At 36.8% G+C, this 122156-nt stretch overlaps 4 protein-coding genes across 8 annotated transcripts; 3 read left to right on the top strand and 1 right to left on the bottom strand.

The window, feature by feature from the left end:
• Positions 1-1377: 1377 nt before the first annotated feature.
• Positions 1378-3821, bottom strand: cldng (claudin g). The gene is made up of 2 exons (XM_056458200.1): positions 3708-3821; positions 1378-2129 (listed from the first exon to the last, which is right to left on the bottom strand). The coding sequence occupies exon 2, from the start codon at positions 2125-2127 to the stop codon at positions 1498-1500; it is 630 nt and encodes a 209-aa protein (XP_056314175.1). The 5' UTR covers positions 2128-2129; positions 3708-3821; the 3' UTR covers positions 1378-1497.
• Positions 3822-4378: 557 nt separating this feature from the next.
• On the top strand, positions 4379-20472 carry znf654 (zinc finger protein 654). Its single transcript, XM_056458188.1, has 9 exons — positions 4379-4517; positions 5352-5497; positions 9767-9848; positions 10019-10154; positions 10259-10461; positions 11870-12006; positions 12095-12236; positions 12373-16234; positions 19344-20472. The coding sequence occupies exons 1-9, from the start codon at positions 4392-4394 to the stop codon at positions 19352-19354; spliced, it is 4845 nt and encodes a 1614-aa protein (XP_056314163.1). The 5' UTR covers positions 4379-4391; the 3' UTR covers positions 19355-20472.
• A 4436-nt stretch (positions 20473-24908) lies between these two features.
• arl13b (ADP-ribosylation factor-like 13b) lies at positions 24909-48527 on the top strand. 3 transcript variants are annotated; one of them, XM_056458176.1, is made up of 10 exons: positions 24909-25498; positions 32032-32102; positions 32218-32467; positions 35472-35577; positions 35748-35950; positions 39177-39291; positions 39925-40078; positions 40250-40369; positions 43432-43500; positions 47152-48527. In XM_056458176.1, the coding sequence occupies exons 1-10, from the start codon at positions 25440-25442 to the stop codon at positions 47163-47165; spliced, it is 1161 nt and encodes a 386-aa protein (XP_056314151.1). In that variant the 5' UTR covers positions 24909-25439; the 3' UTR covers positions 47166-48527. The 3 variants fall into 3 exon arrangements, with proteins under 3 accessions (XP_056314151.1, XP_056314135.1, XP_056314144.1); XM_056458160.1 differs by having other exon boundaries at positions 46984-48527; XM_056458169.1 differs by lacking the exon at positions 47152-48527 and adding an exon at positions 43660-46976.
• Positions 48528-50513: 1986 nt separating this feature from the next.
• Positions 50514-74088, top strand: nsun3 (NOP2/Sun RNA methyltransferase 3). Of its 3 annotated transcripts, none has more exons than XM_056458139.1 (6): positions 50514-50680; positions 50933-51042; positions 51399-51757; positions 53788-53942; positions 71342-71463; positions 73779-74088. In XM_056458139.1, exons 1-6 carry the CDS (start codon positions 50576-50578, stop codon positions 74044-74046), a joined length of 1119 nt encoding a protein of 372 aa, XP_056314114.1. In that variant the 5' UTR covers positions 50514-50575; the 3' UTR covers positions 74047-74088. The 3 variants fall into 3 exon arrangements, with proteins under 3 accessions (XP_056314114.1, XP_056314105.1, XP_056314122.1); XM_056458130.1 differs by having other exon boundaries at positions 50930-51042; XM_056458147.1 differs by lacking the exon at positions 50514-50680 and having other exon boundaries at positions 50953-51046.
• Positions 74089-122156: the final 48068 nt, after the last annotated feature.

Genomic DNA, 122156 nt, shown 5'->3' with positions numbered 1-122156 from the left:
GAAAAAAACGCACCAGAAATAGGAAGTTTAAGTTGGTTTTCACATTAATTGATAAAAATTATATTCTATAAATAAGTATTTTACAATTGTCCCTATGTTTCTGTTAGTCCTGTCACATATATATTAAATAAGACTATGACCAGTGGTGTAAAGTAACAAATATTTAAATTACTATGAGTATTTTTTCTCAGAAATTGTAATTTACTAAATAGTTTTAAAAATGTGTTCATTTACTTGAGTACATTTTTATTGCAGTATTGGTACTTTTACTCCACTACTTTTCTTCAACCTCCAGTCACTGCTTTATTTTCTTGTCTATGGGGATTAGAAAAAAAAAATCTCATGATTAAGGCCCAATCAAACCGCACACAGAAGATAAATTGCATCATGATGAACTACCTCAATACACAAGTGGTTTATAATAAAAAGCAAACAGTTTGGATGCATTAAAAGTGTGCAAAATGATGTCCAAAATCTTTACACATTGACCCAGAGACAGTTCAGTTACACGTTACTGATGAGATGGCCGTTTACTGTATGTTGACAAAAATGGCCTTAAATGCCCACCAGGCACAGGACATCAGATTGACATTGTACCCCAACGCCATGGGGAAGTTGCATTTTGTTTGGAAATGAAAAATCGGGTTGACATCAAAACTTCAGTGACCAATGTCCAACCTAAAAAAATCAGCATTATCTAATAAAAGGTTACAGCATGACTTCGTGTGGACATATTCCCTATTAGGTCTATCAAATGTTGGATTTTGGTTGCCGTACCTGACATAAATATTAGTATTTGAGTTCAGTATGACATTGGCTTAAGATGTTGACTTGACGCTGGATTTTGGTCACTTTCCAACACAACATCATCTGACGTCATTATTGGATATGAATTTTTCACCAGACACCACGACCTAAATCTAAACTAACATTTTATAACATTGTGAACCTGCTGGGCAATAACTTAATGCACTACGAAATGTTACGTTTACACATCCACAAATTGTATGTAAATGCCTCAGTTCTCTCACAGCGCAATACTCACTACTCAAGTACTTTTGAAAGATCTACTTTTTGCTCTAATTGTACTACATTTTCAGGAAAGTAATGGTACTTTTAAAGTATTATTTTTCAGTACTCTTTCAATCACGATGACATTTGACAATGACCAAACGCATTCGATCCTTTAATTTTGTATTATTTGAAGACAAGCTTAAACGTTCAGGCAGTGTCACATTTTTGAAAGTGTACATTTCTGGTAGAATATCCCAGAATTATTTTATTAGCTCAACATACTTCAGCAGCAGATTTCCCTCCTTGGTTTGCGAAGGGTACATATACAAACGGGTGTAAAAATTAAGTCATGAAGCACTGCCCTCTGTTGGTTAAAACATTTTATTAGCTCAATTGATCACTTCATCCCTGCTTTAGGGGATCAGACAGACATTTAAATAGATAAAAACTTAAATCCAGTTTCTTCAAACAGACATCCTGCAGTCACACATACTCGGAGCGCTCTCTTCCATTTTGAGAAGCTGGTGTATACCGACCCCTGCTGGATGTTCTTCCTTTTGGGCAAGAGCTGCAGAGGAGACCTCCACCAATCACCAGGAGCACTGCTGCCCCCCAGCAGATGAAGATGGCAGCTCCAAACTCCCTCTTCTGTGCTTCAGCTACTAGAGGATTGTAAAAGTCTCTGACGATCGTATTGGCAGTCCAGCTAGGTGGCACCAAAGCCAAGACCCCTGCAATTATGAAGGCAACGCCTCCCGTTGTAGCAACTCGAGCTTTCGCCAAGTTATCCGCCAAGCAGTTAGTACATTTACCACCTGCAAAACTTGCAAACATGGCAATTAAACCAATAAGAGCAGCAATGACAAGGATAGCACGAGATGCCTGTAGATCTTGGGCAAGAGCCAGCATGGAGTCATACACTTTACACTGCATTTGGCCTGTACTCTGCACCACACAGCTCATCCACAGCCCTTCCCACATCGTCTGGGCAGTCACGATGTTGTTTCCAATGAAGGCCGTCACACGCCATAGAGGAATTGCACATGATATAATTATGCCCAGCCAGCCAAGAATGCCTAGTGTTGTTCCAAGGAGCTGCAAGCCAGTAGACATGTCTGCAAAGAGTGAAAAGCCAATGAACAGAAGGAAAGAAACTGGAGAGGGTAAAGGGGAAGAGAAAAAAATTAAAAAAAAAAAAAAAAAAAAGGGCAACAAACTTCATGACAATGGAGTTCTCAACTTAAGGGACAAGTGCAGTAATTGGGTTGAAAGTGGAGTCAACTCCAAACAAACATTTGTTGCCTTAATTTTAAAAAGTAGTCAATTTTTGTTCCCCAGTTTGTTTCTCCCCAGTGATCTAGCTTGATTAAGAATGTAAACACTTGATTAGGTGGCTTTGGGTTGAAGCTAAATTCTGCAGGGCTGTGGCCAAGGAGTTCCCTCACACAGAGTTTAGAAACTTAGCGAAGTCAGCAAGCACATTTTCGGCAAAGTCCACTGATTTGAAATAATTTGGGAGCACATGTTCTCATTTTCTTGCCTGTTAAGTGGCTAACAGTTAGCGTTCCTAAATTGCCTTCTAAAAGAGCAGACTGCAAGAGATCAGCTTTGGCACACTCCACTTATTTTGCAAACAATGTTATGAAACGCAGTCTGAAATAACCAAATTTCAGTGTCTATTTATACTACTACTCAAAAGATATTATTAAAAAAAAAAAAAAAAAAAAAAAAAAAAAAAAAAAAAAAAAAAAAAAAAAAAAAGCATACTAAATGCAAGGGGATTTGGTTTGATTTTTTTTTGTGAGCATTTAGATTTACTACACTATAGACTGGGTGTCCAAAATTCTTCTTGGATGGCTAAGTTTTGCAACACTTCCTTGGTTTCAAAAGGAGCCTGAAGGATTTTATTTGAAGCCAAACAGGACCGTACTCAATTCTGGACAACCCTGATGTAGATATTAAGACAGAGTGGGCAGCAAAGCTACAGAATTTCACACATTTAAACGAGGCTGTGGGGAACAGACTAGGGCTTTTACAATGCATGCACTGGTGGTTGACTACATGCAGTTTTTGGAGAGAGAGGGAGAAAAAAAAAAAAAAAAAAAAAAAAAAAGGCTTTAAAACACAGTTATGAGAGTCTGAACTGAAGTCTTTTGGAAGGGAGTTTGAGAAAGTGCATAAAGCTTTGGATATTGAAATTCAGTCCTAGAGACTATAAATCTAGAGATTAAAGGCTAAATAATAATAATCCCTAATATTGAAAAAAAAAAAAAAAAAAAAAAAAACCTAAACAGCATAAACCAGCCTATGATGGTTGGCTGGTTTTAGCTGGTCAACCAGGCTGGTTTCCAGCCTGGTCAGAGGTGGTTAGGCTAGGAGATCACCAGCTAAAACCAGCTATGTCCAGCTTAAACCAAGCTGGTATTAGCTTGCCATTTTCAGTCTGGAAATGAGCAAAACCCCTCTAAAAATCAGGCTGGTCTACCAGCTAAAACCAGCTTAGACTTAAGTTGGGTTTTTTCAGCAGGGAAATATTTATTTTTTAGTCTAAAACCCATTAACATATCTGAATCTTCTTAGCTTTCTGTTTGTGTTGAGGGGGACAATCATATAGTGCTTTTTTTTATATAGGCTAACGTTAAAATAACTTTAACCATCGTTTGTCAACCTTAGAATTGTCCATTAAGACTTACCTGTGTACTACAGATGAGCTTGCAATTAATTTCCCTCAAAGTAAACAAAGCACTAAAACCAAAGACACATTAAAACAAAATTATATGCAAAATAAAAAAATAAATTCCTTAAGGAACTAGTCACACTGACAAACACTTTCGTGCGAGCCTTTAAATACTTTTTGCTTCACTAGCGTGTAGCTTCTCTCCTCCTTTAAAATGAATCTATATCGGTGATTGGCTGGTCATAAATTGCATTAATCGCTGGTTTGTTCTCATTGGTTGCTGATTATTACCAGGTTACATGTTATATTCAACAACACCCAGTTTGAATAGTTTATGCTTTTACAGAATATTTAAAAGAGCTAGTGGTATCAAGACTAAAAGATGGAAATACGAATGTTTGGAAAACTTTGTTAATTTAGCGGACCATTAAAGTGAATTGACGACTTGTTTGTTGTGGGCGTGTTCATTACGAGACAGAAAATATTGCCGTTGCTGTCTAACCAATCAACTGTTCAGGGTGAGGCTACGTTTGGACGAAAATTTGACTGGTGGAGTCCTCGTCCAATCACAAAAGAAACCCTTCACGCTCAGTTCACAACTGACGGGGTATTCCACCAATCAGGGTGTTCTAATGGGCGGCCCTTACCCTTACGGTAACATTCGTGGTCTCTGTTGTACGCGCTGGTTTAGACAAGCAGTATGGCGGAAGAAGAGAGTGAATTGGAGTTAGACAGGTTTAAGAAAGAACTGGAGACTTTGTTGAAGAGTAGTGCAAGCGACGAACGTGGGCTCCAGAGTAAGACGTACTGTGAACGGTTTTGTGAGGTAAGATGACAGGCTGGACGAAGGCGTTTGCACGCTCTTTATGAAAAGCAAACAGATATGTGCTAACCAGTGTTAGCAGCATGTCAGCAGATTCCCCTCCCCCAGTATACAGACACCGTTAAGCCCAAATATTGTCGTATTTTTACCTTCATTTCTACATGTGTCTTCAGAAAAATGTAGAAGTTCATCTCAGTAGGGTGATGGTTCATCTCTGATCACTATTTCTGAAGCGGGGGTTGTCAGTTTGTTAAAATTAGCATTATTAGCCTGCTAAATGGCTAACGGTTAGCATTCCTAAGTTGCATTCCAAAACAAGCAGGCTGCGAAAGATCAGCTCCTGCACACTTAATCAAGAATTTATTTACCAGCGAGCTTATGAATTAGAAAAAACACAAACTCAGTCTGGGAAATCAGTATTTAGGATGGTGGAGTGTTAATTCATACAATTACTCGATGCTGTCACTGTTAGCAGTTGTTAAAATCACATTAGCTAGTGTCTGCAGAGGCTGGTTTTAAATCGCCTGATTTGTATTTAAAAGTTGCTAAGCAGCTTTTCACTTCCGTTGGAATGGTTGGCAGTTAAGTCAATCTATCTCCTATTCTCGAAATATAAACTTTCCATGCCTGTTAACCGAAGTTTAATGGATGTTTTCTAACTTCTATCACCAAGTCGTGTCGTTAAATGCTAATGATTTACGTGATCATAAACAAACGCCATAACATCCCTTGACAGTAATGCGTTGTGTTTTTAAGAGCACATAGTGACAGGAATATCTTCATTAACTGTTCTTTTTCTTTATTATTTCCCTTCTCGTTCTCTTTTTCCCCATTTAGTTGGTGGTGGAGCATACTGGACGATGGCAAGTGCCTCTTCCCCAGCTCCAGGTGTTGCGGAGTGCCCTGTGCTCTTTTGTCCAGGGTGTAGCATCATTCCCTCCTGAGTGTGAGCATGTTCGATATACGCTGAGTAGTCTGGCCCTGTGAGTATGCGCTTCTGCTTTTGCTTCTCAATCTTATTTGAAGTTGCTGAAAGCTTGACTCAGTTGGTACATTTGTCATCATTTTCCTACATGTGTGTTGTTCTAAACCTTGAAATGAGAATTAAAAGTAGGTATTTTGAAGAATGGTGATAACCGAATAGGCGTGCATTTCCCAAACAATAATGCAACTTGATACAGAACTGCCGAAGTTTAATGCATTGTGGGAAAAACTAACTATCTAGTTATGTCTGTGTGAACCACATTGTTTGAGATATCACCCAGGTGGTGGATCGATAAATTTTGCTAATTAAAAGTTTGGGATCAAAATATTGCCTGGTTATTGCTGTAAATGAAAGGCCCGCTTTGCGTTTTTTATTGTTTGTAATTTAGATTTATTTGTGTGGGTTGCTTTGTCACACTGTGGTTGTGCCACACATGCAAACTCTTGAAAACAGCACTATAAGATTCACTTATTAGTCTATATCTCACAGGATGAAATGTTTTTTTTCTGACCACAAGGCAAGAACTGTAGTTAAAACAACACAATTTTGTGACACTGTGTTTACATGGACATTAGTAATCTAATTATTTGCCTTAATCAGAATAAGACAATAATATGATTAGTGTAAACATGAGTTGTTTTTTGAATGTTCCTTTTATGTTCTTGTTTTGCATGTTATAGTAGAGTTCGATTAATGTCATTACGTTACCATTTGACGCTAGTTTTCTCTGTGTTTTATGCAGCAAAAGTTTGTGTTCATCATGGTTTTGTTTATAATTTTTCGACAAGTTCAACTGCAGTTAATTTTTCACACTATATGTGGAAACAGATGATGACGAAACAAATTCTTAATCAATAGGTCACCTCTTCCATTTCACCAACTTTTCATTCATGCCCCTGCGACAAAGTCAAGGCACTTCATAATGTTCATTTCTTTCAGAATTCTCTGCATAGTAATCACATCCCGCTCGCACCAAAAATGTTCTCTCTTGCTTGTAGCCATTCTCCTTTGTTTGTCGTCAAACACCTGACAACTGCCATGTGTGCATCCTGTCACAAAATGCAGTGAAAAGTACTACAAAACGGTTAAAGTTTGATGATTTGTTGATGATGGTTTTGATTTTTGTACTGCGCCTCAATAATGCGACTAAAATAGGAATACTCAACGTCTAATTTGATTTCTGTTTAGTTTCTGTTTGATTTCCTTTAGTCGGATTTATCAAACATTGCTGTTTACATGGTGGGCTCTTAATCAGGGTATTGTCTTAAGCTTATTAAAATCAGAGTATTGGTGTTCATGTAAACATACTTGCTGTGAATGTTCATTGGAATAATGGATATGGGATAATGGGTTCTTATTTGATTATTTTGTATTTTATATTTAACCTTATAAATATAGTAAACATAATAAGACTTTAAATGAACAACCAATTTCACTGCATGTCACATTTCATGATTTTATGTGTACAGATTATTATAATAATTTCTCAAGTAACATATTTTTACAGACATAAAATACATCTTACTTGATATACAAGTAAAAGTAAAATAAGTATTAAATATGAAAATAAACAGATAAAACTAAAACATATAAACAATTACAATTCTTGAATAAATATCGAAAAGTGATCACTTTCTGTTGAAAATGGAGCATCTTTTGCAGCCTAACACGTGATGCACGAGTTGGACACGTCCACTTATTTACATTTTGTGACAGGCATGGAATAAAAGCATTTTACGGTACACACTTCATTCCGCTGTAACTATATATGCCTTCATACCACACAGCCTTAATTGCATTAATGCATTGCAATTAATGCATTAATTGTAGGCGATCTGTGTTGTCTTTTATATCAAAGCAGTGCTCGCAAAATTTTTAAATCCCTGGCACGCTGCAGATTTTGGTAGCCAAATAGAAAAGACATTATTAACTAAATAAAACAATAATAAAGCAAAATAAGTTTACTATATAAAACAAAAAAGTTTAATAAATTAACTTTTGACTAAAATGCCATTTGGTTTTATTCATATTTTAGTCTTCATTGCAGATTTAGTCTAGTTTTAGTCAACTAAAAGTCCCATTCATTTTTTTCACATTGTATTTTTCTTATTTAAGAGTTATCTGCATATTTCATGTGTTTTGTAGCACTGGAGCGATGGTCAGAGTACTGTATGACAGACCAATAAACCTCAACTGTTAAACTTTGTATATTCTTTTTTGCATATGTTGACATTTCTCCAACTTTTAAGCATGCTCATGTTGCATTTTGAAACTACATAAGAACATCAGTGAACTATGAGATGCCCATATGCTTTTTCTAATCTCAAACACATGTTTATGTAGTATTTTTAAATTGCATAATAACATCAGTGCATTGTACAAAAGGCTTTTTCTATGAACATATTGAAATGTGTAGTACTTTTAAATTGCAAAACAATAACATCAGGCACTTAAGTGCACACAACAAGTTTTATGTTTGAATTGTTTTGCTAACAGAATTAACACCCACTGTAAAAAATGCTGGGTTCCAATTGATTTGTGTTGGGACAACATGAAAGAATTAGGCAAACTTTTTCTTTTTTTTTAACAAATATAAGTTGATTGAACCTAAAACAATTAAGTTGTCCCAACTAAATCTCAAGAATTGTGTTTCAGCTGATTTTAAATAAGTAGTTTGAACAATTTGAGTGCTGGTAGACTCAAGAAACAGCAATATGTAATGATCCACAGATAGAAGACAGCCCACTCCTCTGACAGGTAAATAAATGGCATTCTAATTAATTGCAAGAAGGAAAATTTCGAACTCTCCTTGCATGGTGAAACTGAATAAATGTTTAAACATTTATGTGTTTTATGCATGCATGTATGTAATTTTTAGTGTAGCTGGACTTTCATATGAAGCATATACCATATAATTTTGTCATTAATTTGCAATGGTTGGTAACTAAAAAAATCTAGTAGCCAAATGACTGCTGAAGGAAAAAAAATCCTGGTTATGGTGCTCCACAATGCAAAGAATAAATAAATCTAACCTGATGCAACATGCACAAGTCTAAATGTAATGCCCCAAATGTACACTTTTATTCATCAGATATTTTGTTGTAATTACAATAGCTTTAATAGATTTTTATAATAGATTATTTTTATTATTACAGTTTTATTTATTACAACTTGTATTTATAGGGCATTTTTGCTGTTCTTGATGTCAGGCCCCCATTCATTTTTAGCCCTGGTATAGACTTAAACAATGACATTTCTTAAGATATCCTTTGGGTTCCACACAACATGTACATTCTTACGGGTTTGTTATGGTTTGAGGGTGGGCAAATAATTATAAAGTTTTTGGGTGAACTTAACGTTAGGCTTTACATGTAACAAAGGTCTTCACATGTAATTGTCGGCAAATAATTAAGTGTAAAGTGTATTTAATGATATATAAATATGTGGTCAATGTTAAACATTAAGGCAGGATGTGACAATCTCATATATGTCATCTCGTATCGTGATATCATTATCAGGACATGAGATGAGTTTATTGTGATATGAGATTGTCATATCATCCAGTACTTTTTAATAGTACTTATAGTAGAATACTAGTGTAGTATTTTTTTTCTGTAAATTCAGGCAATTAATAGTTTATTTACAATGACCACATTGAAAGGACTATTTATTATTTAAAGTATATAGTTGCAAATATACTCATTTATATTATTTAGGGGAAATATTTGTTTAAGAATGTAAAAAATAGAAAATAAATATTGATGAAATGTAAAGCACTTTTCAACACTGAATGTTGACCAGCCTCACACAAAAATATTGCTGGATAAAAATGCAGAATGTAAAAATTATACTTTCAAGATTCCAACTTTCTCATAATGCTGTTGTCTGCATCTCATTAATGGTGTGTAAAATTGCACTTATAAATTATGACCATGTATTTTGCGACACCACTAAAATATATATATATATATATATATATATATATGTATGTATATATATATATACACACATACATACAGTTGTCATGAGCCCGTAATCCTGTCTGCACTCCTGGAACACTGTCAGGTCATTTTATCTTTTATTCCAATTTACTGCCATTTTACAGAATGTAAAAAAATACACTTTATCAGCCAGAAGAAAAAAACAGAAATAACTAATGAAAATCTCTCCATCCTAATCTAAAACATACTGTTGAGGTCTAAATAAACTTTGTTTATTTTGTTTATTCAACAATCTCTTTTTCTGTTGTGTGTTTGTTTGTTTGCAGGAGTATATTTGAACTGCTGTTGTTCTTTGGAAAAGATGAATTCATCGAGCATCCTTTAAAAGACATTCTAGACTCATTCCAGGTAACTACATCCATTATTGTTACGGGGAAAAAATAGAGATCTGTTTACTGGACTGTCAGTGTTTAAAGTTTTCACTCGATATACAGTATATGATTTAATTAAATAAATAAAATAAACAACATAAATGATGACAATATTCCTTCTAACCTTCCTTTTTATTTTTTATTTAGGTCTGCTATGCGAGCCTGGTAAGCCACCAAAATGTTTACCTTCTGCAGGTTAGACATATCATTAAAGATGGAGGACCTTGGGCAAGTCCTGTACTTGAGGCCATTCTCAAGGATTCAGAGTTACCCCAAGAAGCTGGTCAGTCATGCTTTTGTTAAACTGTGATCAAGTAAGCTTTGCATTGAATTTCCTACACTGTTAATGTGCTTGATTACAACCATCTCATTTTCTCATGTTTACAGTGGACAAATATCTAAGCTCTGAAGTATCCATTTTCTTTGAGCTGCGGTTGCGTTACCTAGTGGCATGTGAAAGGCTTCCTGAGGCGTTGGCACTGACAAGGAGATGCATCCAGCATTCTGTTGTTGGAAGGGACCTGTATTTCAAGCAAGCCTACCTCATCTGTCTTTGGAAAGCGGCTCTTCATCAGTGCTTGAACAAGGAGGTAAGTGAGAAATTATTTAGCTGATAAGTTACAAATCACTTGATCTTAAACAGATTTAATGTCTATTTTGTCTGTAATTGATGCTTGCATTCATGCAGAGCACCAAAACATTCCCCATTCCTTATGCTTTATATGAGTTTTTGTTAAATATTATATTTTCCATTTTTTTTTTTACTTGCTCCCTCTGGATGACGTTATCTTCCCGCAGTATACCCTATATATAATACAAGATAACTTAATTCATAACTAGCAAGGCATAGATATGGTTTAAATAACAGACTTATGCCCAATACCATTTCTATTTTTGTAATAGATAAATAATGTGGCAATAAGCTCGTAACTGTACTGTGCATTTAGATCCTGGCCATATTCATCTAAACAAACAAAAATGGCATTAACATTATACCAGATACTGTAAAAAGGTCATTCCCAGCCACTAGACTTTTCTGACTGGGTATTCGAGTGTCATCGAGTGACAGAATGTTGCGGGACTGCTATACAGGAGTTCATATTATAGATTATCGGTATTGAAATTTAGTGGTTTGTATTTTATTGTTTTTTGTTTTTTTTAAGCATGATGGTAAATGACTTCCGTGTGCAGCCATGATGCTGTTGTAGATGGTGTATTATGGGAAATTTTGTTACCCCTTGGTTTCGAGTGTAGTCCTGAAAAATCTTCATTTGGAGGGGTATTTAGCCTTTCTTCTTAGCCCTACGCCTTCAAGCTAAAGAGAATTGGGACACTCCTACCCCTTCATGTGAGCGTGCAAAATGAGGGTTTGAGGTAAGGAAAAGGGCTGAGAGGTAGAATTGGGATTGGGCCTTATTGGTTTCAATGATTTGTAATGGCAGCAATCTTGGGAGTCATTGCACATGGACAGTCAGTCTAGTTGTATGTGACTTACTTCTTTCAGTCAAATTCAGTTATCTTGACCTATGCCAGCTCTACAATTGCAGTCCACTGACTGCACTCGCCAGAGGTTGCACAAAAATGTTTATAAAATTTTTATGTGTGTGTATATATTTCTTATAAAAGGGAATGGATGCACTAAGGGCAATCTTTATTCAACCCCACAAGCCATGTGAGCCACTTGTTATTATGGATGATTATGGATGGACTTATTAGACTTCTTTTGGACAGCTGGTGGAAAAGAAATCTGATTACAGTCAGCATTTTCAATTGACAAAACATGGTATTAATAAATACCCCAGTGCAACTAAACCAGATGCTGATGGTGCCACCATCTGTGGAATAAAATGTCAGTGGTACCACTACTTCGCAGGTGTTCATCTCGAGGCCATTTTTAGTAGACTATGTGTAGGAATATAGTGCTGGTTGATGTTTTAAATCATCATAGATGTATATGAAACATGTTGGAATATGTCTGATTTTTTTTCATCTGTAAAGATGGCAGACATTGATGGGAAGGATGCTGTTGAGATACTCTGCATGATGGAGAATGAGGAGAAAGATGAGACTGTTTTGATGCTGAGTAAAAGCTTCCTATCTCAAAAGCTCCAGATAGGAGACATGTACTACCTTTGGTGAGTCTCACAAGGTCTTTGAACATTTACTAAGGAAGTTGCATTCAGTACATGTACTCTCTTTATATTGATTTTTTTTTTCCTTTAGGGATTTGGTCTTCATATGGAGCAGACTCTACATGAGGCTGAACATCTCTAAGCAGGGCTTTCTAGAGGAATGCAAAGTAATGATTCTTTCAGCCACCAACATAAAAGCAATTTTCCCATTCATGAAGGTGGTTTTGGCAGAGGTACGATTTTTATTACAAGCAAGCCATGTGTATAGTATGACAACATTTATGGTATGACCGTGTTTATGCAATTGTCATTTTATAATTTATATTGAACTATTTAAAATAATTTTTCTCCCTTTCATTTTTTTTACAGTTTGGAAAAGATGGCCGGGAGTTTTGTGTGGAGCTGTGTGCTCGAGCCTTGCAGACTGGCCTTCAAAATGATCCAGTCACTAAGATGCTCCTCTACAAAACTATTGCATACTTGCTCCCTAATGATCTTGAGGTCTGTAGGGCTTGTGCACTGCTCATTTTCTTTCTAGAGAGAACTGTTGAATCGTACAAGAATGTGTTCCTCTTGTATACCCACCCTGATCAACAGTACCATGTAGACACTGGTCTTGTGAGTAACAGTGTGCGTTTTGAGGTTCTCCAGATCCTTAAAAAAGACCTGTATTTTGACCCTGAGTTCTGGAGTATTCTCAACATTGAGACAAACTGTTTGAAGCTTATGAGTGATAAGGTTGGCAAAGCAGCCTTATGTGAAATCATGCAAAAGGACAAGTGGATGCCGAGCTACTGTGTAAAAGGATGTTGTCAGTGTCATTCAAACGACACAGACAGGACTGTCAGTAGAGCAGAAAATCTTACCAGTCATATTGACCAAGAAACAACATCAATGAAAATGTGGGTTAAATTATCTACAGAAGATGCATCCTCCAAAACTCCAAGCAAAAAGCGAGGAAGAAAGCCAGGGACACGGCTTGTAAAAAATTCAGATGCCTGTCCAGTTCGACGTTCATTTAGGCAATTGGATTTGGAAAAGGATCATGGGAGGAAACTTAATAGCAGGCATCAGAGACGTTCTCGGCAGGCAGAGATGAACACACTGAAACGAAAAGGAAGAAAGCCACAATGGCTTTTAGACCAGTTAGCTGGCCATTCAGAGAACAGTGAACCACGTCTAGTCAAGAAGCCCGGAAGGAAACCAAAGGAGTCACATATTTTGAAGGAGATTTTAGTTGAGCCACCAGTCAGTGAAATCACAGTGGTATTTTCCTACCCTGATAATGAAGTTGACATCGCTCCTAATGTTCAGGCCACACAGGTTTCTGCAGAGTCTCCTCACATGACAGAAAATAGTACTGACAAAACCTCATCTCTAGAGAATTTAAGATGGCCTCACAGTGCTCTGTCTCTTCTCGAGTTACTGTCTGCAGAATCTCCTCCATGTAGCAAAAAAGACTTAAGGGTGAAGGATGAGTTTGTGTTCCGAGAGCAGGGCCCTTCTATGGTTCGAAAATTCCACACATATTCAAGACCTGTTGAATTAGAAAAAATATCATTCAACAGTTTACCCAGAGAGCAAGATGCTAAGCTGAACCATAATGAATCCAAAGAAGAAAGCGTGGCTACTGAGCAACTGTGTGAACCTGCAGAGAGCCCTGAAGTTGTCGAACATGTTAAACAGTCTGTCGAAATTAAGTCTACACCAATCCCAGCTGTAACTGCGGAACCAACGACTTCTGTTGAAGCCTTTCAAGAGCCAGTTAAAGAATCTATAGAAGATCCAAAAGTTAGTGGGTTCTCAAGCCCTCAAGATACAGACATGCAATTTCCATTATATGGTCCTTACAGTCCTATTAGTCCTCCAGAAAGCACTAATGTTGACATTGAACCTGAAGTGTCAATTCTCACCACATCTGACACTATTTCTGCAGAAGGGACAAGTCTCACTACAACTGCCACAATATCTCTGTCTGATGGTACACCAGAAAACATGACCAGTCATCCGGAGGATGCTCCTCCAGTTCTCACTGAAGTGGCAATGCTCACTGGTGATACAGTGGCTAACACTTATGCTTCATCTGAAATTGTGCCTGAGAGTACAGACATGTCAGTGGTATCACCAAGAACCAAGGAGACAACGGAAATGAATGCTGCTGTTGATGATCCTGTTGCCAACCGTATCCCCCAAAGTGACACAAGTTGCCAGCTTTTAGTCAACTGCAGCTTTTGCAATAAAGAAATTAAATTCCTACACATTCTACGGCATGCACTGTGGCATCATCGGATCGAAAAAAAATGCATGTTTTGTCACAAACGCTACGCTCATGGGCGCAGCCCATCAGTCCATTTTAAAGTCCACATTCAGCAGCTGAAACAGTCAAATGGACTTTTAAATAAAAACATTCCTAAGAAAGCAGCTGAGACCAGCTCGCAGCGTGTTCAAAAGAAACGGGTTAAACGTATCAGTCCTGCCATTCGGAATAAGTTTAGAAACATTAAAATGAGGTTAAACTGTACTTTGAACATCGCAGATATGCACAAGGATGGGCAAAGTTCAGATCAAGTAAGACTGCGGACAAGGTTAGTTAAAAATTCAGATCCTGGAAAGACAATGAAAGAACCAAAGGAGAAGGTTTGTAAGATGAAGAAAAGGCATTTAAAGAGGGTTTTAGTTAAGAGACCTCAATCTAGAGATGAGAACAAAAAGCTTTTCAGAATGAGACTAGAATGGAAAAGAGCGAAGACTATACAAGCACCAACTCCAAAGGACAACCACTTGGAGAGCAAGGGGAACTCCGCTCCTAGGGTAAATGGAGTGATCAGAAAGAAAAGGAAAGTTAAGAGTGTGCCTGAGACAAATCTCTCAGATGAAAAAGCTCAGACATCAGTACCCTGTGAAAGCATAGAAAAATCTGAGAATGTAGAATGCGCAGAAAGTCGAGGAGGCACAGAAATTCAAAGACACAAAGAAAGTCAGAAGGACATTGTTAAATCTCAATCTGAAAATGCGGGTGTCACAAAAGACAAGATCAAATCAAAATCAAAAAGAACAATTGAAATGCTGAAAACTGTGCTGGAAAAGAAGATTGCTCCTGAAGAGCAAAAAGAAGATGGAGAAGCTGTAAAAAGAAGGAAAGTAAGCAGTTCAGAAGGCAGTTCTGAAAATCAGCAACCCAAAGACAGTAATACAGTACAGAAGGAAGTAAATGCAGTAGAGAATAAAAATGGCACTCAGAAAAAGTCAAAACCGCCTTCCACACCATTCCAGGGAAAAAGAACTGGAGCATCCACACAAGTCAAATGCCCTGTGGAGATTTGCACATTTAGTGCAAAGTCAATACTTGTCCTTTCACATGTGCTCTCTCACCATCTTAGTGACAAAAAGGCGCTTGTGTTCTTTTATGACTTTGGAAAGGAAAAATGTCTTTACTGTTGCAGGAAGATATGTAACCCTCAGCATTTTTTTGATCATGTGATAAGCCACAGAGGCGAATTGAAGTTTCCGTGCTACCATTATGGCTGCAAGCAGAGGTTCCGAACACGCATGGAGCTTGGTGAACACATGTTAGTCCATCTTCCATTGAAAGCAATGTGCTGCTTTCCGGGCTGCTCTATGCAGCTTCAGAGTATGATGCTCCTGTATAAGCATGAAAAAATGCATTATGAAGAAAATACAAATTTGGAAACAAAGTCAATCCCGTGTAAAGAATCTGAACCATTAGTTCATGCAAGACTAGTAGATGGTATGGAGGCAGCAGCAAAGTCTTCAGTCAGTCAGCTCACTACAACCAATTTGAAAGGCTCTTCATCTGGAAAACAAGATGATGATGAAAAACCTTTAGTCCTCAATAAAGGTTCTGTAAACTACAGTAGCAAGAACCACAGCCTTGTTAATGGGCATGATGAGACTGATAAAGTTGTTCCTCTGAAACCTTCAGATCCAGTCAGTAAAGTGCAGGAAGCACCGGCTTCAGGAAAACACGCAAATAAACAATTCATTCGACCTCTTCCCTCGTCTTATCTTGATGAGTCTTACACTAGCATGCCAAAACGCTGGAAGGAACCCCAGGTGGGCTTAAAGTTGCCAGGCACTGTGTCAATTCCAGAGAAACCGCCTACCAGGCAGCGTTGCTCTCGATGTTTTCAGTCATTTGACAGTGAGGAAGAGCTGCAAACACACAAGGACAAATGCACATCGCTCTTTGGTTTCGATTCAGATGATGAAAGTAAGTATCATTTTATTCTTGATATATTTAAAAGGGTTGGTTCACCCCAAAAAAGGAAATTCTGTTAATTATTTATTCAATCATCTCCATCGTCCTCCATAGACCGCAGCAGTCCTGATATGTTCAAAGTCCAGAAAAAGAGCCCAAAATATTGTCAACTTTCAAATGAAGCTTCAAGAAAACTGTTAAAATTACTTTGCGTTCTTCCTCGTCAGGTCGTCAGTGTGCACGCTTATTACAGGCACTGCAGTGCATTATATTGCCTGTAGTAAACACAGTCTCTGATCTGATATGTAAGACATTAGTGAACAATTGTTTTTTAACGCACAAAAGCATTTACATATTTTCATGCGAATATAGTGGAACCACTAAAGTCGCATGAAATATTTTGACTGATTTTGGTTCCTTTTCTGGACTTCAAACTAGGGCTGCATGATTAACCGAAAAAAGATTGCGATCTTGATTCGACCCGACACACAATCTTAGTTCAGCCTTTCTATGAATCAGCCAGTCATATTTTCAAGGTCAGGAGCATAAAGGCAATCGCACAAGTCCTCACATTGTTTTAAATACGTTGCTCAGGTGTTAAAAGTGCCACATACTGTATTTTAAAAGGTATAATAATTGACCCAAAAATGTCATTTCTGTCTTAATGATGTATTCGCAGCTGCAAAATCACACGTGAGCTGACGCAGTGTTTGTTTACTATTCAATTCAATTAATGTTTATTTCTATAGCACTTTTACAATGTTGATCAAAGCAGCTTAACATAGAAGTTTAGTAAATTTGAACTGTGTCAGTCCAGTTTTCAAAGTTTAAGTTCAGTTTAGTTTAGTTCAGTTCAGTGTGGTTTATTTTTCACTGCTGAAAGTCCAAACACTGAAAAACAAATCCATCGATTCGCAGCTCCACAAGTCCCGAACCATGCAAGCCAGTGGCGAGAGGATGTGCGCATGCCTGCCAATGATATCTACCTTAGTGAACAAAACCTGCATAAACTGTGAATAACAGCTAATAATGTTGTAAATAATGTTCAGTTTGTTGCTCAGAGTGATTGTTTGAGAGCAGCGCGGGAAGTTTGATTTGCATGTATGTTTTTTTTTTCCTCAGAGTGACGGTGATCATGATGTAAGCACACTCAGCAGTAAAAGTGAAATCGAAAGCACACACCTCATTTAAATGATCATATCACAATTTAGAGTTATGATTATGACAAACATTTGATATGTTTTTTTTAATAGCGAACCCAGAGTGTTGTGTATCAGAATAAATGATTACTGAGTCAGTATAAATACTCAAACCTATATAATGTTAAATATAATACAAAATGGAATCTGATAATGACAAATGTTTTATTTTACCAGTGAAAAAATGTGTCTAATAATGTTGTCAATGACAGATTGCAAGCATATGTCTCAAACATAATAATTAAACTTTAGAATTATGAATTATGTCATCACTTTACTGTGAATTAGCAACCGGGACAAATTAAAAGTCTGTTCATTTAAAGTCCACCATTCTATACAAAATTTAGCATTGTAACCAACATTAGACCTACGCATAGGCCTAATATTATTATTGTTTTACCATATGTTTGAGAAAGAACAAAAATAATAGACCAATTACCATGTTTGTAAACATTCAGGATGCGCGCGCAGGGAGGTGGCAGAAAGAAACCGGGAGCGCTAGCATTTACAGCGAGGGAGTGACATCCGATGCCGTACAGAGTTTGTTGTTGTCTTAGAAATAAGATATATTGATTACACATTATATATATTATTTACATAATGCTTTCAGCATATTATAACAGCTCGTCACCCAGTCATTAAGCACAGTGATTCGGCAAAATTAACGTTAAAATGAGCGGCGTTCATCTGACAGGTCCATTTTCAATAGCACCCTCCCACCCTCCTCAAATATACAATCTCATTGAAGCTCCAAGTGATTTTACAAGAGAGAAGTTAAAGGTCTACAAGTCTTTGGATGCCAACAATGTTGTTCTGTGTGGTCATGTGCAAGAAATAATGTTCCATGATTACCAGATTCAACAGTATGTAGTGTAACGTTATACAAGGCCTAGGTAATTAATCACCAACAAGAAAAACGACTGCATTCTGACAGCGATCTACACCTGTACGGCAGGGTATGTGAACTTGCACATAACGGTAACGTTGGTTTTATATTTGCACATTCAGACTTTCTCCTTAATAATATAATTTCATAAAAATATTATTTGCCAACTCTAAATAGCGAAATCATATTAGTAGCCAATGACTATCAAAGTACAACATTGTTTACAGTCAAATAAACAGTGTTAATGTTGTTTTCAAGTCACACTTGCAGGTTATTTCAGACCAAATATTCAAAGTGCCGTGGTAAACAATATAGGGAGTGTGTCACAAGTTGTCACTGAATGAATGTGTGAATATAAAACCAAGTTTACCTTAATAACTTAAACTTTCACGTTTCATTTTGAGCATTCAGGGTCCGCAGTTTAATTAACCATATGGAACTGTTTTTGCTGAAATCATTTCTGCAATCAAAAACGAGTAATGTGTATGATTCAGCATAGCGTGAGCTTACCTGATATAACATGAGAACTGCCGATTCCAGCATTTATGATAAGGTCGTCACTTCATTCAGCTCCCTTTTAGCCAAAGTCGTCTGCAGTTAGCACTAAAGCAGTGTGGTGTACGGTAAAAGTTAAGTTTTGTATTTCGAATTTGGCATCCTACCTCACAACACGACATCTTTACTATTGCAGCCTGTGTTTTTTTTTGCAACCGGGGACCCGGGTGACGTCATGTGTGACGTAGGTTGGTAATTGGTCTATAGCCTACTCATAATAACCTTTATTTTACATCTACAGAATCGTGAGGAAATCATGACCTTAATTTTAAGCAAATAAGAAAATAAATAAAAAATAAAAAAATCATGATTCTCATTTTAGCTAGCTCTATTTCAAACTTTAAATTTTGTTCTGAAGATGAATGAAGGTCTCGGGGCATTTGAGTTATTAATGAGAGAATGTTCTATTTTGGGGTGAATTAAACCACTTAAGATTATTTTAATGTCGTGTTTGTTAAATATTTTGCGATTGTCTTCATAGGTGCCTCCTGAATTTGGAGAAGCAGCCTTTTCTACTGAGAAAACTGCTCAACGCTGCTGTAGGCAATCACCGTTCTTACATGTGTGCTTAACATCTTTATCAGCATCTTGAAATAGAACTATATGGGAAATGACTCGTCCCTGTGTGTAGTCTTGTGTGACCTATCTGCTGCTTTTTTTACAGCAGGTCTATTGGTAAATCTCATGTTTTTGTTTTTTTAAACAAATCATTAGTCTTTTTGAGACTTAGGATTACAATATTTTTGTTACGTAATTGTCTGCTTTTTCAGAAAAAAAAAGAATATGTTTGTCTTTCTGTAAAAGGCACAACAGATGCTTTTTGGCTCTGTTGATGCTTCCTGTCATTGTTTTGTCATTTCTGCTTGTCTTTTCAATTACTGGGTATGAGAGGCTACCAAATGAACCTAACACTACAAATAATGAGTAAAAACCTGCTCTACAAGGAAAAGCGCAAATGTTGTGATGGTTAGTAAAGGTTTAAATTATTGACAGTGGGTCAGGTGTCTACCAGTATTACATGCTGCTTTTTGAGCATGGATGGAAACTTGCAGGACACTCAAAGTATTGCAAGCACACTATGTATGTTATTTTATTTTATTTTTTTAATCCAAACTTGGTATGTGAACCTTTGTAAATGTTACTGATTGCATCTTTTACAAATGTTATAAACTTCAAGACACTTGGGAAAAGTTAAAGACGCCAAGTCTTTAAATGAAGGACTGTGACTTCTTTTCAGAAAATTTAAAGAACTGTTGGCCCGTAACAGCAGGCTGGTGCTGCTTGGAAGGTCAAGTCTTTAAGACTGAAGTTTCTCCTGTAACGGAGGAGTGTATATGTGCCACACAGCCTCATTGAACACTGTCATGACATATTTGAAATGTCTTCTCTGGAACTCAAGATACTCGAGAGGAGGACTAATGTCTCAGACAGAGGCATGTATAAAGCTGTTCCACAGATGAGCAGCAGCAGTCTTATTTATTCAGTTTTTGTTTTATATCTTCTGTAAATGTTTGAAGAGATTGAATAGTATATGATTGGATTGGGTGACTGGGTTTATATATCGAGAGCTTTTTTGGTCCTAATTAATAAACACATTTGAAAGGTGTCGAGTTTGCTTGTTTATTGTAGTGTCATTTAATTTTACATTGTAAAAAAATCTTTATTGCCAAATCACTTGAAAATCAATTATTATTCAATTAGCCAGGGTTATTTGGGTTTGGTTTTCCCATAAGCATGTATGTATATAGTGTTGTTTTATAAACAAATTTCAGAAGGAGCATGCGTGTTTCAGCAATTCTAATACATCATTGATAATCATTCTATTATCCTATCAGCATTAGACCAAACCCCTATAAATACCAAAAGTTGGCCTACCTGTATTTTCTCATGACTTGAGCATCGCTCCACACTGACACCTCACATTTTAAACATTATCTCCCAAGGGGGGGGGGGGGGGGGGGGGGGGGGGGGGGGGGGGGACACTTCTCGAACCCCAACGTCTCTTTCTTTCCTGATAAGCGGAATAACACGAGTTGGGGTGTCTTTCCCGAGCTCAGAGCCCTCTCCCTAGACAGGACGCCAAATACGCTTTATTCTTTAAACATCTGTAAGTGTGAACTCAGAAATTATGGTCAGATGTTCACAGAGTTTGCATTTGTTTATAACTTTGAAAAGTGACACACATTTTTATACCTACTGCACATGGCATGCTTGAAAATACATTTTCAGAGACGTTAAGATGGATTAACAGTTATTAACTTAATTTTTAAGAAAGTTGAAAATATAAACCAAAATAAATTTGACTGTAGACCTTGATGCACATCACGATGCTTAATACCATTTAGGAGAGGGTTTTAGAGACATAATTATGTGAGCACAATGTTCTTCTTAAGGAAATCAACCCATGTGCTCCTTAATTTACCCACTACTGACCTTTTATGAGGATGCATTGTCTCAGTTGCAATGGCGCATGACTGCCAACACATCAAGTGTTTGCCTTATTATTTTATCAAGAATAGTTAAAGACCTAAGGAATACTTTATGCAGGAGCATTGTGTAGGCTATTCTACAAATATAATTTCACATATATCTTTGATGTCAATAGCCAATCACAGCACAAGAATTGGATAAATGTGCTTTTGGACAGACATACCCTGTCTGGCTCTCAGTTCACTATACGGAAAGATACAATAACAGATCAACAAAGTAGCTGAGTTTCCACTGCATCTAGTGAAACATTAACAGGATAAAAGACTGGATCTCAGTCCAGTACAGAGACACAGACAGTTCAATCATTCTCAATAGCCTGCAAGGGAGATAAAATGAAACTCATTCATTCATTTTTCTTCGGATTAGTCCCTTTATTCATCAGGGGTCGCCACAGTGGAATCAACTGCTAACTTATCCAGCATATGTTTTACACAGCAGATGCCCTTCCAGCTGCAACCCAGTACTGGGAAACACACATACACATTCATTCACACACATACACTACGGCCAATTAAGTTTATTCAATTCACCTTTAGCGCATGTTTTTGGAATGTGGAAGAAACCAGAGCACCCCATGGAAACCCACGTGGAGAACATGCAAACTCCACACAGAAATGCCAACTGACCCAGCTGGGACCTGAACCAGCAATGTTCTTCTTGCTGTGAAGCGACAGTGCTAACCACTGAGCCACCATGTCATCTCTGTAATGATGATAACTACCAATGAAACTATGTATCACAAGTTTTCGTCAAGAAAGATGAAAAATGAAACAGCCCATCTGAGTCTCAGAGAACTAGTGGCCAGACTAACTTTTAAGTCTGGCCAAGAATTTTTAATGCATGTAGTTGGTGAACATATTTCAGCTGCTGGCTGTAAGATGAGCAGGTTAACGGCTACTGTACTCCAGGTTAGTTGTAACAACAAAACTCTTAGTTAGTAACATAAATAAAATGTTACCACCAACACCAAGCAAACTGAAAATGATATTTATATTTATATGATTTAATTTCGTTATTTCTATAGCTCTTGAAATAGACGAACCTCAAAGCCAAAGTAGATTGTGTTCAGTGTTCTCCTGTTTGGAACTAAACTGCATTTTCTGTTTGTGCTGCAAAGAAAACATTAATGCCATTTAACATGCTGGCTTAAAAGATCTCAAAGATATAGAGAGACAAGGGTGTAGAATTAGCATGGCCGGGGGGACATGTCCCCACCAATATCCACAGATTATGAAAATGTGACAGAAAAGTGTCAGTCACTTGAAGTCAAGTTCGCTACAAGTCCACCGTAATAGTAACCATGGATGTGCAATTAATAAAAATTTGTTTTGAATTTGGCCTCCATGACGATTACAAAAAAAAACAACAATCGAGATAAAATGGTTATTGTGTCATATAACTCCTCTTTTCCAGAAGTCTGCATTCATTCCTTCTCTAAGTAAAATTATGTAAATTTACATTTGCACCATAAAGACATGCTTGATTTAATGCTGTTTTGATTACTAATTGTATTTAATTTATTTATTTATTAATTTTTTTTTTTTGTGCAAAATAGAACATGTGTTCTGTTTGCACGCTCAGAGAAGGAAAAGAACATGGACATGGACATGCAAAGTCATCTTTCAGCTTAAAGTGCATAAATGGCAATATTATACTTGCAAAAATGTGTTCAGATGCGGTGGTAAGTGATTATGCACAAAGCCCTCAGTAAACGGAGGTCTTTATTAAACAATTTTTTTGTTAGACATTCCTTTAACTTTACATTTTAAATGTGAAGTTACATTAAAAATGTACAATAGGGGGGAGGGGGGTTGGGTGGTGTCAAATTAGGTCCCCACCAATATCTAAGGCAAATCTACACCCTTGTAAAGAGAAATGTAAAAAATGTTACGACTATTCTCAGTCTCATATGACATCAAAATCGTTACATCATGAAATCGTCTCATCTAGCAGAAAAAGCGAAATCATTAAAGTGACTTAACTAAAGCTAAGGTGACAAACAACGAGGAAAAACAAACAAACACAATCAAGTGTACATTGAAAAAGGGTAAAAGATATATGAAAATGCATGAATGAATGACACCAAAATGAAGCAGAGGAATGAATGAACAAGCACAAATCTGAAAAACCATCACACCTATTTCAAAGGGGCTTATAAACTTAATATAAACCTCTATTTAGGTAAAGTGTATACTTGCATATTTCTCATTCTGTGAGCATTCAATACAGTCTTGGATGGAAGTCTTGATGATTCATTAAATGGTGATGAAGTTCTTCTTGGCTGAGTAAGGAATGACTTCACCTAAGCTCTTCTTGACTTGATGGAAGAAGGTCTGGCTGGAGCACATGGCATCCTCATGGTCACGGGCCAGTACACAACTCTCCTTCCTGTGTTGTTCTTGTCTATCTCTTCAGAGTCTCTAGTCTCAACTGTTTGAAACAGAATAGTAGCATTTAACTTTTACAGAGGCCACACCTACTAGAGGTTGATCTGGCCAATGACAAAGACATTAACAGCATAAAATACCAAGGGCATTGTACCAAAACAATAGTGACACAAATACTGTTCTGCAAATGTGCTGGTTAATTCATACACGTCAGTCTATAATTAATAGAATTTTATTTTATAGGAAGTCTGTGTGTGTGTCTCTGTCTTTCTTTGGTCTGTTTCTAAAAGATTGGAGGCTAATTCAAATTATGTTAAGGCCATAAACCCTCATCTTGATCTTGCCACAGTTACCTGCAGCTTGACTTGAGGTGTTGAAGATAGCAAGTAGCCTATAACACTTTTTGGTTGAGGGTTGCTGTGTATTGCTTTGGTAAAGTAATTACTTGTCTGATATGTCTCAGATGCTACATATTCATTGAACATTTATTTGATGCATAATGAGGGTTCTCTTCATTAACAAACGTTTATCTTTCCATAACATTAAAATCTCCAAAAACCCAGACATGGCAACACTGAACTTTCATTTAGCGTAACCAAAGATCAATGAACAGAATTAAAATTTGAGACTAATTCAGTGTGGATTATTATTAGAATTAGGCAAATTTGCACTGGGGCTTTATATTGATATACAGATATAGTATTACATATAGGCCTTCGGTACACACATACAATTAGCTTGCCTGCAGTTGAATGAAACTGTAAAGCGTTTTTACACTTGCATATATTTAGCAGACATATATTTAACGAATTTTAGGATTGTAATTTCTAAATTGTAGAACAGCTACAAATGTATGTGGTCAAAATAACTAGAATAAAGTTTGTTACCTCCCCGTCCACAAGAGGCGCTGTTCAAGTTTGATCAAAGGCAAGTCCACAGTTGCCAAATCTTTCTGTATGTATTCGTTCTGTGACACTTTGATTGAGACGGTGTCATGAAGTGTATATGTATGAATATTGTACAATAGAAAATTACATTTTGAAAGAATTAAATTAAACTCTATATGATCCTTAGCAGAATTCTATATTCTATCATACAATTTGTAAACACCTGGCAACCCCGACCCTCAACGTAATAGCGGCTGCAGCCATAGCAGCCAGATTCAGCTTGGTAAACAAAGCGGATTGCTAGCGAGCTAACAGTTAACGTTACCCCAGTAGTATCTGTGCTAACAGTGAATTTAAATTAAGAGTGCGAATAGGGGATGTTTTAAAAACCGTGCGCACAGTCAGGGTTTAATTAGATGAGAATTTCTGCATTATGTGCAATTTTATAGTTTCAATGCATCGTAAGAAATGGCTAACTGGTTAGCCCTCAGTGAGACTACTTTGATTCGGGGGAGCAAAATGAAACTAAACTGTAATGGTCCGCGTTGTAAGTGATCGTTTAATAATTAAGCTATGTAACATTATCTTAGCTCACCAGTTTTGTTTAATTTTGACGTTATTATCATATAATAGCCAAAATGTTTGTACACAGATCTTTACGAGTCACTCAGATAACTTAGTCAAATAAAAGCGTGTTAGCAGATAACGGGTTGCTTAACCATACAAAGGAGAGGCGTTAATTGGTAACGTTAATAATAAGATAAAACGACTGTGATGAAATAATAAACCCCAGTGAAAGCATTTAGGGGTGAAATGTTCAATCTGATGGCGAACTGTTGCAACTGGTTGAAACGATGGAGAGAACCTGCAAGGTGAGTTTCATACAACTTCATTCTTTTTTTTTTTTTGTCAGAAAGATAGTAACGTTAAGATATTAACTTTTTTTCTAAGCAGACTAGTTAATGAAACAAACTGTAATGTCATAACGTAAATGTCATATTTGTTCAGCTGGTCGAGTAACGCTACATATGCTATTTCGACACTTAAAGGGATAGCTTACCCAAAAATGACATTTCTGTCATAATTTTTTTTACCATTTTACTCGTTCTTTCTTCTGTTAATCACAAAATAGTATATATTGGTGAAAGCTGAAAACCAGTCATTAATCATTGACTTCCATGGTATTTGTTTTTTTCCTACTATTGAATTTAAGTCAATAGTTAGAGGTGTTCAGCATTCTTCAGAATTTCTTTATTAGTGTTCAACAGAAGAAAGACTCCCAAACAAGGTTTGGAACCACTTGAGGGTGAGTAAATTATATATTTTTTCGTACTTAAAACCTATTCAAACCTCTATAATGATTGTTATTGTTAAGATGTTAACATTATTATAAATTCGTCACCCTTTGTGATTTAATTTTTTAATATGAAAGCTATTTTAATAATATAACATTGTCTCATCATATAGGCTATTGTTAAACTGAAGAGATAATTGGTACACTGACAGTCATGGTTACCTTTCACTTTTGGTGAAAAAAAGGCAATCATGAGAAATTAGTTTATTTGTAAATATATTTTAAATTATTATGTCAGATGTTTTCAGATGTTATTTTAGTTTTTGTGTTTAGTTAAATTGATAAATATTTTGTTGGCAAAATATGCATCATTTTATAGATAGATAGATAGATAGATAGATAGATAGGAGCAATTCCATTAAAATGTCAACCTTGCTATGAAAAAACATGATTTTACCAAAATAGCAAAATCCTATCTAAGTTTTTGTGTGTGTGTGTGTGTGTGTGTGTGTGTGTGTGTGTGTGTGTGTGTGTGTGTGTGGGCTTGTTTCACAGTACTGTAAAAATACTCTAAAATGCCTGCCAATGCTTTCAAAATTATATTTGATTTACCAAAGTCACACAAGTGCCAATTTCACATCTGTCACATCCAGAACGGAGAGATGTCACGTTCATAACCAAGCTTTTTCCTCATAAATGCAAAAATGTAAAATAAAATAAAATCAATCATGTTTGTTCTATAGAGAGCCAACTCTTATCCTTTAGATTAGCATTGTTTATGTTGGGTTGTGCTGTTTAATTCACAAAATTTCTACAAATATGTTGTATACTGTTGAAACTATATCCATAATGCAGGTTTATTTATATTATTTAAAATATAATAAATGTTTACAGATTGATATTTTTCTGGTCCCATAACTCTATGGTCAGTTGTTTTGGAAAATATAAACAGATGTTTCAATATAATGTTAACATATACTTTCTCTGTAAATTTATGTTTTGAGATTTTACGTCAAATGTCACATTCATAACGCTGAAATTGCTCGTAACGTTAAATATACATGTCATATTTGTTCAGTGGGTCGAGTAACTTTACATATGCTGCTTGGACACTTAAAGGGATGACTCACCCTAAAATGACGTTTTTGTTTGTCATCATTTTTTTCAACGTTTATGTTTTTTCTACTATGAAACTATGAAAGTCAATATTACAGGTGTTCAGTTTAAAAACCTATACTGTTGCAATCAGAATTTAATAAACCCCCTTTGAAATTTATTTTCTTATTTCCCAAATTATGTTTAACAGAGCCAGGAAATTTTCCCAGTATGTCTGATAATATTTTTTCCTCTGGAGAAAGTCTTATTTGTTTTATTTCGGCTAAAATTAAAGCAGTTTTTAATTTTTTAAAAAATATTTTATATATTATATATATTATATATAGCTATATTTTTCTCGACTGTCTACAGAACAAACCATCGGTATACAATAACTTGCCTAATTACCCTAACCTGCCTAGTTAACCTAATTAACCTAGTTAAGCCTTTAAATGTCACTTTAAGCTGTATAGAAGTGGCTTGAAAAATACCTAGTAAAATATTATTTACTGTCATCATGGCAAAGATAAATAAAATCAGTTATTAGAAATGAGTTATTAAAACTATTATGTTTACAAATGTGTTTAAAAAAAAATAAACACAGGGGCTAATAATTCAGGGGGTTTAATAGTTCTGACTTCAACTGTACCATCATAAAAAACAATGCACTTATGCTTTCTCGGTAGAGCAACCTACTCCCATGCGGAAGGTCGCTGGTTTGATCAGTCTGAGCCTTGCGTCATAATTTTTTTAAATTATCCATGGTAATACCGTGTTGAGGAATTACCAACCTACGTCACACATGACATCACATGGGTTCCTGGTTGCAAAAAAAGACCGGTTGCAATAGCAAACATGACGTGTTGTGCGGTAGGATGCCAAATTTGACGTCTTTGACTAAAAGGGAGCTAAATGGAGTGAGGACCTAATTAAAAATGCTTGACTCTGCAGTTTTTATTTCATATCAGGTAAGTTTATGCTAGGCTGAATCATACACATCACTGTTTTTTGATTGCAGCAGTGATTTCAGCAAAAACAGTTAAATATGGATAATTAAACTGCAGACACTGAATGCTTAGAATGAAATGTAAAAATGTCGCTCGCATTCCCTGCCATACAGATGCAGTTCGCTGTCAGAATGCAGCAGTTTTGCTTGTTGATGATTACCCATGCCTTGTATAGCTTCATCTTATTTCCTTGTCTTTGGCTATGCAGAACCTCTGTTCTGAATCTGATAATCATGGAACATTATTTCTTGCACATGACCACACTGAACAAAATTGTTGGCATCCAAAGACTTGTAGGCCTATAACTTCTCTCTTGTAAAAACACTTGGAGTTTCAATGAGATAGTTGTATATTTCGGGCTGGATGCTTGCCCATTTTGTCTCATCCAATATTCATTGGGAGGGTGCTATCGCACATAGACCTGTCAGATGAGCACCGCTCACTTTAATGTTAATTTTGCCAAATAACTGCTTATCACTGGGTGACAAGCTCTTATAATACGCTGAAAACATTATGTAAATAATATATATAATATGTAATCAATATAATCCTGAATGTTTACAAACCAGTAATTCATCTACACCGAGGTAAAATAGGCAGGAGGTTTGACGGTATCAAATTTGGATACCAGCCAAGCCTAATAGCTAGATAGATAGGTAAAAATAAATAAATAGTTTTTCATATATATAGATGTGTGTATTCTTATGTGTCATCATAAATCAAATTATTTCTAAAATATTGTAAATGCTTACTCATGTAAGTGAAGAGTCTCGGTAAACTGTGTCTTTGTGTATGAAGGAGATGCTAATTTAATAATAATGTAATATATAATTTATATTTGATATTTCTATTTTTACACATTTAGATCTTTTGTCTTCTTAGTACTTCAGTTAAAACATGTTTTTTTGTTATTGTTGAAGTTTTAGATTTTTTAAACAAGTTTTTATATTTTAAATATTTTTAAATATCAAAGAATAGATTTTTATTTTCTCAAGCAGCTCTTTAGACTTTTACAAATTAATTTGTGAAAGTTTTCTAAAGTTCTTAAGTTCTATCGAGATGCTCTCTATTGATCGTCCCTTTGCTAAACCACTCACTGTACATGTTTGAACATGACTCACAATCGTGCATAGGCTTAACCCCGAGTGATAAATATCTGATTACTCACATTGCCTGCTGTTGCTGAAACACAATGCTTCATAAGCCTAAATCTGGGTCATTCAGTTCATCATACCTAACAATCGATCAGTGACAAGAAGAGTGACAGTTATAACATGAAGACACTCCAATGACAGTTCTTGAGGCCAAAGGTGACGGCCAACTGTCAAAGTTATTGTCTTAATTTCATTGGCTGAACGTGTCACGTCCTTTAACACCCTGTCACTGATCTTTTTAGGTTAAGTAGAAATCCCCGGCTAATCTCTTAGATACAGAGCCGACTATAGGCCAGCAGAGACGAGAGAGAAAGAGTGTGTGTGTGTGTGTGTGTTTGTTTATCGACAACAACTGAAGTTAGGGGAAGCTAGCTGTCATCTTGATCTATTCCCAGTCTCGATGAAGGCTTCCTGGTTGCAGAAAACTGTCACCTGGATAGTGCGCTGGATGTCCTTGCGGCGCAAGTGCCGCAGTTAAGTATCTGATTGTGTGTGTGTGTGTGTGTTTGGTAAGTGTAAGGAGTTTAGCTTAGTATTTGTAGGGGGTTGCAGCGTTTGTTTACACTGCATGTCATGACTTCAGAATTAGCCATCGAATTAGCCATCGAGGTTGATGATGGTTAGCAGAATTCCCATGTTATTTCAGGATATTTTTGTTATTCAACGCATGTGTTTTTTATGTCTCAACTTGAGTCTCTTCTGGAGGTCCGAGTATGATAACTTAGATAAAAATATCACTGTTTCATTGTATCACGGCATTGTGATGATTATTGCTCTAAAATATGTTCTTTTTAAATGTCTGGGTTAAAAAAAAACAAAAAAAAAAAACACAATATTGAACACAATATCTTTTATTTTAGGAAACATTTAAAGTATTTTTGAACAGTACACATGTCAGGCTAAATAATTCAAATAAACCATTAACTTCTGTTATTTTCATTAGTTTCTAAAACAAAGATTTCTTTAAACTTGAAAAAGTGTCTTTGGATATCTTTCTTTTCTGTGGACAGCCATTGCACTGTTCAGGTCTAGTTGGTCAATAGGATGTCGATGTAAAAGAGATTTGTAGATATTTGCTGAATCATGGGCTGAGCAGTAGCTTTTCATGTGGAGGGTCCTTTTAAGAAAATAAATAAAATGGTAGTTAAAAAAAAACAACAACTTACATATACCTTGGGAATGGTATAACAATTTTATTTTTTTTTTTTGCAGTTTTAAAACCTTGTCTTTTCCAAACAATGGTAAACCTTTAAACTGGTTATTGTCCCATGCCTAGTCTGAGGTTCAAACAAGTGTAATTTTACAGATTGTGATGAATTTTTGTGCAAATTTTATGTCCCAAAACTGCCATATATGTAGGAGAGGTGCATCAAACATTCCATAAAAATTACATAGAACATTTTAGAAAACAAAACAAAAAAAACAGCTGGCATTAAGTTATGGATTCACCCACTGCCCGTTTGCTAAAACTAGTTAATTCAGTACACTATGCACATTTTAATGACTGGACAAAGAATTGAATGTGTCTTTCTGATGTTGTTATTGTAGTAAAAAATTTATATTACTTTGTGAAGTACAGTGTGCTGAATCATCATATTTATTCCTGTTTATTTTACCAGTCATGAGATGATGCTTAATCGGAAGAAGTCACTAAGGTTTTAAATACCTGCAGCAAAGTATTAGGGATGAAAGTGCAAGGGTTATCCAACTTGTATGAAATTCGGGTGTTAAAGCTAATCAGATTACTTCTGGCATTTCCCATTCTCTTTTTGATTAATTTCAAACCCTTTTTCTCATGATCTCTGTATAGGACCAACAGATTAAAATTTTCATTTGTTCCTTGTACTATGGAGTGGCTGAATTTTAATTGAAAGAGGTAGCAGCTGTTTTTAGTACTTTTAATGGTGTGTGATGTTTGTCTTAAGTGTGTGTTACGGTATATAAGGTGTAAATATATAAAGGGGATAATACAGTTTACAGTAACAGTAAACAGATAATGTACAGAATAGCCAGCTGGGGTGAATTCATAACTTAATGCCAGTTCATTTAATTATTTCTTTATTAAAAATGTCAGAAAGTTTGTCAATGACACAAGATTTTTGGTCATACCTGTACAGTATACCTCTTCTGTGATTAGCTTGTTGCTTTTATAAACAAAACTTTTTTAAAGACATTTTGGGACATGGAATACGCAAACAAATTGTGTGCCCTGCATAAATCCTAATTTCAAAATGAAAACAAATAAAAAAAATACTTTCTTGAAATTGTGAAGTTATTTGGACAAATATTTCATTATTTCCTGAGGAAAAATATTTCTAAAAACCTGTAAATTAATTATTGGAAATCATCCAACAAATCAGACTAATGTGGTGTGACTAAGATGCAGGGGGAAGAAAACATAATAATAAGGGACCCGTTTAGATAATTATGCCTTGAGTCTTTTAAGCAAGGTGAACGGTTAATGTTTTTATTTTTTAAATGAATAAATTATGTATATAATATTTTTTAATGATAAATCCAAATGTACACTAAATGTTTAAGAAAATATTTTAAATGTCATACTTCTTTACACCATAAATTTAAAGATTTACATTTAAAATCTTTTGAATAACTTTAACTGAAACTGGCACATAAGGTTTGTAAAGTAAGCATCAATGTACAGTAATTTTCTCAGAACAGTTGTTTTAAATGTTTTTTTCCCCTTTATCATCAACTGTTGTTTGCCACTGAGCTCTCTCATAATATCTCAATCTAACCTCATTACACCAAAAATTATTAATCGTTAGGTTGCCTTGACCTTTGTTTGATGTGTGGATGACACTTAATTAAATGAAGCTGTTTCTGTGTTCTTGCAGGAAGGTGACATTAGTAATGGTGGGACTGGACAATGCTGGAAAAACAGCGACAGTCAGAGGAATCCAGGGAGGTAAATATGCACCTTAGTTCTCCATTAATTTCTAAATAAATAAATTTTTTGCTGTGTTTTAAAGATGTAGAATTTTTCTGACATTATTATAATTATTATATATTTTTTTTCATAGAAAGCCCTTTAGATGTAGCACCTACAGTGGGCTTTTCAAAGGTGGACCTGAAGCAGGGAAAATTTGAGGTCACAATCTTTGACCTGGGTGGCGGGAAGCGTATTCGTGGCATTTGGAAAAACTACTACTCTGAGTCTTATGGAGTGGTGTTTGTTGTGGACTCCAGTGATGTCCAGAGAATCCAGGAGACCAGAGACACTATGGCTGAGGTTCTCCGGCATCCTCGTATTGCAGGCAAACCTGTTTTAGTGTGAGTTTTTACATTGCATATTCTTGCCATTAAATGTAACTTAATGGCCACTACAAGTATTGATCGTCATACAAGGCTCTCATTTTTGGTGACCTGGTATAATTATTATAATTATGTATAAACCTAAATTTTTTAAATGCAATTTTGCATATAACCCTTAATTGCTAATCGATCAGTTCAGCAATAATCCAATTCTGACTCGATAACCTTTTAGCAAAAAAAAATCTGGGCCAGGTTAATTCAGTAATCAGGCACCGCAGCTTTGTTTAAGTGTGGCTAACTGTGACATGTATTTATTTCCATCTTCCTTGATTGCATATTCCACCATTAAGAGCAGAGTGTGGAGGTTTAATTAACTGAGTAATTGCACAGTTTTGCTTAAAATATTGCAATGCACACAACTTTATGGGTGACATATCAGTGTTCAAATGAGCACAAATTGTTGGTGCTCATCTGGCCGGTGCATATGTGAACAAGACAGCAAGTCTTTGTGACTTATCAAGATCCACAGTATACAGTGTAATATCAGCATACCACCATGAATGATTAACCATATCCAGCTGGAGTAACTGTGGACACGAGAGGAAGCTGTCTGAAAGGGATGTCCAGGTGCTAAACAGGCTTGCATCCAAAAAACATAAAACCACAGCTCCCCAACTCACTGTAGAATTAAATATACACCTCAGCTCTCCTGTTTTTACCAAAACTGTTTGTCGGGAGCTCCACAGGGTCAATTTATGGCCGGGCTGCTATAGCCAAACCTTTAGTAACTCAAGCCAATAGCCCCTTTCACACAGTGATACCGGTAAATATCCGGAAAATTTCCGTAACGACTTTACTGGTAATTTTAAAAAAAAAGCACTGTTCTCACAGGCGAGGACATTCTGGAATTTTTCCGGAAAAGACCATTTACACATCCATTCCAAAATAGCTGTAAATTCTGACATTAACCAGAAATGACCTCTAAACGGCTGGGCTTGTATTTGTTAACATTTGACTACAGTACATTTGACTACAATACTGTGTGGATGAATCAGTATTGTGAACAAGTTCTGTGAAAATATAGAGGAACACTTTCGCATGTCGAGATGTACATGATATATGCGTGTGTGCTGGCGCTCACTGGCTGCTTCACGGGCATACGCGATGCGTCGAACAACTGAAGGAAGCAGAGCTTGAAGGTAAACAAACAACAGATTATGATAAGCAATTTAATCGATAATTATTTACACGGTTGGCATTAACAAGGAACATAAAAACGTTATCTGACTAACATCTAGCAGCTAAATGTGTCTGGAAAAATATTCAAACCATCAGAGAGATAGCAAAAACAATAGGTGTAGCCAAAAAAATGTTTGGAGCATTATTAAAAAGAAAGAATGCACCAGTGAGCTCAGAAACACCAGAAAACCACGGAAACAACTGTGGTGACCAAAGAATTCTTTCCCTGGTGAAGAAAACACCCTTTACAACAGTTGTCCAGATCAAGAACACTCTTCAGTAGGTAGGTGTATGTTTGTCAAGGTCAACAATCAAGAGAAGACTACACCAGAGTGAATACGGAGAGTTCACCACAAGATGTAAACCATTGGTGAGTCTCAAAAACAGGAAGGACAGATTATAGTTTTAAAAAAGCCTTCACAGTGCTGGAACAATGTCCTATGGACAAATGAGATGAAGATCAACTTGTACCAGAGTGATGGGAAGAGAAGATTATGGAGAAAGAAAGGAACTGCTCATGATCCTTAGCAGTGAAGCATGGTGGTAGTAGTGACATGACGTGGGCATGTATGGCTGTCAATGGAACTGGTTCTCTTGTATTTATTGATGATGTGACTGCTGACAAAAGCAGCAGGATGCATTCTAAAGTGTTTCAGGCAGTATTTTCTGCTCATATTAAACCAAATACTTCAGAACTCATTAGACAGTGCTTCACATTGCAGTTGGAGAATGACCCAAAGCATACTGCAAAAGCAACCAGAGACTTTTTGAAAGGAAAGAAGTGGAATGTTATGCAATGGCCAAGGCAATCTCCTGATCTGAATCCGATTGAGCATGCATTTCACTTGCTGAAGACAAAACTGAAGGAAAATGCCCTAAGAATAAGCAGGAACTAAAGACAGTTGCTTTAGAGACCTGGCAGAGCACCACCAGGTATGAAATCCACCATATGGTGATGTCTTTGCGTTCTAGACTTCAGACTGTAATTGACTGCAAATAATTTGCAACCAAGAATTAAAAAGTGAAAGTTTGATTTATGATTAATATTCTGTCTAATGACTTTTGGTCCCTTAACAAGTGGGAGGCACATAAACTGTTGTAATTCCTACAGCATTCACCTGATTTACAATGTAAATTAAAGCTGACAATCTGCAGTTAAAACACATCTTGTTCATTTAATTTCAAATCCATTGTGTTGGTGTACAGATCCAAAAATGTCAGAATTGTGTTGATGTCCCAATATTTATGGACCTAACTGTATTTAAACAAATCAGTCCCACTGTGTTAAGCAAGAAGTACTGTAAAAAAGGTAAGTATCTTTGTTAAGTAATAACACACATTTTTAAACAGCTGTTGATGATGTTTGGAACCTTTCCTCATCAGCCCTGCCTGCCTGTCAGAAAAAATGGTGTTTAGAGCTAAGACCTTGAGTTTGCTAATGAGCCTAGAGGGTTTGATGAATGCCGAGCTGTAATAAGTGAAGAGCATCCTCATATCCGCAAGCCCTGCCTGTGGAATGGGGCGGTGTGCTCTAAATGTGCAGTACATCATCTGTATATCTGTTGGGCTGTTAAACAAGTTGCAATAGGTCCAATTAACTGAGGTAGTGAGGAGCAGATGAAGTCCTTGACTAAATATAGCTTAAAGTGTGCTAATAAGTCAAGAGTGCTCTGCGACACAAGGCTAATTATTCTGTCCACCTCAAGTTTAGACCTCAAGTCATTTGTTTGTGACAGCTTACCAAATGACATTCACATGCTTTTTTCTTCTGATTGGCTTACAGACTGGCTAATAAACAGGACCAAGATGGGGCATTGGCTGAAGCAGATATCATTGAGACCCTGTCACTGGAGAAGCTTGTCAACGAGAATAAATGCCTTTGCCAGATTGTGAGTTATTATTTAATCACAATTTATCATAACTTGAGTCTGGTGTGATAACTAAATCTTGACTTTGGGCAAGGTGAAAAATGAAAATTAGATTTATTTTCACTCACATTTTTTTAATCATTAAATTTATTAACAGAAATTTATTTATATGCCGTTCCATTTACTCTCAGGAGCCCTGTTCAGCTGTCTTGGGTTATGGTAAGAAAGTTGACAAGTCCATTAAAAATGGGCTTAACTGGCTCCTGAATAACATTGCCAAGGACTACGAGGCAATTTCAGAACGTGTGCAAAAAGACACAGCCGAACAGAAGGCTCAGGAAGAACAAGACAAGAAAGAAAGAGCAGAGAGAGTTCGGCGGATCAGAGAAGAGAGGTCAGTAAGCTTACAAAACTTGTCATTCAGATTGTTGCTGATTACTCTTTTGTTGATATGTTGGAAGTGTAATGTTAGTCAGTGACTCATAAAGATTGTAGTTAACCATAATGTCATTTAGTTTTAAATAGTTCTAAATGTCATATTAAAAAATTCAAATTGATGCTTTATTCTCACTAGAAGTGACATTGTAGCTACTGGTTGCTTTGGTTGGCGACCTGCTGCAAACACAGGTCTGTGTAGATCTATTGATCTTATTCTTCACTTATGAGTGGGCGTAGTCATTTTAATGTTTTTAGCTTGAGACTTCCAATCTCATTCACTTCCATTTATTTTTAGACGTTAAAAACAGCTTGTTATGCTCCTTAACGTTGCAAATCGACATTTTCTTATTATATGATTCTGCTTTGTCTGTATAATCATGCAAACACTTGTTTGTGGAGCAAGTAGTTTGACCATTTTCTGCAGTGTATTATTCCTAGTCATTTCTCCTTTAGGCAACTGAATCAGAAGAAATTAATTGCTCAAGAAAGTCGCTTTTTATTTGCATAAAGTTGAAGGATTCTCAATTTTGTTGCGTCGCTCGACACGCTCACCTGGTCGCCAACGGTCGATGCCGCTCGCTCTCCGTTGAAATCAATAGTCACTTGTCGCTTTGCTATTGCGAGTCACTCATAGTGTGAATGAGGCATAACTGAGGTTGTTTTCTTTACTTTTGTATTGAAATATTTCCAGTTTTGTTTAGTTTTTTTTTTGTTTTACAGCAAACTCCTTAAAATGATTGTTTACTCTGTTGTATAAATGTTTGTTGTACATCTAAGTGTAATCTATTTTTTATTGATTTGTTGTTTTGGAATCATATTGTTATACATGTTTCCAAAACAACAGATCAATAAAAAATAGATTACACTTAGATGTACATGTGTACAAGATGTATTGTTATATATCTCCTCCATGAACTGCCACCTTATCGTGGTGGAGGGGTTTGAGTGCCTGAGCGATCCTAAGAGCTATGTTGTTGGGGGCTAATGCACCTGGTAGTGTCTCCCAAGGCAAACAGGTCTTAGGTGACAGGTCAGACTAAGTGCGGTTCAAAAACCGCTTATGAGTACAACGACATCAAGGACTGTGACGTCGCCCGGTATGGCGCAGCCGAGGCCCCACCCTGGAGCCAGGCCTGGGGTTGGGGCTCGCATACGAGCGCCTGGTGGCCGGGTTTTTTCCCATGGAATCCGGCTGGGCTTAGCCCGAAGGAGCGATGTGGGACCATCCTTCCGCAGGCCCACCACTTGCAGGGGCAGCCGTAAGGGGCCGGTGCATTGTGAAACTGATGGTGGTCGAAGGTTAGGACCACAACAACCCGATCGTCAGGTACAGAAACTGGCTCTTGGGAAATGGAATGTCACCTCACTGGGAGGGAAGGAGCCCGAGCTTGTGCAGGAGGTGGAACGATACTGACTAGAGATAGTTGGGCTCACCTCCACGCACAGCTGGGGCTCTGGAACTCAACTTTTTGAGAAGGGCTGGACTTTCTTCTACTCTGGAGTTGTTCACGGTGATAGGGGGCGGGCTGGTGTGGGCTTGCTTTTAGCTCTCCAACTTAGCCGCCATGTGTTGGAGTTTTCCCCGGTGAACGAGAGGGTCGCCTCCCTGTGCCTTTGCGTCGGGGATAGGTCTCTCACTGTGGTTCGTGCCTACAGGCCAAACACCAGTGCAGAGTACCCAGCATTCTTGAAGTCCTTGGGAGGGGTGCTGGAAGGTGCACAGACTGAGGACTCCATTGTTCTACTGGGGGACTTCAATGCCCACGTGGGTAATGACAGTGATAACTGGAGAGGCGTGATTGGGAGGAATGGCCTCCCTGATATGAACCCGAGTGGTGTTTTGTATATGGACTTCTGTGCTAATCACAGTTTGTCCATAACGAACACAATGTTCAAGCATAAGGGTGTCCATCAGTGCACATGGCACCAGGACACCCTGGGGAGGAGGTCAATGATCGACTTTGTGGTTGTATCACCTGATCTTCGACAGTATGTCTTGGACACTTGGGTAAAGAGAGGGGCAGAGCTGTCAACTGATCACCACATGGTAGTAAGTTAGATCCGCTGGCAGGGGGGAAAGCTGAACAGACCTGGTAGGCCCAAGCGTATTATGAGGGTCCTCTGGGAACGTCTTGCTGAACTTCTGGAAGAGCTTTGACCACATCCCGAGGGAGGCTGGAGACATTGAGACTGAGTGGTCCATGTTCTCAGACTCCATTGTTAACGCGGCCGTGAGGAGCTGTGGCCGTAAGGTCTGTGGTGCCTGTCAGGGCGGCAATCCATGAACCCGGTGGTGGACACTGAAAGTAAGGGATGCCGTCAAGCTGAAGAAGGAGTCCTACAGGGCTTGGTTGGCTTGCAGGACTCCCGAGACAGCTGATGGGTATCGACAGGCCAAGCGTGCTGCAGCCCGGGCAGTTGCGGAAGCAAAAACGGGCCTGGGAAGAGTTCGGGGAGACCATGGAGGAAGACTATCGGTCGGCCCCAAAGTAATCCTGGCAAACTGTCCGGCACCTCAGGAGGGGAAAGCAGCTCCACATAGACGCTGTTTACAGCAGAAGTGGGGAGCTGTTGACCTCAACAGGGGATGTGGTCGGGCGGTGGAAGGAATACTTTGAGGATCTCCTTAACCCTACTGACATGTCTTTCATTGAGGAAGCAGAGACTGGGGATGCAGAGGTGGACTCACCCATCACCCAAGCTAAGGTCACTGAGGTAGTTTGCAAGCTCCGCAGTTTTTGTCCGGGCCGTAGTACACTGCACCAGCTCTATACCCTCACCAGGGTGCTTGAGGGTTCATGGGAGTATGCATGGGAGGATCAGAGGCGATCTGTTGAGGGCCGTCTCGTCCCTGTATGAACAGTGCCCCGGAAAAGCGGCAGAAAATGAATGAAAAATTAATAAATTGTTATATATATTTTATGAAAGTGAAACATCCACATCTGATGAGGGCTATAACACTACCATGTTACATTCTGTACCATGTCTTCAGTCTTACTAGCGATCAGGCACATTATAACTGTTAACAACAGAAATTACAATGAAAGTTGGAGGGAGAATATAACAGTACCATGGGGAACACCCATTTAAAATCTCTGATAATGATACTTTATTAAACTCCTCTCTTTTTGTTTAGTGATGATTTTAAAGTGATTTTGATTAAGATGTTATTGCACTGACAGAGACAGACAGGAACGAGAGGAAGCAGAGCGAGAAGGAAGGACATTAAAAGAGGAAGAGCTAGATGAACTCAACATGTCCAACCCCTTCCAACCAATAAACAATGTTGTGACTGAGGTTAGCCACCACAATGTTTCTTTTATACATACACTACCAGTCAAAAGTTTGAGGTCAGTATGATTTTTAAATGTTTAAAAAAAAAAACTTATGCTGCACACCAAGGCTTCATTTACTGTAAAATTGTGAAATGTTATTGCACTATAAACTAACTGTTCAAAAGTAGTTTAAAATTTAATTTAATAATTTATTGCAGTGATTTTAATGATGAATTTTCAGCTTCATTACTCCAGTCCACAGAGTCACATGATCCTTCAGAATTCACTCTAATATTAATAATTATTATTGTTGTTATTATTAATATTATTATTGAAAATGGTAATAGTAATAAAAGCAATAATGACTGGACTAATAATTTTATTTGAAACTACATACAATTAGAAAGCAGTTAATTTAAATTTATATATATATATATATATATATATATATATATATATATATATATATATATATATATATATATATATATATATATATATATATATATAATTTTTTTTACATTTATTAAATTCCACCTTAATGAGAAAAGTAATTTTCTTTAAAAAAAAAACATAAAATAAAAACTGACTCCAAACTTTTGACCATTGGGTGAACACATTAGAATGCAATATTCACTTTATATGAAAATTCCAGAACGAAGACAGACTAAACAGAGAAAAAGAGATGCAGAGACAGAGGGAAAATGGCCAACAGGGCAGTGTGCAAGAACAAATAGCACTTCAAGATGAGGAGGAAGAAGAGGAAGATGAAGAGAGTGAGAGACAGACCCCAGAAAGCACAGAATCAGGTAGGACCTCTATTTTCTCAAATGGCCTCCATCATATTGAAAGTAATAAATAAATAAAAGTGTATTTTAGAATAGTTCATCAAATTCAAGCTTTTTCTATTATATCACATAAAGAACCTGTTTGCTGCTGCAGTTTCTTGAAGTGCATGAGTCTTTGTCATCTTTGATCAGGAGCAGTGGACCAGACCAAAAAGAAAACTAGGAAATTACGGTTGAAACGCAAACACAGAGTCGACCCTCTGAGGATGGAAGAAGCAGCACCCAAAAGCCCCACCCCTCCTCCTCTACCAGGTATGAATGTAATTTTACAGCTGGTTTCTCGGGCACGAACAATGAAAAACTGTTGAAATTGAAAAAAAATAAATAAAAAAAATACAGATAGAAATTAGCTGACAGTGAATTTAAGTAGCAATTAAGTTTGTGTTCATTTAGTCAGTGATGTTACTTTTTAGTAGAAAGAAAACTATTACCCCCCCAAAAAACACAGAAATAAAAAAATGGCATAGGCCAAAGGGTGACCTGCAGTTGTGTACAAATCAAGCATAGGAGCAGTTTAAAATACACCCTTGAAAGAATGCTAGTACAGTTTTGACAAGGTTGTGTTCATAGACTGTATAAAAATATGGACGTAGTATCCGTGATGTTATCCATAGGTTTCTGAAGAGCGCAAATAAAGCTACAAGGGGCCATGGCCAACCATCACCATTTTGTTTGCATGTCAACCGGTAATAAACAAAAAAGTGCAAAGAGGTGGAGCATGAGCAAAGCTACTGATGCCTGCTAGCATTTTGCTTAGATTGGCTTTTCTTTGGGAGAAACGCTTAATACTTCATTACCTGCGACTCGTTGGGTTTCTGACAACATGTGCTTGGTTGTATACTATATCAATAAAGTGTTTAGTCTTTTAAAAACACTGTTGTAATACATTGAGCATCTAAACATTGTTCTTATGAAATTTTTCTACAGGAGGAAAACGCTAACTACTTCCTAATACTTCAAATGTAGTCTGTGTTAGTAAATGTAAAGCTGAAGTTCAGGCATAACAGTGTATGACAACGCTTCAGATGACTGTAGCCTACAGCTAATCAGTACATTGGTACATTGGCATATAAGTATATAAAAAAATTTCACTCTCCGGAATCAGCTGAGGTGATGTGACGGCAACCAGCGAGACCTAGCTGTCACTCAAGTGGCCACGCCCTAATTATCTAGACTTATTATAACTTAATATAAATGAAACCGATGCATTATAAATAAAATTCACCCCCTAACAGTTGTCATGAAGTGTATTAACTATATACACCAAAATCGTTTTTTGCAAATTGCAAGGTGATTATAGACCTATATTCATGATTTAACATAAATGTATTATTTCCTTTTTTAACATGCAACATGACTGTTGCATAAAATAAAAGGTTAAATAACAAAATGGGATTTAATAATCAAGAAATTTAAATAAATATATTTTAAATAAAATGAAAATGAAAGAGCTAAGGACTGAAACCAGCTCAAATGTTCTAGAATAAAACGTGTTACAGTAATATACATATGTGCAAATATGTAATGTTCGAAAGAAGCTTTCTGAGAGGTGTTTTGACAGTTCAGAGCCACCGTACAAGCGGAAAGCTAAATACAAATATTATGTTTTACTTTAGAAAATGCGGCATAAATTCATCCTATTTGGCATTTTGGATTCTTTAACCACATGTAGACGCTTCTTGTCAATCAGACAATGCTTCTATGTTTGTTCTTGCTGTCAATTGCGGGAAAAATGATCGATGAAAAGTTTATGATAAACCGCTGTGAGTTTCAAACTTTATAAACAATGTGAGGAAAGCTCCGTTATAGTGCACTGGACAAGTCTGAACAAGTTCAACTCATGCATGAGCGTGGCAGGCTGTTCTGTACAATCACGTAATTTATCGGCTTAAAGATATCGGCCTAATTTTGACATCGGAACGATAACATTAAAAATAGCATTTATCGGCCGATAACGATATGGCCGCTGATATATTGTGCATCCCTACTTTTTTGTAGGGTTGTCGCAACATTATTAATTCATCTTACGATACTATACAAGCTGAAGTATTACGATACCAAGTAGTATTGCAATACTGTAATTCATAACTCAAATTATAAAGAAAATTGTCAAAAAACTGTATTTTACATGTTATAATAGGTAATTCATAATTCCCTTTTTATTAAAAAAAGAATTATTTGCACATCACTTCACCTAAAATGTATTCATTCTTTTTGTTTATTTTGTAGATAACTGACCAACAAAAAAATACATTAAAATAAAGATACAAATTATACCAAATTAAATTTGTTACAAAAACAGCATTTTTCCCTCAAAATTAGGCTATATGAAGTGGTCAAAAGATGTTTCTTTTTGGTTTTTTTTTAGACTTATCAGGTAAAAATCCAAAGTAATTCAAAATTTCACTTTGTGAGTCATTCTTTTTAGGAGATTGCCGCGGTTATTGTAGCTACAAAGTCATATTGAGATGAACAGAAATTAACTGATTCAAATGTGCGTTTGAATTGTCAGAAAACATCAGAAAACTTGCAACCTTAAAGGGCTCCACAGACTATTAAAATAAAATGGTCTATTGTGTGAGCATTTTAGTGATCTTTCCACATCCAACATTAACTGTAAATAGACGTTAATGACGATACTACTGTTTATAAATTACAGTGGCACCGCCAGTATTTTGGAGCCATAGTATCGCGATACTACCATAGTACCTGTAAACCATGCAACCCTACTTATTTGTACCCTATTGTTTGGAAAATTTTTTTGTGTTGGATAAATTGTATTGTTTGGGATAAAAAGTATAACAAATTGTTAAGTTCAGAAAAAAAACATAATAAAAAACGCAACTAAACATTACAAACCATCTTTTACAAGGTGCTAAAATGCGTAAAGTACTTAGGTTTGACTTTTAAAAATCTAAGTACTGGAAAACCCATGAAAGTGCCAAATTTTTAAAGATTTGAAGTCTTAAATTGTTGAAAAACAATATATGTGAAACTAGTTGAACTGACTTTTTTTTAAAGTCAAAACACAAATGGAGTAAACATCTGCAAACACCAGTTATTTAAAAAATGTGTGTACCTCTGGATTTTGTCTTGAGCCCTTTTCTATTCTCACTTTTCACTCAAAGCTGTGGTTTTCTAGACTTAGAAAAACAGATTTCATTTAAAAATATCATCATTTGCTAAACATAAATTTTCATAGTCAGATGTTTTGTGAAAAATAACCACCGATTTGTCTTAGTTTGTTCTTTTTTTCTTTTGCTTTATATTAATGATTCTAACAGCTCATTTATTTGGCCTTTTCTTTGTTTTAGTTGGATGGGCAACTCCTAAAGTTTCTAGGCTCCCCAAACTTGAGCCTCTTGGAGATACAAGGCATTCTGGTAATTTGTTGGTTCATTGCATCTGATTCATGTCCGTCACATCGACCAGCATGCGCATAACTAAAATTCTTTTTTTTTCTCATTCATTCTGCTTCCTAACCATGTAAACATTCCCCACAATTCTGTATTTAAAGCTTTGTTTTCTCTCCATCCAAACAGCAAGCCTCAGCCACATCCTTCCTGTACAGTCATCTACCATCAGCCTACAGAATTACCACAACCATCCACATTGATATTGTAGCTAATAAATGCTACTAGCATATTATCCTTAACACTTCATATTCTGTTCTGTGACTAATGTGTGTTATCTGTTCTCTGTTTTCCTGATGCTTACAGGAAATATTCTGGGACATTTGATCACCTCATTTCATATTCTGTCAATTTTATCTAGGAATTTAAATGGTGAAGTATGTAGTTTTTGTGTTCTTAGTGAAATGGAATAGTTCACTCAGAAACTAAAATTCTTATAATTATATTATTCTTTTAATAGTTGAATTGAAGAAAATTCTGGGAATGAGAAAGAGAATGGTATCCATTGACTTCCATAGTATTCAGAAGTAACAGTCACAATAGCTAGTTTTAATTTTTTTTCCTAACGAGAAGCAAATCTTTGCAAATTTCCTAAAAGAAAAAAGTTTGAATGTGAATTCACCTCATGCCTTCATGTCTGGGGTGGCTTTTTTCAGTTTATTCGTGACAATTTGCATTTGTATAGTATTATTATTAGTAGTATTATTTATTATTTGCATATTTATATTTGTTTTTACTAAAAAACAAGTTTAGATTTGTCCACCTGTTGGGTTTTGGAGATGTATGCATAAACATATGTGCTATGTCAGGTTACAGGGGCATAAAAATGGGACGTGCGTTTGGATATAACTCAGTTTTTTGACCACACTTCGTTATTATTGTCCATTTATTTGTTTGCTGGAAATTAGAACTAAATTTAGAAATAGTTTTGAAACAAATATTTGCGCTTAACAAAAAAAATGCACCCCCTCAAAGTTAAAAAATACTTAAACTTAAAAAACTTTTAAAAATTAAATATGTAGGGTAATGGGTGTCTTTAGTGAAGTGCGTACAACACCATTTTCTTATCCACAAAAGTAAAGGAGTAAAGAGTAAAAGTGAAAGGAAAGTGAAAGTAAAGAGGCCTAATGAAGGAGGCTCATTCTTTATCCTAGTGCAGATGGTCTGTTTAACTGTTTTCTTGCTAGTGAAGCATTCAGTTTTTCCATTCAGTTTTTCCACTTAGAAAGTCCACTATATAAATAGCAAATTCGCCATTGCGCAATTGAACTAAAGTTGACTCCTAAAGGGAATGAGAGATGACACTCTTATTGGTTTAATGCACGTTATGCTCAAAACACAGCCATAACCCTGTCAGACCATGCACTATGGCGCATACCGAATTTTTCTATCCCTAAAATAGCAAAAGTGGATTCGGACACACCTTTAATGCTTTTGCATCATGCGCTTTAGACTTTGCACCTAGATAAATAAAAAAGAGCCCATTATGTGTGAACGGCTTTTTAGAGTGGGTGACTGTAGTATTGGTAACCTAGTAACCAACAGTAAGCAAGGCAAGCATAATGGAAACAGCTAATTAGTCGTGTGGGTGTAATGTATGCTGCATCAGAGTTTGTTCAGCAAATGCATTTCCATTTCCCATTATTTACATTAACCCTTTTGTCCAAAACTACCTCAAGTGAAGTTTGTCTGAAATAAGGGAGTGTTTAATAGAAATTTGACATTTCTCATTTGATACTTAAAAATGCACATTAACACTGGGTGATGGAAACCCAGCTACTGTGCTTTTTGTTCCATTGACTTTCATTCATATACATGTATAGTGTGGAAGGAGACAAATGCAAGCTTGTACAAAGTATTATTTTTGGTCAGTTTGGTCAGTCTAATCACAAAATGCATATGTGAAGTCATGTGACCAACATAAGATAGATATCTCAAGGCGTTACAAAGTAGTTGAAATAAAATCTGCAGCATTGTTGAGAATAAGGTCTCTGCTGTGCATAAGTGGGCATTTCAGAATTTTTGTGGGTGTTTCTAAACAATGCAATTACTGTAACCTGACATTACATCTGAAACCAACGGTCTGTATGGCATGAGCCAGTCAGAAACATGGTCAAACACTACCCTCTGCTCTTGCCTCACCTAATGATCTGGCAACTCTCATTATTCCCTGCAGATGCCTACACTTGGCGTTGTTGGATTGTAAATTTTATATTTACATTTTCCAGTTAATTTTAAAACTAATTAATTTGTAGTTGGGAAAAATAAAATGGGTAAAGAGAATTTATATTGACAAAATTCATACATTACATACTTCACCTTTAAAGAATTAATTCACCCAAAAATGAAAATTATTAATTTCTCACCCTCACGAGAACTTCGTTCATCTTCAGACCACAAATGGAGATATTTTAGATGAAATCCAAGAGCTCTCTGACTCTCCATAGACAGCAAGGGTCATAAGATGTTCAAAATCCAGAAAAGGAACCACAAACATTGCCAAAATATTCCATGCTACTCCAGCAACCGTGTACCACAAAACTGTAAAAATGACTTTGTTCGCCAATGTTTTTCTTCAGTCACATCAGGTCAGGGCATGCATTTACTCTTGGGAATATGACACTAACGTGTTTAGCTTTTTACCCTAATGGCAATAGGTTGTACTGGCTGTAGTGATCGTGCTTACTGATCAACAGACCATAAGGAGAAGACATTGATGAACAACGTTGTTTTTACAGTATTTTGGCACACAAAAGTGTTTTTGGAGCTTCGTATGATTACATTTGAACCACTGAAGTTACATGGAGCGACACTGTGGCTCATAGCAATAAGGTCACTCGTTTGAGCCCAGGCTGGGTCAGTTGGCGTTTCTGTGTGGAGTTTGCATGTTCTCCCCGTGTTTGCATGGGTTTCCTCCGAGTGCTCCGGTTTCCCCCACAAGTCCAAACACATGCAATACAGGTGAATTGAATAAACTAAAGTGGCCGTAGTGTATGTGTATGATTGAGTGTGTGTGGGTGTTTCCCAGCACTGGGTTGCAGATGAAAGGGCATCCACTGTGTAAAACATATGCTGGATAAGTTCATTCTGCTGTGGCGACCCCTGATAAATAAAGGGACTAAGCCGAAGGAAAATGAATGAAGTTACATGGAATATTTTGACAAATGATATAGATCTAATTTATTTTTCAGAAGTGTGAACCTCTCTGAAGAGTCAGAGAGCTCTCAAATTTAACGTAAAATATAATTAATTTGTGTTCCAAAGATGAATAAAAGTCTCAAGAGATCGAAATGACGAGTGCGAGTAATTAATAAAAATAAAAACTATGTTTTTGGGAGAACTAATGTTTTAACGATTTAGCTTAACCTTGTATTCTGCAGAAAATTGTTGATCATTGATATTTAAAAATGAATATTGCTGACATTTTTCCTCATAAATCTCTTTCATTGGCAGATTTCTATGGCAAACCTCTCCCACCTGTAGCAATTCGGCAGAGGCCGAACAGCGATACTCATGATGTCATTTCCTAACACTACCTCTACTTCCCCAACCCCCCTTTACTGGTTTACAGTTCCTAAGGGTCCCTGCCAATCAAAGTATTGTTTTGTTCTTATCTTCAAGCACGGGCAGTGTAGCAAGCTACGCAGAAGTAATTGCCCATAAGAGAGGAACTGATACCCAATCTGCATTCCCAGATGGATCACAAGAACTCCATACAACTGATGGTCAGCAGATGGACATGGACATTCACTACATGACATGTTCAGAAAACGTAGAATGGTTCAATATTTAGGATTTTGTTGAGCTGTTTTTGTTTTATTCAAATACTTTAAATCAGTATTAACAGACTTTTGAAATTATGTAAATTATTGCAAAAATGCATTACAGACCTATTTTTTAAGATTACTGAAAAATATGTACATACAAAAAGTTAAAATTTGTGTACTTGAAATTGTTTTACTGGTCCACATGCATACCTTATTATTCTGCGCATATAATGTGCAATCGATTGTGACACAGTTTGCCTTTAAATGATCAGAATTTCTTCTTCTCTCAGCATATAGTTTCATACACTATGCTGTCTTAATTTTGAGAATGACATTCATACTATCAAGTAGCACCAGCAACAGATACAGATCTTGATAGTGGTTGACAAAGAAGTGAACTTTTTGCATGTGATGTGAAACATTTTTCTACAAGCTCGTTATTGAGTTTTATTGTCACATTTGGTACATCATGTTGCATCAGGGAGGAAAAGGTCATTGAACGATAATTTCATGAATTACTGATTTAAATATATTCCACTGTAGTTGTAATAAGACTCAACATGTACAGTGCAGCCAAAAAGTATTTATAGTGCTTCACTTTTACCACATTTATGTTACAGCCTTATTCCAAAATGTATTAAATTCATTTATTTCCATAAAATTTTACACACAATACCCTATAATGACAATGTGAAAAAAGATTTGTTGAAATTGTTGCAAATTTATTAAAAACAAAAAAGCTGAAAAATCACATGCACATACGCATTCACAGCCTTTGCCATGAAGCTCTAACTGAGCTGAGGTACATTCTGTTTCCTTGATCATTCTTGAGATGTTTCAGCAGCTTAATTGGAGTTCACCTGTGGTAAATTCAGTTGATTGGACAGGATTTGAAAAGTCAACACCTGTCTGCATGTCAAAGCACAAACCAAGCATGAAGACAAAGGGATTGATGACAGTGTGGAAAAAGTGACGCGCTATGAATACTTTCCGGATGCACTGTATTATGTATACTGTTGAACGCTGCTTTCAGATTTATTTAATGCTGTTGCAGTTTTATTTTTTTGATCATTTCTGTTTGTTGGATGTTTTGTATTTTACACCACACACTAATGTTTAGTTGATGAGAATTCTGATTGTCATCCATTTTGCTCTGCTTTAAGTACTTGCGCCTTTTGTACTCGGTTTACATTTAATCTAACTGTCAAATAAAAAGAAAAGATATTTTTACTCTGTCTTGTTTTTCTGACTCTAATCTCATGTCATAGCAAACCGTTTGACGATACATTCTATTTGTGGTTATGTGCCTTTCTTACACTCAAGGCGCCAAAACACCAGTAAACAGGACAATTACTAGCAGTTATTACATTTTTTGCAGCGCCCTGTGTTGGTGGATTTAGGATACCAGAAGAGAAACATGAGATGAAGACACTTTTTTCTCCTAAATACTGTTCGGAGGTCTTTTAAACATTCCATGAAACTGCACAAGAACGACTTTTCAAGATGCAGTAGATTCAGAAGTAATAACAGGTTTTGAAGTAAATATAGGCAGGAGGAGAATTTTCATGTTCGTTTTGAAGTAGAGATCACTGTAAGACAACTTAAGTCATCTCACAACACAACACTACTTCATAAGGCAGAAAAATTCTCACTAATAAACCGTAAAGATTTAAAGCAAATGACTGCATTTCTCCAATCTGAAAAAAGAAAAAGAAAAATACTTGTAAAATAGTCGCCCTCTCCTGGGAACACTGATGCACTGATCCCCCAATTTTTTTTTTAAACATTCATTCATTTTTCTTTGGCTTTATTTATCAGTGGTATAGCATATGTTTTACACAGCGAATGCCCTTCCAGTTGCAACCCACTGGGAAACACCCATAGACTCTCACATGCACACACATATTGTACACTATGGCCAATTTAGTTTATCCAATTTAGTTTATTCAATTCACCTATACCACATGTCTTTGGACTGTGGGGGAAACTTAAGCATCCGGAGGAGAACATGCAAACTCCACACAGAAAAGCCAACTGGTCCAGCCTGGACTCAAACCAGCGACCATCCTGCTGTGAGGCAACAGTGCTAACCACTGAGCCACAATGTCACCCATTTTTAAAACAACTAGCAATTAAAAACACTTAAACTGCTGACCCATTATTCATTCGATAACACAGTCCATGATTATGCCTTTATGCCATGAAATATTAAAACATCACAGTTATAAGTTCTATTTCTGTTATTAAACGACTATTATAGTCAACGTTCTAATAAATGTTAAATATATAAATATTGTCTCTCTATTAAAAATAGTAATTTCTACTACTGATTCATACTGTTACAATATCTGTTTAACTTTTATTCTGTCTTAATGCACCATTTTTATTAAAGGGATTAAGAATTTACGAAATAAATAATAATTTTAATGACAATGCACTCTCGACAATTTAACTTCAAACTTAATTAAACAAACCTGATCAAATTAATTACGTCCTTCAGGGTTGTTTGTAACTTAAAGTGTGTTGGAACTAAATTCTGCACACTTAAGGCATTTTGTAGAGTGTAGGCAGAAAACACTAGAAGTTGTTAGACTACTGGTTTTCTAGACATAGAGAAAGGCCCAAAGAGTTTGAAATTGAAACCAGAAGGCATCACTCATTGAATGTTCTGGTGTAGCTACAGAGTTGCAAGAATAAAATCATCAATCTTTCCTGGCGACATACTCGAATTCTCTGAACAAATGTACAATAAAGCAACACACAAAACTCTAAATGTCTTTTTGTTTGGCTTTATACGTGTTCAAGTAAACTGTTTTGCAGGTTCAGCTGATAAAAATTGCCAAGCCCTACTGTCATGCCAGCAATTTTAATATAAATTTAATCTAACAAAGTTGATCAAAAAAGCTTTAGAACATTTAGTTTTACTGTGTTTGCATTCGTTGTTCTCTACCCTGACAACATTTGACCAAATGGCTAATCTGCATCAGCTATTTTCCATTCAAATATATTCTGTATTTAGCCTACAGGTTAAATGGCTAATATGTGTAATGTATTTGTTTAGATTATTTGTTAATGTATTTGTAAAAAAATTACTAATTCGTAGTTTCTAAATATTTTCACTCGCACGTAACACTTTAATTAAATGCTTTAAACTAAATAAATAGTCTTTAAACACAGAAAAACGGAACTAACATCACAACCCACATTTCCGGGGGGACTAAGTAAGAAGACGGACCGCGAAACAGTATGTAGTCAGAAATAAAATTGTGCCAATATCGATGTTTTCACCGAAATTATGCTGCATTTCAGGCAGTTCATTGCTCTTTCTGAAGTCTATTAAGTGTGTTCTGTCATCTTCATGTCATGGCCAAGTCTCTAATACAGTAAGCGGACAAAACACTACATTACATCTGTGCTTTAAATTACGACAAAAAAAAAATAAATAAACATAAAACACATAACACTAACATAATAATACTATTACAACTGTAATTCGATATTTATATAATTTTATATTTACTACGTATTTAGTAATCAGTTAAATTTCATTTTTGTATTACATTATAGACACATTTGTTAATAATGTTTGAATAATTGTAATTTGTTTAATATTTAATTGTTCTTCATTTCAGCAGCTTTCAGCACAGATTAAATCTAAACCTCAGAGGCAGCTTTGTAAGACTGTACTGAATCATTTTGATAGACAGTACAGCGAAGAGCTTGGAGAGCAGTGGTGTGATGCAAGGTGGGTAGGTGATTTTTAATATCGATTAATATTTATATTCAAGTAATGCTGTAAACATTTTTTTATTCTTATTTGATATAAAAATAAATAAATATTGTATTGTGATGACAACATTTTAATAAGAAAATTAGATTTTTTTTACATGGACATTATTGGTGGTTAATTCCACTGAGGCGACTTATAAATAAGGGACTAGGCTGAAGGAAAATGAATAAATGAATGGTTATTATTTTGGCCACCCTTTTAACTAAGAGTTACTATGGTTTTACCTTGTAAGCATTGATGCTGTCTCAGATTGTCTAAGTGACGATTTCATAACTAATGTGCAAATCAATATAAATATTGAATATTTTCAGGGATGTGCTTCTGAATCCACTCTCATGGCAATATGGCGTCCTGCTTAATCGGTTCAGTGACCTTACAAACCTCAAGCAGTGTCTTGCAGAGCTCGGTTACACAAACCTCCTTCCACAGACCCATCCTGAATCCCATTCGCAAACAGCAGACATCCCTCTGCAGTGTTTTATTCACCCAGATCCAGTGCGTATTCCCACACAAAGCCACCACACAGGCTGGCTGAAGCAGTACTACCTCCTGAATGCAGCCTCTCTTCTCCCTGTACTGACTTTGAATGTGCAGGAAGGAGAAAATGTGCTTGATCTTTGTGCAGCTCCTGGAGGGAAAAGCCTGGCCATATTACAGACAGCAACTCCTGGTAAGTCGCACGTTTAAAATTGATGACAAGGCCTTTATGTGGCAAAATGGTCTTTGACTGGAACATATACCTAATGATACAATTGAGGTAAAGTTGATTTTATATTTGCGCATTTGTTCACTTTTGAACATTTTTACCATGCTACTTTGAATATTCGTTCTAAAATCACATGCAAGTATGACTTCAAAACAACATTAGCATTATCTATTTGACTGTGAACAATGTTGTACTTCTCTGCTAATATGATTTACCTATTTAGAATTTGCAAGAATAATTATATTATATGGAGAAAGTCCAAATTTGTGAATTTAAAACCAACTTTACCTCACTCACCTTATGATACACTTCATATTACTTGAGTAAAAAGTTTGGGGCCGGTGAGACATTCTGTTATTTTTGAAATGTGTATCTTATGCTTATTTTATCAACATTGCAATTATTAAGTCAAAGATACGAAAGTATTAAGTCAAAGTAAACATTGATATTTGAAGTACATTGTCACACAATCATTTAGAAATTGATCTAATATGCTCCTTTGGTGAAAATCATACTTTTTCTTTTTTCAAAAGATTCTTTAGCTTATAGAAAGTCAGAAGCTGCATTTAGTTGAGAGATTTATGACATACGTTGCATGTAAATAAAAATGTATGTTAGAGCTTTACTTAAAAGGGTTTTCATAAGACATGAATATGAAGACTTTATGCATGCCTATGACAACTGTTATTAAGTGTCAATCTCTCAGTTATGCCCTTTTAAATGCAAATGTGACATTTGAGATGTCTTTATGAAAGTTTGACAAAAATACATCATATCCTTTTTGTCATGACAACTAGACATTACATAACATTACATAAGACAATATAACTGTCATAAATCTCATAAACATGAGTCGCAAGTAAGCAAGGGACGATAATCGTTTTCAAGATTTACCATAGTGTAAAAAAAAAAAAAAAACAACCAAACAAAAAAATATATATATCACAGTAGCAAAGGAGTATCCACATCAAAAGCTACTAATCAGCCCAACGTTCAAAAAACAAATTGCTTATGCACCAACATCCAAACCTGCTGTGGTCCTGAACAGTGCAGTGACTTTTTTTATATCCAAAGAAAAGAAAGATATTTAAAGATGTCTTTTCAGGTTGTAATGAAATATGTGTTTTTGAAACCAATGAAAATAGTCAATGATTTATTTTTCTTATTTAGCCTAACATGTTTAATGTTCCAAAATATTATAAATGTTTCTTAAAATATATTGTGTTCAATGGGAAAAAGTAGCATTTTTTTTACCCAGACATTTAAAATAACTTATTTTAGAGCAGTAATCACAATACCCTGACACCGTTATAGTTTTATCCAAGGTTATCTTACCATCAAAATCATATAACAGTCCATGCCTAGTCATGAGTTTATTATAATTTTTGAGAATATTTTTCTGAACACTTTTTTCAGTGGAATAAAGACGTGTCAATATTCTGAAAAATAAATTCTCAACTTCATTAGTTTAAAAAAAAAAACACATGGAACACATTAAATAATGTTTGTTGTATTGTCTGCAATGAAATATAAATTAAAGTAAATTTAAAAATCATTACTTTATGTTTTCCATACTGTCCCAATCATTTCTGATTTGGGGTTATACATGTAATTTTTCTCTTTCTTTATTGCTTAATAAATTAACAAAGATTTCAAACAAATATTTCACATTGTCATTATTGTTTTTTTGTTTTGTAGAATTTAAGAAAATATTGTGTTTAATGTAGCTTAACATAATATGGAAAAAGTGAAGTGTTAATTTTTTTTGCATATGGTTTAAATGGTTTCTATTCAGTTACTGTCTAATTTAGAAATGTTCTTAAGGATGCCAATTTAATTGCAAGGGTCAGAATGGCTGTGTGCTGTACTGTATGTTGCCTTGTATTATTTTTCTGTTCCAACCCCAAATTATTATTTTTAATTGACATAAATGTCTGATTTATTAACTATTCTGAATTCAAAACATTGACATTGTGTTGTCATCATTTTTCTAGGTCTTTTGCACTGTAATGAAGTGGATCAGCACAGACAGGATTGGCTACTGAAGACACTTGAATCATATGTTCCTCCTACACTAAGGCATCTGCTTTCAGTGACTCTTCTGGATGGCCGTAGCATTGGGAGCATGCAACCAGGAGCTTACGACAAGGTACATCACAGAAAAGTCTAGATCAGTGGTGGCCAAACTTTTTTGGATGAAGGGCCAAAAACTAAATATCATTGTGTACAGTATATTACGTTAAAGTTGCCATTTTTTAATTTAGTTCAGAATGTTTCAAAATAAGTAGAAAACCTTACTTTAAAATGGTATTAACAAATACACTATACCTTGTTAAATGATAACCCATTGCAATAAAAGCATAAACAATCATATTTACAACACAGTGGAGTTTAATGCGGAATACACTTGTCAAGCAGAATCTGCCTTTGACTTGATTTGCTCACCGAAGTCTCTGGATTGTTGGGTGACAGCATGTACATTTAAACTAAATCTGATTCATTTACACCATTTAATTTCAGTTAGCTTTTAATAGTAAAACAAAAAAAAGGGTTACATTAAATTTGAATTGACAATCTCGAAATGATCCCCATCATTCTCCCTCTCATCATTCTCCCTGTCTTCTCAGATGGGATGATGGGCCAAATCAAAAGGTTAGCATGGGCCAGGGGTGTAGATTTAGCATGGCCGGAGCGGACACGTCCCCACCAATATCCGTCAGCTGTTGAAATGTCCCCACTAATAATTTAATTCACAAAAAAAAAAAAAAAAACACACACCCTGTCAGTATTAACCTGGACATGCAAAAAAAGTAAAAAATCACATATGAACATTATGAAAAAGATTCTCAACGAAAAGTGTAAGTCACAAACTCAAGTTCACTACTGAATGAGTCCATCATGATAATGCTGTTAATTTCATTAAACGCTCTTTAGCAGTACATTCAACTTTACTTAGTCAGAATTTGGCCAGTTGAATAAATTCTAACATAATAAACCCTCCCCGCTCCCTTGGTAACGGGCCTGATCCTTAATTAATAATATATTTTAAAAACAGTTAAATAATTAGTAGCAACAAATAAAGATAGTTGAAATCAGAATTATTAGCCCCCTGTTTATTCCCCCCCCCCTCCCAATTTCTGTTTAACAGAGAGAAAATTCTTAACACACTTCTAAACATAATAGTTTTAATAACTAATTTCTGATAACTGATGTAAGAAATTAGGAAGGTAATGCGGACTCACAGGGGCAGTCTCACAATGGAGTGTCAGTCAAAACACTTGAAACAAGATCCATTTTTGGGATCCATTTTTTTCCTACAATTAGTTTCACCAGAGACGAATTGCTGGGCATTTGGGCACAAACACCACCAAATATTTTTCCATACCTGGATTTATCTGATGTTCTGTTGGACATTGTAGTCGGAGGAGCCGCAGTGCTACTCAAACGCTTTCAAGCGCGCAGACGAGGAAAGTGTGCAGGCGTGCTTGTGAAACTCAGACAGCGCGGATTTCGGATCGCGTTGCCTAGCATCCATCTGGCAAATCTCCGCTCTCTACCCAACAAAATAGACGAACTCATTCTGCTCTCTCAGACAAACAGGGATTTTCTGCATTCAGCTGTTCTGTGTTTCACGGAAACCTGGCTGAACAACACCATACGCGCTTCATCTACCGAGCTGTTCAGAGCGGATCGCGACGAAGAATCAACGCGGAAATCGCGCGGTGGCGGGACGTGCTTTTATATCCATGAAAGGTGGTGTACAGATGTAACAGTTTTAAAGAAGATGTGCTGTCTAGATCTCGAAGCACTGTTTATTAACTGTAAGCCTTTTTACTCCTCGCGCGAGTTCTGCTCGTTCATTCTCATCAGTGTTTACATTTCTCCGCATGCGCACGTGAGCCTGGCGATACAGAAACTAGCTGATCAGATCACGGTGATAGAGCAACAACACCCAGACTCTGTTTTAATCATTCTCGGGGATTTTAACAAAGCAAAACTATCCTGTGAACTGCCAAAATATAGACAGCATGTTACATGTCCCACAAGAGACAGTAATATTGGATCACTGCTATACCACAATAAAGGATGCATACCGCTCTGTCCAACGAGCAGCTTTGGAACACTCTGACCATTGTTTGATTCATCTCATTCCAACCTACAGGCAGAAACTGAAAACAGCCAAACCTGTATTAAGATCTGTGAAAAGATGGACTAACGAAACAGAGCGGGATCTACAAGCCTGTTTCGACCTCACTGACTGGAGTGTTTTTGAAGCTGCTGCAAACGATCTGGATGAGCTCACAGAGACTGTAACATCTTATATCAGTTTCTGTGAAGACGTGTGCATTCCTACCAGGACTCAACTCACATACAACAATTACAAACCATGGTTCACTGTAAAACTCCGACAGCTACGTCAGGCTAAGGAGGTTGGTTACAGGAATGGGGATAGGGCCTTGTATAAGCAGGCCAAATACACACTGGAAAAGGAGATCAGAGTCGCAAAAAGGAACTATTCTGAGAAACTAAGGAGTCAGTTCTCTTCCAGCGACTCAGCATCCGTGTGGAAAAGTCTGAAAAACATCACAAACTACAAGACACCATCCCCCAGCACTGTAGACAATGAACGACTTACAAACGACCTGAATGAGTTTTAGTGCCGGTTTGAGAAAACCCCCCACACCCACTCTGAACTGCTCTTCACAAAACCATTAACACCTCCACCACCCCCCGCCTCCCCCATACCTGCACTACAGTTTAACGAAGAGGAGGTATGCCAGGTCTTCTGGAAACAGAAGAGGAAAAAAGCACCTGGCCCAGATTTTATAACACCAGCCTGTTTAAAATCCTGTGCTGACCAACTGGCCCCCATCTTCACCCTGATCTTCAACAGATCACTGGAGCTGTGTGAAGTGCCCTCCTGCCTCAAACGCTCCACCATCTTCCCCATCCCAAAGAAACCCAAACTTACAGGACTAAATGACTACAGACCGGTGGCACTAACATCTGTGGTCATGAAGTCTTTTGAAAAACTGGTGCTGGCCCACCTGAAGGACATAACTGAACCCTCACTGGACTCTCTTCAGTTTGCCTAGAGAGCAAACAGGTCTGTGGATGATGCAGTAAATATGGGACTGCATTACGCTCTGCAACACCTAGACAGACCAGGGACCTATGTGAGGATCTTGTTTGTTGACTTCAGCTCGGCGTTTAACACTATCATCCCAAAACTTCTCCTGCCCAAATTAACTCGGCTCTCTGTGCCCACATCTGTCTGTCAGTGGATCAACAGCTTCCTAACCGACAGGCAGCAGCTGGTGAAGCTGGGAAAATTCTCATCTAGTATCCGCACAATCAGCACTGGCGCCCCCCAGGGGTGTGTCCTCTCCCCACTGCTCTTCTCCCTGTACATGAATGACTGCACTTCAAAAGACTCCTCTGTGAAGCTCTTGAAGTTTGCAGACGACACCACACTTATCGGCCTCATTCAGGACAGTGACGAGTCTGCTTACAGACAGGAGGTTAAGGAGTTGGCTGTCTGGTGCAGTCACAACAACCTGGAGCTCAACACGCTCAAAACAGTGGAGATGATAGTGGACTTCAGGAGAAACCCCCCCTGCTCTCCCCCCACTGAGCATCATGGACAGCATTGTGGCAGCAGTGAAGTCATTCAGGTTCCTGGGCACCACCATCTCTCAGGACCTGAAGTGGGACTCTCACATTGACTCCATTGTCAAAAAAGCTCAACAGAGGCTGTTCTTTCTTTGTCAGCTGAGGAAGTTTAACCTCCCAAAGGAGCTGCTGAAACAGTTCTACACCTCCATCATTGAATCAGTCATCTGCACATCAATAACTGTCTAGTTTAGCTCAGCTACTAAATAAGACCTCCAAAGACTACGTCGAATAGTTCGGACTGCTGAGCGAATCACTGGTACAACCCTTCCTACTCCCCAAGAACTGTACTTATCCAGAGCGAGCAGGAGGGCTGCCAAAATCACTCTGGACCCCTCACACCCAGCACACTGCCTCTTTGAACTTTTACCTTCTGGTCGACGCTACAGAGCACTGCGCACCAGAACAGCCCAACACAGAAACAGGCTATCCATCTCATGAACACTTGATGATAATAATTGTGGAACAAACATCACTACTTGCCATACACTTTTATACACATATCCACTTATTTAACCACACACTTACATGCCAATTTGCACATAACAGCTGCACATATAACGTTGTATATAGTAATAAACACGTACATACACTTGTCAATCTGTATATTTGCACTCACTACTTACTTCTATTTTTTTTAAAATATATTTATTATCTGTTTTTTGTCCTGTCTCTGTTATCCTGTTGCACTGTAGAAGCTCTCTCACGAAAAAAATTCCTCGTATGTGTGAACATACCTGGCAATAAAGCTCATTCTGATTCTGATTCTGATTTGTGGTATTTTATTCACTAAGGCCCGTACAGAACTCTTCACATTGTATCAGACTGGTTTCTAAATCATAAATACATAAAGGCAGACCAGACAAATAAATCAATAAACTGCATAAACAATACTTCATAAATAAACACTACAAGAAAACGTAAAACTCACATTTGCACACAGCCACAACTCCACATGAGGAGTCCAGAGCAGTGAAAGACCAGAGCATACTGAAGCCACACTATTTAAAGGGGCTGATGATTAAGGTGATAGGGTGCAGCTGTGAACCATGTGGTAGGTAAAGTCTAGATACGCGGCCGGCCGAAAGAGCGATATGCACATTAATGTAGCAGCATTTTTTAATGACACTGTAAAACAATAATTTATATTTTTACAGTACTGTGACGGTTGGTTTTAGGGTTGGGGTGGGGGTAGGCTTTAGGTAATACAATTTATTGGGTAATTTAATAGAAAACATAAATAATACTCGGTACAACTACTGTTTTTACCTTACTGTGACGATTGGGTTTAGGGTTGGGGTTGGGGTTGGGGGTAGACGTTATTAAAATACAATTAATCTGAAATTTAATAAAAAATAAGTAGTCTTGTTAACCTCCGACCGCAAACGTATCTGATCTAGCAACAACCCATGTGGTAGGCCTTCAATGCGTGCATCAGAGAGGTTTAACAAACAGTGGGCAGGGCTTCAGGGAGCATGTCACAAATATTTTCTACAACTGATTTATTTTATCTTTGTCATGATGACAGTAAATAATATTTGACTAGATATTTTTCAAGACACTTCTTTACAGTTTAAAGTGACATTTAAAAATTTAACCAGGTTATTAGGTTAACTAGACAGGTTAGGATAATAAGGCAAATCATATATAAATATTTGTATTTACTTGTCCTCACCAATGTCAAGTGCAAACTAATGCCCTTGCCATGGTCCAACTTTGGCCCCCGAGCTCTAGTTTGGAAATCTCTGGTCTAGATAGAATACAGCTGCGCATACACGCATAAATATAACATTTTTGTGACATTGTACAACAGTAATTAATATTTTTACATTGCTGTGAGGGGTAGGTTTAGGGTTGAGGTGGGGGTAGGCACTGATAAAATACAATTTAATGTGCAATTTAATATAATATTCTGTATAATCACACCACCATATCACCCCTTTATATCAGGAACTTCACTTCCTGTTAAGTCACGTATTGATCTAGATCTACTTGCGCTGTATCAGCCACGCTGTAAGCTAAAGATGATGGTTGGTAGAGCTTTTTCGTACAGTGCGCCGAAGCTATGGAATGTTCTACCTATCAGCATCAGGTATGCCACTTCTCTGGACTGTTTTAAGAAACTTTTCAAGACTCACATTTTTACTGTTGCTTTTAATTTAGATTGATTATTTTTGTCAATTTAATCGTTCAATTTTATTGTTCATATTTTACTGTTTATTGTGGTGTTTTTACTGTCTTTTTATTGTTTTACTTATTGTTTGGCTTATGCCTTGTAGTGCTTTGAGTCTGAGAAAAGCGCACTATAAATAAAATGTGTTATTATTATGATTATTATTATTAATACTTACTGTTTTTACATTTCTAGGTAGAGGTAGATGTTAATTAAATACAATTAACATATAATTTAGTAAATAATATAAATAATTTTCTTTAACGTCAGGCTGCAGCTGTATCCCTTCTAGCAACAACCATACAACACTTACCCCTCACAAGTTACACTCAATTCAATTCAATTAAATCATCATTATTTCTATAACACTTTGACAATGTAGATTGTATCAAAGCAGCTTAACATAGAAGTTCTAGTTAATTGAAACTGTGTCAATCCAGTTTTCAGTGTTGCAATTCAGTTTAGTGTGGTTTAATTTTCACGGCTGAAAGTCCAAACACTAAAGAGCAAATCCATCGATGCGCAGCTCCACAAGTCCCAAACCAAGCAAGCCAGTGGCGAGGAACTCAACACTCAACACACAATAGTTCATCTGTTACACCATTAAAACGATACAACCTTTAAGCCATCATTGGCTATTTTAGCCAGTGATATTTACCCTGAATGAATCATAAAATGAGTTTTCGTAAGACACAACATTACCTAACATTTGTTACATTCTATTAAGTGCAGAAACTAAACGTACTCAACTCACCTCCACTGAATGTCATTTATAAAAGTGTTTAGAGAAAGAAAAACAGTTTGTTTGTGAATGTCAGAGTGACACTCTCACATGGCATCAGTAGCGATGCCGCCTCCAAACATGCATCATTTATCACAGTTGCCATAGCACTCAGTGCAAGCCCTTGCTTTCCATCTCAAAGCAACCAAAAAAAGCTGCAAGGTGGAATAGAGGTTTTCTGCACACTCAGTCATTTGAAGGGAAAGCTGCATAGGTGCGCATTTTTTTCCCACTCATCATAGGGTGACGAGACACTAGGCAGGTCACTATCAGCCCTCCAGGCCAAACATGCCAATCAAGCAGTGAATATGGCGCTTTTAAGGTTCCCAGATACTGCTGACTGAGTATTATCCTCTTCTGGCGGTGAGAGAAGCGTCGGGCCACTGAGCAGAAAGGTAAACGAATACACAATGCGACAGGAGGTGTCGTGATGGTTTTAAATGAATAGAGCTCAGGGTGGGTGCCGTGCTAGGAGAGGTTAACTTTTTTATTTTCAGCTCAGTCTCGCTGGAAAAAACAGCATGCCTATGGTGACATTCTGCGAAATGACTTTGTTATATCCTGCTTATTTAAAAACTCTTTTATAGGGAAATTTCCATTGGGTGGAGCTAAAAGCACACTCACTTTGAATTTAAGTCTCACGTTGTCTTATTTACATTGGTTGAAATTCCTGAAAAAAATTACATTGGTTGAATTCCTGGGGTTCGTTCTTCGTACCTCGTTTAAATGATCCTGGATCTTCTAATCTTGATAACTGATCTTTGGCTAGTTTGGTTCTTTAAAGAAGTTTGAGAATCAGATTAAAATATCTGAATGAGCTGATCTGAGATCGCTGCATGTGTTGTGAAGGACAGATTTATAAATCCTCAAAATCATGATAAGCAATGCAATGATTGGCTGCCGGCACAGCAGCGTAAGAACATCATCTGATTAATATTCAATTATCCATGTGAGCAAAATTACTAAAACTTTGTAGTAAAGGGTTTGTTAAAAATGATACGCAATAACAATACATCTTTGTTGTGGGCTTCAGGCTTTACTCAATACTCATATGAGTATTTAGCAGTTTTTTTTTTTTTAGTTTTACATTTAGAGCGGATTTTCTTTATTATAGAAGTCTAGGCCATTCAAGTTTCTTAATCGGTGTAAGGAATAATTGGCTGTTTAAACAAATTTTGCATCATAAAGCAATTTGATATCGGTAAAGGTGTCTGCAACTTTTGCAAATCACAATCATATTAGCTGTCTCATATTAGCTGTCAAAACCCGTGCATGGCTGCATACATTATTATTCCATTAAAAAAAAGTAGAATATTGTGCATGTCTTTTATCATACACAAACTGTAAAAATAGATCAGAATTCGGTACTCTGGAGTGTGTGCGCTTAAAAGTGTGACACGTGTAGCAAATAGCCATCCCATGAGACACATGAGAGAGTCAGTTTCTTTCTTGAAGATACAGAGATTTAGCATTATCAAAAAAAAAAAAAATGAATTTAAGCACAATTATAAGGCCATACTTAACACTTCTTAGTAAAATAATTTGAGATGACAACTTAAAGAAAATATTATTATACCAATGGAAATCAATCCGTTATTTTAATAATGTATGTTCATAAACAGCATACAATAATGCCATTTTAAATTATTTATTTATTCAAGCTAAATAAATTAATATCTCATTGTAAATGTTAAATGAATTAGTAATATTAATTGATAATTATGAAGTATTTGTAAGTAATAATAATAATTGATATAATACAAGCACATTATAAGTGACAAAAAAGCTAATTTGTCTAAAAAATGCTTTAAATGTAGAAGTCTTTAGAGTAAAAAGATGTTCTGGGACTGGGAGTGGCTTTATTGCATCAGATGTATAGCTTAAAGGTCCAGTTTGGTTTTGTGACCTGTAACTCAAAATAAAATCTGCTCCAAAGCAGGTTAGCCATGTAGTGTAAGTTATAGTGATAACAAAACCTGTTTAAAAAAAAAAAAAAAAAAAAAAACTTTTTTCAATTTCTTGAGCCAGAAAACTCAGAGGGGGGAGTAAGGCTTGCTAGTGAACCTCTCTCAAAAGTTCTTGTAAGTGCATCTGTCTCCTATGTTGGTGCAAGTAGTTTAAATCCAACTTGGAGTAGTGTGTGTAGAACCAGAGGAGTTACATTGGTGTTGTAACCTGGAGGGGAGTGAGCTTCAGTGGGGTGATTGCAAAAGCTAGTAAGAGCTTTGCAGGTAAATCTCATTCCCTTGAGTTTAAGAGTGGCCTTGTTAGCAGTCATGTCTTCTACAGTGGTTTACAAAGGTTTAAAATCTACAAAGGTTTAAAAAGGTTTAAAATCACTTGATGCTGCAAGTAGGACTGGGGGGGTTACACTGGAGCCATGACCCAAATTGGAGTGAGATTTTTGCTGCTCTTCTACTACATAGCATGGCACGACTCGATGTGATTTGGCTTATATGCCTTTGCTTTTCCACTGCAGATTATTGCAACATAAAGTGGGTGGGACATAGACATGTGATTAAAATTGTGATGTCTACTGATGTTCTGGGTCGCCCCATCCAACTCTCAATGAATCAACTCCTTGGCTATCCATTTATGATTGTTTTCATTAGTGAACATTCACATACATTTTTTTTCTACCTGTGAGTGCTCGTGTCTGAAGAGAGAGCGCTTGTGCAAACGAAAGAATGTCACACTGCTGATGGTGGTTAACTTTGTATTTTTTTTATTTGAAACATTTGTAGGAGCATTTTTTTCCTGTTTGCTCCACTTTTTCAAATGTATGTGTATTTTTGGACATGTACAAACAAACTATTAAGATGTGTGATGCTAGCGGTTAAATGCCGCAAGTCTTTTCTTCTCACCTCTCACACTTCATCACACCTGGGTAGATTATAAATATTCTAATCATTTACTCTGACCTTATCTACTGACCACATCACAGTCATGTTTAGTTGTGAGCAAGAGTGGTTTAAAATAATTTTACATTGGCTGTTGCTGACTATTTCTTTATTTCTAGTGGGTTTGTGTCTCTTGCAGCAAATCCAGTGATGCAGGTAGTTACAATTCTCTTTGGCAAATCGGTGATCTACAGCAGTGGTTCTCAAACTTTTAAACTAGCGAGCCCTAATGTAAGATCGTCAAGAACTCGTGACCCCCCCACTACCAAATCATATACAAACAATAAAAATAGCTTTTTTTAAGCTGTTCACAAAATTTTAACTATATTTACTATACATTACAGGGCTCGAAATAACCATTTTTGCTTGGAAGTACTGGTCCTCCTAATTTTAAAAATGTAGGCGCACCACCATTTATCGCTATGTTACTACAAGTTTTATAAACAGGTTTATTGCATTTGAAATCAACACTAATCAAAACTAACAAGCAAAAAAATATATATATGCATGTGTGCGGAAAATATGTCTCAATGAAATCCTGTTATCACAAGAAAACACATTTTTATAACATAATTGAGTGTCAGGTCAGGATTGAATCTGTTAATGATAACTGTGCTGTGTTCTCACGCCTGGTGTCTGATAATGCACAGATGCTTTTTTGACATATACCTTATTATTTGCATACGTCATTTTAATAGCAATACCGCTCTTTTCATGAGCTGCAATATTAGTTTAATCTTAGTCAGTGCAAGCCCTTTTGCGATGGTGTACGTGGTGTTAAATTTTACATATAGCTGCCACTTGTACGGCTGACAGCATCTGGCGATTAAATAAAGGATTAAACAGAACCTCTTGTGCTTAAAATGTGTAGATGTGGCAAACAATTACCTGAAAATTCCGTCCCACAGACCTTACAGTGAATGCTTTAGTTATTTTCATAGCGGACATAGGTGTAAATGGTGGATTAACATTCAGCACATGATCAGTAATCGGATGTGCCATTATTTGTAGCTTAAGGTGTTTCTAAGACAAAATCTGTCAGTGTTGTTTTCATTCTCATCTTCAGCGCTTTACATTTTCGCGGTTGTAGCTCCTGTCATCTAAAGACAGGAGGCATTGACTGAGTGATTGACAGCTGATTTTAACCAATCATTCATGTTCAGTTCTTAGAGAAGTGTGCCAATAAGAGGAGCGCGAAGGCGGGGCAAGCCGTTGAAGGCTTTGTTTACTGCGGCAAGTTGACATGACAACAGTTTTCTGAGCTGTTCCTGAGCTGCGTTTCTACAAAGATGCATTCTGCCTGAATGTGTCCTAAATACTTTATGAATCAGTAATATCTTTTAAAAAATCTAAAATTATTAGCTTTCACTTGTAATACTGAAAAATATTTATTATAATCACTGAAAATGACACAATTTTTCAATCACTCTCGCGACCCCTTGAAATTATTCTGCGACCCCTGCAGGGGTCGCGACCCCCAGTTTGAGAACCACTGATCTACAGTAATCAATAGGTCATATTTTAGTAGTGCTATGGCTCAGTGTCCTATGCAGTGGAAATATGCCATTAGCAAGGTCAGTGCAGATGAATTTTATTACCCTGGCCTGAAGATTTTGAGCATGCAAAATTCTGTTAGATGGTGCTGTGAAAATGGGCGGGCTAAAACAAGTTGATGTGATACTGTTAAAACAAGCGATAACGCCCTATTTTACATTTCTGTATGTTTCTATTGGTCTCACACATTCACAAATTCGCAGGTCAGAGTTCACCAAGTTTGAACTTTGAAACGCAAACTTGTTGCACAAGCTTGTGCTCACATTTGCATACATATGAATGGAAGTCAATTCCGTAAAAAGTGCAGTGCGATCGTGGCTTGATACTAGAGTTCAGTTAAGTTTAATTATAAAGCACTTTTAAAAATGACCACAGGCTAACCAGAGTGCTGTACAGGTACAGATTTTTAGGTTAATTACACTAATAGCAGCAAAACAGATATAAAACACATAAAATTTGCTATAACCAGAGCTTGACATTAGCTTTTTTGTTTACCAGCCACTGTGGCTAGTAGTTTTCCAACATTTTCACTAGCCACAACTTTGTTGTTGGGAAAATATATTTGCATAAATTTGACGTTGACATGATAAAATTACTTATTACGCATTAACATATGCATGTTATGTCCACATGCCTCCCTAGCTTTTTTTATTTTTTAATTTCACATGACTTTTTTGGGCTCAACACTAAGGATTTACCATGTTTTTTTTCTCTGGCCAGACCAAGATAATTTTTTTCTTGCCACAAATAAAAAAAAGAAATGTGTCAAACAAGCGAAATATAGCGGTATACATACACTTGTTGTTCAACAAAAATAAAAAAAAAAATTATAATAAATAAAAAATTCTCATTTATTTACACAGTAGTTTGTCCAGGCTAAAGGTTCCAGACCATCGGGTGACTGTAGATAAATGGAGAGTTAATCTCCAATTACATCACTGTTATTGTAAAGGATGATAATTAAACCACATTACCAAAAATAACTGCTAACAAAAGAAAGCAGGTGAAAAACATCCGGTGTGCGATAGTGAAAGTATGATCACGTGCAGACGGTTAACATTAGGCCCAGTAATAATCTGGTCAAAGAATAGTAAAAGTGAAACTGGCAACAGCTGCTGCATACAAAAAACGCAGCTCTCTTGAAAGCAGCAGGACTGTGGGTGCATGAGCACCACTTTTTTTTCAAATCTATTTCAAAGAGAAATTATCGCACCAGTTGCGTTTCCAGGTACGGTTGTTTTGCGCAAAAAACGTGAGCTTTTAACTATTCGTGCGTATCACATCAGCTGTGCCTCGCTCACAACGTTACCGTGCACCTTATTCAGTATTCAGGTATTCACATTTGCACGCATATTGACAAAAGGTCTTACACTAAAATTCTAATCTTTAGGGACGAGGCAGCTCTGGCAACTTAAAAATTATTTTCAGCCAGCGAAAGTGGTTAGTGTGAGTGTCTGAAATCTACCCGCATTTGGTGGGTTGGCGGGTTTTAATGTAAAGCCCTGATTATAGCCTAAAAGCTACAGAGAATAATTAAGACAAGAATTGAACTCCGACTAAGTAGAAGCTGAAGCTAGAGAGTTTGTTCCACAGAGTTGGCTTGGAAAGAGATGGACTTTGAGATGCCTAAATGTATAGGGAGTTACAATAATATAGGCATGAGGTAATTAGGTGGGTGTGATTTTTGTCAAGTAGGATGCAATCCTGGAACATCATTCCTGTTTGAAAATATAATCCATACCTAATTCCTACCCCTTAAACCAGTGTTTCTCAAACACGTTCCTGGAGGACCACCAATGTTTTGGATGTCTCCTTTGTCTGTCACACCCATTACAGGTCTTTCAGTTTTTGCTTCTGAACGGATGATCTGAATCAGTGTGTTTGGTTAAGGAGACACAGAAAATGTGCAGAACTGGTGGTCCTGAAGGAACATGGTTAAGAAACACTGCCTTAACCCAACTCTAACTGTAAATTATTCCCAAAATCAGAGGGGATTAATACTTGGATAAAATAATATAGAAGCACATAACCCTAACTGTAAGCCTAAACTTAACTTAACTGTAAATGTATCCCTTGTTGATAAATTGATAAATTGACGTGTTGTATCAAACCACATGCATTGCCATTTGAAATATAATAGTAAAGGGTTCTAAAACTCCAGAAGGGTATTCAAAACTTACATGTTAAAGGTTTAATTTAAATATGGTTAAACAAGATCAGTTCTCCCTCACATCCAAAAGCACATATTTTGGCACACACTCATTTTCAGCCAAGCACTATTGTGGGTAATAGGTGGTTGTCGCACACTTTTTCTTTGAGAAGCACCACAAAATAATTCCTGCTCTCTCTTTATTTTATTTTAATTTATTTTATTTTATAAATTGACCCATGCTTGAGCACAAGAGTCCAATTTTTTAACAGTGTAAAAAACTCTGTATTAAAGGGCCATGAAACCGCAGAAACTCTGTAGGGTGTTTTCACACCTCTAGTTTGAAAAAAGTCAGGAAAGTGAGTGAGTCCAGCTTTGTTTAGGTGGGAGTGTTCAGTGGTGAAAGAGGGAAGGGTTTGCATAAAAGGGGAGTTTCATTATGTGCACATGCTGATTTTCACAGAGGCAACATAAATACAGACGCAGGGGAGATAGACACTGACTACGTTTACATGGACATAAGTAATCAAATTATTTGCCTTTAATGTGAATAACACAGTATTATGGTTAAGGTGTTTACATGAGTTGCTTTTTGAATGTTCCTTTCATTATTGCGTTTTACATGTTATAACACATAGATCGATGAACAGCATTGCGTCACCACGTTGTCCACATTTCCTCCAGAGTTTCATGTAATTTTGGGTGTTTCATTTTTAATTTGTCGACTTTAACGGCAGTTTGGCACTTTCGCTTTTATTCAGGAACATTTCATGCATGCCCCCCGTTACAAATTGGACATTGGATGTGAGGAACTGCTGGAAGACTGTAGTTTTATTGTAATTGGATACCGCACGCCAAATAGGAGAAAAAAAAACCTCTGCATTTCACGATGCAGGTGTCTGTGGTCCTTCACTGACTTGGGAGGTGCAGAGAGCAGCGTCAAAAATCTGTTCGTGTATAGACTATCCTTTCACAAAATGTGGCGGAAATTATATGCGGCAAAAAGCCTACACAATGGTAATAGTTTCATTAAGGTGTTTACATTCAGAGAGCAGCATTTACAGCGGATATTTCAGTCCATAATATTGTAGTGATATTACTGTAAACTAAGTAACTAAATCACTTTGACTAAGCTATGTCTTTAAAAACTGAAAGAGTACTGCTGACCATATTAACTAACTTTGCCATCTGAATAAACATAAACAAAGAGCATTGATCACACACTTACCAAATCTGTAGAGACAGGACAATCAACACTGGAACCGCGTCTTTTTTTAAAAGAAGACGAGTGGCAAATCCAGATTTCACCATTTCCAGATGCGAAAAGCTCTCGGGTAAAAAATGTTCCTTACAAACATATTTTTGTCGCATATTAGCAGACCACTGTAATCCAAACATGTGGGTCCACACGCGAGCTGTGCTCTCATCGTGGGGAAATGGAAACAAAAACTTCGTTGCGGCATATTTATAAACGCAACACTGACGACCCATGTCTCCGAACAATTTTTGTTCTTCCACTTGTTTTAATTATGGTTGGCAACACAACGTGGTGTCTCTCTGCCGTCTGAACACTGTAATAGGTAAAAGGAGTCTTCGAAGCGATATCATGCATATTCAGGGCTGCCAACTCTCAAACATTCGACGTGAGTCACGCAATTCTCTCTGTGCAACCGATCCAATGCTGGTGAAACCAATGTTATCAAAAATGAACTGATGCGTGCACGCAGAAAACATAACCGCGCGTCTATCGCCAGTATGAATCCTGGTTGTGAACATGCATGCTGAAAAAAATGGGCGCTGCTCACGTGCCGCTCATGCGTTGTGCAACAGGTGTTGTGCTGAGAACTACACCCCTCCCGTAAAATGCACCCCTTTCATAGACTTTCATTGGGATTTTCAGTCTACATAAAAAGCCATAATTGAATAAAACATAGAGATGATTATTATTTTGATGGATAAAGCAAAAACAATAAGTGAAACGCACACATCAAATAAATGTTAAAAAAATCTTCTGTAAGGGAATGGGTTCACTCTTATTAGTGACATGATGTTAATAAAAAATTATCAATTTAAGTTAATAGATGCACATTTCAGAGGGGCTGCGCCTTACAGCCTTTAATGTACAGGTGTCAGCACACAGTGAGTTTTGGAAGTCAACAAAATTAAAGTTTCACTAATATGATGATGTTCTTATTTTGACTAGCATATCTTGACTAGCATATAGATTTTTTTTGTATGAAGCAGAAAGGAGGGGTGAAGTCAGGGAGTTTAGACTTAAACCTAATTCTTGCCCATAAGTCAGGTCTAATACAACACACATACTGTATATAGAATTTCATTCTAATAAAATTAACATTCATTCTTGTTCCTTCAGCTTAGTCTCTATTTCAGAGGTCGCCACAGCGGAATGAACCGCCAACTGTTCCGGCAAATGTTTTACGCAGTGGACGCCCTTCCAGTCGCAACCCAGTACTGGGAAACACCCATACACACTCATTTACACACACACTGATGCACTACGAACAATTTAGTTAATCAATTCCACCATAGTGCATGTGTTTGGATTGTGGGGGAAACCGGAGCACCCGGAGGAAACCCACGTCAACACGGGTGGAGCATGCAAACGCCACACACAAATGCCAACTGACCCAGCGGGGACTCGAAGCTGTGACCTTCTTGCTGTGAGGCAACAATGCTAACAACTGAGCCACCAAGCTGTTCTGAAATTAATATATTTATGCAAAAGATTTCTGAAATGATTTTAGCAAACCACTTTAGTTGTGTCTTTACATTGTTTTCCAGTTACATTAGAATTTTTTTTTATTTATGGTACAGAAATCCAGTCTCTACCCTGGAATTTATACAATAATCTCATGGCCGTGACGCAGCTTAAATTCATTTTCAAACCGGAAGAACGAATTTGCTTGAATTAATGCAAAAACAACCAATTTACACTTTTTAGTGAAATATATGTGTCTTAATAGTTTTTTAGTAACGTGTGACATTTAAAAAAATGTGTTTTGGTTTTTCGTAACTCTTTAATGATATGGCATTGGACCACCCCTGTAAAACCCTGTGAAAAGAGGTTTTTAATCATAGATAATCTGCGCATTGATATTTGTTTTTTTGTTTTGCAGTCACACATTTTCATTTTAGCTAAAAATCGAAGTGAATTTTATGTACATTCAATCATTTTTGGTGTATAATTTGTCAAAGAGTTCGCTAAGACTCATATTTCAAATGGGCCTGTGTTGTGTTTGTAAAATGCACTGAATTCAGCTCAGTCACGTGTGACTGTGATACACCAATCCAACCAGAAGGTGACAGTGTTGTTGTTTTACTCGCACTGACCTCCATTCACATTGAACAGATGCTACAGTTCCCCGGGACCCTCGATAGAGGGGACGCAGGTACACATTCAAGCTCAGATGATGAAACCTCCTGTCCTGAAATGTCAAATGAACATGTCTCTGACGCCCACAATTGATTCCCTTTATCAACTCTGGCACTTAGACGAGGGTAATAGCTTTGGCTCTTCCTCTTAACCGTGCTGTAGTTCCTAGATCCCATCATCAGGCCCACGGGGGTCTTTCTACACCATCATGTCCTTCAGTGACGCAGGTCTCCAGAGCCCCCCGGCATTCTTTTTAGCCAGACAGGCGGCAGAGCTAACAGAGAGAATTAAGAGGCTCTAATACAAAGCTGGCAGGGAGAAAAACAGTGGGGCTCAATTGTCAGCTTGACAAGGCAGTTTCAGCCAGTTCTAATGAGGAGAGAGTAGTCTCAAAGGAAGCCAAGAAAGACGAGCTGAGCCAGAGCAAGGAATGAGGGGTTGGGTGGGATAGAGATCGTCGGATTTCTTGAGAGAAGAAGAGAAAAAGAGACGTTTGGCGAAAGAACTGAATTTTTTGGGGGGATTTTTCATTTAGCCTTGTCTATTCAGTCTTTTAGAGAGTTTCTTGTTTGTTCAATCGTAGATTCTAGCTCAGGTGTGTTTTGTGATTATTGGCCCCAGGTGTGTGTGGTTTTTCCACCATCTCTCTCTCTCTCTTTACTTCAACCGCTCTCTCTCATTTGCTCAGTGGGTTTCACAGAGGATGCTGCGAGTGTGTTGGTTCTTTTAAAGAGCTAATGAGGCCCATACCGGCAGGTCCCTGCTGTCCTTCTGCTTTCCTCTTTGTGTTATGCTCACTGTCCCCCAGGTGAACATGAAATATTCCCCTTCAGTCTCGTTCACCGTTTTCCCCTACCTGCAGAGTTAAAACCTGTTCTCTGAAGTGTGTTTGTCTGTGTGTGTTTCTCCGTCCCTCTGTGTCAGGTGCTTGTAGATGCCCCATGCTCTAATGACCGGAGTTGGCTTTATACCCCTGACACCCACCGGGGGGAAATGTGGCTGAAGGAGAGAACTCAACTACCACTCTTACAGAAGGAGCTGCTCTGGTAAATCTCTATCACGGCAACCCACATACACACTCAATCACGTGGGAAGGTACTTGATGATGCTAAATGGCACTGTATGTTTTCTTGTTGCTGTTCCATTTGAACAAAGTTCTGCGATCTCGCTCTTCTCTGTCATAGACAATCATGCAACATTCAAGGCAAATATGTTGACAAAAGGATTAGCTTTCCTGTAAATGATAATAATTAAAAAAAATAGTTTGTCAGTGCTGTAAAAAATTTAATTAAACAAAATTATATATATATATATATATATATATATATATATATATATATATATATATATATATATATATATATATATATATATATATATATATATAGTAGTGATCAGTGGTAAAGCCAGGAACTTGTGGAAATTAATTTCCAATATAAACAAATGCTGCAGAGTTTACACCAACTCTGACCCTTTTCTTAAGCGCATCAGAAAGTGGCAATTGAGACAGTGACCATATGTCTTTTGTTTATCTGAAAGGCAAAGGTGTTAAGAGCCCAGAACTTGCAAAACAGCTTCTTGATTCAATCAACATTCTACATCGTCTTAGACACAGAGAGACACATGGATCAGAAAACTTACATTTCACAAAAGAGACACAAATGGAATATTTCACTTCATATAGCTGTAGATTCAAATGATCATGTATATATTTAATATGCGCTGTTTGAAATACTCCACTGTATATATATATGAGTGCTTGGGTAAAGATCAACATTACATAGTGATGTTTAGACTCTATATATTGCAAATAATGTCTTGGGTAAATTATATGTGGTTTGGAAAGTGAATCATGCATAGGAAAATATTTAAGACTCTTAAATATTATAATAGTTAACCGGTGGACTATGACTATGCAAATGCAGGCCACATTATGGATGACACCTCCCAGTGACCAACTCAAAGGATCATCCAATCACAATGCTGGATTTGAAAGGTGACATCTTTTCAATCCCGCCTTCCAGAGAAAGTATTAAAAACATTCTCTCAAACAAAGAGAAGTATGGTTTGGTTCAGAGCAAGAGTGGCAGAGCAGAAGCGTGGTAGTAACAACGAAAGGTGTGTGGTATGCCCAGGAACTCTACGTTCAAGGATAAAATCATCGGCGTGTCCCCGACATCATGTCGCGGCGCTGAGTGGCGCTTCTGGTGTGCGACCAGCTTTAGCTCCCCTGTTTATTTTTTCCCCAATTTCTGTTTAATGGAGAGAATATTTTTTTTCAACACATTTCTAAACATAATAGTTTAATAACTCATTTCTAATAACTGATTTATTTTATCTTTGCTATGATGACAGTAAATAACATTTTACTAGATATTTTTCAAGACACTTCTATACAGCTTAAAGTGACATTTAAAAGCTTAACTAGGTTAATTAGGTAACTAGGCAGGTTAGAGTAATTAGGCAAGTTATTGTATAATGATGGTTTGTTCTGTAGACTATCGAAAAAATTATAGCTTAAAGGGGCTAATAATTTTTACCTTAAAATGGTTTATAAAAAATTTAAAACTGCTTTTATTGTAGCCGAAATAAAATAAATAAGACGAAAATGCCAGTAGGTCAGCAGTTTCTGAAATACTCAGACCAGCCCCTCTGGCAGCAACAACCATGCCACGTTCAAAGTCATTTAAATCACTGTTCTTCCCCATTCTGATGCTCTGTTTGAACTGCAGCAGATCATCTTGATCATGTCTACATGTTTAAGTGCATTAAGCCATGTGATTGGCTGATTAGAAGTTTGCGTTAACAAATTAAAATACAATTGAAAGGCTTAATTGGTTAATTATTGGTTATTATTAGGTAATTAGGTTAATATTGACCTTAAAAATAAATTCTAATTTTAAAAACTGCATTTTATTTAAGCTAAACTAAATGAAATCGAACTTTCTCCAGAAGAAAGAAAATCTATAAAATATATTTAATATTTATATACAAAAAATTCCCTTACAATCCCCTCTCCCTTTATTTACATACTATGTTTATTCAGTGGTTTAATCAAATTAAATACTGTAATGAATACCTTGATCTACTGGGCTTGACAAAAAAAAATAAAATAAATTGTCAGCATAAATTATGTTTTCAAACGCATTGCTAAAATCAATATTTGTATATGTTAACATTAATACCTTCATTGTAAACAAAGTATACTTTGTTCATAGTCAATTCATGTTACCAATATATAAACTTAACAAATGAGTTAACAAGTGATACCACTTTTTTATAATCTTGTTTTAGAAAGTGTCTTTTTATAAGATTGTATAGTTTACCATTAATTATGTTTTGTTGCTTGGATTGTTGTCAGTTCGGCCCTAGCAGCAGTACGTCCTGGTGGAATTGTTGTCTACTCTACTTGCACCATGTCACAAGCTGAGAACCAGTCAGTTGTGGAGGAGGTCCTTGCGTCGTATCCAGGAGTGGAGCATCTGGACCTGGAGGAGCAATTCATTGACACTCTGTCTGATCATTTCTGCTTTGCCCACCTCCATCCTTCAGTGGGACAACTAGTGATCCCGCAAAAGGGTAAAACTTGGGGACCTATGTATGTTTCTCAATTAAAGAAAATATATTAAAATATTAAATGGTTACATGGTGCAAATGTTTTGCTTATAATACAGCATACTCACATGGTTTGAGCCATATACACTGTAAAAAATGCAGAGTTCTACATAATTTATTAATGTTGTCCTAAAACAAATTAAATAATTAACTTAAAGGGCACCTATGATGAAAATAATCTTTTGTTAGTTGTTTGGACAGAACTGTGTGCGGGTATAGTGTGTCCTCTGTCATGCTGGGGTGATATAAACACAATAAGTTTCTTTTTTTGAATTTCCCGATGTTAAAATAGTATCCAAATCCCTCCCATTTTGAGGCCCACCACAAAGTGATTTGGACTGTAGGTTTCCCCACCCACTGATTTGATTGACACATATTAACATGTCTCCATAGTAACGCGTATAATCTTTTCAACAAAACAGGACTTGCGCAAAACAACTGGGATTAAAAGATCTGTTCAGCTCGCTGTGATCATCAACAGGGTGTCCGCGGGGTCTTAAAAAGTACTATAAGTTGATAAATCAATTATGAGGAAATGAAGACACTTAAAAGGTATTAAAAAGTCTTAATCGTGTTTTTACGAGGTCTTAAATTTTGTTTAAGAGTTGTGCAAAGTGTTTGACTTCAAAAAGCATAAATATATTTATTTTCCTCCTAGTCTTAATCACAGCATGCTCGATCCATGCGATTGGTTCGGGCCGGCCAAGCTCCTCCGTCCGGGTGATGTCATGTAATTTGCGACAAACGCAGAAAGGTGATGTGACACTCCCTCACATGTAGCAAAACCATAGAGCAAAACAGACAACAAAATGGGAAAATGTTTGTGTACTCCTGGTTGGAGAAATATGAGTTTAAAGAGTGGCTGAAGCCTGTCGCTGAAAACAACCGCGTAATTTATTCTTTCAAGCTTTGTTTCTTCTGAACTTATAAGTTCTGTTGCATGGTTGTGCTCCATTAATTTTATTTTTACTACAACTGTTTATTAACAACTGTTTATTAAGTTAAAGGTTTGATACTGTAGAACTTGAAGTGGCGATGAGGTCTTAAATATTCTTAGAAGGTCTTTAAAAAGGTCTTGAAATTACCTTTGGGATTCCTGCAAATACTCTGACCAATCATCATCAAATGTGATCAGAAATGAGTTTTACAAGTTTAAAATGTTTTTAAAACAGTGCAGGCTTTTAATGAATTACAGCAATTTTACCGTCTTTATCACCACAGTCACGTGTAAGTACAATTATAAATGAAGATGCTTCAATTCCGGTTTGTAGACAAATCAGTTTTTTTCAAAATATTTTTGTTTGAATGTAGAAAAACAAACAAATAGAAATAGTAAAAACAATATACATACGTTGTAACAAGTCATAATTATGATTTACTAAATTACAAAATAGTTTTTGCATGTATAATCTGAAACACAATAATTATGTACAATAATGCACACAAGTCTGATGAAGATGTTGAACCACTCATGCATTTATTAGATTATTTTATTCAAACTGACTTTAAATAAGGAATGAAGCAATTAATCCAAAAACAAATGTGGGTTTATTGCAAAACTTGCTTTGGTAATGAGAAACAGACAAGAAACAGAGGACATTGTGTGTGTTTGTGTGTGTGTTTGCGTGTGTGTGTGTGTGTGTGTGTGTGTGTGTGTGTGTGTGTGTGTGTACGCGCACATATTTCCTGCTTCTAGCAATCTATTCAGCATATCCTGTAAAGGAACTCAGTGCACAGTGTGAATATTATATTCATTTTACAGCAGGTTTAACCATTAGTTATCCCATGCCCTTTCGATAACAAGAACATAATTTCATAGAAACGCATTTTAAAGATGTCTTATTATTAATGTGTGCATAGTTCATTATATGCTGTATTGTGTCTAGTTAATGAGCTTGCAAATCATTGTCATACATAGTGTGCCATATTTTGCCACTTTATCCCATAATATCAATGTTATGATATTACACAATTTTATTCAGTGCTTCTTCATATTTTCTGTCAAATAAATTGTTAGATTTTCTTCCCCAGGAACTTTGATGAATAGAAATAGAAACATTTATGCATTTATTAGAGTATTTTATTCAAAGTGACTTTAATTATGGAATGAAGCAATCTAAATAAATAAATAAAGGCAATAAGAATGCAGTTATTACAAATTTAGATTTGTTAATGAACTAGAGAAGAAACACAGAGGGCATCTTTGTGAGCTTGTGTTTGTGTGTGTACGTTGTATTCCTGTTGAGATGACCAAATGTAAAGCAATACCAGTAAATTGTGACCTTGTGCTGACATGTTTTGGTCCCCATGAGGAAAACAACTCATAGAACACACAGACTTATGTATTTCGAAAATGTTTAAATGCAGATTGTTTCCTGGGAGGTTTGGATGCAGGGTTAAGGTTGGGGTAAGAGGATAAAATATAATGTTTGTACAGTATACAGTGCATCCAGAAAGTATTCATAGCACTTCACTTTTTCCACACCTTTTCCACATGTTTTTATGTTACAGTCTTATTCCAAAATAGATTAACTCAATTTATTTTCTCAAAATTCTACACACAATACCCCATAATGACAATGTGAAAAAAATATTTTTTGAAATTGTTGCAAATTAAAAAAAAAAAAAAAAAAAAAATTGAAAAAAAATTGAAAAATCACATGTACATCCTTTTCTCAAAACTTTGTTAATGCATCTTTGGTAGCAATTACAGCATCAAGTCTTTTTGAATATGATGCCACAAGCTTGACACACCTTGAATTTTTGCCCATTCCACTTTGCAGTACCTCTCAAGCTCTATCAGGTTGGATCTCTCCAGAGATGTTCAATAGGTTTTAAGTCTGGGCTTTAGTTAGGGCACTCAAGGACATTCACAGAGTTGTTGTGAAGCCACTCCATTGATATTTTGCCGGTGTGCTTTGGGTCATTGTCCTGCTGGAAGATGAACCGTCAAGAGCACTCTGAAGCAGGTTTTCATTCAGGATGTCTCTGTACATTGCTGCATTCATCTTTCCCTCTATCCTGACTAGTCTTCCAGTTCCTGCTGCTGAAAAGCATCCCCACAGCATGATGCTGCCACCACCATGGGAAGTGGTGGTCTACAACCATTTTCAGATCTCTCCAGAGATGTTCAATAGGATTTAGGTCTGGGCTTTAGTTAGAGCACTCAAGGACATTCACCGAGTTGTTGTGAAGCCTCTCCATTGATATTTTGGCGGTGTGCTTTAGGTCATTGCCCTGCTGGAAGATGAACCGTCAAGAGCGAGAGGTCAAGAGCACTCAGAAGCAGGTTTTCATTTAGGATGTCTCTTTACATTGCTGCATTCATCTTTCCCTCTATCCTGACTAGTCTTCCAGTTCCTGCTGCTGAAAAGCAGTTCCATGCTTCACTGTAGGGGTGGTATTAGCCTAGTGATGAGGGGTGCCTGTTTTCTCTAAAACGTAAGGCCTGGCATTCAATTTTAGTCTAATCAGACCAGAGAATTTTGTTTCTTATTGTCTGAGAGTCCTTTAGATGCCTTTGGCAAATTCCAGGCAGGGAGTGGCTTTCGTCTGGCCACTCTACCATACAGGCCTGATTGGTGGATTGCTGCACAGATGGTTGTCCTTCTGTAAGGTTCTCCTCTCTCCACAGAAGTACCCTGAAGCTCAGACAGAGTGACCATCGGGTTATTGATCACCTCCTTGACTAAGGCCCTTCTCCCCCTCTCACTCAGCTTAGATGGACGGCCAGCTCTAGGAAGAGACCTAGTGGTTCCAAACATCTTCCACTTATGGATGATGGAGGCCACTGTGCTCATTGGAACTTTTAAAACAGCTGAAATTTTTCTGTAACCTTCCCCAGCCTTGTGCCTCGAGACAATCCTGTCTCAGATGTCTACAGACAATTCCTTTGTCTTCATGTTTGGTTTGTGCTTTGACATGCACTGTCAACCCTGGTACCTTATATTGACAGATGCATGACTTTTCAAATCATGTCCAATCAACTGAATTTACCACAGGTGAACGCCAATTAAGCTGCAGAAACATCTCAAGAATGATCAGTGGAAACAATGTTAATTAGAGCTTCATGGCAAAGGCTATGCATACTTATGTACATGTGATTTTTCAGGTTTTTTTATTTTTAATAAATTTTCAACAATTTCAAAAAATCTTTTTTTACATTGTCCTTATGGGATATTATTTGTAGAATTTTGAGAAAATAACAGAATTTTATCCATTTTGGAATAAGGCTGTAACATAAAATATGTGGTAAAAGTGAAGTGCTATGAATGCTTTCCGGATGCACTGTAAGAATGTCTATGGGGAGTCCCCATAAAGATAGCTGTACAGAACTGATAGCAAATGCTTTTCTTTAAGAGTGGTTGATTATGTGCTTGTGGTGGAGCTGTGTCTTCATCAGTCTTTTTGAAAGACATGATGCTCTCAGCAGTTCGTGTGGACTTTGGCAGCTCATTCCACCACAGAGGAGGATGAACGAGAGGATGAACGTTTTGGTGACATCGCTCATTCGGAAACCTGAGTTGGCAGTGGGGAATGTAAATTTATAGAAGTAAGTTACGGTGGGGAGCTGCTGTTGCAGTGATAGTCCTGAACATCATCGACAGCATTTGATTCTAGCCAGCTGGGAGCCAGTGGAACGAGATGAGGTGGGGTGTGATATGGGTTCTTATTGGATTTATTGAAGACTAGACGTGCTGCCTGTTCTGGATTATCAGTAAAGACTTAGTGCTGGTTGGTTGGAAGAACTGCCTGCAGAGCACTGCAGTGGTTGATTTTTAAATTACAAGAGCTTTCGTTGAGTAGTTATGCCACGTATTCTGACAGGATAGATCTAATTTCAATTTAATTCAGTTCAATTCACCTTTATTTCTAGAGCGCTTTTACAATGAAGATTGTGTCAAAGCAGCTTCACGGAGAAGATTATAGTAAATTGAAACAGTATCAGTTCAGTTTTCAGAGTTTAAGTTCAGTTTAGCTCAGTTCAGTGTGGTTTAATATTCACTGCTGAGAGTCCAAACACTGAAGAGCAGCTCTACAGGTCCTAAACCATGCAAGCCAGTGGTGACAGCGGCGAGGAAAAAACGTCACCAATTGGCGAAAGTGAAGAAATAAAAAATTTCTCGAGAGAAACCAGGCTCAGTTGGGCACGACTATTTCTCCTATGGCCAAACGTCTTATGCAGAGCTGCAGTCTAGACGCTGAAGGTTGGAGAATGCTGGACATCAGCGAAGACTCCTCTGTCCCTGGAGCATCACAGGAATCAGTCTCATGCTCTCCACACCTCCAAGACCACCACAGCAGCTGCTCAGTATACGGCCTGGTCCCGGATTATGGAAACCTTGGGATCATCTCGTCGCTGGTCTCGGATCACAGCAATGGTGCTGCATAGTCTCTGGGAGCCTCGGGATGAGTATCCCCCGGTGGAAATAGAGAATAAAGAGAATAATTAGCATCGCTGCTGTTCATAGTGTATATAAATGAGATACAAAAAACCTGCATGGGGAACATTCATGCGTCATACCGCTATGTGATGCATTGAGTGTATACTTTGCTAAAAAGATAGGTCTTTAATCTAGTTTTGACCTGCGAGAGTGTGTCTGAACCTCGGACATTATCAGGAAGGCTATTCCAGAGTTTAGGAGCCATAAATGAGAAGGCTCGGCCTCCTTTACTCGACTTTGCAATTCTAGGTACTACCACCAGAAGCCCTGAGTTTTGAAATTTTAAAGAGCGGGTTGGATTGTAGTGAGACAGAAGGTTGGTTAGATAAACAGTAGCTAGATTAAAGCTTTATAGGTAAGAAGCAATATTTTAAATTTAACACGAAACTTAACAGGCAGCCAGTGTAAGGAGGATAAAATTGGGGTGATATAATTAAATTTTATAGACCTGGTAAGAACTCTGGCGGCTGCATTTTGTACTAATTGAAGTTTGTTAATAGAGGATGCTGGGCAACCAGCGAACAGAGCATTACAATAATCCCTAAAAGTCATAAAAGCATGAACTAGCTTTTCTGCATCTGAGATGGATAGCATACTTCGTAACTTAGCGATATTTCTCAGATGAAAGAAGGCAGTTTTTGTGACATGGGATATATGATTTTCAAAAGTTAAATTGCTGTCTAATGTGACACCCAGATCTTTTATAGTAGAGCTAACGCTAACTTTGTATCCCTCTAATTGCAGGTTGAGTTGTGAGATCTGCTGTGTACAGGATTTAGGTCCAATAAGTAATAATTCTGTTTTGTCTGAGTTTAAGAGAAGGAAATTGTTGATCATCCAGTCTTTAACATCTTTAATACACTCAGTTAGCTTAGACAGTTCAGACGTCTCATCAGGTTTAGTTGAAATATACAATTATCATCTGCATAGCAGTGAAAGCTGATCCCATGTCTTCTAATAATGTCTCCCAGGGGTAGCATGTATATTGTAAACAGCAAAGGGCCTAAAGCTGATCCTTGAGGCACCCCATACTTTACTGGGCTGACTTGTGAAGGCTGTCCATTAATATTCACAAACTGGTAACGGTCAGCTAAGTATGACTTAAACCATTGTAGGGCCTGTCCCTGGACACCTGTAGAAAGCGATTTATGAGGATTTTGTGGTCAATGGTGTCAAATGCGGCACTAAGATCGAGTAAAACTAATAGCGAGATGCACCCTTGGTCAGCAGCGTAAATCGTACGCTGTGTAAGAGTAAATCGTTGGTTATTTTCACTAATGCAGTTTCTGTGATGAGGCCTGAAACCTGACTGATACACTTCAAAAACATTGTTCATCTGCAGAAAGGAGCATAATTGGGCAGAAACAACTTTTTCTAGCATTTTAGACATAAATGGAAGATTTGAAATAGGCCTATAATTAGCTAAGTTGCTGGGGTCCAGTTGTGGTTTCTTAATAATAAGTTTAATAACTGCTGGCTTGTAAGGATTTGGAACATGGCCTAAAGATAAAGAAGAGTTGATAACGTCAAGAAAAGGTTCTCCTATAACAGGTAGCAATTCTTTCAGTAATTTTGTTGGAATTGGTTCTAACATACATATAGCTGGTTTAGAACTATTTATAGTTTTATCTAGCTCTTCCTGTTCTATAATTTTAAAGCATTGTAGGTTATTTTGATTCAGTGGAATGTTTACCGGATTTAAAGTTAATTCGGTGCAGAAAGTTTAACATCTTCTATTTTCTGTCTAAAGCCTTCTATTTTATCACTGAAAAAAATCATGAAAGTCTTCACTACTAATTTGCAGTGTGACATTTTTTTTCCAAAGTTGACCGATTATTTGTTAATTTAGCAATGGTGTTATATAAAAATCTAGGATTGTTATGCTTATTTTCTATCAGTTCACGGAGGTGCTCAGCTCTGGCAGATTTTAGAGCTCTCCTATAGCTGGACATACTGTCTTTGTACGCAATTCTAAAGACCTCTAATTTAATTTTTTTCCATTTACTTTCCAGGGCACGGGTTGCTGTTTTGAGAGTGCAAGTATGATTGTTGTACCATGGTGTAGTATTATTCTCTCTAGCCTTTTTTTAATTTGATGGGTGTCACAGTGTTAGTGTGTTAGTAAAGATAGTATCCATACTGCTGGTTACTACATCAAGGTCATTTGCGTTTGTGGGTGCATTTCGAAATAGAGAAATATCAGGTAGGTTATTTATGAATTCATCTTTATTGGACAGAAAGATAGTTCTACCAGGGTGGTATATCTGTGCAGATCTGTTAATTTCAGGTAAACACAGCTTATATAGTAAAAGGTAGTGGTCTGTTAAATCATCCCTTTGTGGTATAATATCTACAATAATGACCTCAATTCCATAAGACAGAATTAGATCTAATGTATGCTTTAAGCAATGGGTTGGACCAACAATGTTTGCTTTATCCCAAGTGAATGCAGTAAATCCATAAACGCGAGCCCTAATGTATCGTTAGCATCCTTTATGTGGATGTCAGTCTTCTACAATTAGTATTTTATCAGTTTTAACTAGTAATTAAAAAATAAAATCAGAAAACTCTGATTAAAAACATAAATTTCCTTTATGAATGCATTTGAAAAGGAGATTGCAGAAAGACTTTGTTGACATGTTTGATTAATTTGGTGGCCTTTAGTCAGATATTTCTATCTTTTGGTGTAATGGATTAGTTTCAATTTTTCAACATTGTTTTTGCTATTAATTGTACCACTAAGAGTTCTCTTAAGGGGATAGCTCACCCCAAAACGAAAGTTTACTTACCGGCAGCTAGCTCTCTGCAACTCTTACATGGTCGCCGATTGAAGCTAAGTAGGGCTGCGCCCGGTCAGTACCTGGATGGAAGACCACATAGGCAAACCAGTTTGCTGCCGGAAGTGTTGTTAGTTAAAACAGCAGGGGGTGCTCAACCTGTGGTCTGTGTGGGTCCTAACGCCCCAGTATATTTTTTGATTGATTGTTAAACTGAGGTGCTGACTCTCTGTGGTCATTAAAAATCTCAGGATGACCTTCGAAAAACAGTAAGGGTTTAAGCATCCTGGCCAAATTTGCCCACTGGCCTCTGTCCACCATAGCCTCATAATAATTCCCATATCATAATTAGCTTCATCACTCTGTCTCCTCTCTATCAATCAGCTGGTGTGCGGTCTGGCGCAATATGACTGCCGTTGCGTCATCCAGGTGGATGCTGCACACTGGTGGTGAAGGAGTAGATTCCACCCCAAAAATGTTTAAATTGCTTTAAGTGTCTAGAAATGTAAGGAAATATTATTATTATTATAACCTTAACTTAAGTTGTTATAAACTTTTATAAGTTTCTTGCGTCTTTTGAACAAAATATAAGGTATGTTAAAGCTGAAAACCTGATAACAGATAAACAAATACCATAGAGGTCAATGGTTACAGGTTTACAGCTTTCTTTAAAATATCTCCTTCTTTGTTCAGCAAGAGAAAGAAACTCATAAAGGTTTGAAACAAGTTAAGGTTCAGAAAACAATGAGTTTTCTCTTAAACACTATTTCCAAAGCTTTTGAGACAAACCTTTACTAAGGATTATAGAGAAATTCAAAGCTAAGCTAAGATAAGAGTAAGGGTGGGGTTGAACTTGTTGTTAAGGATGTCAGCATGACTACAAACTATGCACACAGTGATTGGCTAAATGGGTAGGGAGGTGTTTGTGTCAAAAATGTATTCATGAAAACTCTGTAGAGCACAATATTTTGTTGTCGTATTGACATAAAGGTTTTAAAAAAATAGTGCCATATTTAAGTAAAGATTGTAAGAATTGGGCTATAAGTCAAGAATTGGAAATATATATATATATATATATATATATATATATATATATATATATATATATATATATATATATATATATATATATATATATATTTCTTTGTTTTTAATGTTTTTTTTTACAACAAAAAAAAACACAAAAAATGCCTATACAGTTTTTACCACTCGCTTCATTCAGACTCCTGCACATACACAAATTATACTTTATTGTACTATTGTTAGCAAAAAATAATGTTGGGAAAAGTAAACTGATGTTTATTACTGAAACGGTACACCAAAGATTAGAAAAGAACTATCTTCAAGCCATTTTTGTTGGTAAAAATAGCAGTGGCCCAAGATGTCTGCACATTATACTGTATATTACTGATATTTGAAAGATCTTAAATTTGAACTTTGAATCCACATGCCTCGACAAAAGCAAAACAGGCCAGGTTCGGCAAGATTTCTAATCTCTGGTAACCCTCCAGCTAAAGCACCGTGTTAGATGATCTCTCCGAATTGAAAGCCGTTTTGAAATCTCCAAATGAAACACTTGAACAAGGTTTTGAGTAATGTATGCGTACTCCAGTCTCCTCTTTTGCATAAGTATTTTTAAACGTCTCAGCTGAACTGCTTGAGGAGTTTTGCTGTTGTCAGCCTTTGAGGTCAATGACAAATTGCATCTAATAAAACTTTTCCTGAATCATGGAAGAGCACTCTTTGGATGTTTACCATTAAGATGATATATGAAAATGAGATACACCTTTTAGACAAGGTGAATATGTTTAAAGAACATCGTGTAAGTGCTGCAACAGCAGCATTGTGGCTTTATTTTTTATTTATTAAAAAAAGCTTCTGCTGAGTACACCGGGTTAAGCATTAAAAGGATAGTTCACTCCAAAATAATAATAATAAAAAACTCATTATTTACTCACTTTTAAATGGTCCCAAAGCTTTGTGAGTTTCTTTTTACTGTTGAACACAAAATATATTTCCAAGAATGCTGGAAAGCGCTAGCCTTTGACATCGACAGACTATGAAAGTCAGTAGCTACATTTCCATTCACCTGTTTTTATGTGCATTTTGGATGTGCGCATAAAAATTGGATGATGGAAATGCCAAGATGCGCATACATTTGGAAAATTTGCATAATAAACATATGTGATGGAAACACCTTGACTGAACAAATTCCAGTATGCGCATTAAAAAAGATCATGTGATTTTGTTATAAGAGATCATGTGATGATCAAAATGTGTGTGAATTTATAAACCGGCAGGCTGAGCACACTGTAAAACATCTGAAAAGTTGTTTTGGTCATTCTAAAATGCCGTAATCATTTCTGTATTAGTGTTATTATATTATTAATGACCTCCAGAATTAAGAGCATCTGTGCTCCGCATCTCACGCCTTCAAACGCCACCGTGCATTCACTGCATGTCAGGATTGCCTTCTGGGGTGAAGGTCATTTATTAAATGAAGAAATGATTCAAGGAGTTTCTCCCACTGCAGCAAATTCCGTTTTTACTGTTGATGTTTAAGCCAATAATCAGGAAGTGACGATCTTGTTCGCTTTGACTCGTTGGATGGAAAGCTGCTTTATTTGCATGTCTTTTATGTGATATTCCAAAATATCCTCTTTTATTAAGGAACATATTGGAGGGTGACTACATGTTGATATCCCTTAAAAATCTTGTCTTAAAAGATGCCTGATTTTGCTCTTACAACTAAAAATAAACTGCATCTCAGGTGGTATAAGCATTTGAATATATAATTATATAGTCCCCAGACTGAATCTGGCAGCATCACCTCTGGCAGGATAACAGCAGTGTGTCTCCATATTCTTCAAGGTATCTTGAATATGATTTTCTTTTTTTTTTGCTCATTCTTTGAGAGCAGTATTTCTCAAGCTCTTTTGCGGTATGTTTTAGGTCATTGCCCTGTTGGAAGATGGATCATCTTCCAAATTGCAGCGCTTTTGCGGATTGCTACACGTTGTCCTCAGGGATTCTACTGTACGTGGCTTCATCCATTTTTACTTCTAACTTTATGAGTTTTCTAATCCTTGCCGCAGAGAAGCCTCCCTAAAGCTTGATGCTGCAACCACCATGTTTCACTCTTAAGGATTGTCTTCTCTGTGTGATGATAAGGGGTTTTGCCTAACAGCTTGGAGCTCCTTAAGTTTAGTACATCAGACAGTTGCTTGTTCCACCAGCCTGTTGAGCTTATCACAGGTTGAGCCTTTCTACACTCTCTTTCAACTTACAAATTGTGTATCAATTTACAAATTTCATATCTTTGACAGAGTTCTGTAACTATGGCAATTAGTTATATGTAAGATTTTTTTGTTTGTTTGATTGCCTCCTACATGTAACAGCAGCGCTTCTCCTGAAAATTTTGGATGGATTTACAATGGTTCTACATACTCTTTACATGTTGCCTGATGTACAGTGAGGGAAATAAGCATTCAACACGTCACTATTTTCTCAGAAAACATGGACTTTATTTTAACCATCTAAGCGCAAAGTCTAAAGAGCATGGTGCAAAAGCATTAAGGGTATGTCCAAATCCGCTTTTGCTATTTTAAGGATGGAAAAATACGGTTTGGTCTAACAGTGGGTGTGCTTATTATCTTAATGAGTTATAGGTGTGTTTTGAGAATAAACCAATCTCATCTCACATTCCCTTTAAGAGTCAATTGCGTCGAGCCATGGCACATTTCCTATTTACATTGTGGACTTTGTAAGTGGAAAAACTGAATGAAAACAGAGCAAGAAAACAGTTAAACAGGCCGTCTGCAACGAGAGGATAAATAACGAGCCTCCTCCATTCAGCCTCTTTACTTTCAGTTTCTCTCTTTTGTGGATAAGGAAACTGTGCTGTATGCAGTCCACTGAAGATTTGGACTGAAGATCCGTTAGCCTACATATTTAATTTAGTTTGTTAAGCGCAAAGATTGTAAATTTCTAAATTAATTTCTAATTTCCACCAAACTAATAAATGAACTGTAATAATGAAGTTATAGCCAAACACACGTCCTATTCATATGCCCATATGGTCCAAAACCTGACAGGTGGACAAATTTAAGCTTGTTTTTAATCTAACTAATATAAATATGCATATAATAAATACTACTACTACTACTACTAATAATAATATTATACAAAAGCAAGTTGTCGTGAATAAACTGAAAAAAGCCAACCGGGTGTAAGATGATGAGGTGCTGTTGACTTGAAAATTTCACCAGATGTCGATAACAACCAAAGAAATACATTTATGAAAAGAAAACAAATCTAATTGGTTTACAAATTAAGCTATGTGTAATAAAATGAAATGACAAAGGGAAAAAGTATTGAACACATGAAGAAAGTAAGGTGTAAAAAGGCAGTGAAAGCCCAGACAGCAGCTGAAATATACTCCTATGCATATATAATATATATACTATATACTCCTATGCAGCACCTCTTTTCTTCGTCAGTGTAAAATAATATTATCTTAAAGATGACTCTCATGGGGAGAAGGAAGTCATGCATTGCTCAGGTTTGATTTTTTTTTTTTAGACTTCAACAGAGTACAAAAATCTTGATGGTTCGGTTAGTTTCGTCTATCAAATCTGATCTTTATTTTGTATCTTCTATTGGATTCAAGTCAGGTGATTGGCTAGGCAATTCCATAGCTTTTTCTGAAAGCATTTGAGAGTTTCCTTGGCTGTGTTTTGGATCATTGTCTTGCTGAAATGACCACCCACAGCCATATCACCCTGCAGCCCAAGACCGGTTACTCACTGGAGCCAAGCAGGGCTGAGCCTGGTCAGTACCTGGATGGCAGACCACATGGGAAAAACTACATTACTGTTGGAAGTGGTGTTAGTGAGGCTAGCAAGGGTTGCTCAACCTGCGGTCTGTGTGAGTCCTAATGCCCCAGTATAGTGACGGGGACACTATATTGTCACTGAGCCCCGTCTTTTGGATGAGACATTAAACCCGAGGTCCTGACTCTCTGTGGTCATAAAAAATGGCACTTCTCGTAAAGAGCAGGGGATGTAATCCCGGTATTCTGGCCAAATTCCCCTCATTGGCCCTTAACGATCATGGCCTCCCAATCATCCTCATCCACCGAATTGGCTCCATCACTGTATCTGTACTCCACCAATAGCTAGCATCATCCAAGTAGATGCTGTACACTGGTGGTGGTGTGTAGGGACCCCCTTCAGGATTGAAAAGCACTTTGGGTGTATGGCCATACATGATAAATGCTCTATATAAATACACATTGCATTACTCTGGTTCCATTTTCATCATACTGATAATGTAGATTTTGGACTGAGGCAGCTAATATTTATTTACAATGATGAAGGGCAGAGGGTTGCTGAAGAACTACTGAGAAATTTCACGGCCTTTTTACAGCTCCCATATTTCATGTGTTCAATACTTTTTTCCTGTGTCATTTAATTTTATTACACATGACTTAATTTATAAACTAATTAATTTTGTTTTCTTTTCATATATGAATTTTCTTGATTGTTATCAACATCTGGTGAAAATCAAAACTTCAGCACTTTTAGTAATATGTTTTCTGTGAAAAATGTTGACGTGTTAAAATACTTATTTTCCCACAGTATCTTTTTTTACACAAGTACATGAAAATGTGCACAAACAGGCTTTTCAAAGCCATCCAATTCTTCAACTTCATATGCATTTTATTTAAAATTAAATTTCCCTGGACTAGAAGTTTTGTTTGTTCAAACTACTCATTTAAAATGAGCTTAAACTAGACAAACATTTATGTTCAATCCACTCAAATTTGTAAATAACAAGTGTTATCTTAATTCCTTCATGTTGTCCCAACACAAATCGATTGTGTGGAATTTTAGAGGTCTGTACTGGCCCAATACCCCCATAAATGGTTCTGTTCTCTCATCAGTATTGGAATAGAATAACTTTTGCAGATTATATTTGCACTTCAGGAAAAACAAATCTCAATTTCTGTTCAAAGAAATATAAACTGTCAACTTAATAAAGTTATCACTCTTTTATTTGTTATTTATATATAGCAGTGAAATGTATTTAATAGCATCTCTGCATGTAAAAATACAATAAAAAAAGAGTCTCAGTATGAGTTTGAACCGGGACGACGGGTGTCATCGCCCTTCCATTTTCTGCATCAAGCTTCGCTTGCCCTTTCAAATCAGTGAGCGGCTCACTTGCGCAGGAAATGAATTATTACCTCTCGGAGGGAGAGAGGAAAAGAAGAGAAAGGGAGGGGTAAGAGACTGGCAAACGAAAAAAAAGGGTACTCAGTAAAGATCGCACAGAGTCCATCGCTGGTCTGAGAAATGGGCCCCGGCTGGAGGAAAAGACTTTAAAATAGCTGCTGACATTTACACTAGCTCCCCATGTCTGCTGTTTTAATAATGCCACTGTGAGAAGGACAGAAAAGCTTGCACACCTGTGATGAGCTGAGAACATTTCCACCGCTCATTATGGTTTTATGGAGGAAACTAAAAGTGGGAAAGATCGGCTTCAATCAAATTTGAGCTTTTACTCTACAAGAAACCAATGACAAATGCTTCCTTCACAAGCAGTTCCCTACTGAGAGAATATTTCCCCTAGTCTCCTCTAAAAGACAGTTGAAACATTATTGAATCCTTTTTTTTTTCAGGTGCTGCTTTTTAAATGGAGGATTTAGTCAGGATACTTCTATTTCTGGAGACAAGTCATATGTATTCAAAACAAAGTGTCAACACTTGATTATGTTTTAACTAGTCGTGAATTTCTACAGCATTTTTTACAATATATAAATGTGTCAAAGCTGCTTTACATAGATGAGAACTGAAAAAAATTAAATAAAAGCCACATCAATATTTCAGATTATAGAACATTTTCAGCATAAAGCGTCATTCACACTACAAGTGACTCGCAGCAGCAAATCGTCAAGCGACCGTTCATTTCAATGGAGAGCGAGCGACTTTCAGCAACCTCCTGATCAACAGCGACCAGGTAGGCGTGTTGAGTGATGCGACAAACCTGAGAATCCTTTAACTTTATGCAAATGAAGAGCGATTATCTTGAGCAACAGCCAATAGGACCACCAGTAGAGCTCATGTGGTCCTCTTTCAGCTTAGAGGCCGGTTGTATTCGTGCTGTATAGACCTACATAGACCTGCGTTTGCAGCAGGTCGCCACCCAGAGTGACAGGCAGCTACAAAGTCGCTGCTAGTGTGAATGAAGCATAACATGCAGGCAAAAGAGAAGTGGTATTGCTGTTCTAGTTATATAGATGTCTCCCTGTTAGCGATCATGTTTTTTTTTTTGTTGTTGTTTTTTTTTCTAAAAGTTTTGCATACCGTCACCTTCTAGCTGCAACCCTCACTGGGAAACATCCATACACACCCATTCACACACATACACTACTGACAATTTAGCTTACCCAATTCACCTATAACGCATGTCTTTGGACTTTTGGGGGAAACCGGAGGACCCAAAGGAAACCCATGCGAACACAGGGAGAACATGCAAACTCCACACAGAAACGCCAGCTGACCCAGCCAGGGCTCAAACCAGCGATCTTCTTGACCTTCAGCCACCGTGCTGCCCGACGTGACTTTCAATGTATCTATATTGATTCAGCATTAGCAGGTTTTGTTGTTATGGTGCTAATAAACTTGTCAGCAACTTCAGCACAAAAACACATCTTTTTCACATCAATCACAACCACATGGCTACATTCCTGGAGCCATTTTGAGATTTTTCCACACTGTAACTCATTATCCAAAAAGCTTGTTACAGGACACCAACAATGCTGGCTGAAACAATAATAAACTTTTGCAGATTGACCTAAATTTGTTGTGCTGTGTGGTTGGGGCTTACAACTGATTCCGTTCAGTTTAATATGAAGGTCAATTTTGAAGGATGATCCAATGAAGAGCAGCTCCACCAACCAACAATAAAGCAGAGATGACAGTGGCACCTAACCAAAACTTCACTAATTGACAGAAACTGAAAACAAACCTTAGGAGAAACCAGGCTCATTTGGGGCCTCCTCTGGCCAAATGAAAAAGAGGCAGAGCTGCAGTCTAAAGTATCTGGTATACATGATGTGGCTTAGAGGAAATGGCATTTAAAATTGGTTTGTGAGAGAAACTACAGTATACTAGACCAGAATAGCTTGAAGAGACTAAACATTTAACTGCCTGCCATTAGAATCCTGATGGAACTGAATTTGGTATTTTTCCATATAGCACAAGGAGTACTGCAGATTGGATTTGTAGAATAGATTTGTGGACACTTGCCCAGTGTATATGCAATACTCATAGCCAGCCACATCAATACAACGGATGCGGAAAGTGACTGAAGAGGTTCTCATCGTTCATTTGGGGAATTTATTTCAGAACATTTTCTGCCTAGGCTTGTAGACTATCAATCAAATCATGATGTTTTGTTCATCAGTCTTTAAAAAAAGCTTTCACACTGAACACGTCAGCTGTGTCAGTGTGTGGTTGTTCCTGATGCTCCAACATTATTCTGGTTTCACATTTACAGGATTCCCCTGAATTCATAGATGCCAACCACTTTATTAGGTACACCTTTTCTACTGCTTGTTAACACATGTATCTAACCTGCTAACTACATGGAAATGGCAGCAAAATCAAAGTTTAAAGGGCACCTATGGTGAAAAATCTACTTTTCAAGCTGTTTGGACAGACATATGTGTAGGTATAGTGTATAGACCGTTATATTAAGGGTGATATAAACACACCCAGTCCTTTTTTTTTTTCAATGAAGCAACATAAAAACGGTGGACCAATTGGATCGGTTTTGAGATCGACTGCACCTTGACATAGGAGTGCCGTCCCCCACCCACCAATATTGATTGACAGGTGCACATTACCATATCTTCAGTTTGTTGTTTCACGTCGGCCATTTTCAGCATGGGAGTCATGTCACCAAAGGAAAACCCTTGCTCTATTTTTAGATGCAAGGCTCATTGGGCTCAACACAAGATCAACATTCACCACATGATCACTGTCATTGGCGCCATTGTTTGTAACTTTGGGTGGGTTTGCAAACCTGTGTACTTTTCATTGCGTCTTCCTTAAACTTCAGCCGTTTGCGTTTCCCGCGGTCACAGAAGCTCCCTGTCATCCTAACTAGGTGCAGCTGGAAAGTGGGAGTGCGTTGCCTCATGTGCGCGTTCCTCCATTGAAAGTAACAAACTTGCCTTAAGCAGGTCACACACCAGAAGCACCGCTCGGTGACGTGCATCATCGCACCACGCAGTGTCATGCATTTTAGAATTCTAAACATAGGTTTCTATCAGGGTACACACAACAGCACCAGCCACGACCCAGGACACTGTTCATATTTTTGCCACACCACAGAGCACTATCTGAATAGTTTTATTTTAAATAACATGCGAATGTGCGCGTCTGGTGTGCCGTGTCGCGGCTCTGAGTGGCGTATCCGGTGTGTGACGCCCTTTAGTTATAACCTCAGTCAAAGTTAATTCAGTGTGCGCTGTTATTAGTCTCGGTGTACAAGCTCGGAACTTTAAACTAGCACACAGTTGGCTGTGAAACTATACAAAGACACAAATGATTTTGTAACCTCTGCTTGGTCTGTATCCGAGTCATACATGTATGGTTGAATGCTGGTCCTCATTTTGCTCCTCTCTGTCTGCCTGTCTGTTGCCATACACAATGCGGGGGAGCTCTTGGCAACACACCCCTAAAACAGGGACCTGTGTGCACGCACCAAAAATGACACTTTCTAACACATTATAATTAAAGAATCTGAATTGTGTTTTGAACTGAACCTAAACTGGCATACTCAAAAGAACCATAATATTATAATTAAATCTTAAAAAAGGGGTAAACTAGGTGCCTTTTAAACTTAGATTTAGCATTATTGTTGAAGGAGGCACATTATTTTCTTCTCCATGTGCACCAGACACTTATAAACACTCAGAGTTTCTGGGAAATCATTGTAAAATTTTAAGTGTACTTCACTCATGACAATATGCTTTACAAACCACCTATTGGAGACACCCCTTTTTTCCTCTAAACACTTTATTTTTCTTAGAAAACATTGTGTAATTTTGAGTGTGCAAGTGAGTGTAAATTTAAATACCAAATGGCAGATGTGAACATTTCAGGATTTTTATGCAGAACCATCTCTATGGTCCATAGAGTATAGTCTGAAAAGAGAAATTATCAGTGCATGGCAGTTGTATGGGTGAAACATGCCTAGTTTATGCCAGAGCTTAGAGGAGAATAACCAAACTGGATTAGCTGATAGAAAGACAACAGTAACATAAAAACCACACATTACAACTGAGGTCTTCAGAAGAGAATCTCCGAATACAGTGGCACTGTTGGCCTAACAAGAAATTAAGGATACTGATTGCACTGCCTTACCAGAATTAAACAGATAGGAAAAAGTTTGTTAGTGTTCAGGGGTATTGCTAGACTTAAGGGCACATTTGGGGCACATGCCCACCATTACTCTTATCACCTTTCTTTCTTTTCCTTTTGTTTGCAGTGAGTCCTTGGTATTTTTCTAATTATCCACATCTATTTACAGGGGTGAGAGGGATACAAAGTTATTATGACAATTTAGCTTACCCAATTCACCTATAGCACATGTCTTTGGACTTGTGGGGGAAACCGGAGCACCCGGAGGAAACCCACGGGGAGAACATGCAAACTCCTCACAGAAATGCCAACTAACCCAGCCAGGGCTCGAACCAGCAACCTTCTTGCTGTGAGGTAATCTTGCTACCCACTGCGCCACCGCATTACCCTGACAGTCAGTCAGTAAAATCATATGTCACAAAAACCACCTTCTTCATCTGAGAAATATTGCTAAGTTACAAAGTATACTATCGCTTTCAGATGCAGAGAAGCTAGCTCAAGCTTTTATGATTTCTAGGCTGGATTACTGTATGTTCTGTTCACTAGTTGCCCAACAATCTCTATTAATAAATTTTAGCTAGTGCAAAATACTGCCGCCAGAGTTCTTATTAGGTCTAGAAAATATGACCACATCACCCTAATTTTATCCTCCTTACACTGGCTGCCTGTTAAGTTCTATATTGATTATAAAATATTGCTTCTTACCTACAAAGCTTTAAATCAGGGGTGTCAAACTCATTTAAGCTCAGGGGCCACATGGAGTAAAATCTGTTCACAAATGCGCTGTACTGGTAAAATCATGGTATTTGTAGCTTAAAATTAACCAGGGGGGGGATGATGGGGGGGGGGGGGTACTGCGGAACATATTAGTAGAGCGTGTGGGGGAGTTGTTGCGTGATGTATTTGAAGAGGGGGGGCAGGGAGTGCGCGGCGACGTATGTGAACTTCCGGGAGACTTGGGATGTCTGCAGAACTATATCAGGATGTCTCATGCTGCACTATATGTGAGGTTGCACAGTTTATTTGACCCCTGATACCTGGCATCTTTTAGCTTTCACCAGTGCTTCAATATCAGGTGTCACATCCTGAGTGGCAGTCAACTTCAGGATGTGATTTAAGTGCTTGTGCGTGAGCTTTCTTTTATTTATGCTCATTACAGAGAAAACTTGCTCACAAAGATATGTGGTTCCAAACATAGTGGCTTATCAGTTTGCTATTGCGCCATCCAGTGGACACAATTGGAACAGTAATTTCTTTTATTGCATAATTGCAGATGGTTTTTATACTTTACAGAATCATCTCGCAGGCCGTACGTTTGACACCCCTGCTTTAAATAATCAAGCTCCTGTTTATCTAACTGAGCTTCTGTCTCCAATCCAACAATCCAACCCGCTTTTTAAAATATCAAAACTCAGGGGGCCTTTGGTAGTACCTAGAATAGCAAAGTCTACTAAAGGAGGTCGGACCTTCACCTTTATGGCTCCCAAACTCTGGAATAGTCTTCCTGATAATGTCAGATGCTCAGACACACTCTCTCAGTTCAAAACTAGATTAAAGGCCTATCTTTTTAGTAAAGTATATGCATTATACATCACATAACAATTTGATGCATGAGTGTCCTCCACTCGTGTCCTCCACTGGAGCCTGGTTTCTCTCAAGGTTTTTTTTTCTTCACTTTTATCAATTGGTGAAGTTTGTTCTTTGCCACTGTCGCCACTGGCTTGCTTGGTTTGGGACTTGTGGAGCTGCGCATCGATGGATGTGCTTTTGAATGGATTTGGACTTTTAGCAGTGAAATTTAAACCACACAGAACTAAACTAAACTGAACTTCAACTCTGAAAACTGAACTGACACAGTTTTAGTTTACTAGACCTTGTCTTAGCCATCAGCAGGACGCAGACGCACTGGGGCGCTGTTTTTCCACATGTCAGTGTTTATGAATAGATTACACCAAAAAGAACATGAATAATCTTGACAAAATATACATCAGTCTAAAGAAAAGCTTTAGCTATTTTTTGTTTGGGATGGTCATTATTGAGAAAATGCCTCTGACAGTGAGGGAAAGAAGGACAAAGATATAGTCTCGGAAATCTTTACAGAAATCTAATTTTGCATGCTATCTTTATCAAATTTGAAATATAAACTCACGGAACACTTGGCTTTCAAGACAAATTTTTAGGACAATACATTAATGTTTTTTTGTGTGTTTGTATGTGGAAAACAAATATTGAGCACAAAACAAATTTTTTTCTCATGACTTTTTCTCAAATTTTATAACTTTTTATATTTTTGAGCATGAAACTTCCCCTTTTACCACATTAAAGCCCAAAGTGTCTTTCCAATGATACCTAATTTGTGTTTACTTACTGGGCTTACTGGGGTCAAGAACTGTTACTAATTAAAGTTAGGTAGGTGTAAATTCCCAAAAGTTAGTGCTGGGTAACAGGTGCTGCTTTGACACAATCTACACTCTCAGAAGTAAAAGTACGCAAGCTATCACTGGGGTGGTACCTTTTCAAAAGGTACACATTTGTACTTAAAGGGTCCATATTGGTAACTCAAAAGTATATATTAGTACCTACAAATTTTTCTTTTGTACTTTTTAGGTACTAGTATGTACAAATTTGTACCTTTTGAAAAGGTACCACCCCAGTGACAGCTCACGTACCTTTATTTCTGAGAGTGTACATTGTAAAAGCGCTATAGAAATAAACACGGATTGAACTGAATTAAATTGAACTTTTTGAGCACATCTGCAATATACATCTCAGATAATTCATTCATTTTCTTCTCGGCTTAGTTCCTTTATTAATTCGGGGTTGCCACAGTGGAATGAACCGCCAACTTATCCAGCTAGTTTTATGGTGCGGATGCCCTTCCAGCCGCAACCCATCTCTGGGAAACATCCACACACACTCATTCACACTAATACACTACGGACAATTTAGCCTACCCAATTTACCTGTACCACATGTCTTTGGACTGTGGGGGAAACCAGAGCACCGGAGGAAACCCACACGAAGGCAGGGAGAACATGCAAACTCAACACAGAAACGCCAACTAACCCAGCCGAGGCTCGAACCAGCGACCTTCTTGCTGTGAGGCGACAGCACTACCTACTGCACCACTTTGTCGCCCTACAGCTGAGATTATTTTTTTAAAATAAATAATATGAGTCAATCCTGTAACTTAAAACTTTTACTGGGGCAAAGCAGATTCTTATGGGGACCCCTCATATTAGGGTCTTGCAATGCCCCTGCCTGGTCTGATCAGTCTATTTTCAACTGCAACATGTGGATGGAAGCTGCAGAATTTTACATAAACAATGTGAAAGCATGAAGCCATTTTGGTTTGTATCTCGCTTAGTTGAAAGTTCAGACTGGTACTGGTTCATGTGTATCAATACCATAAATTCAGGGTCAAAGCCAGAGTTAACGGAGAAAGTTGATGATCAGTGTCATGGTATGAACAAAGCCAGAATGCACTGGTTTGGTTTTGTCAACTCAACACTAATCATGCAATCCTCAGTTTTTTTTTCAGCTATCGTTATGGTACAGGCCCCAAATCATGGTCACACTTTATTTTGATGGTCCGTTTGTTGAATTTAATTTACATTGTATCTGCATACCAACTAATTCTCAATAGATTGAAACTAGACTGTTAAATTGGGATTAGGGTTAGGGTTAGTGTAAGTTGACATGTACATGCAGTTTATTTAAATGTCTGTTTAGCAGCAGTATCAACATATATTAAGCAGACAGTCTACTAATACTCTAATGGACCATCAAAATAAAGTGTTACCCAAATCACAATCCAATAGAGCAATTTTGGGATGTGTTGGAAAAAGAGATTGAGATCCACTGTGTGATGGGCATAAATCTGTGTTTCCATAACTTTTGCGCTGATCTGAAGGCAAAATGGGTGTTGATATGAGCTAGGTGTAAGGTATAAACCAAGCAAGCCAGTGGCGACAGTGGCGATATGCATTAATAATACCTCAAGAGTTTACACTTAGCTGATGATTAATTATAAAGCTTGTTTGGCATGCTGTCCCGGGAGAGAGCCCTGAGCTCATAAGATCCTCGAGCCCGGGGCTCCCTCCTGTTTGCAAGGTGAAAGGGGACTTTGAGCTCAGGTAGATCTCGAGAACTCCCCTACTGTAGTAGCTAATGAACAGATAGTGATTGTTCTTAAGAGATAACTACTTACTAGGAGCATGTCTATGGTGCCGATTTGGATTAGTCAATTTACTGAAATTGCATGTTTTTGGACAGTGGGAGGAAACCAGGGAACCTGGGGGAAACCCACGTGAGCACAGGGATGAACGTGTAAACTCTGCACAGATACGTCGGCTAGCTTGGTAAGAACTAGAACCAGTGACGTTCTTGCTGTGAGGCAACAGTGCTAACCACTGGGCAACCCATATACAAAAGGAGGAGGATTAGGGGTGGAAGGGGGGTTTCTTCATAACGAAGATGGCTGTTATATGGAACTTAGGGTATTTATAGTGGCTTAGGAATCGTCTGATTGGTGAATCATAAATTGAATAATGCGGGACCGGCTGCAAGCAATCATAAGCACGTGATCCTCTCAAAATTAGTTTATACGTAAACTTCACATATTACAAATATTAGAGTTAAATCTGTTCCATTAATACAAATAAAACATGTATTTTTCCTGCAATTAATGCTATTAATGTATTTAAGATTAATGCTTGGTTTAGAATTATTTTTTCAATGTTGTTCATGTTAAATGTATAGTGGATGTATAGTGTGGACTGGAATCTTTTCACAAATGCTACACAATCATCAGTGTGGATGTGGAAACGTTCTGTTGAAATAATAGTGGTTGAGTACAGCCTGAACAATTAATGATGATTGAGTTGTCACTACTGTATACCTGCATCTTTGTAAATTCAGTAAATTCAGTTCAGTGTAAATAACTAAACACTTTCTGTGCGTGGCTCTCTTGATCCACTTTAGATCTTGTGTAGCTGAACTATTTTAGATGCATCCTCATGTGGGTGATAGAGCGCTGGCGACCCATACTGATATCTGATTTAGTCTGGGGTTAGCCTGTGTGCTCTCTCTCTCTCTCTCTCTCTCTCTCTCTCTCTCTCTCTCTCTCTCTCTCTCTCTCTCTCTCTCTCTCTCTCTCTCTCTCACTCACTCACTCACTCACTCTCTCTCTTTCTCTCTCTCTCTCTCTGTTTGATGTTCAGATTGGTACTTTCTGGCCTGCACAGCAGATACCAAGCCAGCTCTGCGGGTTGCTACACAGCACCCAGTGTTAATGGGGGTCTGTTTATGACTGGTCTGGCTCTGCTTATAGAGGACATATGTTCGCAGTGCCAAAAATGTCTGTGTTTATGCCCATGCTTACCAAGGCGTAGCTTATATTTTGGATGCTTTTCCCCCCTCATTTGTTGTTATAGGGAACTCTTGTTGTTTAACAAACAATGCAACATCGCACTGAAAAGAATTAGAAAACTTTTCACTCTGGAAGTTCTTGTATTTTTATTTCTCCAAGAAATTCAAAATAAGACATACACTGAATTTAATTTAAAACACTGATGGTGTTTTAAAGATAGAAAGACAAAAATAGTATCTTTAAATTGTAAAATATACTCCAATAAGCAGTAAAAATGCAATGTATGACTTTTTTCAAGCATGTTAGCATTTAAAGTAATGTTTAAATTAACAGACACTCTCTATAATGTATCTCTGTAAGGTATTTATTAATTTTTCTTCAGCTTAGTTTCTAATTCAGAGTTCGCCACAGTGCAATAAACTGCCTACTATTCTGGCATATGTTTTTAGAAGCGGGTGCCCTTCCAGCCGCAAACCAGTACTGGTAAATATCCATACACACTCATTCACACATACACTCAAAAATTTTGTTTACCCAATTCTCCTATAGCGCATGTCTTTGGACTGTGGGGGAAACCGGAGCACCCAGAGAAAACCCACGCAAACTTACAATCTCCAAACAGAAATGCCAACTGACCCAGCCATGGCTCGAACCAACGACCTTCTTGCTGTGAGGTGACAGTGCTAACCACTTAGCAACCATGCCAGCCCATTATTATGGTGGCTTGAGAAAGCCAACATACTGTTATACTACTTAAACGTATTCTTCCATCTTCTTCTTAGTAAGAATCCATCTCCTCCTAGACCTTTCATACTGCAACCACCAGACTAACTCCAAGCCTATACTGAATTAAGTTGCTATATCTTTTCCAACTGGTCCGACTTATGGTTTTCCGAAAACTGTCCCGGGAAATTTAAAAAGTCTAATTGGCCTAACATTGGACCAAACTTTGTGACTTGATAACTTTGTGCCAGACTGTCATACAGACTTAAGTTTGGACTCATTTAACCATGTTTACCAATCTGCCAATCCCTGATGATCTTTCAACTTACTAGCTACACCCTAGCAACCACTTACGGCACCCTAGCAACTGTCCCATAGTCTTCCATTATAAAAAAAAAAACTGCTATTAACCTTATATTGGACATACTAACAATCAATCCATACTAAAACCATGAACTTTACTTTTCTAGTTATTATTATTATTATTATTATTATTATTATTATTATTATTATTATTATTATTATTATTATAAGCTATTCACCCTTATAAATAAATACAAACAAAAAAAAATGATGTTTGTTCAAACTACTTATTTAAAAGTTTTTTTGGGGGGAGATTACTTAATTGTTTATTGTTCAATCAACTTAAATTTGTAAAAGCTGTTGTATAATAATAATAATAATAATTATATATATATATATATATATATATATATATATATATATATATATATATATATATATATATATATATATATATATATATATATATATATATATATATATATATATATATATAATATATGAAGAAAACCCAGTCCAGGAGACTCAAACAAGCAGAATTGATTTATTAATTATTTAATTTATTAAGACACGTTGGTTACTTTGCAGTCAGCAGCGTCTTCAAGAAGTCCACGAGTCTGCAAGAGCCTACAGGAGTCTCTTACAGGTTTGCAGTCTGCAAGTTGTATTGCAAGTCTGAAAGCAAGTCTAAAATTAGTCTATTATGTGTTTTAGGAGGAGGGGAGTGGCTAGGTGGAGACATAGAAAATAGGCATGTCTAGTTTAGTTAAAGATCTTGTTTTAGGGTCCTGAGGTTTCACCTGACATGACCAGCTTGAAAGTATCACCCAAAGACAAAGGCACAGTCATTTGGACCCTGCCTTTAGCATTTGCATCACTTTTGCACAGCCAGGGTTCAGGAAGCAAGAGGTTTTAAGGTTTAATGCCACACCCTCGCTAGTTTTGAATGAAATGAGATATTAAAAACCAGATATATATTTTAAGATATCGTCACCTTAGTATTATAAGGCTCTATCTGACATTTTTGTCAAAATTGAGTTATGGACATATTCTTATTAAATGACAACTTATTTGCATTATGGGATATTTTTTATAAGTTGTTTACATTTTAAGACTTTTTATTTAAAAAAACTAATGTTACACACATACTGTTTGCTTGATGGAATGCAAAAACTTTGAAGCTCCATATCTCAAAATCATTCAAAACGCAGATAGAACCTTATAATTCCAAGGTGAATATATATATATATATATATATATATAGATTATTGTTAATTTGTAACTAGATTGGGCATCACGGTGGTGCAGAAGGTAGCACAATCTCCACAGCAAGAAAGTCGCTGGTTCGAGCCCCGGCTGGGTCAGCTGGAGTTTGGTTTCTGTGTGGAGTTTGCATGTTCTCCCTGTGTTCCTGTGGGTTTCCTCCGGGTGCTTCGGTTTCCCCCTCACAGTCTAAAGACATGCGTTATAGGTAAATTGGGTAAGCTAACATTGACCGTAGTGTATGTCTGTGAATGCAAGAGTGTATAGATGTTTCCCAGTGTTGGGTTGCAGCTGGAAGGGCATCCGCTGCATAAAACATATGCTGGATAAGTTGGCTGTTCATTTTGTTGTGGCGACCACTGATTAATAAAGGGACTAAGCCGAAAAGAAAATGAATGGATGAATGGAACTAGATTATATAAATTTATATTCCCACAAAACTAATAAGTTAACTTAATTCCTTCATGTTGTCTTAACACAAATCAATTATGTGGAACACAGCATTTTTTTACAGTGCATAAAAATAACTTGCCTAACTTGCTGTTAATACATACTGTTTCAGTGTCTGTACAAAACATTCAGACTTTACGCATGAATAATTATGATTACTAATAGGATTTATTTTTCTCGTTGACACAAACAGTGAAACAAATAATCACAGGCCTCGCAGGCCAGAGAATCTTGATGAGATCTGTCACCCTTTTAGAATGATTATCACATAGTGATATGACAGGATATGGAGGACCAGCTTCTATAATAACAGATATGACAGTATATCAGTGAAGCAGCTGTAATGAGTCGCCTCCACCTTGCTTGTTAATTACACTGAAAACACTCTGCACTGTTGCTTATGGGACTAATTATGAGGCAAACGGGCAAACATTTCAAAGTGTCTCTTTCCAGAACGCTGAAATGTCAAACAGGACGGGTAATGGTGCGCACAGAGACAGTTCTTCTCTGTGGTGTTGCTTTGAGTTTTGAGGAATGTGTAACATTATCCTTAATTGACTGTGACATACTGTACAGATATGTGGCCATTCCAAACAATAGCTGTCCTTATGATTTCTGTCTATAGGGTTCAACAAGCAAGATGTCAATTAACTAAACTTTAAATTTCATAATGAATATACACTCACCAGCAACTTTATTAATTTCTAATTAGCCAATCACATGGCAGCAACTCAGTGCATTTAGGCATGTAGACATGGTCAAGATGATCTGCTGCAGTTCAAACCAAGCATCAGAACGAGGACGAAAGGTCATTTAAGTAACTTTAAACGTGGCATGCTTGTTGCTGCCAGACGGGCTGGTCTGGGAGTATTTCAGAAACTGCTGATCTACTGGGATTTTCACGCACAACCATCTCTAGGGTTTACAGAGAATAATCCGAAAAAAGAAAAAATATCCAGTGAGCGGCAGTTCTGTTTGCGCAAAACCTTGTTGAAGCCAGAGGTCAGAAGAGAACGGCCAGACTGGTCCGAGTTGATAGAAAGGCAACAGTAACTTAAATAATCGCTCGTTACAACTGAGATATGCAGAAGAGCATCTCTGAATGCACAACACGTCCAACCTTAAGGCGGATGGGCTACAGCAGCAGAAGACCACACCAGGTGCCACTCCTGTCAGCTAAGAACAGAAAACTGAGGTTACAATTCACACAAGCTCACCAAAATTGGACAATAGAAAATTGGAAAAACATTGCCTGGTCTGATTAGTCTCGATTTCTGCTGCAACATTCTCATGGTAGGGTCAGAATTTGCCATCAACAACATGGATGGATCTATCCTGCCTTGTATTAATGGTTCAGGCTGATGGCTAGTTCTCGCCATGTCATAAAGCGTGAATCATCTCAGACTGGTTTTTTGAACATGACATTGAGTTCACTGTACTCAAATGGCCTCCACAGTCACCAGATTTGAATCCAATAGAGCACACTTTGGATTTGGTGGAACGGGAGATTCGCATCATGGATGGACAGCTGACAAATCTGCAGCAACTGCTTGATGCTATCATGTCAATATGGACCAAAATCTCTGAGGAATATTTCCAGTACCTTGTTTAATCTATGCCACGAAGGATTAAGGTAGTTCTGAAGGCAAAAGGGGGTCCAACCTGTACTAGTAAGGTATACCTAATAAAGTGGCCGTTGAGTGTATATTTTAAACATGTTTTGTACATCAGTGTACAATAACACTGGTGTAATTAGAATGTTCAGTGCGTCACATAATCAGCTGCTAAATTTAATGCTGCTTTCAGACAATGTGCTTTATTTACATTACGGTAGAAGCTGATAAATTGACATGTTGTAGGTCCAGCAGCTTTGACCTCTCCTGCAGTGAATAACATGGTGGTGCCCATCACCTGTCATAGATCAATTTACATGATCACTAATAGAATCGTTTAGCTGTGAAATACGAGTTCTTACACATATATGAGAATATCAAATATTTCAGAATATAATTAGGATCGTTATGAATATTCGCAGATAAAGGAATCAAGAAACAAAAAGCATTCTATACATAAACCAGTGCATAGCGCACACTGCATGGGCCCACCTGCATGAGCAGGTGAAGGAAAGGTGTGTCAAAATCTGACTCCCCGGACAAATCTGACTTCAGCTCACTTTCACAGTTAATCAACAGTTTACCATGACACTTTTATCTATCATTTTTTTCCCCACAATTGACTGCAAGAACAAACACAGAGATGTTCTATGATTGACGAGCAGCACCTAATTACGTTCAAAAGAATTTAAAACAGCAAATAGGACGAATTTATACTCCATTTCAAAAGTAAAACATACTCTAATAAGGTAGCGTAATCTACACAACATTAAGTGCAGTATGTGGGTGAGAGGGGGCGGTGTTTCGATGTGATGCAGTTATGTTGTGGTTTAGTGACTGCTGGTGTTGGGTGCTGAAAGGTTAAAATTATGACAGATAAAGTAACTAGGTTAATTTTGATTTAAATAATGAATAAAATATTAATCTAATATTTTGGGTGGTTTTGACAGCTTTTGTGCTAAAGTTAGCTATATCTGGCAACACTGCATGAGGGAGTCACTCGATAAACTGGACGCATTGCCATAGAAATTGATCACCCAGTATTTATTATGTTTGTGTTTAAGATATGTGTAACTTATGTTTATAAGTATGTACATTTAAGGTCAGAATTATCAGCCCCCCTGAATTATTAGCCCCCGTTTATTTTTCCCCCAATTTCTGTTTAACGGAGAGAATATTTTTTTTAACACATTTCTAAACATAATAGTTTTAATAACTCAATTCTAATCACTGATTTATTTTACCTTTGCCATGATGACAGTAAATAATATTTTACTAGATATTTTTCAAGACACTTCTATACAGCTTAAAGTGACATTTAAAGGCTTAACTAGGTTAATTAGGTTAACTAGGCAGGTTAGTGTAATTAGGCAAGTTATTGTATAATGATGGTTTATTCTGTAGACTATTGGAAAAAAATATAGCTTAAAGCGGCTAATCATTTTGTACTTAAAATGTTTTTTTTTTATTAAATCTGCTTTTATTCTAGCTGAAATAAAAGAAATAAGACTTTCTCCAGAGAAAAAAAAATATTATCCAACATACTGTGAAATTTCCCTTGCTCTGTTAAACATCATTTGGGAAATATTTAAAAAAGAATAAAAAAAATCTTAGGGGGGCTAATAATTCTGACTTCAACTGTAGATATTTACTGCTAATTATTTGTCTTGATTGCATTGCTATTTGTGGGATGGCATGGACTTTGGCACCGCTGGGGGGTGGGGTGGATGTTTTTCTGGGTGGGCTGAGGGGGTTGAGGAGTGGATCTTTTTTTTATTGGAAAGAAAACTGTAAAGATGCTAACCACTCACATGTAAAATCAATAAAAAAGGAATCACAAAAAATAAATAAATAAAATTGAATTGATCCAGACAAAAAAAGGAAAACGAAATCGCAATCCCTGTGCCTTTAATTTTTTATTTATTGAACTTTAATCAAGCAAATAGTGAATATAGTTCCGAAACAGGGATTAAACATGTTACATTGTTGCTCTTTGTTCTTGGTGCGGTTTGCTTTCACATGGCAAAGTTTCTAAATGGACCAAAATATCTCAAACAAGTCACGTGTAAGTAAACTCTCCTCACATTGGTCAGAGTTTCACGTTTTATTTTGCAGAGTCCCGCTCAGCTGTCAGGGGGGGGTGGTGGTTTGGTGGTGTTTGACAGGGTGCTCGCGACGTGTTTAAAGAGGAAAGAGGGATTCGTTGGGGAGGGGTGTGAAAGGTACGCAACGTATTTGAGGACCGGGAGGGAGATGCGTGATTTTCGAGAGATTATCACTCGTTTGCGGGCATCTGGGAGTCTCCCGCAAATGCACAGAGACTCTTGGATTTTCGGGAGACTTGGGATGTCTGGAATGACCTCCCACCCTACTCATAATTCTCTCTTCATATAGCCATATGCCTATTACATATCCATCAAACACTGTGATATAGCCAGGATTTGATCATATCACTTTCTCACTACAATTGATCCGCTCCAGAGTTCATTTCAATCGAGCCGAGATCACCTCACTTAGGTGATCTTGGACCGAGCTCGAATCCGAGCACGATTGCTGGATTCACATATGCCAAACAAACAAGCTAACTGGACAAACGAGACAGGTTCCGAAACAAAAGTCTTGGTGTGAAAGCACCCTTAAAGTTGTTTGAGATCAATCATTACAAAATTTTAAATAATTTGCTTGTCATTTGTTTGTTTTGGCATGACATCCAGATTTAAAATTTTATTTTTGAATATTATAGACCTGCATACACAAAACCTTCCCTTTTGTCAGTATAACTGACCAGGCTGCTGCCATATGATTCTTAAACAGTCTTTATAAATCCAGGACTTGTGGCACTAGTTGACCTCGAACACGTCGGCCATTTTGTTGACCTCTGCATGAACCCTGCCTTTTTTTTAATTTGCTTATTTTGGCAGGCTGTCCCTGAGGCAGCTGAGCTATGTTGAGCTTCACCCACTTCAAAGGCAGAATATAGGCCTGCTTTGCATAATCAAGCAGAGAGAAGAAGAGCGAAAAGCTCAGCAGAGAAGCTCCAGCATGAACATACAGCGTTTGATAATCTCCCTCCACCACTGTAGGCGCAGAGCTGCTAACATCCCAACACAAAGAGAGAATGATGGGATATCGAGCCCTGTCATGGAGTCTGGCCGAGATTATGGCCATGTGTTTATCTTGTATTGTTTCACTTGATCTGAATGTTCAAGCTGGTAGAGCCTTGTTAGGGACAAGGTCGTCATGTTCATTAAAAGTTGACTGATGAGTAAATGTCATACAAATAATTGCGATTATGACTTATTTATTTATTTATTTATTTATTTATTTATTTATTAAGATCAATGGTTATGTACCCTTTAAAAGCTGTAGTCATTCATAATCAGTTCAGAATTATTCAAAAGTATTATTTTCTGCAATGCTTAGTAAACAATATCACACAGGGATAGAATAACATGAATAATTCGCTCTGAAGAGTTTTTGTTTCGCATCCAACTTGAATATTATATTGGAGCACAAACAAACAAAACAGTACGCTGATTTTCATGTCATAGCAGATATTACATAATGTTCAGCAATACTGAAAAATGCATGTATATAATGCTGACTGAATCCATCCATAATATTGAAGAAATAATAATAATAATAATTATTATGGTAATACTTTACAATAAAGGTGCATTAGTAAACGTTAACTAACAGTTAACATGAACTAACAATGAACAACGCATCATTTCTTAACCTTTGTTAATGCTAACTAAACACTCTTTGTTAATGTTCATTTACACATACTTTAACGCAGTTCTTTACATGAACAGCTTATTTAGTTAATGTTTACTTACTAATACACTAACGTATTTGCTAATGTATTAGATAACTTGACCTAAAAATGAACAACACACTTATAAAGCAATACTGAATCCTTGTTCATGAAAACTTACAGTGTTAGTTAATGCGTTAGTTAACATGAACAAAAAAGTCAGTTCAGAAATACACAAACTTTGTTTATGTTAACTACTCATTATTGCATACTAATAGAGCTTATGATAAGTTCATAGTTCCTGATCAACATTAGGGACAAATAAGGACTATTGGAGTGCATTACATCGAAACCTCAGCTTCAACTGTTATTTATGTTTGTTAACTATTTACTAACATGATTTATCATAAAAAAATCACTTGTTGATAGAATTGAAACCTTATTGTAAAGTGTTACCATTATTATTATTATTAATATTATTAATAATATTATTATTTTTATTATTATTATTATTATTATTATTATTATTATACTTTTACTATAATACATTGTTTGAACAGCATTATGTGAAGGAAATTGTAAAAATTTTAAAGAAATGTCAAGGAAATTTTCACAGTATGTCTGATAATATTTTTTTTCTTCTGGAGAAAGTCTTATTTGTTTTATTTTAGCTAGAATAAAAGCAGTTTTTAATTTTTAAAAACCATTTTATGGTCAAAATTATTAGCCCCCTTAAAGCAATATATTTTTTCAATAGTCTACAGAATATCATTATACAATAACTTGCCTAATTACCCTAACCTGCCTAGTTAACCCAATTAACCTAGCTAAGCCTTTAAATGTCACTTTAAGCTGAATACTAGTATCTTGAAAAATATCTAGTAAAATATTATGTATTAATAAAAGAAATCAGTTATTACAAATGAGTCTTTAAAACTATTATGTTTAGAAAAAATCTTCTCTCTGTTAAACAGAAATTGGGGGAAAAAATAAACAGGGGGGCTAAGAATTTAAAGGGGTAAATAATTCTGACTTCAACTGACTTCTATATATATATATATATATATATATATATATATATATATATATATATATATATATATATATATATATATATATATATATATATATATATATATATACTTTAAAGTTATAAATTATTTATTTCTGTGTTGAAGTTAAGAAAAATCGAAATACCAAGTATTCTGGAATGCAATAAAACTTACATCAATAGAGGAATGAAAAGCAGCTGGGAAAGTTGCAGCAGGGATTTTAAATGTCACTGTATCACAGTCCTTTTTAGATGATTTATCACAGAAAATTGGATTGCACATTGTCTGCTATGGGCACAATCTGTACCTGTGCATGATGGCACTTTGTCAGAATGTTCTACTTGTTCCTCTTCCAACTGACCTACCAGAATTTTTCTCTTAAGCATATGCAAATGTCTTGATAAATGATAAATGTATTTTAGTTCAAAAATAGAAATATTCTGCTAAATATTCTCTAAATTGATTTATACAGAACTGTTGAATTGAGGTACACTTTTGAAGCAAATATATTATAAGGCAAGGCAAGTTTATTTATATAGCACATTTTATACACAGTGCCAATTTAAAGTGCTTTACATAAACAGGAATAAAAGAGACAAGAATAAGAAAATAAAAACAAATAATAAAAATGATAATAAAACAGATAAAAATGTGTTAAAATAGGTTATAAAATAATGAAAAAGAAGAGAAAAACATAATAGTGCGATCTGTCGGACGTAGCACAGTGCTCATTCAGTAAAGGCACAGCTAAACAGATGTGTTTTCCGTCTTGATTTGAATGTGCCTAATGTTGGAACACATCTGATCATTTCTGGAAGCTGATTCCAGCAGCGAGGGCCGTAGTTGCTGAAAGCCGATGCACCCTGCTTTGACTAAACCCTTGGAACTTCTAGTTTATATGATCCTAAAGAGCTGAGGGATCTGTTGGGTTTGTATTAAGTGAGCATATCTGTAATGTATTGAAGTCCTAGATCATTTAGTGATTTATAGACAAGTAATAATACTTTAAAATATATTCTGAATGTAACAGGGAGCCAGTGTAAAGTAAATAACTGTAATTTCCTAAATATTAAAAGTAATCCGTTACTTTTCAGTAGATAAGCAATTACAGTAGTAACTAATCACACCAAACACTGACAGCCACCATATAGTTTATTTGTTTTGTGGAACCATGATTCACTGGATTTAAACCTGAGTGCACAAGTACAACACCATACAGGATTACAGCCAAGATTTGCTGGAAGCTCATTTTTGCTTGCAGTGAAATACTTCTTTAATCTCTTGATTGTTTGTTAATCCTTTAAAAACCATAATGATGGCCCTTGTGTTGAACATGATCTCATTAACTTTATTTAATCATTTCTGCTCATGGATGTGCAGCCCATGACCTTTCTGTTTTTAGAAAACACACTTCCTGTCCCGCTGAGGTCATAGGAAAAAGTTTCTGTCCATATATCAGGCTGAGAGGAATGCTGAGTTAGGGCCAGTCTTAGATCCTCTGAACTCCTCATCAGCAGGGTCAGTCACAGTCCAGCTCCGTTTAATGTCCATCACTTGAAAGTAATGAGTTGAAGCAGTTCTTTTGCTGATCTGAGACCAGTTTTACACTGCTGTCATGGGCATTTATGTCGGGGAAGCTTTCCCCGCAGCAGTTTTGAAAGGAGGTTTTGACTTAGAGGCAGCAGGAAGACAGAAAGCATCACCCTTCAGCTGCGGCCATAACAGTCTCTCCTGCTTTATGTAGCCCATTAAATGTGATTCTTAATAAAGCTGACTATATTAGCCAACTGACCAACCTACCATTAAAAATGAATGGATGGCGCTGCATGATGCAAGCAGAAAGCCGAGACTCCATGTGTGTAGAGGGAGAAAAGAGATATGGAGAAAGATTTTTAAATGCCTCATTAAGTGGTCTTTTTTAATAGCCTGAGGGATTATTTGTTAGAGTCAGTGGGCAATATAGTCATTTTATTTTATAAACTTATTCTGAATTTGATTTGACATACCTGAAGTGTTTAACTGTTGCTTATTAACTCAAGTACAGCCGAATAATCCCTTTTTCAGCACTATAGTGGTTTAGTCAGTCCTAATTCCTTCTGTTAGCTCTCCACTGCACTGTAGAAGTTATTGTTGTAAATTCTAGAAGCTAAGGTGTCAGTTATATTGTTACTACCAAAAGTCTTGCCATTGATGCCAGTTGTAAGAGCAACAAATATTAACTTGACTTTTAGTTGATCGTTTGGAAAAGTGGCAAAAAAGATTTTTCAGATGAACCACATGTTGAACTGCATCCCAATCATCACAAATACTGCAGAAGACCTATTGGAACCTGCATGGACCCAAGATTCCCAGAGAAATCAGTCAAGTTTGGTGAAGGAAAAATCATGGTTTGGAGTTACATTCAGTATGGGGGCTTGGGCAATATCTGTGGATGGCAACATCAACATTCTGAGGTATCAAAATATTTGTGCTGCCCATTACATAACAAACCACAGGAGAGGGCAAATTCTTCAGCAGGATGGTGCTCCTTCTCATACTTCAGCCTCCACATCAAAGTTCCTGAAAGCAAAGAAGGTCAAGGTGCTCCAGGATTGGCCAGCCCAGTCACCAGACATGAACATTTTGAGCATGTCTAGGGTAAAATGAAGGAGAAGGCATTGGAGATGAATCCAAAGAATCTAGGAGTCCTGCAAGAATGCTTTCTTTGCCATTCCAGATGACTTTATTAATACGCTATTTGAGTCATCGCAGAGATGTACAGTATGGATGCAGTCCAAGCTCAAGGGAGTCACATACAATATTAATTATTTTTCCCACCACCATGATTTTATATTTTATGTTATTTCTGTTAAGTGACAAGAATTTTGTCTAAGCAAAGTCAGACCTTATTGTCCTAATTAAATAATTAAATATCAATATTTTATTTTGGTAACATAAGTGTAATCTAGAGGCCTTTGCCTTTCACATAAGCCACATCCAATACCAAAAGATCAACTAGAAGTCAAGTTATTATTTGTTGTTCCTAAAACTTAGATAGGCGACAAGACTTTCGTCAGGTAGTGTAGACTACTACTGATAATAAACTGTAGTGATCAAATGTAGGGCCTGTTTACACCTGGTCACTTCATGTGTTTTTTCTGTTCGGAAAGCTGATTGATTTATGAAACTATTCCATTTACATTTAGCCACCAAAATGTACATACCCCTGGGGAATGAATAATATTGGGCTTGATTGTATCTCCTTGATTCCGATTTTCAAATTCTTCTCTATATGCAAATTTCTATAGGCCATGTTATAGTGTTGTTCACTACTTTCCCTTAATGCAGTGTTTCCCTACCCTTTTCCTGGAGGCACACCAACAGTACATATTTTGATTGTCTCCTTTATTTGACCGATTAACTTTAGGATTTAGAGCCTCCTCTTATGTTCATATGAGTTGATTCTTGTTTGTTTGTTTAAGAAGGGGTTGAAAATGTATTCTGTTGGTGTGCCTTCAGGAACAGGGTTGTAAAGCACTGCCTTAATGGACGTTCTGAAGCAAGAAACATGAATCATATGAAACATGAAATAACAGCACTCGTCCAGCCTCTTCACCATTCATCCTTGTGTATTACTCCGCCCACTTAGATCAACTACAGAGGACAACATTATATGAAATAATGTACTTTTGAGGCTTTTTTAGTTGAGAATGTAGTTGTTCAGATTTCAACTATGAAGTTTATTTATAAGGATAGTACCAATTTTAAATATTTATAATTTCTGAGAGACAGAGAACGCATAATAAGCTCTTCGAGGAAGAAAACTTTAAACTACAGCTGATCAAATCATTATAAAACTGGTAAGTGACTTTCTAAGTCAATCTCTCTCTTTTGTATGTTGTAGTGTTGTATTTATAACATAGTAATTGTAGTGTATTGAGTGTAAGATGGGATTCGCATATCAGGATGTATGTATTTTGTGTTGGCTACTCTTTGTATAACCCTGAGTTACTTTTTGGTTGGCCATCTGTTTCTAATGCGTCTCCTGTTTTCGTTCCTGCAGACTAGTTCAGTAAACAGAAAGTAAGAAGAAATAACGTAGCCAGAGGTACGTATGGCTGAATTTCATTTTTTTTAAAACAAACGCTACGAGGCGGTGTGACGCCATTCCTTTTTGCACTTACCAGCTGACCCCTTACCTCCGTATGGACGGCATTCCGGCTGCAACCAGTTTGTCCCGTTAGCGCGCCTTGTACGTCGGCGGACTTGAGACGCAGAGAGGAGTTGACCACGGTGACGGCTGGAGTCTGGTGAAGAGCGGTTCCAGAAAGCAGGTAAGACAAAAACAGAATCCAAAAAATAAAACAAACAAGTAAATAGCAGGGTGAGAATGTGGTAAAATCTGAAAATGTGGTAAAAAAAAAAAAAAAATCAGACGAGGACTTTTCTTTTTTTGGATTGCTTTGAAACATGTTGGTTGGATTTAGGGAAGGGGGAGGGTGGGTCAGTCGATCGTTCGCTTAGTCAGTCAAAAAGTCTGTCAAAAAGGCAGTCGACAGCAGGGTTTATGCAAGAACAGCAGGTGTGAATGGCACTCGCAAGGGAAATTTCAGATCTCAAAAAGCGTACATGGTGGCCTCTCATGCCACCGGGACGTATTTCGCGGACTCCAGAAACTTTAATGAATGGTGGAAGAAAGTGGCTCCCCATAAAAAAAAAAAAGGATTTTAAGACTCCGTGTTTGCTTTCTTTTTTGTATACATGATTATGCCGTCGTGCTGTTGTATAAGCGCAATATCACACTCATAGCACTGCGATATATGGCTGTATCATTAATGGTGGGACACTAAGGCACTCAGCCTGTACCCTTGTACCAACGCACGCCTCCCACCAGTCCCACCCAGCCATATTGCACTGCTTCTATATATATATATATATATATATATATATATATATATATATATATATATATATATATACATACAGTATATATATATATATATATATATATATATATATATATATATATATATATATCTTTTTTTTTTTTTTTTTTTTTGATTAACTGGTATTTATTAAAATTTATATTTACATATATTTATATTTGCATGTATAATGTGTTAGTAGTTTAAAAATAGCTGGTATAGAAAACAACTTATTTATCTATAATGTACTTTAAAAAATATATATAACTACTATGTAACAATGTCAGTTATGCTGTGGTCCATTAAGTGCTGTTTTGATATTGTACAATGAGGATTTTCTTGTGTCCCCATCAGTGTCCCAATGTGTACCCTAACCCTGACCCTAACCCTACCCTTATCACTACACAAAGGTCCTTACTTGCTCCCTACATACTGTACCTCCATTTTACTGAACACCAGTCCTGATCAAACTAAGCCAACTAATTAAGTCCAGACTATTACGAAAAGGAAAATGTAAACAGAACTTTAAAAATTGGGTTAATTTTCTTATAATGTAAGCTCTAAGCTGTTTTGTGTAAAATATTTAATATGAGAAATTCCAATTTGATTTAGTGATATGATTACCTAATATTAAAAAAAGCTTGTTACCTTAAAAAGCTTGTTATTGTTTTGTGTTCTTTACTTATACCACTATAACAGTCACATTACCTAAAATGAGCAACATTAGCAGTTTCTTTAAAACACATTTAAGTGTTTTATGACATCTAATAAAGTAAAATGTATAATAATAACTAGATTATGCTTAATACCAAATTATGCTCGAGTCATTCAGATACAAGTTGAATCAAATTCCATTTTGGTGTATCAAACTTCCACCACACATCCTGCTCTAGTCCCTGAAACATGACCCACTTAGAGTCCCACAAGAGCTCTAGTACAGCTGTCTTTCATCATGTATGAGGTCTTGAGGCCATGTAATTTATGGCTGTCACATAAATGTCCAAAAACCTGCCATCTTTGTAGTTACCAGCTACAGATTCAATGTGTATCAAGGGTGTCAACATCAAATAAACAGACATCATTTGAAGATTTTATGTGACGTTAAAACTTTATTCACCCACCTGGAATAAAGCCAAAAATTATTATTAATCATATAATCAGTCTATCATGAGTGCTTTGACTGACATGCACATTCTTAACCAGATTACAATTAGTAATCTGTCAATGCATTAAAACCATAAAATGTTTCAGTTTAAACTTATAACCGGCAAGTTTTTTGCCTATTACTCTGATCTGGTCATATATTTCCACTTTTTTGATTTTCAACCTGTTAACACTCTATCCAGAATTTGTTTGCTTTTTGAAGTGCGTATGCCTTTCTATATAACATCAAGGTATGAAAACTGAAGTGAATGTAGACAGCACATGAGTGTTGTGGCTGGACAAGAAGAAATGCATTGAGAGCTCTCTTTCTTGACCCAAAATAATATGAAATATCTCATACAGAGGTGTACCATTGAAAAAAAGTCAAATATTACTAAAAATTAGTTTATTTAAGTGTCCCACAAATATAAATACAACACACTAAATTGCTTTTTGAAGCTTATATGGCTTAATGCATTAAGACGGTGAATATATATTCTGGGCTCATCTGTTTGCCTGCATATAAACACAATGTAATATGGAGTTTAATATGGAGTTGGCCCCTTATTTGCAGCTATAGCAGCTTTAACTCTTCTGGGAAAACTTCTCACAAGCTTAAGGAGGGTGCTTATGGGATTATTTGACAATTCTTCTAGAAGTGCATCTGTGTGGTCAGACACTGATATTAGATGAGAAGGACTGGCTCTCAGGGTCTGCTCTGATTCATCCCAAAGGTGTTCTGCCGGGTTGAGGTCCAGACTCAACCTGTGCAAGCCAGTCAAAATCCTCCACACCAAACTCTATCATCCATGTTTTAAGGACCTTGCTTTGTGCACTTGTGTGAAGTCATGTGGGGATAGGAAGAGGCCATCCCCAAACTGTTCCTACAGATTTAGGAGTATGAAAGTGTTTGGTATGCTGAAGCATTAAGAGTTTCACTCACTAGAAGCCAAGCACAAAACAATTCCACATTATTTTCCCCTGCACCAAATTTTACATTTGGTACAATGAGGTCAGCCCCATTTGATAACTCTTTATAATAACTGCACACTGTGGATTATTAAATATTAGCAAATAGCTCATCATTTTTTAAGCATTAACTAAAAGACTGCAGCAAAAATTAAACTGTGCTAAACTGTATTAAATGAAAAAAAAACAACTTTGTAATCTCATCTGAAAAATAAAATGACTGTACAAAAATGATAAAAAATGACTACAACATGAATGTCAAAATACAAAATAACATTTGATAAAGCAACAATGTAACAATTTTGCAATATACCGTGATAAAACCTTTAAATGTTATTCAGGAACGTTTAAACCAGGGGTGTCCAAACTTGGTCCTGGAGGGTCTGTGTCTTGCTGAGTTTAGCTCTAACTTAAGTTTCTATTATATCTAGTTAGAACTTGATTAGCTGGTTCAGGTGTGTTTGATTAGGGTTGGAGCTAAACTCTCCAGGACACCGGCCCTATAGGACCGAGTTAATCTATACTGTAAGTTTTTTTTTTAGATAAGCTTGCAAAGCTTTCTTTTACGTTTGATACAGTTGTACAGTTTCATTTTTGTATCTTGAAATTAATATATTTTGTTCTGAATCACTGTCAATCATTTCCTTTTTCTGAGATGTTTAGGATAGTCTTTATTGTCATTTATAAGAGCTTTACAAACCATAAATATAGTCCTCACTTTAGATGAGCTCACAAAACTGACAATTCAACAGAAGATGTTTATGATGTGTACATTGAATTTGATTCTGTAATAAAACTGTTATACTATACAATAAGCCATGTTTTAAGTGACTGAAATAATGCGAGGAGAGTTGTGAAAGGGTTGCAAGTGTCCAAAACTTGCAGTCTGTTTATACATAAATATTTGCCTTTATTCTTTTGAAAGATGATCTAAACATTTTTTGCTTAAAACAAATGGAAACTTGTTCATGTTTTGCCCTTCAAGCGCCTGTAGAAGTTACATGAATTCTCAATGTTACACTTTTCTGAAAAAATATTTATCTTGTTATAAGTGATTCAATCTTTCTCACCCTTTCAAACCTTTATTTGTATTTAAATTAAAGTGTGAATTTACAAGTCATATGGTATCACCTCTAATTGAACACATTTAACATGTTAAATAATGTGTGAGCTCTGTGTGTGTCTAGAAATGATGTTTCCTAGTAAATGAGGATTATAATTAAGCACATTTTAAAAATACCCATGCTCATTTTGAAAGCCTACTTCTATATGCATTTCTGGAGAGCGGCAAATAGGAGGTACAATTTTTTTGCAGTTTTTGTTTTTGCGAACCCACCAGAGGCCGCTGTTTATGCTTTTGAGATCTCTAATTTCTCTAGTGAGTGCCATTCGTACCTGCTGTTCTCATGTAAAGGCCACTTCTGACTGACTGAATGACTGACTGATTGACTGACCCACCCTCTTCCTTCCCTAAACCCAACCAATAGTGTTTTTGAAAGCACAGATTGATCCCCCCCCATCCTCTTCCCTGAACCCACCCAACAGTTTTAAAAAGTAATCCAGACAAAGAAAAGCCATCACCTGATTTTTACCACGTTTTCAGATTTTACTATATTCTCACCCTGTTATTTACATGTTTATTTTATTTTTTGTCTTCTGGTTTTATCTTACCCGCTTTCTGGAACCCCTCTCTTCATCTCAAGTCTGCTGACGCACATTTTTTACTATTTTTTTTATTAAAGAAATTGCAAATACATTTTCATACATTAAAAGACATTACAACACAATTATAAAATAAAAAAAAAACGTAAAAATCTTGGTCATAAGATCTTGGTCTAGTTTATTTTTTTTTAAATTCGACATGCTTTGGTCTTTAAAATCGTGTTTAACAGATTTAACAAGTTCTTCCAGCATGTTCTCATTTTTAAAATACACATAACATTTTTACACATATCCTTCTGTTTTTATTCTGAAAAAAAATATATTTTCCATATATCCATCACCATTTTGTCTTTTTTTGCCACAATTCTCCTATCCCACAAAGAGGGGTCTGGATGCAGACCTGGTGCAGTGCAATCTGAGCTGCATCCAATGCTTTTTAATGGGCTCACCTAACCCCACTCCTAACCCCACCCCTCACAGTGATGTCACTTGCTCCATTTGAGTGCATTGTGTCTGAAATTGCATCGCTGAATGACACAGTCTCAGCTTGCATCATAAAGGCTGCGTCCAGATACTATTGATCCCACACAGCACATTTCTTATCGCCCCATAACGTTTGTTTTAATGACAAAATGCAGCCATATGTACTTCTAGCTACATAATTCTCAATCTCCACAAATGCGTATAGGGCAACATTTTCAGAATGAGCCTTTGTTGAAAAATACCCACAACTTGTGCTAAGATGTACATTGAGTAATTAGAAGTCCAAATAGTTCTCTGTCTTTAGGAACTCAAGGCATTTTATGGATTTCATTCATTCATTCATTCATTCATTCATTCATTCATTCATCCATCCATTAAATTGACTACTGTGGATGTTTGGCATCCATTTTGATTCAAGAAGTTAAACACCAGCTTTTTTGAACACCCTGTGCTGGTTGAGGTCCTCTGAAACAGGAAGTGAAACCATTCAGTTGATTTCTGCGATCTGACTGAGCAAAATAACATCTATTGGCTTTGTTCCAAGATTTGGCAAGTGTTTGGGAGCTCTGCCTCATTGCTCATGATATGCTGACGCATCAGGTCAATTAAAAACGGAGTGTGATCTCTGTTGAAGACCTGATGAGAAGGCAGATTAGTGGCACTAAAGAACAGAGGACTGGCAGCTGAAGGAGCCTTGCTGGTCATCAGGGGCATGAGGCGGCTCAGAATCAAAACAAATTTATCACTGTTTCCAGGTGAGATGAATATTGTGTGTTTGCTTAGATGGTCATGTTCACACACTAAACAGTACAATGCTGGATCTCCTTTAGGCTGATGTAACAAAGACGTCACTAGCCTGATCAAGTCTGGACCTCAAAATAGCTGCACTGAGTCATCTGGGAACCATAAAGAAAAAATAAATAAAAGGAGTCAGATCGCTTCCTACAAAAAACCTTTGGGATTTTGTTCATGTTTTGCTTATCCACCTAGACGTCATAATTGTGTTAATTTGTAAAAACAACATTAAGAAAATTTAATAACTGCTTCTGAACTGAACACTAATTATATAACTATTTCAGCATCACTTTTCAGTATATCATCATGTAGCATTTTAGTATGCTTGTGAAAAAGACAGCATGCGAGAAACATTCAAATCTAGCCCAAATATGATGTAATATGTAATATCGATTATAAAAAAATTAAGACAGATTGAACAACAGTGGCATATATAGATTTGCAAAAATAAAGGTTAGGATTTTCTCTGTGCATCGATGAGAATAGATGATAACTGCAACGGGGTTTTTAATACCTGCCATTATCTGCACTTTATCCGATAACCTTGGAAGAGGGTTTTACTTCAGTACAAACCATGGATGGAGACAGGTGAGCAACTGGACTCTTATGTGACATTTTGACATTAATCTAGCTTACTCTATGTGTGCAACAACTTTCTCAAGCCAGCCACCAAGAAAACATGCTCTAATGTAATGTAGCGCTCTCTGATTTAAATTTAACTTGACAATGAAGTGACCTGCATGAATAGCAATTTAGCAGGTAACACCACACTAGTACAGAAATAATCATGTGTATGAAACAGATATAAAAACAGAAAACATGATCAGTACTGACACAATAAACCAGTACCCAGAAGTAAAGCAGGGGAAAAACATCATCTGTATGCAAAAGCGTTTTTTTTAGTTTGGAAAGCTTAATGATGTCTGCTTAATGAATGCATGTTGATCCAGGTTCACACTGTGCAGTTTTTAATCATCCTTTAGAGTTTTAGCTTGTCAGACTGTATGAACGTGATTCTCATGTCACATTGTAAGATCTCAGTTGTCATAATGTCAGACTGTGTGACAATCAGGTGTCATCATATCTGCAACCCAGGCTCATTCTGAAAACCTACCTCTGTATACATTTCTGGAGATCGTCAAATACGTCCCAGGAGGTATGTTTTTTTTGCAGTTTTTGTTTTCACGAATCCACGAGAGGCCGCTGTGTATGCTTTTTGAGATCTCAAATTTATCTTGTGAGGGTCATTCATGTCTGCTGTTTTCTCATAAATCCACCAGAGGTCGCTGTCGACTGACTGTTTGACTGACTGAATGACTGACTGACTGACCCACACTCCCCCTTGCCTAAACCCAACCAATAGTATTTTAAAAAGCACAGATTGATGCTCCCAACCAATTTCCTAAACCCAATCGACTAATTTAAAAAGCAATTCAGAATTTTTTTTTTTATATAGCCTGATCTCACGAGAAAACGTAAGTATTTTACGTTTTGTCAGTTTAGTGGCTAATTCATACGAATTCGTAAGAGTTCATTTGTATGCAATTGTACAAATTTAAAAAGGAGTCGTGGCACCTAACCCCACCCCTAAACCCAACCGTCATTGGGGGATGAGCAAATCGTACTAAATCGTACAAATTACATCGTACAAATTACATCGTACGAATTCATACGAATTAGCCACTAAATCAAAAAGTTACAAATTGCCGCGAGATTGTGTTGTTTTTATCATGTTTTACCACATCCTCACCCTGTTATTCACTTGTTTATTTTATTTTTTGGTTTCTGCTTTTGTCTTACCTGCTTTCTGGAACTGTTCTTCACCAGACTCGAACCCGATCGTCGTGGTCATCTCCTCTCTGCACCTCAAGTCCACCGACGTACATTTTGAGCTATCTGGACAAACTGGTAACAGCCAGAAAGCCGTTCATACAGCGGACACACATACATACTTCTGGCTGCATAATTCACAATCTCCAGAAATGTATAGGGCTACGTTTTCAGAATGAGCTTTTGTTGCATATCTGATGGCATTCAGTAAGTTCTGAAATGATACCACTCAGCAAACAAACAATCTGCAGCATTAATTTTGTTCATATAGTAACACGCATTGATAATAACATGTTGACATATTCCTACAGTGATTTGGCGTTGTCAGATTTGGTGCTCCTGTTGGTTCTTGTTTTGATAGTCGTTGTTGATGAGGTCTCACTGAAGGAAAGTGTCTGAAATATTCAAGAACTTCATTGGAGTTAAACATTTATTCCAACATCCACTAATGGTAGTGTCAGTGATTTCAGAGAGGCTAGTAGTTGCTATAACAAACATTGGATAATTACTGCCTATGCATTCTTCAACTTTGAAAACATTAACTGAGTGTAACCGAGTATTTTTTCTAAAAATCATACTTGTAAGTCATAATGTGTTTTACTTTTTTATTTTTTTTTTTCCTGGAAATGCATCTTGGTTACATAACCAAGTGCAGAAATCCATTTGTGGGATTTTTGCCAGACAATTATGTGTGTGACCAGATCCTTTTTTAACCTCCAATAGTACAACACAGTATTTGGCAGAGAATAAGACCCAAAAAGTGTGCTTTTGGATGTGAGGGGAAGCTTATCTTGTTTAGCCATAGATCATTTATTTAAGAATGCATATCTTTTTAATATTTCTATGGCGATGCATCTAGTTTATGATAAGACATACTGTAGCCCCATGCACTGCTGCTGGATTTTGGTCCAATCCCAATTCTATTTTTGTATCCCTACCTCTTCCCCCTCCCCTTGGCCCTTAAAACAAAGTGTGAAAGGGAAGGGCTTAAAAAATAATTATAAAATGATTTTTTTGGATTATGAAATATATATATATATTATTTCCTGTCTAGCCGTTTATACCTGGTCTTTCTGGAAAACTTCTACTTAAAGTGTAACTCACTTATTTTAGGAATATTCTTTTTGTTCAATCTTTTTGTAATAAAGTGCTTTATAATAAATTCTTTCATTATCCAAAATAATCTTAATCATTGTTTAAGACTTAATCAAAACATTTTCTTTGTGACTGTGGGGGAAACCGGAGCACCCAGATGAAACCCACGCGAACTCCACACAGAAACGCCAACTGACCAAGGCTCGAACCAGCGACCTTCTGGCTGTGAGGCAACAGCACTATCTACTGCGCCACTGCGTTACCTTACACTATTATATATTGGAAAGTTTTATATCTATAAATGTAAATAAATGTAACCTCCTTTTTAGCATATTCAAACAAGAAGTATTAGCCTAGAGTGATGTTTAACCTCCTAGAATTTAGCTTTTTGCTTTGTATTTAATAGGCCTGTTTGTTTTTATGTTTATTACCCTCTCGATTGCCCTTATTTCTCTCATGCGTTTGTAATATATTTAATTTATAATTCCCTTGTTGTTTAAAAATGAATAAAAAATTTGGTTGTTTTTGTTGATGTTTAATTTTCTTTGTATTTATATGATCCCAATTTGTGTACCTTTTTGCATATTATATAAAAAAATTTAATAAAAAAAAACACGCAAAATGAGGTGTAGGGGTAAGGGGAAGGGCTAAGAGGTAGAATTGGGATTGGGCTATACAGCATGTTAATTCATCTACTCCTCCTAAATTACTTGAAAGTTAGTGTCTGTGTTATGATAACAAAGTTGCCCACTGTTTTATATTCAGTAAAATCACAAGATGTAGTTGGTCGCTAAGAAGCTTCCCTTACGCTGATATTGGCCAAATTGAGCATGATACATTCATTTTAATTAAGATTACCTGTAACTATCTGTTGGGAAGCATGTGAAGACCACTGATGATTGTAGGCTAGGATTATAGGAATCTTGTAAAGATTTCCAAAATTTGTTTCAGACAACCAAATTGTGGCTGAAATCACACAGTGTGAGCCAGGCATTAGTATTGTAGTTTTACCTTGAAGACAATGGGGCAGTTCACAATAACAAGCTCCACAGCAAATAAGTTATAAATCTGTTGTTGTTATTGTTTTGGATAATTTAATTCAATTCAAAATTATTTATATAGCGTTTTTTTTTTTTACAATAATTGAGTTTAGATGCAAAAACCACTAAATGCCATCTGAAATTTTCCTCTAAACTGAACATTTTTATCAGGCTCCTGTTGAGTGTGTTCAGTAACATCACTTTTTTGGCAAAGAATACGTCCTTTTCCTGGTTTTTAAAGTGAAATATCTTAACATAAACAAAGAAGGCTGAGAAAAATTTTCTTTTTCTATGCATATTTCAGACGGTTTTTGTATCTGAACTCTTTAATTATCGTTTCAAAGCAGCTTTACAAATGGTGCACATTATTGCATTACAATACAAATACATTAAAGCTACCTGAAATTTAAATTTTATTCATCTGTTTGTTTATTTTACTTTATTACCAAAGGAATCTTACATAATTACCAGACAAAGTTACATAATGCACCAGACAGAGGCTTTAAGCTAATAGCTCATTTGCAGCCTCTGTCTGTCGTTAAGCTTGTAAAACAATAAATAAATAAATAACTGTTTTAATTTTACATTTAATATGAATCGATGTGGATGTGAGGTGGACTGAGAGTGGATATTGTTTTTTTTTTTTCACGGGTCTGCTGCCACAGGCTTAATTTGACAGAAAGACTGTGTAAAACAGACATAATCCCATTTTAAACTCTACACAGCTTAGTCTCATTAGAGTCTGCACTCAGAGCTGCAGTGTGCTGACTTCATTAGCTAATATTGGACAGCAAAATTGGCTGTTGAAAAAGGCGAAGACATCCGGTGCTGCCAAGGAGGAGTCCAATATTAGCTAATGAAATCGAGCTAAAATAAGCTTACAACAGCACAAAATTGCCTCCATTTTAACATCCACGCCACAACTTTTTTCAGTCCCTTTGAGTGAGGAAATTAATGGTTAATATTAGCCCTTTATTACCTAGGGGAATGCACAATTGGCTATTTGTCTAGTTTTAT

This window comes from Danio aesculapii, chromosome 1 (assembly GCF_903798145.1).
Source record: "Danio aesculapii chromosome 1, fDanAes4.1, whole genome shotgun sequence".
NCBI lineage: Eukaryota > Metazoa > Chordata > Actinopteri > Cypriniformes > Danionidae > Danio > Danio aesculapii.
Note: the sequence above shows the minus strand (reverse complement) of the source record. Positions and strands in the feature narration are given on the sequence as shown.

Bases quoted from the DNA above. Each gene is read 5' to 3' on its own strand.
- znf654 (XM_056458188.1), top strand. From the start codon at position 4,392: ATGGCGGAAGAAGAGAGTGAATTGGAGTTAGACAGGTTTAAGAAAGAA. The intron at 5,498-9,766 runs GTGAGTATGCGC...GTTTGTTTGCAG, and splicing joins ACGCTGAGTAGTCTGGCCCT to GAGTATATTTGAACTGCTGT. The intron at 10,462-11,869 runs GTAAGTGAGAAA...TCATCTGTAAAG, and splicing joins ATCAGTGCTTGAACAAGGAG to ATGGCAGACATTGATGGGAA.
- cldng (XM_056458200.1), bottom strand. From the start codon at position 2,127: ATGTCTACTGGCTTGCAGCTCCTTGGAACAACACTAGGCATTCTTGGC.
- nsun3 (XM_056458130.1), top strand. From the start codon at position 50,576: ATGTTTTCACCGAAATTATGCTGCATTTCAGGCAGTTCATTGCTCTTT. The intron at 51,043-51,398 runs GTGGGTAGGTGA...GAATATTTTCAG, and splicing joins GAGCAGTGGTGTGATGCAAG to GGATGTGCTTCTGAATCCAC. The intron at 51,758-53,787 runs GTAAGTCGCACG...TCATTTTTCTAG, and splicing joins ATTACAGACAGCAACTCCTG to GTCTTTTGCACTGTAATGAA.
- arl13b (XM_056458160.1), top strand. From the start codon at position 25,440: ATGTTCAATCTGATGGCGAACTGTTGCAACTGGTTGAAACGATGGAGA. The intron at 39,292-39,924 runs GTTAGCCACCAC...TGAAAATTCCAG, and splicing joins TAAACAATGTTGTGACTGAG to AACGAAGACAGACTAAACAG. The intron at 43,501-46,983 runs GTAATTTGTTGG...TTTCATTGGCAG, and splicing joins TGGAGATACAAGGCATTCTG to ATTTCTATGGCAAACCTCTC.